At 42.2% G+C, this 102,342-nt stretch overlaps 2 protein-coding genes and 1 long non-coding RNA gene across 7 annotated transcripts; 2 read left to right on the forward strand and 1 right to left on the reverse strand.

The window, feature by feature from the left end:
• The first annotated feature begins 4,455 nt into the window (after window positions 1-4,455).
• Window positions 4,456-7,728, forward strand: LOC140700769 (uncharacterized). The gene is made up of 2 exons (XR_012079412.1): window positions 4,456-4,545; window positions 7,401-7,728. It is a non-coding gene; the product is annotated as an uncharacterized lncRNA (long non-coding RNA).
• A 7,054-nt stretch (window positions 7,729-14,782) lies between these two features.
• On the forward strand, window positions 14,783-39,499 carry LOC102532719 (tripartite motif-containing protein 75-like). 3 transcript variants are annotated; one of them, XR_012079406.1, is made up of 5 exons: window positions 14,783-14,829; window positions 17,211-18,529; window positions 18,766-18,908; window positions 20,183-20,320; window positions 20,522-20,722. XR_012079406.1 is itself a non-coding variant. In XM_072975118.1 (4 exons), exons 2-3 carry the CDS (start codon window positions 17,471-17,473, stop codon window positions 18,883-18,885), a joined length of 1,179 nt encoding a protein of 392 aa, XP_072831219.1. In that variant the 5' UTR covers window positions 14,783-14,829; window positions 17,211-17,470; the 3' UTR covers window positions 18,886-18,908; window positions 39,388-39,499. The 3 variants fall into 3 exon arrangements, 2 of the variants coding, with proteins under 2 accessions (XP_072831219.1, XP_072831224.1); XM_072975118.1 differs by lacking the exons at window positions 20,183-20,320; window positions 20,522-20,722 and adding an exon at window positions 39,388-39,499; XM_072975123.1 differs by lacking the exon at window positions 20,183-20,320 and having other exon boundaries at window positions 20,522-20,717.
• On the reverse strand, window positions 33,639-60,501 carry TMEM192 (transmembrane protein 192). 3 transcript variants are annotated; one of them, XM_072975134.1, is made up of 6 exons: window positions 60,281-60,501; window positions 54,252-54,398; window positions 48,312-48,576; window positions 45,930-46,064; window positions 40,572-40,674; window positions 33,639-40,276 (listed from the first exon to the last, which is right to left on the reverse strand). In XM_072975134.1, exons 1-6 carry the CDS (start codon window positions 60,338-60,340, stop codon window positions 40,138-40,140), a joined length of 849 nt encoding a protein of 282 aa, XP_072831235.1. In that variant the 5' UTR covers window positions 60,341-60,501; the 3' UTR covers window positions 33,639-40,137. The 3 variants fall into 3 exon arrangements, with proteins under 3 accessions (XP_072831235.1, XP_072831237.1, XP_015102490.2); XM_072975136.1 differs by having other exon boundaries at window positions 60,332-60,488; XM_015247004.3 differs by lacking the exon at window positions 60,281-60,501 and adding an exon at window positions 59,880-60,212.
• Window positions 60,502-102,342: the final 41,841 nt, after the last annotated feature.

A 102,342-nucleotide genomic window follows, 5' to 3' on the forward strand; every position in this document is an offset into this window, starting at 1 on the left:
CAGGGCAGCTCGGTTGTCCCCACTCAGGCCCGCGGGGGATTCTGTCCCCCCCGGAGTCACGCTCACCTGCCCAGCTCCTGGGTCCTGGCTCTGTGCTAGGGAAGCTGCACTGTGTCCTCAAGGCCCCGGGGTGCCTTCCACTCCCCACACTGGGCCTCTGGGCTCCTCTCTTCTTCTCAGAGCAGATGACCTTCCTCGATGCAGGTCTGAGCACTCAACACAGCCTGCTTCTCAGTTCACCACTGGGGCCAGAATATGGCCCCTTGGGCTTTATAAGCCTGGAGGGAGGGTCCTCTCCTTCACTCCCATTGGACAGAGCTCGGATGCAGTCAGCCTTGGGAACCTCCCATCCTCCTCTGATTGCATCTTTTATCCAGCTAAGGATAAGACACACCCACCTTAATCCCCTCTAGCTAATTCCATCAGAGATCAAGTTTATGACACCATCCAATACTTTAGAAAGTCCTGGCTTTGCTTCTCTCCAGTGAAACTGCTCAGCAGTCTTGGCCTGTCCCTTCAGAGCTTGTTGGAGTTCCACCTGCCCCTGGAAAGAGGTGTTTCTGGAGTCTGGCGTCACCTCTGCTTGTGCATTTCCAAGGGCTTTCTGCAGTTGTCCACGTGGCAGACCCCCAGGCAGCTGACAAGCTCTCAGGAGCAGCCCCTCCCCTTCAGGCGGTGGGGGCTCTGGCAGGGTGTTGGAGCCGGTGGGGGAGGGGCTGTGCTGGGGCGTCACCAGCACAGGCAGGGGAGCAGGAGGCCCTGGATGCAGTGAATCAGAAGTTTGCCTTGGGAAGCCCTTCAATGTAGTTTAAAGAAGTCCCCCTGGTGACGCTGACGTTCTGTGGGTCCGTCAGTAATCCTGAGTGTCCGCCTCCGGATCTGACCCTTCTCAAATCTCTGTGTTCCTAGAAGACTAAGTTACTGTAGCAGGACCGCCTCCAGGCCGTCCCCTCCCTGACAGCCCAGTCCCTCCTGTGTCACCGTCACACCTGTTGAGCGCTCCTGTCCGTGGACTCTGACCCGCAGCCTGGGACCCGAGGATCCCAGCACCTTCCCCACAGGCGGGCAGCTGTGGTCCCCGCGGAGGGCGATGGGCCCAGAGGGAAGGTTCCCCTGGTGTCCGCGAGGACAGCCGTCCACTCCGAGGAGAGCAGGATGGTTTTCTCACTCAGGAGCACACAGGCCTGTACTCCAGAGCCATCCTGCTTAAAAGTGTTTCAGGGAACAATGAGATGGTGCCGATGCCAGAAAAGTCTCCCCAGGTGGAAGTGCCACGTGGTGGCCTCCTCGTCTGTTTCCCTTTCTACATGAATCCTGACTAATAGCTTTTTGATGAACCTTCCCAAATAGTCTATACACACAAAACTCAGCATTTGCATGGTGTCTACTTTGTACAGAACACTCCCCTGTGTGTATCTGGAAGTGAGGGCAATTTGTGGCATCTTCAACTTCTTATTTTTCACTTACTTTTCTCCTTCATTGCACTGCGTTGGTAAAACATGTTGTCAACACTAAGAACATAGTGTAAGTAGAACCCATCTTTCCTGAGGCTCCCATAGGCTACCCTCTCCTCTAAAATAATATTCCCCTGATGATTTGTCCGCTAGTTATCCCTGAATACGGCTATCAGTTTAGCAATTAAAACCATGTTTGATTATTAACACAAGGTCCTTGTGGATTTTATTGGGGATTTCATGGATGCTGCAATCCAAACTGGAGAGAACTGAAACTTACACTGAGTCATCCAGTGCGTGGGGTTTTGCTGTATTTTTACATTTGTAAGTGTCTTCTTTAATCTCTTCAGCTAAATGCTTATGATTTTGTTCATGAAACTTTTGCTTTTCATGTTTAGACTCATTGAAACCAATTTCACATTTTGATGCAGTTGTGAAAGATTCACTTTTGACTCCTTTTTCTTTACTGAAGTGAAGTTGCTGCACAATATTATGTAAGTGACGGCTGCACAATATAGTGATTCAAACTTTTTAAAGGTTAGACTCCTTTTGTAGTTACTATACAATGTTGGCTATGTTTCCCAAGTTGTACTGTTTATACTTGTAGCTTCTTTTATCCGTCAGAGCTTGTACCTCTGTCCCCCTCCCCTTTCGCACCCCTCCCCCATCCCTCTCCCCACTGTAACCACTAGTTTGTTCTCTATATTTGTGAGGAAGAGATTCACTTTCAACACTACATTTTCCTGTTTGTTGCTCACATGTTGATATACTTAAAAAATATATATGTATTGATTTTTTACAAAATAGCCTTGCTGTAATCCCCTGAAGCCTTTACAATTTTTCTTTAGTTTCTTCGAGTTTCCTAAAAGGCAGTCATATCTTTTGCAAATAATGAGAGCTTGGTTTCTTTCTCTCAGTGCCTGGGCCTCTTCCAGCGTCAGCGTCCTGAGCTGGTAGCCGGCCTGGCGGGGACGTGACACCCAGGCTCTCAGTCCTCGGTGTCCTCTCGCACCAATCACAGCATCCCCAGTGGGGCCGCTCCCGGTTCCGTGCACGCGTAGTTGACGTCTGTGGAGCTAGACTGCATCGCCTCTGAATTCTCCTGGCCGCAGGACGCTGAGCCTGAATTCAGGAGCCTTTGTAGGGTCCTCTCAGTTTATGGTAAATGGAGGCAGTAGAGGAGGAATAAGTTATTGAACTTAAAAGAAACAGCACAAAAATGTGGGAAATACTGTCGAACAATGACCTGGTCTCCTCAACAGGTGAATGATGGGTTAAAATGGGCAAAAAAGAAAAAAAAAAAAGACAGAGAGAGTTGAAACTGAAAAAAATTTGTACATGTCTAACATGAAACTTCTTAGCATCCTGATTTGAGCAAACCAACTTTAAAAAGATATTCATGAGCCAACTGGGGAATTTTGAATCCATATTAGATAGTAAATGCTATTAAGGGGGTGTGACTTGTTTTCTAGGTACTGTAGAGGCTTTATTTTAAAATGTCCATATTTTAGTTGGGTTGAGGGAGACAGGTGTGTAATGAGAGTAACCAAAAAGGGAAGAAAAGCAAATGAATTAACGAAACTTTAATAAATGTTGAATGTGAGTTGATGGGAATATTTTTTAATACACGCTTCTCTGCTTCTCTGTATCTCTGAGATTTTTCATGATAATTAGTTTTACAGTGGACTAAGAGGTACAAACTAAACTCAGCTGCAGAAGGAATGAGAATGAGGACTGGACTGTGGTACCTCAGAATTGTCTGTAATACTAAAGTTTTTTGTGAATATTAAATATTGAGTCAAATGTGACAAACTGTATCAGGTATCAGTGATACATGATTAGCTCTTCAAGAGCTTGGTGAGGAAGCATTTATGAAGGAAAAGCTGGTAATACTGATCCTGTCTTTATGTACGGTTTTGACATTTTGTTCATCATGGATTTTTTTACATTGATTTTGCCTTTTAAAAATACTCCGAAGTACCGGTCTTGATTCCTGAGTGTTTCGGCACCCTTCCAATTGTGCTCCTGGGCTGAGGCCCTGGCTTCCCTCCCCCTGGAGCAGCCCTGCCACTCAGCACGCGGAGCAGAGCTGGGGCCCTGGCTGGACGGCAGTGACTGTGGACGCAGCAGAATCTTGTCTTTCTTCACCACCTGCCCACCTGCCCACCTGCCCCAGGCCCTCCCCCTGCACTGAGGGAACCCTGGCTCTGCCCTCCCTTCCCACAAGTTCTATCTCTCCTCCAGCCCTGTCAGCACTCTTAAGCCAAAGAGTGAGCACCTGCATTTGAGCACCTGGTTCACTGCTGTCAGCAACAGAGAATAGACCCCATGGGGAATTCTAGAGCACCACAGGGAGGGGGTGTTAGAAACGGTTATGTTAGGATTTGGGTCTGTTATGTGACGTGGGGAAGGGTTAGGGACGCTGCCGTGACAGGATGCTGCCAGGAGGAGATGTCATTCTATGACTGGGTGTCTTGCTAAACCTCCTGCAGAAGGAGGGAAGGCTAGAGGCTGACGCTGTGATGGGCGAAGTCACAGCCGTCACTCCTGTGGGCCAGGACAGGGGGGTCTGTCCTGGATGTTGGGTCATTTTTGTGGTCTGAAGAATATTCGTGTTTTGTCTGCGCCCGGACGTGGGTCTAGAGTGGTCTTGTTTCGTCTTGTCCACCAGAGTCACAGAGTGGCCGTAAGGGACAACGGTGCTGCTCTGTGACGTTGTGGACGTCCCCAGGAGACCCACAGGACGGAGCGGAGGGGGCCGGGCAGCTCCCGCTCCGGGGTGGCAGGGCGGGCGTTCCTCGTCCAGGCTCCCACTCCTGAGGGTCTCCGGGCAGGGATGCGAAGTGCTTGTCTCCGTGCACAGCAGCCTGTGGGGAGAGCACAGGTGGAGGGACCTGGTGGAAGGCGACAGGGAGCCCAGGGCAGACCCCGGGGACCACAGGCACAGTGCCATCAGGAAGATAAGCCAGCGAGAAACAGCTACTGAGAGAGCCACTGAGACTGGGTGACAAGGTCCAGGTCCTGCGTCCTCAGGTCATGACATGTCAGTGGAGGAGGCAGAGTCCCCACGAGGAACCATCTGGGTGGAAAGGTAGGACCGGAAGTGTGAGGAGTGTGGGAGCTGGATCGTGGGTGTGGGGTTGATGCGTGGAACTCACAGTGGTCATTCCCGATGCCACCAAAGTCGAACAACTCAGTGTCCCCATCAGTTCTCTCAGGGTGAGGAGGTCCGACTCTGGTCTGCCCCCTACTTGCTGGAAAATCTACATTGTGTCCCCGGAAATGTGCAAGGCTCTGAACTGCTAGTAGGGACTCAGACTAAAGTAAGTGAGGGATCCTATCCAGAAGTTTCTATCCAGATCTGAGCTTCTCAGCAGAGCCTCAGAAGTGCACCTGCTTCAGGGGCGATGACACTCCCCTCCTGACAGGGGCCCCTCATCCGCCCTGTCTGTGTTCTGACTGCTGTGAGCCCTGTCACTGCCCTGGGAAGAGGGTCTCCGCTCACTCTCTGTGCAGGGGAGGGTCTCGAGGCTCGGTGCTGAGCTCACCAGGCTCCGGAGCTCAGAGCTCACGGGTGACCACCGGCAGATCCCGGGCTCCAGCCCAGACTCTCCTTCCAGTGTCCGCTCCCACACTGACCACTTGCCCAGCTCCCGGGGACAGGGCAGCGGGCAGGGTGCCCTGGGCAGCTTAGAGGTTGGGCTGGAAGGAAAGCTGTGTGAGGCCCCACTGTGACCCACATCTTTGGTCACACAGTCAGTGAGCGTCCAGGAGTCTGATCGCGGTTTCCTCTCACTGCGCTTGGAAGTCAGTCCCTTTCACGGGTTTCCCGTTGCTGGCAGGCACCAGAATGCTTGTTGCAAATGCAGGTTCCCTGGACCACTTGTGGAAACGTTCCAGAAGCAGTTTCTTTTTTTTAGTAAACCTTTACGGATGGAGACCACACAGACAGACACACACTGATGCTTTTGCATCACCTGATGCAGGATTACAAAGCAAACACAGCCCTGAAACCTCCACCAAGTCCACCCACAAAACAGTACCTGCTGCCTCCCCCACCCCCACCCCCACTCTCCATCACTGTCTCCACCCTCCTCCGCAAAGATAACCGCCACCTGCTGCTGAAGCACACACTGGTCTGGCCTGGTTGTGACCTTCATATGAGGGGAAACATACAGGCTGTTTTATTTTATTTCTGGGATCTTGTGCTGAATATGATGGGTGGTGGGTTCATTCTTATTTCCATGTTTCAGATCCTTTTCCTTGGTTAGTAGTGCTCACCTGTGTGCCTGCACCACTGTTCAGTATGTCCTTCTGTTGCTGGATCCCTGGGTTGTTTCCCGATTTGCCCTGTGGGTTTTTTGCTGCTATGAGCATTCTTGCTTACAGGCCACGTTTCCACACGTAAATCCTGGGAGTGGAATTGCTGAGCCATAGGTAGGGTAGGTACTTGCACACCCAGCTTAAGCAGAAAGAGCCAAATGATTTCCAAGGGGTCTGAACCAATGTCCTGTCTCATTTTTCTTTATGTCCACTGTCTTCACCTGATACATTATGTTTGTACTGGTCAGATGTTAGGAAAAGTGTTAAAACTTTTTTCTACCCTGAATATATGCACAAGACTTGCACTTTTGGTTTCCATCTGCACTGCTCTAGGAGACCAGAAACTTGGTTGTGGTCACTGCAGTTTCCCTAAACATCATGGACACTTAGTAGCTATCTGATGCTGATGTGAACATACATAAATACAGGAGAAGTTGTCCATGAGAGTACAGTATATATTTTACAAAAATGCTTAAATTAAGCCATTCACAGAAATTATTGGTGGCATTGGTAGACTTCTTTTTTGGTCCTTTATAAATATTACCAATATATTTTACTTAAAAAATATATATTTCCTATTATAGAAGGACTTTATGACAATAAAGGATGCCATTTAATATAATGGTAAGTGGAGGGAACCGGGTTAAGGAACTGTATGTAAAATATACTGCCACTTATGCTAAATAATCTGTCACATGAAAACATGTAAAGATGTGGATATAGGAACATTTCTGATAGCACACAGCTGAGAACGTGAATCCTGATGATGTATCAAAGTGGTAGGATTATGGCTGATTTTCCCCCCGTTGATCTTCCAATACGTTTTTGCATCTTTCTTCTCCTGTCGTCAAATAAAATACTACTACAAATAATATTAATCCTAACAGTGCAGTAATGGCACTCAGAAAGGGAGTGCTGCGTGTGATTGTACGCACTTTGCACACATTCTCACCTGAAATATTCACTGAACTTCTGGTTATTGGGCCAGAGACACTCTCCGTGTCAACACGATTACTGTCCTCCACTCACAACCGGCAACGACTTTCAGGGGGCGGAGGAGCCCCTGCCCCTCTTCCCGGGGTGTAAGGCAGCTGAGCCTGGTCCCAGTCGTGTTACTGCGTGTGAAAGGGTCCTAGTAAATCCTCGCTCCCAGCCGGGAACGCCCAGCCCCGTGCGCAGCGGCCTTGTTCCCTCTCAGTAACTTCATTTACTTAACAGCCCGCAGGCCGCCCGCCGCCGGGGGCAACCGCCGCGCAGGGACGGGCGATCCCGCAGCCTCCCGGGCACCGTGCCGGCCGAGCTTGATTTCTCCGCCGGACCCCGCGGGGCCCTCCCCGTGGGTCCCCCTGCAGTGGCAGTGATGACGCTGGTTAGATGCCAACCAGAGATCTGTCCTGCCCCCTCTTCCGACCGCACTTCTCTTCCGGGGGACTCCCTCCCCGACGTCCCTGCAGGGGCGGGGCCCTTGGGGAGCCCCAGCGCCCCCTGCCAGCCCCTCGCACTGACTCCTGAATCTGGTGGTCCTTGTTACCCTTTCTCACCTGTGAGACTGGAAGTTCTGTGACAGCTTTTTCCTTGGCCACAGTGTCTTGTTAAAATTTTATGCTTATCTTCTTTTTTTAGTGGAGGTACCAAGGATTGAACCCAGGACGTCGTGCATGCTAAGCACGTGCTGTACCACTGGGCTGTCCCTGTCCTTCCCCCGGGCACCGTACAACCACCAGCTTGGAAATTATGCTCAACAAAGTATTTGACAAAGAAATTCACTCAAAATGAAAAAGATACCTGCACCCCAATGTTCACAGCAGCACTATTTACAATAGTCAAGACATGGAAACAACCTAAATGTCCATCAACAGAAGACCTGAGAAAGAAGTTGTGGTATGTTTATACAATGGAATACTACTCAGCCATAAAAAGATTAAAATAATGCCGTTTGCAGCAACATGAATGGAGCTTAAGATTGTCATTCTAAGTAAAATAAGCCAGAAAAAGAAAAATACAGGATATCACTCATAAGTATAAATCTAAAAAAAAAGAAGAAAAAGAAAAGAGAACATTAATGATCTTATCTACCAAAGAAACAGACTCACAGACATAGAAAACAATCCTGTGGCTTTGTGGTTACCGGGGAATGGGGCAGGAAAGGATAAATTTGGGTGTTTGAGATTTGCAAATGATAAGCACTATATATAAAAATGAATAAAATAACAAATTTCTTCTCTATAGCACAGGGAACTATATTCAGTATATTGTAATAACCATTAATGAAAAATAATATAAAAATGAATACATGCATATATGCATGACTGGGAGGTTATACTGTACACCAGAAATTGACACACTGTAACTGCCTATACTTCATTTAATAAAGAGAGAGAGAGATCAAATGGTAAGATCAGGAGGGAGCTTGGCTGAGAAGTCCAACTACCTGGGGGCCGTGGCAACTCCTTTCCATGGGGTCCAGAGTGTGGGGAGAAGTAATTCAGGAGTCAGAGGTTTCCCCTCAAAGGCCTGTGTGCTTTGGCAAACTGAGAAGTTATGGTGACATTATTTTCCCCGAAACGAGGGCACCGAGATTTACTCTCCTGAAACCAGTATGTGAGCCGAGGGACAGCTGGCTGGGGGCCGTGAGAGGAATTTTGGGTTTGGACCCTGAGAACAGTGGGAGCTAGTGGCGGATTTCAGGCAGAGGGACCCCGAGAGCAGCAGGGACTTTTGAACAGCTCTCCAGGCTGCACCCTAAACTTGGTGGATAAGAGGTGGATACAGCAGCCAGTGGATACAGACTGGGCGGCAGGAGGCTCCCGCTGGCCCCATGGTGCTCTGAGGCCTCCTGGTGGACGAGATGGGAAGTGCACTCAGGAGGTCAGTAAAGGGTGGAGAGGGACCCCAAGGCAAGAGCTTCAGCCAGGTAGGTGACAGCTCGGGACCAGGGCAGAACTGAGGGGAAGTGAGGGCAGTCTGAGCACAAGGCGTGTCTGGTCCTCGAAGAAACAGAAGGACCTAGTTTGCACTTGGATTTACTGAGGCTGAAGCTCCAAACACGGACTCCAGACCCTTTAAGAGAGAGACGGCGGCGGCTGAAGTCTTCAGAGTGGCTGACACCTGAGCGTCCGCGAGCTCTCTGACGTGCCATCCCTCCTGGTTTTACTCTAAAAATAACTCCTTTTTCACATATCCAATTTTCATTCAGAGAATCTCGCCTCTCAGTGCTCCTCCTGTCAGAAAAAAGCAGAAACAGCCTCTTTTAACCCAGGATCCTCCCCTGCTGTGTGACCTACCCGTGTCATCTGCTGCGGCCTCCTGCGGGCGGAATCACCCAGCAGGGCGGGGACTGCGTGTCTGCTCTGGACGCGCCCTGCAGGCAAGTGCAGCCGCCGCCCTACTCTGCTTGCCCCTGGGAGTCTCTCAGAGAAATTAGCAAGAGGGAAGCAGGGAATGGGGGCCGCAGCGCCCCCTCGCTGGAGGAACCTAAAGGAAACGGAAGCCCCGCGGAGGCTCAGAACCCCGCTTATAAAGCAGCTTCGACAAACAGGTCATTTGTAGACCAGAGAGAGGAGCTGGGAACAGATTTAGGCTTTCAAGGGAGGCGGGATGCGGGATGCGGGAAATTCAATCCATGGAGGAGAATTAATGGAGGAAGGTTTGTTTGCAGCTTCCTCTGGCGCCCTCCCTGGGCTGACAAGGGTCTGTGTCCACTAAGAGGAGAATTTGTATCCCACCGCTAGGCAGAGAAGGGGAGGGTTTGCGGGTTTGCTGCTTCTTAATTGCCTTCAACTCAAAATAATTTTTGTGTCAAAAAGGCATATTCTGGGGTGACATATTCTAGTTTCCTTGAAATGCAACTTCCAGATGAATGGTTCTCAAAGGTTGGGATGCACCAGGGTCACCGGTAGGCTGTCTGTAACAGTGGTTTCTGGGCTCCGTCCCCCACCCCGTGAATTTCTGAGTCAGTAGTTTCGAGGTGGGGCCCAGGAACCTGTATTTCAATAAATGTCTACGTGGTCCTGACGCTGCTGGTCTGGAGAGCGTGCTTGGAGACCCCTGTGCAGACCCCTTCTTGCAGAGGTGTCCTCCCTGGCCCTCTCCACACCTCCCCCTCCCACTCCCTAAAAGTCTTCTTAATAATGTCCTCAGAGACCCAGATGTCCACACCCACAGAAGAGTTGTCTCAGTTCCTGTTGTAATGCTGCTTCCTGGTCTGGGCAATGTTGGGAGAATGTTCTGTGAGGCAGAGGCACTGGCTGCCATTTGGTCCTGCACGCTTTTTCCAAGGATGCTTCCTGAGGAGGTGCTTCAGAAGCTGGAGAGAGAGTCACCCTGCAGAGCAGAGGGAGGTGTGACCGCTGTACATCATGTTGAAGGCGACTCCTCCCTTTGGGGCAGAGGCTGGGCAGGTTTGCCCACAGCGCAGTGAGGATCTGGCTGTCCTGGGCTGGGAGTTCCCGTCTGTGCTGCAAATCCCCTGTGTGCACCGTGCCCATCTAGGCTCACCCCACGGATGGAAGGACCCCGGGTACTGAGACTAACATAGAGCTCATGCCGCGACTGTGCCACGAGTAAGAAAGTGCTTTGTGTCTTCAGCCAGCATCCATCATACAGGGGCAGGCTAACTTGTTAGCTCAGAAGTAAGGTAAATATCAGATCCTTCATGGTTCTTAACACGTACACCCTGACTTGTTTTACATCACACATTAAAAGCGTTTATTCCACCAGATCCTAATTTTTCAATATCCTTCATCTATAAAGGCCCACAGGGTGTCATGGAGAAAATGTAGGTTCTCGGTCTGGTCTTGGGAGAGAACAAGATGGGACTGAAGGCTCTTGTATCTCACAGCAGGGAAGAGCTCAAAGACTAGTGAGGACTGGCCAGGAGGATGCAGAGGCAGCACAGAGAGTGCAGCTGGCTCCATGTGAGGCTCTCTGGACCTCAGCAAGGAGAATGATGGGTATACACGTTGGAGAGAAAGAGAATTCATGAGTCAAGGGAGTGCCTTTAAAAACACAGAAGGGGACGTCAGGAAGGGAAAGGTCTTCTTTAGGGAAGATGCCAGCAGTGAAGCATAAGGGTGCAGAATTAGAGAACCTCCATCTGCCCCCCAACACCATCACTGAGCCTGCTGAGTCCATCACTGGTGGTTAAAGCCTTCGGGGGCGCTGATCCACTGACCTAATGCTGATATTTACAGAATAACTGTTGTTCCTGATACTGATTTGTGCCAGATAACATCCATCCTCACCTACTGCTAATCACATCGCAGTGACTTCTGTCTTATCCCATTGGGCAGAGAACCGAGATCGCCCCAAAGCTCAGGCTCGGGCTGCTTCCCCTGTGCAGGGCGTGTCTCTCCTCCTGCCGTCTGATAAACGCTCCTTGCATGGAAATGTTACGAATCACAATTTTTTTCTTTCTGGACTTTTGGGAGAGTATTCTCAAATCGGGAATTAGCTGGTCACGGGGAATAAAATGTATTTTGGCTCTCTCGTGTCCTCGCCTGGTGACCAGGGAAAGAGGGAACGGTGGTCTTGCCAAAAAGGCTGCAGCCTCGTGCAGCTTATTCGCTGCGTCAGATGCCTGCCCAAGGACACGGTCACTGAGAAGTTTGTCATTCGAAACACAGTAGAGGCTGCAGCCATCGGGGACATTTCTGAAGCAAGTATCTCCACGGCTACGTGCCTCCCAAGCTGTCTGTGGAACTGCATTACTATGTGAGCTGTGCCACGCAAAGCAAGGTGGTCAGGAGTCCTTCTTGTGAAGCCCAGAAGGGCCGAACACCCCCACCCAGATTTAGACCTGCAGATGCCGCCCCACGGCCTCCACCAGAGCCCATGTAAGGAACTAAGTCCTTAATGACTGAAGAAATCCTGTTCTCTGCAAAACAAAACAATAAAATGGAAATTATACTTTTAAAAAAGTATTTTGAAATACTCAAGTATTTTGAAAGAGACGGGCTGTTGTGGCCCCAGTAGGGTAACACTGCATCCTGTTGGCCCCGCGGACGTCACCACTCTAACCCTCCCTTTCCACTGCTGTCTGTGGGAGGCAAGTCCTCCCACAGTAGAGAATTCTTGTGAAGTTTTCACGGGATGTTTGAGTAAAGCACGGAGCACGTGGTCTAACCTGGTAAAGCACTCAGTAGACAGCACCTCTGATTTGGAACTGAGAGGGCGAAAGGACACTGGAGGAAACGCCGACCTCGCAGAAAGACTGTCCTTCTTCAAGAAACTTTCTCTTCCCACCGTGAATGCAACACTTTCCATTCAGGCTTCTGCTCATAGTGAAATATGTGTGTGGATGTGGAACAGTTTCTGAGACCCTGAGTTCAGTGAACAGAAGGGGCTGGGCTGGGGTTGGAGGACACCTGTCCTCAGCCGTGGTTTAAAAGAGGGAACGGCCGCCTCCTGTGTGTGCGCAGGCCGCTCCCGGCTGACCAGGAGCTGGGAACGCTCCGCCCCGTGGTCCTGGACACGCGCTGCTGTGGCCGCAGGGGCTGAACCGCCCAGTGTTATTTTTGATCCAATCATGTGGGTTTGGTTGTTCAGACATTTTCCAGCAGATGGTGCCAGACATTTTCCATGCAGGATCTGCAGGAGGGGGGCAATCTGTGTTCCTGATGAGAAGCAAAGCCTCATCCTCTCTCCTGACCCGAAGGTCGTCCACACTGAAATGGGGCAAGGAGGCAAATATGCCCTGCTTTCCTATGTCTCTGCTCCCTGGATGGTCACAGGCCCAGCTGGGACGACACTCAGGTCCCTGGTTCCAGGACTCTAACGATGAAGTGAGTGAGAGAGCTCTGGAGGCTGGCTGGGTGGGGGACTAGGTGATAAGCCGATCAGGGGATGATTGGGTCTATGAAGAAGATGCGGGCAAAGCACAGGACTGAGGGTCAAGACCTGGCAGCCATTCCCCTCTGCTGTCAACTGAGAAGAGCCGTCTGTGTCTGAGAGACCCCGGATCTCCTGACCCATCAGAATGGTTTGAAAATAGACCCGCTCCCAAAGTCCAGATCCAGGTACAGCCCTAAACAAGTGACTGCTGCACCTCCCTTACTGCACCCCGCGGGGCAGCCAGCTCCCCCTGACCCTCTACAAAGGGGACAGGCCTGGAAAGGACCCTCCTGACAGGAGTTGTTAAGGGAAACCAGGTCATGTTGGCAAATTCTGGGGGACTGGAGAGGGGGCGGGCAGCCTCCAGACTGAAGAGAAGTGGGGCGGAGTCAGACCTGGACTTGCTCCCAGGGACTGAAAGCCTCTCCAGCAGCTATGGAGATCTAGACCCTCCAGCGGTCCTTTCATATGAATGGGAGAAAAATGGATCCATCTGTTGAAAACATTTTAACCTACAGAAAGTGTAAAATCAACCTTTCCAAGGTCAATTTGACCCTAGATACTGAAACTTGAGTTCCCAGTCTTCTCACCTCAAAAGACAGAAAAGGCATTACAGTGGAAACGGTGAAACCACGCTGTCCTTACAACCTCACAAGGTTACCTGTGTACCAGCTGCCCTGAGTCTTCAGAGGGTTGGCACCATTAGTTGGAGGAGGAGGCAGTGGTGAAGGCGCCGTGGTGTCTGTAGGGGTCTGTCCCCTGGGATGCTATGGCTCTGCCGTCCCCCAAAGGGGAAGCTGACAAATCCTTCTCTGGTCTTAACCCCTGTGTTGCACCGCATACACCAAAGTCCAGGGGGACTGGCACTTTCCAAAGTATGAGTTGGGAGAGGTTTCATTTTGCACTTTGAATAACAGCTCTCATATCAGAGCAAAAATACTTACACCAATACTTTTCGAGAAAAAGGCAGGGCTTATTTCTCTACCAGACCCACCTGGGTGACATTTGCCGGTTGGTACTTTTTCCCTGTGGTTCATGAGAACGTTGTGCAAATTAATACAATTAATAACTGTGGGATAATATCATCTCAAGAATTAGATGGTGTTTGGGTTTTGGTTGTGTATTTGTTTTAACTTGTTTAGAAACAATTGTATTTTCACAGGAAGCTGCGAAGCTAGTGCAGGTGTTCTGTTATTTGCAGTCATTTTCTGTCTGTTCTCACTAACTATGTTACTTACCAGGATTATTGTACGGAAAAGTTGCAGGAAACAAATGCAAACTGCTTTGGCAGTTCCAAAACAAGATATATCAAAATTAAAGGTTTTTCCCACCAAACAATGTGTTTTCGATTTTCATCAAGGCGCTGGAATTCTAATCCCTGCTGCGCTGAGGCCGCGGGGCGCGCCAGGAACAGAGTGGGCAGACGCTCAGAGGCCACCGCCCTCCAGGCACTGCTGCCCTCTGGCCCCCGGGTTCCTGCCTCACTCCGGGCTTCTCCTGGGTGCGCGTCCCCTCCCAAGGGGTCCCTCCCGGCGGCGCCCTCGGCTCTGGGAGACAGTCACGCCGGGAACCTGAACCTTGGGCAGCGGCACAACTTCTCGGGGGCGCGGACTTCGCACAGTTTGTCTTCCGTGTGTCAGGCAGGTCCGGAGCTGGGCTCTGTACGCTGCCCTGTCCGCGGTCGGGGTTCAGCGGTCCTGGAATAGGGAACCGCTCTTCGTGAGGGTGCAGGGGGCTGGATGGACTCACCCAGACCCCGGACCCTGAGAGGGGCGGCTGCCCCTCCGCGTGCACGCGCAGCTGGAGATCGGGAAGGGCGGGGGAGTCACACCTCCCTGGGGAGGAAATGGACAGACTCACAGCGCCTTTCAGAGTTCATTTCCCCCATCGGAGAAGATTAAAGTTAAGTGGCGTTGAAAGGATCATGGGAGGATCTCAAATCTGCAACTGGGATCCCGTTATCACCGGGACAGCGGCCGCCCATCAGCTTGGCCTCATCCCAGGCTGGGTCCTCCCCCCACCCCCACCCAACTCTGAGCAGCACCTCTAAACACTCTCATCCAATCCACTCTCCGGGGGAGGAGCCACAGCCTTTAGGGCGGGACCCCAATAGCTCCACCCTCCTGGTGATTATATATGCCTGGGTCACAACCGGCCCACACCATTTGGTGGGACAGCAGACTGAGGACCAGGCGTTGGGACACCGCCAGAGCCGTACCAGGTAAGTGGGGAGCAGAAGTGGGGAGCGGACAAGGCCAGGGCTTCCTGAGTCCCTGCTCTGGGCCCAGCCTAGGGACCCACCTCCTAAGGAATCTGGGCTCAGGTTTGGCTTCTGCTAAAACCTGTCCTTTATCAGCGTTCCCGGTCCCTTAGCCTGCCTTGTCCTAAGTCACCTAAATGCTTACTGAGAGCACAGATGCCAAGTTCCTACCCTGTCCTGGGGGCCTGAGGATGAAAATACTTGTGTGTGACAAACCCCCAAGGCTGGTCTGAAGCTGTGGGATCCCCCTCCAGGAGGTCTCAGTCCTGGGCAGTGTGGGGTGTTAACCAAAGCCCCAGAAACCCAGACGTCACTGAAATAGAGACGTTTATTGGGAGTCGTTAGGACTGCAGCCCCGGAGACACAGATTCAAAAAGCACTTGAATTGTGTTCCCAGGGTACACAATGGGAAAGGCTTATAAACGCCTGAAACCTGCAAGGTTCCATCAGTTGGCTGTCAATAATTAGGATGGACCTGGCAAGAAGGGTGATGGTTAAACAGAGAAGGACTGGTTGTTGCTCAAAATGATAACACAATTGTGAGGGTAGGGGTGAGGAGGGGTTTGAAACTACAAAGGTTGCAGCTAGAGCTATCAGCAGGTACTGCTTTGTAAACAGCTGGTGGTGTCCTTGAGTTTGATCCAGTTCAGAAAAGTCAGGTTGTTACTGGTGCAGGGATGTGTCTGAAACCACATCCACACTGGCCACCAGCTCCATTTTGACTTTTAAGTGACTTTAAATCTCATCAGTGTGCAGGTGGGGAGGGACAGTGATTAGAGCTCCGGGGGCCAGGGAGGAATTTGGTCTTCCTCCATCTCACCACGCCTGCCTGCAAACAGGCAGCGTAGAAGCAGGTTGCCCCAGAGTCACTCAGTCCCTAAGGGAGACCCAGAAACCTGTCAGGATTTCAGTGATTCAACAACTTTGCCAGGGACTGAGGTGATTTTCGGAGATGCAATCATGGCAGACAGCACGGAGGTGACAGCTCTGTGTGGGACGCAGTTTTTCCAAATCTGTGTAAATTTATATCAGTTGGAGTGAAAAGAGTTCATGATCCTGTCCTTACTGCTCTGTCACATTTTGTTGGGGAGGTGACCCTCATGCAGCGGGGAAGCTGGGATCTGGAGGAAGTGACAATGAGCTCTGAGCCAGGCAGCACCGGAGACCACTGAGGGCTCTGCTGGTACAAAGGCACTGGGCCCAGAGGAGCTGAACATACTACAGGAGGGCAGGAGGGTGAGAGCTTGGTGCTGGGGAAGCTGGAGCTGAGGGAAGGACGGGGTCCTCTAGATGGAACGCAGTCCTGCAGGAGAGCCCTGTGGGAGGGGGTGTGGTTAGATCTGGGTGTGGGTGGCAGGAGACTGGAGGGGGCCCAGAGGGTGGTCGTGGGCTGGGCAATCAGAGGCTGGAACACTTTGAAATTCATTTGTTCATCATTCTGGATCAAAATACTGTTTTGAACCAATCAGGCACCAAGATAATTAAATCAACAGACTCCCTCACACCTCCCTCCATCTGCCACGGATACTCAGCGTCCAGCTTTGGGATCACTTCACTGATCTCAGGAAAGCTTGGAGAGTTTACCAGGACGCATCCTCTGTGGGTGCCCTGACTTGGCCTCTCAGCTCTTTGAGAATCAGCAGCAGCTTCTAAGGGAAAGTGCCACACCTTCTTCTAGGGATTCTGACCTCACAAAGCCTCACTAGCTGGCAGCTCACTAAGGATGTCAGGGAGCAGTTGTGTGTATGTGTGTGTTCCTCAGCTTCAACTTGCAATAAAATCCTGGTCTCAATCTCATTCTGTGCCTGATGTGAAAAGTCAGTGTTCTGACCTGGCAGGGTGTCCAGATAAATTTCTTCTAGTCCAAATGAAATCCACTTATGCACACAGTCTGATGTATCTGATATATCCTGTAGTTGAGAACCTTAAGTGAAAAGTAAATTTTTATGTATTATGAACTGAGTGCTGTCAGAAATATCTGTGGTTTAAGCCAAAAAGTAGCAGGTTCTTTTATTAGATTTTTGACAAGAACTGAAATGACTGAAGCTGAGAATTTTGTCCTTTAACCAGATCCTCTTAGAATCAGGGATGCTATGTGACTTTGCCCAGGTCCACAGATAAGCAGGTGACTGAGGGGGACCCCCCACCCAGGCCCGGGGCTTTCTTCCTCAAGCCCACACACATTCCACAGTGCCAGGACATCATCACATCAGCCAGTGGTCCCTGCGGGTGTAAGTGGATCGTGGTGGAGGGTAGGGTAGCAGATTCCTCAAGGTGGCATGAGCTGGCCCCACAACACAGGGCAGCCTTTTCACAGGCAGGATTATTTTTCTCATCCCCAGGAAGGAAAAGGCACTTTCGACTTGTGCCTGCTTTCCGACCCAGAGAGCCGCTGAGGGCAGTGAGTGGCCCAGCTGCTCTGCGATCAGCTGCAGGAGGTGAAGGAAGCCACTCTGGGCACCTGCCCGCGCCACCGAGTTCTGACGGCCCTGCGGGGCGCAGCGTACTGGACAAGGAGTGAGAACCGAGGGTGCGCCTGCTTCTCAGGGCAGACACCCTGCAGCCCGGCCTCCCGAGAAAACCCCACCTCGGTGCAGCCCCGATGGCGGTGGCGGCGGCCCTGGCTGGACTCCAGGCAGAAGCCAACTGTCCCGTGTGTCTGGACGGCCTGAGCGACCCCGTCACCATCGACTGTGGGCACAACTTCTGCCGCCGCTGCATCCAGCAGTCCTGGGCTCACCTGGAGGACAGGTTCCCTTGCCCCGTGTGCCGCCACCCGTGCCAGGAGCGGCACGTCAGGAGCAACACCCAGCTGGGCAGGATGATCGACATCGCCAGGCAGCTGGGCGGCCGCAGGAGCAAGAGGAGGAGGCGCGAGGAGCCGCGCCTGTGCGAGCGGCACCACCAGGTCCTAGGCCTCTTCTGCGAGGACGACCTGGAGCTGCTGTGTCCCCTGTGCACGCAGCCCCCCGAGCACCAGGGCCACGTGGTGAGGTCCGTGGGCGAGGCCGCCGCTCACCACCGCAAGAGGCTCGGCAGTTACGTGGAGCCCCTGAAGACGCGGGTGGCCGACGCTCAGAGCCTGGTGGCCGCGCAGGACAGGAAGCTGCTGGAGCTGCGGGAGCAGGTGCAGCGCCAGCGGCGGGAGCTGGCCTTGGAGTTCGGGCAGCTGAACCGGGCTGTGGACCGCGAGCAGGAGGCCGTCCTGGAGAGGCTGGTCCAGGAGGAGCGGGACATCCAGGAGCAGCTGGGCGCCAACGTGGCCGCCTTCTCCGACCACATTTCCACCCTGAAGGGCCTCCTGCAGGAGGTGGCCGAGCGGAGCGTGCTGCCCGGCGTGAGGCTGCTGAGAGGCATCGGGGGCGTCCTGCGCAGGTGCGAGGGCCTGCGGTGCCCCGCCGTCTACTCCTTCCAGCTGCGCCGCGAAGGCTGCAGCCTCCCCCCGCAGCACTCGGCTCTGCGCAAAATCATCCAGACGTTCCGGGAGGACGTGAGCCTGGACCCCGAGACGGCGCACCCCAGCCTGCTGGTGTCGGAGGACAGGAAGTCCGCGACGTTCCTGGGGAGGAAGCGGAGGGCGCCCCGCGGCGCGCGGAGGCTCAGCGCGGAGCCGGCGGTGCTGGGCGCCCAGGGCTTCGCGCGCGGCCGGCGGTACTGGGAGGTGCGGCTGGGCGGGGCGGCGTGGGCGGTGGGCGTCTGCGCGGACCCCGCACACCCCGCCCCCGGGGCGCGCGCGCGGCGCCCGGCGGGACCCGGCGGCCGCTGGACGGTGCGGCTGCGCGGCGGGGCGTACGAGGCGCAGGGGCCCGGGGGCGCCGTCCCCCTGGAGCTGAAGGACCGGCCCGGCGGGGTGGGCGTGTACCTGGACTACGAGCTGGGCGCCGTCTCCTTCTACAGCGTAGACGACAGGTCTCACCTCCACTCCTTCTCCGCGGCGTTTTCGGAAGTCCTGAAGCCCTACTTCTGCATCGGGAGCGCCTCTCTCACAGTCTGCGCGGTGAGAGACTACGGGGGTGATCCCAGCCAACAGGGACCTGGAGGTAACTGAAGTGTTTCCGGAACTCTAACGTGGAGCGTGTAAAACTGTAGTTTCACAGCTGCAATAAACTTGTGAACATTTGCATGTTTCGTCTACCTGCACTTTACCTGTTTTATAAGCACCTTACACGTTCCAGGTGGAGAGAAGAGTTTTGCGGGGACACTTTTCATTGGGTCTGTTGCTTTACTGCGTGTCGGGAGCGAGGAACTGAGGGCTACACAGTGTTTGCCCAGATGTTTTTATGGGAAACAGCCTTGGAAGATAAGAGGCGGTGTCTCCATCTGGGGCACAGGGAGATTTGTATATTGCCCAGTCTTCCTCCGGGGCAAAAGTCAAGCAGATTTATTGCTTCTTTTTTTTTTTTTTTTTAACAGGAGTTGGGTTTTGCTTATTACCAATGGTGCATCTTAAGTCAAGTCTCACCTGAAATTTGAGATCTTGTCTATCATGTCAAGAAATTATGAGCATTAGATGAGATCATTTATATGTCTGCCTGGGAGATATTTGACATTGAAAAAGAGTGTTTTGTCGTATCTGTTACAAAATAGTACTTTTTCTTTTCTTTCTTTTTTTTCTTCTTCTTTTAGGAGCCTAATGATTTTTATGTTTTGATTTGTGACAGAGCAAACAGCAGATTGTCCCCACTCCTTCCCATGCATGGGAGATTTGTGTCCATGTCTCCACAGGGTTAACCTGCTGCCACTTTTCTCCCTGGTTCCAACATTTAAGCATACTTCTACTCCATTTCTAATTTTTTCAGTCACATTTCAGCTTCGAGTGTGGCTGATTTTGTTTTTTAATGAAAAGCATGCATGTAAGATTGGATTAACATATAGAGGTACCATTTAAAGGAGAATAGTAAAATGAAAACCCAGGTATAGGTTAGGAAATAAGGGTACGTAGCTGAGCGGCCCTGATGGACTCCATCATAGTATGTTCCCATTTTCCTCAGCCTGAGGCATCCGCTTTCTTATTTAATATTAATAATTCCCTTGTTTTTTTTTAAAAAAAGTAGTTTATTTCTGTCTTACTTGATTATTTTATTTTGGGGGGAAGTAATTAGATGTATTTATTTTTAGAGGAGGTACTTAGGATTGAACCCAGGTTCTCTTGCATTCTAAGCATGTGCTCTACCATTTGAGCTATACCCTCCTCTGGTTGTTTCTCTTGACAGGTTTATCACATATGCATATCTTCACAGCCAATGAAGTGTATATAAAGCCAGAGACCAATAGCAAACCTAGCTGAATAATCAATTTTTTTTTCTTACTACAGAATGGAACTGAAAACAAATCATAGGATTATCTCAGTAGATGGCAGAAAAATCATTTGATAAAATTCACCTGTCTACAGTTACGGAGGACTGAATGTGTCCCATCTCAAACTGTATTTGGAGGTGTGATCTTGAAATAGGTAATCAAGGTTAGATGAGAGTGAGGACAAATTTAATATGACTAGTCAGTGATTGTTTTTAAAACAAATTTAGCAAATTAGGAAAAAGTGATTTCCTTAATGTATTCATTGATACCTACCCAAAACCCACACTGATGATAAAATTCTGATAGTGCTCTCTCTGACAACGGAACTCAAAGATTTTTGCTGTCACCTCTTTAGCACTGTGTTGATTCCTACTTCAATATGACTTCCTCAAAAGAGGACACCAGGGAAGTGTATGCATCGAGGAAACACTGTGGGCGGGCACAGAGAGGCCATGTACAAGACAAGGAGGCCTCCGGAGAAACCAGGCCTGCAGGAGCCTTGATCTTGGACCTCCAGCACCGTGAGAAAAATTTCCTTTGTTTAAGCCACTCAGTCGTAACATTTTGTTAAGTCAGCCTTCCCGGATTAATGTATGGAGTCATGATAAAAATAAAAATTAAAATTTAGCGAAGTAGATAACAAAGGGAACTTCCTTAATCTGTTGAAGAGTGTCTACCACAACACTACAGCATTGATAAAATTCTGATAGTTTTCTCTCTGAGAATGGAAATGAGACATCTATTCAACATCGTGTTGGCATTCTTAACAATCAGGCAAGGAAGGAACAAGCATAATAGGGAAGAAAAAAGTAAAAATATTATTATCAAATGGTATGATTTTTTTTACATAGAAAATTCAAAATATCTTACAAATGAATTATTTAACAGGTGAATGTTGTAAGGTTGCTACATACAAGGTTAATATGCAAAATTCAAGTGCATTTCAGTATACCAGCATCAATCGGAAAATGAAAGTTGCCATTTGTAACAGGACCAAAAACTATCAGATACCGAAAGAAATCTAACAAAAATACACAGGTGTTTTACACAGATGACTTGACTGTGAAGCGTTACAGAAGATTTTTTTTAAAGGACAAAATAAATGACAGGAGTTACCATATAAAATAGTAAGAAGATTGGATGTTATAAAGATATCCTTTCTCCTCAGTTAAATTTCAGCTATTTAATGAGAAGGGATCCAGAAAATCAAACTCATACTATGTATAGAAGCCACTTCCAGCTGTATGAGTGGACATACTGCAGTGCATTTAGGAGCTAAAATAGGGGAATATCTTCATGATCTCATGATTAAAATTTGTTTCTTAAATAGGGAAATAGATGACTGTATTACATTTTAGACTTCTTTTTAATTAGATGGCAATATAAAAAGAGTGTGGGGAAAGGTGAGAGAAGTTACTCCCAAGGTAAGGAGCTGACAAAGGACTACAAATATTCCACATCTCCCCCTGAGCCAGAGGTCCAACAGAGCTTCCGTGATACAGAGAGCCCTGCAGATGTCAACACACATACACAAACACACAGCTTACTAAAGAGCTCATGGTTACCTTTCAGAATGTGGTGCTCAGTGCTGAGCTCCTGTAACACTAAACATCCACATGTGGCTAATACCAGTCAGGCCTCAGAACAAGGCTTCTCTAAATATCTTACCTTCTGTCCTCTTAAAAAAAAGAACGTCCTGCCGTATAGCACAGGGAACTATAGTCAGTGACTTGTAGTAACATATAATGAAAAAGAATATATGCATACACATATATAACTGAATCTTTTTGTTGTACACTGGAAACTGATACAACATTGTTGTGGAGGAAGGGTATAGCTCAGTGGTAGAGTATGTGCTTAGCATGCATGAGGTTCTGGGTTCAATCCCCAGTAACTCCACTAAAAAAAAAAAAAAAATATATATATATATATATATATATATATAAATCAACTGTGCTTCAATAAAATAGTAAAAAGAAAAACAAAATGTCCTGGGAACTGGTAAGTTGTATTGCTGTCAGTAGAGGACTAAGAAAGCCCCAAACACTCTACTGAAAAAAACTGGTAGAATGAAAAAACAAATTCAGTGAAGTTTCAGGAGACAAAATCAATACCCAAAAATCTGTTGTATTTCCATACACTAACAACAAGCTATTAGAAAGATAAATTAAGAAAACAATCCCATTTACAACAGAATAAATTTAACCGAAGAAGTGAAAGATCTATACACTGATGAAGAAATTGAAGAAGACTAAATAAACAGAAAGAGAGTCAATGCTCATGGATTGGAAAAATTAATATTGTTAAAATGTCTATACTACCCAAAGCAATCTATAGATTCAATGCAATCCTTATCAAAACACCAATTGCGTTTTGCACAGAAATAGAACAACCAATCCTAAAATTTGTGTGGCACCACAAAACACCCTGAATATCCAAAATACCTTAAGAAAGAACAAAGCTGGAAGCATCACGCTCCCTAATTTCAAACTACTTTGCGAGGCTAGGGTAATCAAAACAGTAAAGTACTGGCATAAAAACAGGCACATAGCTCAATGGAACAGAAAAGCCCAGAAATAAACCCGTGCATACATGGTCAATTAATTTATGACAGAGGAACCAAGAATACACAATAGAGAAAGAACAATTTCTTCAATAAATGATGTTGGGAAACTGGGCAGCTACATGCAAAAGAATGAAATTGGACCACTTTCTTACACTATACACAAAAGTTAATTCAGAATGGATTAAAGACATGAACATAAGAATTGAAACCATAAAAAAATCCTAGAAGAAAACACAGACATTAAACTCCTTCACACCAGTCCTTGACATTGGTCCTGGCAAGGATATTTTAAATCTGACACCAAAAATAGGAGCAGTGAAAGTGTAATAAACAAGAGGGACTACATCAAACTGAAAAGCTTCTGCACAGTCAAGGAAACTATCCACAAAATGAAAAGGCAGCCTATTAAATGAGAGAAAATACTTGCAAATCATATTGCTGATAAGGGGTAAATATTCCAAAATATATAAAATCATACAATTCAATAGCAAAAAATAAATAAATAATAAACAAACAAACAAACAAAAAATAAAAACAATCGGCAGGTCTGATTAGACGTTTTTCCAAAGGACATATAGATGGCCAACAGACACATGAGAAGGTGCTCAGCATCACTAATCATCAGGGAAACGTAAATCAAAATCACTATGAGACATCACCATATCACCGCACACCTATCAAAGTGATTATTATCAAAAAGACAGAAATAACAAGTGTTGGTGAGGATGTAAAGAAAGTGCTGGTGAGGATGTTGATGAGAATGTAAATTGGGGCAGCCATATGGAAAGCAGTAAGGAGGTAAAAAATTAAAAATAGAACTACTATATGATGCAGCAGTTCCACTTCTGGGTATTATCTGAAGAAAATAAAAACATTAGCTCAAAAAGATATATGCCCCCTAATGTTCATTGCATCAATGTTTATAATAGCCAAGATATGGAAACAACCTAAGTGTCCCTCCATGGATAAATGGATAAAGAAGATGTGGTATATATATGATATAATATGCCAATATATATATAAAATGGAATATTTTCCAGCCATAAAAAAAGAATGAAATCTTGCCATTTGTGACAACGTGGATGGACCTACAGGGTATTAGGTTAGATGAAATAAGTCAGACAGAGAAGGATAAATACTGTATGATTTCACCTACATGTGGAACTAAAACACACACACACACACGCATATACACACATAAGCTCATCCATTCAGAGAACAATTCAGTGGTTGCCAGAGGTGGAGGGAGTGAGAGGTGAGTGATCTAGGTAAAAGTGGTCAAAAGGTACCAACTTCCAGTTATAGAATAAATAAGTCATGAAGATGTAATGTACAGTGTGGTGACTTTAGTTAATAATACTGTATTGCAAAAAAAATAATAATAATACTGTATTGCATATTTAAAAGTTGCTAAGAGTAAAATTTTGTATTGGAGTATAGTTGAGTTACAACGTGTTAGTTTGAGATGTACAGCAAAGTGATTCAATTACATAAGTATATTTTTAGAAAAACAAAGGGAATTACATTTGAGTTATCCTCAGAAATGAAACAATGCAAGCAAGAAGACAATGGAGTGAGGTATGTAGAGTATTGAGAGAATAAGCCACCAACGTAGAGTTCTGTACCATGTGAAATTAGCCTTCAAAAGTAGACATAAAGCAGAAATAGAAAGTAGAAGTAGAAATAAAGCCTGGTTGTTTATGCAGATTTAAGTCCTTGCCTTCTGCACTGATAAAGAGTTTCTAGAGATTTGGTCATCCTCCTCTTCCCAGGGATACACCTTTACAAACCGAGATTTCCCTTACAAATGTAAATGTTTCTTAGAGAAGGGTAATTCCCACTTGGTTTTCAGTTTCTCAAATGTCTCTAGTTTCTTAGAAAGTAACCAGCTTAAAATAATATGCCAAAAAAAACGTATTTTGCAGTGGCGAATTTCTCTCTACTACATCAGCTACAAAGTCTTTCTTCCTTCAGTTAAATCTTTTTTTAATCTTGTTATGAAAAATTAAAAGCTTATACAAAGTAGGAATAGGATAATAGAGCAGGATAATAAACCCCTGTGTGTTAACTTAACACCAGTTTGTGTGCCCATGAAGAGTGAAGCCAAACAGTCTTAAGTATGTCAGTTTGGTTGAAGCAGAGAAAGGTTTATTGCAAAGTCAAGCAAGGAGAATGGGTGGCTAGTGCTCAAAAAAACACAAACTCTTGGATAGTTTTGGGGGAGAAGTTTTTCTAGGCAAAATTTGGGGTGAGAGCTGCAGGGTGTATGACTTTCTTCTGATGGGTGATGGTGAGGTCACAGGGCGGTGCTCCAGGAATCCTGTGCTCAGCCCATCCTCCACCTGGGTGGGGGCCTTGGTTCTGACTGAAGAACTCAAAGACATTGTTCTGTGTATTCCTTAAGGAGGAACCAGGACCTTGCCCTAAGGCTCCACTGCTGCTCCTCCCTTGTTTCTGCCATCCCTCCCTTCCCTGATTAGCAAATGTTTGGATCTGCCCTTGGGAGCTCAGGGAAGGTCAAAGAGGCTGAATGAAGCCTACTAACTACAAACAAGAAACAGGGACGTGGAAAGCATCTGGACCCAGGAGGGCCCCACAGGGTCCTGCTCAGTTTCACATGCAGCCATCACCCAGAGTCACTATCGATATTACAACTTAAGAACCACTTTGGAATTATGTTGTCTCTGTATAGGTAGAATGGACTTAGATTATTTCTCAAGAATTTCCTTGGGGATCAGTTTGCATCTATGAACCAGGCTTGTGTTTAAAAAGGAACAAGGAGCATTGGTCACCACCCAGTTCTACAAAGGCTTAAGTGGCAGCCCACTGCAGTCACCCACCGACAGCCCACCCTGGTCAGGATTCTGGATGGAAAGCAAGATGAGGCCCTCTGGGCTTTGGATAAATGGGTAATTAGATAATTAGACGCCTCTCAGGAAGAAGTTTAATGACCCCGGGGTCTTGCGACTTCCCACACACGGAAAAACACTAGCCTTGTTAACCTGAGATGTCTATTCTTTGTGATGGGCGGTAATCTTTTACCCAGATGTGTGCTCCTTGACTACGTGTATTTCCCGGCCCAAAAATTCACGTATATCCTGGCTCCACCCCTACCTTTTCGGCAGGTCCTCAGAGCTACCAAGTGGTTGTCTCCTGGGCTGTCGTCCTCAGTAAGACCCTGAATACAACTGAAACTTACAGCTCTCACGTTATGGATTTTATTTTCGTTGATGCTTATTTCACATGGGTATCCTCGCTGTCAACCTTCTCTAAGGAAGAAGATCTTTCAGCTAGTAACCCAGCTGTCAGCCCTGCGTTGAAACCTCTTCTTGACTTTCTCAACTTCTCAGGTCCTTAGTTTGCTCGTCGAAAAATGCAGATAATAGGGTGAGGGTGTAGCTCAGTGGTAGAGCACACGCTTAGCATGCATGAGGTCCCGGGTTCAATCCCCAGTACTTCCATTATATAAATAGATGTATAAACCTAATTACCTACCCTCCAAAACAGATTAATTTAAAAAATAAAATTTTTAATTTAAAAAAAGAAAAATACAAATGATAGCAGAAACTGTCTTACAAGATTATTACAGGGGACGACTCCAATGTTCTTAGATCAGCTGTACATGAGATTTATAATACAGCCTAGTATAACTATATATCCTGTATATTCTGTTTCCCTCCTGTTGGTTCTGTTTCCCTGAACAACCTGAAATCAAGCAGGACCCTGTGGGGTCCTCCTGGGTACAAATCCTTTCCATTTCCCCCTTCTTTTTTGTAGGGACAAGGCTTCAGCCTCCTAGCCCTCCTGAGTTCCTGATGCAGGAAAACAGATGTGGGGCGTGAGCAGGGCCGTGTCCCAGGCTTCGGTTGAGCCCCTGGGACATGCCCCACCAAGTGTGGGTCCTTGGCTTCATGCAGGAAAGAATTCATGCACGAGCCACAGTTGAGTAAAGGTAGATTTGTACAGAGAGATACATTGAAAGGCAAGAGAAAGGCCACGAGGGGTGGGGGCTGGGTGCTCAGATTAAAAGTAGGTACACACTCCATAGACAGAATGTGGGCCGTCCAAAGAGGGAGAGAGAGAGTGTGGCCTCGAGGCGGCACCCTATTGCTAGTTTTTATGGGCTCGGTGGCTTCATATGCTAGTAAGTGGAAGGACCAGTCTAAGTAGCAGGGGGAAGGGGCTGAGATTCCCAGGAAGTTGGCCCTTTCCCACCCTTTGACCTTTCAGGGCTAGCCTTGGGACAGCCACGGTGCCTGTGGGCATGTTATTCACCATGCTGATATATTACAATGAGCCTATAATGAAGCTCAAGATCTGCTAGAAGTTAAATCTCCGACCATCTTGAGCCTCAAGGCCTCCTGGGGGTTGAATCTTTCACCATTTTGATGTTAATTGCTGTAGCATTCCTTGAGTAGCTGTGCCCTGCCGCCTTCCTGTCTCATTCCCACAAAAACAACCATTGTTACTCATCTAGCAGTTTGGTGTGTATCTTTTGTCATTTTTATTTTTATGAAGATTATACGGTATATCCTTTAAAGCCAAAAAGTCCTAGACACCTTATAAAAAAACAGCTTTCTCTACCCTCCCCAGCGCCTCTCTCCTCTGAGACAACTACTTTCAATGCTTTGGTGCTGACTTCAGCTTGGTATTTATCTCGATATCTCTAAATAACATCCTTCAGTTGCTACTTGATTTTTTTCAGGTTTCGCCATTAGCTCTGGACCTTCTGCCTCCACCCCAGCCATACACATGCCCTCTTTCTGTTTCCCCAAATCCCTCATATACTTTTTATTATGATTTTGGTTAATTTAATAATCAATGTTTAAGTGATGAGAGTTGAATGTTCATCCGTCTCTGATCGCTTTTCCTTTTCTACCCAACTTTTCATTTTCTTACCGAGTTAGTCTTTTTCCCTTCGAGCGTAGTGTTGAATGTATTTCGTGTTAGTTCTTGTGAACCAGGCGAACCCAACCTGCTGTTCTCCACACTCTCAGGCATCAAGGACGACCTCAAATTTTTTACGCTGAATAAATGGAAGAAGGGACCTGCCATTTACTGAAAGGGGGAGGGAGAGGTGGAACAGGTCTCGGGCAGGAGAGAGCAGGCGTTCCGTTTGGGGAATGTTAAATTTGTGTGTTTATCGGCCATCCAGTGTCAACCAGGCAGTTGGAGAAGCCGCTCTGGCCTTATACATTTGGGGGATGATTTAAGGCCATGAAACTGAAACGTAAGGCTGAAGTCACAAAGAGAGGGTATGCAGACAGAGATGAGGAGAGGGCCCAGGACTGAGCCTCCGGCAGTCCAGCCTCAGAAATCCAGGGAGAGAAGCTTTGGGTGTCAACGAAAATGGAATAAGCCTGCTGGAGCCCATCTCTCCCACTGATTTCAACTAAAACCCAAAGTACAGCAGTTGCCTACGGACTCTGCAAAGTAATTAAGGGCAGGCAGACCAGGGAGGGAAGGCAAACCCTGAAGAGCAAGCTGTAAGGGGACAGTGAGCTTCCTGGACTTTCCCTCTTTTATCCTCAGCTGTGATCCAAGAGCGGGGCCATGAATCGAAGACGGCAAACACTTGGAGAAGGCCCTTCCTTGTGAGAGGACTGGGGAAGGGCCCATGATGAAGAGTGCGAGCTCTCTCCCCGCTCCGCCTGAGACCAGTTCTAGTCCCAGCGGGGGAAGCGCACTCCTGGCTACACGAACAGGGGAAAGAGAACACTTCTTGAAAAAAGTGGCAGAGGGAATGAGGGCTGGGGGGAGGGGGAAATCCTCCTATGACTTTTTTCTCTTCTGCCACATTGTCCTAAGGGCAGGCGCACATGGGAGAAGGGAGTCAGAGTGTCAGGAAGCAGGCAGGAGCTGGAGAAGGGAACTCCCTACCTCTGTGGATAGATCCAGGCCCGCCCCTCACTGCTTTGAGAAATGAACTGCAGTGTAACTGCCTATGAAGTCCCAGACAGCTCCAAACATTTTCAAAAATTCTTTTTTTTTAAACCCTTAAAAATCAACAAGAAAGCAGACAACCAAATAAAAAATGGACAAATGACTAGAACAGGCATTTCATCAAAGAAACAGATGGCAAAGAGGCCCACAAAAGATGCTCAATATCCTACCCATCAGTGAAATGCAAATTAAAATCAAAGACAGTACTACACACCTATTAGAAGAGCTACAATGTTTAAACAGTGACAACGTCAAGTGCTGGCAAGTAGGCAGAGAAACTGGAACTCAAGTTGCTGGTAGGAAGGCCAAATGGTCCAGTTACTTTGGAAAATAGTTTGGCAGATTTTTTTTTCTTTCTTTCTTTAAATTTTTTCTCTTTAGATTTTTAGGGTTTTGTGGGTTTTTTTTTTTTTTTGGCAGTTTCTTTTAAAGTTAGACCATATGCCTCAGCAGTCCCACTCCTAGGTATTTACCCAAACGGAATGAAAGCTTCACTTGAGGGAAGTTCACATCAAAACATTTATACAAATGTTTACAGTAGGTTTACCCATAATAGCCTCAAGCTGGAAGCAACCCAAAGGTCCCTCAACTGGGAGCTGAATAAATAAACTGTGGTACATTCCTGGAATAGTATTCAGTAATGAAGAGGAATCGGCCATTGGCATTCAGAACACGGATGGATTGCAAATGTGTTATGCTAAGCAAAAGAAGACAGACTCAAAAGGCACATGCTACATGAATCCATTTATATGACATTCTGGAAAAGACAAAAGTATAGAGATGGGAACAGATCCCTCCCTGCCAACAGATAAGAGTGGGGGTAGGATCTGACTATCAAGGGATGCAGAACTACGGTATTCTGGAGGAAAGGGCTGATGACACCATTCCTGATCTTGACTATTGTAATGGTTTCCCATAGCTGCTGTAACAAATTACAAAAAAATTTGTGGCTTAAGACAACACAAATTTACCATCTGACAGTTTGGAGGTCAACGGCCCTGAAATCAAGGTGCTGGCCGGGCTGTGTCCCTTCTGGGGGCTCCAGGAAAGAAATGAATTATTTCCTTCTTGCCTTTTCCAGCTTTCAGAGGCTGCCCTCATTGGATGGCTCACGGCCCTGTCTCCATCTTCAAGTCTGCAGTGTAGCATCTTCAAACCTCGCGCATCTTCATGGGCTGACCCTCCTGCCTTTCTCTTTTCCTTATAAGGACCCTTGTGATCACACTGAGCCCACAGGCACCCCCCAGCTGTCAGGACACAATTTAATCACACCTGCAAAGTCCTGTTTGCCATGTGAGGTAACAAGTTCGCAGGTTCTTGGGATTAAGACGTGAAAATCTTGGGGAGAGGGGGCAGATTATCTTGCTAGCACAGCCCATCCTCTGGTCCCAAATATTCACATCTGTCCCACATGCCAGTTACATTCACTTCATCTCAACCTCCCCAGAGTCTCAACCTCCTACTGCTGTGGTATTGGTTATACGACTTTACCTGCACATTCTCCAAAAGTCGTAGACCAACAGTGAATTTTAGTGAATTTAAATGTTAAAATTGGGCTTTTAAGATGGCCTGTCCTCTCTCTATGGAGTGTGTGATCCCCCCTGAATAAACCTACTTTCACTTTTAAAAAATTAAAAAATATTTTTAAAAACTGGTTGTCGAAAGAAAGGGAACAGCCAAGGAGACTGAGAATTCACCAGGAAGGTGGAAAGAAACCCCACGATTGTGATGAGTGAGCCGGAAGCCAGGTAAAGGAAATAGCTCAAGGAGGGCGTGGTAAAATCAAGCTGTTGACATCCAGGACCAGGAGAGGTGAGAACTGGCTCAGACACCTGGAGGCGTCCCCCAGCCGTGGCAGCAGCAGTCTCTGGGGAGAAGTGGGGGCAGAAGCTGCACAGAAACGTGAGGCCAAGAGAGAATCAGCGGAGAGGAACCAGAAGTTGACACAGACCCGAGTGCCGTCAGTGGCCATCCCTGAACTATTTGTTATCGGCCCCCCAGGAGGTGACACAACACGTCCTCTGCCGAGAAACCTTGCTTTGAAAACCTGAGCTGATCCTCTCAACACCTGGAAGCAGAACTGATTTGCATGCTGGCTCCGGGCCTTAATCTCAGGACTTGCACCAGCCCGGAGCCTGTCTGTCAGACCACACTCTGGAATGTTCTTCCACCTGCTTTACAATCTCTACACTTAAAAAAGGTGGTTCCTCTCCTATTCTTTGGTCATTGTGAGTTTCTGCCTTAAATTTTTCTTTACTATCATTCTAGGGGTTTAAGGAAGAAACGATAGTAAGTTTGTATATTCAATCCACCCACTGGTCTCATTTTTTTCTTGCGAGCAACTGGCTTGCTTTGTGTGTGTGGCATGTGTTACTACTTAAAAGGTGGTTTATGAAGTGTACTGGGTTGTAACTTAACATTTTAAAATTTAATATATGCTGAACATTTCTTTATTAATTAGAAAGTAATAGTCACTGGAAAAATTTTAACTAATACAGAAATAGAATAAAAAGCCCCAAATCCCTTAATTTTATTTTCTCCTGTTCAGCCCCCACCTTTCATTCTCCCACTCTAGTCACAACCCCCAGTACCTCGCTGGAAAAAAAAAATTGATAGCAAAAGACCAAATATTGTAACAAAAGATGCTCTCATTGCTCTTATCACATAGGAAATTTCAAGGGCTTTAGGAGATCTGTGCTAAACCTATATTTCTTATTATAAATCACGCTCTCAGCCTATGACTTAAATTGTAAATGTTTTTTTACAGTTTCTTACTTATCCTATATCTTCGTCTTGTTCATCTTGGGGAAGTTTTAACTTTTATGTAGTTAAATGTATCAGGCTTTTCACCTATGGCTTCTATGCCAACCTTAAAAACACTCAAGAGTTCCTGCCTCTAAAATGATTTTAAAAACCTATCCCACTGTTTATTTCTAATACTTTAAAAGTTTCATTTTAAACCATGAAATCTTTGAATCAGCTAGATTTAGACGATATGCATAGTAAGATGGAGATAATAACCCAAGTGTTTTTCCTTGGTGCTCTACCCAGTTGTCTTAATACCACTTACTGACGGAGCTAACTTTTCTGTGAGATTTTAAGTATCACCTTTATATACTAAGCTCCCATATGTATTTTGATCTATTTCTTCATTTCCTACTTCATTTTGTTGATCTGATTATCCCCGGACAGTATCTCTGTGTAATTATTTCCATTACTCTAATAACAGAACATTGTAAGGTTATTGTGCCCAGTCTCTTACACACAGCTTTAGTCCTCTTGTAGACACACACGTTCCCTGAGGGAGAACGCCGCGTGATGGCGTCAAGCCACTTTTTGAACATGTCATGCCTTTTCGAGTCTTCTTTTGTATCTTTCAGCAGTGTTCCCAAGTTTTCTTCAAAAAGATCTGGGTATTTAATCTTTTTTGTTATTACTATAGATGAGACTTTTTCTCTTTTTTGTGTATCTTTTTTGCTTTTTGTTTTTAATTTTTGTTTTTTTTAAATTTTGTCTTTTACTTTTGTTTGTTTTTGTATTCTTTCTTTTGTTTTTTTTCTTTCTTTTCTTTTTCTTTTTTTTTGGGTGAGGGCTGTTCTTGAATTGTATCTTCTAACTGTTGGTTGCTTGTATAAAGCAACAGATTTTTACATATTAACTGCATGCAGCCACCTTACTAAATTCTCTAATTTCTGTATTTGTTTGTTTATTTGTTTTGTCTTTTTGGTAGGGGTGGGAAATTAGGTTTATTTATTTATTTAAATTTAATGGAAGTACAGGGGATTGGACCTACGACCTTGTGCATGCTAAGCATACGCTCTACTACTGAGCTCTACCCTCCCTCCTCACTGTATTTTTTTTAATAATAGTCTTTCCAATAGGTCCTTCGGCGTTTTCTGGGTATTCAAGCATATTATCTGCAAATAATGATAATTCTATCATTACCTTTTTACTCTATAAAGATTCATATTCTTTTTCTCTTTTTATTTTATAATATCGTATTTTTAATCGAAGTATAGTTGATGTACAATATTATATGTTACAGGTATACAATAGAGTGGTTCACAATTTTTAAAGGTTATACTCCATTTATAGTTAATATAAAATATTGGCTGTGTTCCCCACATTGTACAGCACAGCCTTGTAGCTGATTTTATACCTCATAGTTTGTGCCTCTTAATCCTCCACCTCGTTACCCCTCCCCCTTCCCTCTCCCCACTGGTAACCACTAGTTCCTTCTCTCCATCTGTGAGTCTGTTTCTTTTCTGTTATATTCACAAGTTTATTGTATTTTTTTAGATTCCACGTGTAAGTGGTATCTTATAATATTTGTCTTTCTCTGCCTGGCTTATTTCACTTAGCATAATGCCCTCCAAGTCCCTCCATGCTGGACACCAGAAATTAACACAATGTTTTGAATCAACTGTACTTTAATTAAAAAGCAAACAAACAAAAAACCAACCCATTTAAAACATGAGCAGGACTAAACAGACATTTTCCTAAAAGAGGAGATGCAGATGGCCAACAGGAACATGAAAAGTTGCTCAACATCACTAATATCAAGGAAATGCAAATCTTACATCTGTTAGAATGACCATCATTAAAAAGAACACAAATAACGAATGTTGGCAAGGAGAAAAGGGAACCCTGGTACACTGTTGGTGGGAATGTAAAATGGTGCAGCCACTATGGAAAACAATATGGGAGGTTCTCAAAAATCTAAAAATAGAACCACCATATGGCCCAGCAGTTCCACTCCTGGGCATATATCTGAGCAAAACAAAAATGTTAATTCAAAAACATACATACACCCTGTTATTAACAGCAACATATTTATAATTGTCAAGATATGGAAGCATCTTAAGTGCACATCAATAGATGAGTGGATAAAGAAGATGTAGCACATATAAGCAATGGAATACAACTCACCCACAATAAAGAAGGATATTTTGCCATTTGCAGCCCTTCATTCACTTTTTTTTTTTTTTTTGCCCTTCAAAAACCAGAATTTTATAACTGGCATAAACATTTCCATTGCATCAAAAACAACAAAATACCTGGAAATAAACTTAACCAAGGAGGTCACCTATACTCTGAAAACTGTAAAACACTGATGAAGGAAATTGAAGATGATACAAAGAAATGGAAAGATACCTTGTAGTCCTGGATTGGGAGAATCAAGATGATCAAAATGGCTGTACTACCTACTACCCAAAGCAATCTACAGATCTACTGCAACCCCTATCAAAATACTCACAACATTCTTTCTTCACAGAACTAGTTCAAACAATTCCAGAATTTATCTGGAACCACAGAAGACCCCAAATTGCCAAAGCAATCTTTTGTAGGTCTTTTAAATTTTTTTTCCTCTTTCTTCTTTTTGTTCTGTTTTCTTATGGTTTGATGACTAGAAAAGTTCCTTTAACATTTGTTGTAATGCTGGTTTGGTGGTGTTGAATTCTTTCAGCTTTTGTATATCTGTGAAGCTTTTGATTTCTCATCAAGTCTGAATGAGAGTCTTGCTGGATAGAGTATTCTTGGTTCTAAGTTTTCCCCTTTCATCACTTTAAATATATCACGCCACTCCCTTTTGGCTTGTAGAGTTTCTGCTGAAAAATCAGCTAACCTTATGGGAATTCCCTCGTATGTTATTTGTTGCTTTTTTCTTGCTGATTTTAATATTTTCTCCTCATCCTTAATTTTTGTCATTTTGATGACTATGTGCTTTGGTTGTGTTCCTCTTTGGGTTGATCCTGTGTGGAACTCTCTGTGCTTCCTGGACTTGGGTGACTGTTTCCTTTCCCAAGAGAGGGAAATTTTCAGTTATTATCTCTTCAAAAATTTTCTCAGGTCCTTTCTCTCTCTCTTCTCTTTCTGGGACCCCTCTAATGAGAATATTAGTGCACTTCAAGTTGTATTTTTGTCTTTGGAGTTTTTCTGGGTTTCCAATCATATTATCTGCAAATAATGGTAATTTTACCATTACCTCTTCAATCTATAAAGATTCATATTCTTTTTCTTAACTGAATGTTTTGTTGAAACCTCAGGAATAATAATATGTGGACATTTTTGTCCTAATTTTTATGTTAATGGGAACTTATTTGATGTTTCCTATTATCTTTGTCTATTTTCTGTTGCATTATTTCTTTTCAAAATGAAAATCTTAAATAGGAATATTTGACTCTTACATTATAAATATTTTTCCCATACTGGTAGGTTTATTCTTGATTTTGTATATGGGACCGGACATCTTCCAAATCAGTATATATGTATGTGTATATGTAGTTAATTACCTGAAACTATCTCATTGTATGTATTCTCATACATCCTTTATCATATTGAGATAACCTCCTCTCCCATTTCACTGTTATCAGCACTCCTGCCATGATTTTGCATGTCTTTGTGCACTTGTGTATCATGCAGGATAATGGTTGTATATTTTTACTTTGAAATCTATGCTACATCTGAAATGAATACATTACTTTCTAGTCAGGGGAGAGAAAAACAAAGTAAATAAGTAAATTATATAATATGGAGGGTGGGAAGTACAATGGGGAAAAAAACAACAAGGTGTAGCAGCAGAAAAATCTTCCCTTCTTCCCTCCTAGTTTCTTTTGCTGGTTTAATAAGAAAATGGATATAAAACAGATTAACAGGAGAAAAACAGATTTAATTTTGTACATGTGGGAGCCCCATAAAAAATGAGATGCAAAGAAGTAACCAAAGCAGGAAGCTACCCTTTTGTGAGAAACATTTACATTTATAAATGAAATCTCCATTTATAAGTGCATCTCCTTCTCTGTACCAGGAAGAGGAGGATGACTCTACATCTTCACAAGCCCTACCAAGGGAGAGGCCAAAGTCCTACATCTGCATAACAACTCTGCTCTTGTTGACTGTGCTTTTCCTATAGCCTCCTGTAACCAGCTCCCCCACCTCCCCAACATCCCCTTTGTCCTTAGCTGGAGATGGCATCTAAGGTGGTGGCTTGGGCCATATGGGGGAGTTACTCAGTTTTCTTGGGTCTCCCATGACCACAGGAGGTATACAGGTTATTAAACTTCTCCTGTTTATTATCTTTTCTTACAGGCAGTTCTCAGTCAAGAACTCAGAAGGGTAGAGGGAAAATTATTTTTCCTCCCCTCTGCAAGATTTGTTTACACAGCCTTCCTGGACCTAAATTCCCCATCCGGTGATAAGGATGTCTTCTTGGTGTTAGTAGATCCAAACTGGGTCTGCTCACCCACCTGCAGTCAAGCCAATCTACTGATACCACGTTGTGGTGAACAAAGTCCAACATTTATTTCAGGCCCCAAATAAGAAGAGCAAGCAGCTTGTGCTTAAGAGTCCCGAACTCCCTGATGGCTTTGAGGGAAGAGTTTTAATTTAAAGGCAACCTTTGGGGTGAGGGCTGCAGGGTGCATGATAGGTTTGTGGTGATACCTGTCCTCTGACAGGTTGGTGGTGAGGTAACAGGGTGGTGTTTCAGAAATCTTAATCATCTACCTTCTGGCTTCAGGTCTAGGGTCTACATGCTTGTGCCCAGCACGCACCTCCACCGGGGTGGGGGGTCTTAGTTCCTGCAGAACTCAAACATATGCATCAGATGGTTATGTGTATCCCATGAGGAGGAACTAGGACTGTTTTATTGCTGTACTATTGTTTCTTGACTGCTTTCCCTTTGGTTCTGCACTCCCTCCTTTCCCTAATAAGTAACTGCTCTTTGGAACTCAGGAAGGGCCTAGGATACTAAAGCCTTTTTATACAAATAAGAAATGGGGGCACGGAGGGGCTTTTGTACTCAGGAGGGCCCTGGAGAGTCCTGCTCCGTTTCACTGGTACAGGGAGGGTAACTATTACGTGGGAGGTTTATCCCCTGATTTCACAGGGCAAAGGAGGGTCAGAGTTTCCTTCTCGTAGTGGTTGTCAGGTAACTTTAGTTCAAAATAATCAATATGCCAAAGTGGCATATTTTGGGGTGACATATTCTGAACCCCTAGAAGGATAAGGGAGACAGAGGGCTGAGTGTGGGGAGCAGGCCTCACTGAGAAAGACAAGTGAACAAAAGCCTGAAGGGAAACACTCTTCCTCAGGAAACCCAGGGGATGTTTTGAGATTCTTCTGACTTGTGATTATCATATAGTTGAGGTTTGTTTCCTCAAGAATTCACGAGACTGACGGATAGGAGTTTTGTATTCAAGACTCCAAAAAGCATCTCTGATGAGGTTGTGAGATCACTAAATAATGGTGTCTTCTATAAAAAAGGATGGGGGGAGGACACTAAGTTCATTTTGTTTGCCATTCAGTTTTCTGAATGGCTACAAAACACAAAAGCTAAATTCTTTCCACAAGTGACATTAACATCAGAATACTCCACGTGGTCTAATTTACAGAAGATTCATATCCATCAAACCCAACTGTTGGCTTATCTGTCTACAGCGTTCACTTCCACCTCCCCCTCCAGCACTCCACTCCAGCCACTAGAATGTAGACTCCACGAGAATAGAAATCTTTTCTGATTGGCCCCTGCATTCCCAGCACCTCCAACACCCTCTGGTGCATGTCAGGGATGTCAGCTCTCAATTGAACATCAAGTGTTAAATGAAATGAAATGCTCATGTATGGAGACTGGAGGTTGCTATGGGCATCCCAGGAGCCAGAAATACTGCCAAACATCCTACAATGCACAGGGCACTTCCCACAACAAAGATCTTCCAACACAAAATGTCAACAGTGCCAAAGTTGGAGAACCCTGCCTTGGAGAAAAAAAAGGGAAAGGAATTAACTTGAATTAAGTAAGACTTTGGCTTGAATCCCTGGAAGAGGACAAAAGGCCTCCAGCAGAAGCCTGGCTATGCTAACACTCCCTCCAGCCAGTGCCGCTCTCACCCGACGTGCAGTGAACTTTCCACCAACACTGTGGGGACAGAATCCAGGCTGTGGTGTTTGCAGAGCACCTAGCAAAAGAACCCAAAGCAAATTAGGAAATATTTCCAACAAATACAAACTGAAGACTATCCTTATATATAAAGGAAGACTGCCTGTTAAGAAAAAAAAATATCCTAGGAGAATAATAAGAAAAAGACTTACACAAGTACATCACAAAAGATTTATAAAAAGACCAAAGGGTATGGGGAAAAAAAAAAAAGCTCACCTGCATTAGTATTCATTCAGTAAGTCATGATCCTATTGTCATTTGAAGTAAACCCCCAAATTAAAAATACAGAAACATATCACAGATAGATACATATACACCCTTGATAAAGTGTGACTGTACCTGCCCTATTTCAGGGCCATGTCACTCTGCTGCCTGCTTTTCCACGCTGCACAGCCTGATCCTCCTGAAACTAAAACCCACTGCCACTTCCTTGCCTGAAACCCTTCAGCAAACCCCATCCCAGCACAGACCCCTTGGGCACAGGGAGCATCAAGGGCCCCCCAGAATCTGTCGCTGGCCGCCCCTCCCATGTCCTGCCCACATCGGGCTCAAGCTGCACACAGTGCTGACATCATCTGTAGCTGCTCATCCTTTTTCTTTACTCATGCATTTTCCTGGAATTCCTAAAGCCTGTCCCCTCAGGGAGCTCTCTGACCCGGATCCCTGTGGTACCCTGGGCTAACTGCCATCATTTCATTTACCACCGATCCTGGAAACCTTAGTCCTCTCCTTAGAACGTCAGCTACCAACTAGGTCTGTCTTAGTAACTTTTGTACCCATGGTGCTGGCACAGCACCTGCCTGGTGCATAGAACGCTTAACATGTAAACAGTTCTGCTCATTCTTTTTTGCTAGTTCTCATAATTCCATTTCCTTTTATTGTTTGAAATGTTCATTATTGGGTTTGGAAAGCGCAGTGGTGATTATACAGATGTCACATCAGGCAGAACCTGGGTATTCTAACTTTTAAACCGTACCTTTCTCCGTAAACCAAAATTCATCTCATAAACCTTAGAAATTGACTATAAGATCCAAATTTAATTTAAAAATAAAGGAGAATTCCTCATCTACCACGGGGTTTTCCTTTTAAGGAAAACAGCTAAAGGCAAAAGCTCTTCCAGAACACAGACAGATTTCCACAGGAGGCAATGGCTTTGAGATATGCTTACTAAAAAGGAAAGAAAGAAGAGAAGGAGGAAAAGTCTGGAAACTTGAATACAATCTGAACTTTAAAAACACAATTTCGGCTTTAGTTTGTGAACACTGTCATTCTGGGGACTCGACGGTGTTGGTTATTGATGACACACAATCACCTTGCCCTTAGCAGAAAACCTGCAGAATGTTTCCCAGTGGCTGTATCTGAAGGAGATAGATGTCCGCCCTTCAAAAGTACGGTATGGCCCAGCGAATACACCCCTTGCCAAATATATGTATAGCTCAAGGATTTTTAAATCAAATATTGGTTATTCAGCTAAATACAAGAAAAAAAATAGCAGCATACATAATCACAAACATCCCCTCCCTCGTGCTACGCTTTCAGCCTGAAGTCTCTCTGAGGCAGCATGTGAAGGTTCCAATAGCAAACTGATAAATTAAAGGGACACACTAGGAAAACTGCAGGAAAAATGTCATCTACTCATAAAAATGCTTCATTTTATCTGGAGAATTAGATATGTTTAATATCCACGTATAAGATGATATGATACTTTCTCCCCATCATAATTTTTATTAAGTATAATCTAAGACTGAAAAAGGTGTTCTTTTTTTTCTTTCAGACAAACTTGCAGCCACAGACATCTTTCCTGTCACTGAACGTACCGATCTGATGACAGTCAATACTGAAACACATGGCAGCCTCTCCAAGAAGGGCCAAAATAAAGAGAGAGCCTGCAGTCTTCCCTAAGCAGTTCAGCTGCACTGGCTGGTCTAATACTGGTCCAAGTCATCTTCAGACTTTATTTCTGGAGAATGGAAACCTGTAGGAGCTGCAAAGTAGATGCCCCAGTGAGACCTTGGTCCTACAGTGAAGAAATTCTCTAGAAAAGGTACAAGGGCCGAGGCATCCAACACCACACAAGCATATGAAATGCATGAGGCTCCACGGGAAGAAAACACTAACCACGAGGAAGAACGGCTTCTCTGACCAGTTTAAAAGCAGGGAAAACTTCTTTGCTCAAAGCCCAGTTTTAAACAGGTTGTCCTGTCAGACTTATTCCATAAAATGCCAAATTATTACAGGGTTGCAATGAGTTTGCAAGAAGGGTTAGTCAAGGAGAACTTTAAACTATACCTATGCCTCGGATAAACCGGGCAGTTATATAATTCCAAAATGTGCAAAACAGACATTCCCCTTGAGTTACCGCGGCTCTCCAAAGTGCCTTTCACATGACCCTCGAGTCCTACTTATTACAGCCACACAGGTGAGAACCCAATTTAGGTTTCCAACAAAAGCTGTAAAACGTCACTTGGCAAGGCTGCAGTTCCCTAAGATGGCTTGTCGGGGGTGGGTCCGTCTGAAACCGCTGTCAAAGCCCACGTGGCTGAGAGCCAGGGTCGGAGGACGTGAAAGCCAAGAGCCGCTGGCTGAGCAGCGCGTTGTGGCGCTTCAGGTACACGATGATGTCCCCCTGCTTCTCCACAATCTCCTCCAGGCTCGAGAGAGTCCTGCAAAGAGCCCAGATGGAGTGGGTTACACATGCCGTCTCTCTGCAAACAGTCCCCCCCTAGTGTTCAGTACAGCACCCCGCATTTGTTACCCTTCCTTACACGGTAAAAGCCAAAGCAGTAGCCCCCAGTGAGGCTCTTCCGTTAGACTTGGGCACATACAGTTCTAAACATATTCCAATACACACCGAGCCCTCAACGCCAAGCATTAGGATGGTCTTGGGTTTCCAGAAGGAAAAAAAAAAAACCAAAAAACTTTAAATTCACTTTCTCTAGTCTTTTACTCTGCACTTACCTGAATCCCGTCTCCGAGGTAATATTGCTGGGGTAAACATAGATTTTTTCTTCTTCAAGTACATCAGGCTGTGGCTTGGCTTTATTAAATTTCCGAATTTTCACTAAAATAATAAAGTCATTATTGTCAGATTACCTAATCATGAAAAATGTTCTTTTTCCGTTTATTCAAAATACATTAATAACTGGCTATTATTTTCAAATAACATGCCCAAAAATTGCTTCATAAAGTGAATTAAAAAGTAGGGAAAACCTGCTTAAAGGGATTGGAAATGTCGATGCAGAGAGGCAGGAAAAGAGGCAGGAAGAAGCCACCAGGGTCTGTTGCTGGGAGATGGAGACATGGGGGGGAGCTGGTGAACTGGGCAAACTGGAACCACAGGTGAACATGAGGCCCTAACTCAATGACTATCCTTGCAGACAGGACCTTTAGAGAAGTAATCAAAGTTAAACAGAGCAATTGGCAGGAGTGGGTGGGGAGGCCGATCTGATAGATGAAGAGACACCAGGAATGAAGATGCACAGAGCAAAGGCCATGTGAGGACACAGCAACAACACGGCGCCCACTCGCCAAGAGAGAGGCCTCGGGAGAAAGCAGCCCTGAGGCCCCTTGATCTCAGACTCCAGCTTCCCGAACTGAGAGAAAATCAGTGTTGTAGACACCCTGGCTGGGTATTTGCCACGCGGAGCCAGCAGGCCAAGGCAAATAGGTAGACGCCAGCTGCAAAGAGGTAAATATGCAGAAACCACGAAGGCTGCAATTTCCCACCTCGCAGATCTGACGACAGTCAGAGCCGGATGACCTGCATGTCCGAGTAACAGTCACTGCCTGGGCTCTCCCCGACCTGCACCACAAGCCCGGGACATAGCCAGCAGAGATGACAAACAAGGGCTGAGCCAGGCCCCAGTGAAGGCAGTGACTGCCCCCCTCCCCTAGGCAGGATTGAGAATTCCAGGTCTGTGCAGCTCCAAGTGGGTCGAGGATTTGGCATGTGGGTGGGGGTGGGGGGCAGGTTAGACGCCCTCCCCGCATTATTTTTCAAAACTCCACATATGATTCTTTCCTTTCTTGTAACCACCTTTGAGATATAACTCAGGTATGATACAATTCCCATGGCATTCATTTAAAGAGTACATTTCAATGATACCTTCTACGAGTTGTGCGCCCATCCCCACAATCAACTGTAAAACATTTCGTCACCCTAGAAAGAAGCCCGGTACCCGGGAGCAGTCATTCTCCACGCACCACGCCCCCAGGACCAGGCAAGCACTAATCTACCCTCTTTATAGGTGTGCGTGTTCTAGGTATTTTATACACATGGGAATCATACAATATTCATGACTGGCTTTTTAAAAGTCTGAGCACAGTGTTTCCAAGGCTCATCCACATTGCACGTGTCAGTACACCTGTCCTTCTGTTCCTCCCTCTTCTCGGCTGAATCCTACCCACTGCGCGGACAGGACACGTTTTGCTGGTCTGGTCGTCAGTTTATCCTAGCACCACTCAGGTTGTCTCCACTTCTGGCTCCTATAGATGGCGCCGTTTGGAACCTTTGTGCGGATGTAGACAGACATGTACCCAGAAGTGCGGCTGCTGAGCCACATGTTCAGCCTGTCGTGGAATTGCCAGGCCCCACAGATGACTCTGAAGTGACTCAGCTGAGAAGGAGGCTGAGGAAGCTCAAGTAGAGGTTGAAGAGAAATGTGAGGTTTATAGAGATACACAGGGGGTTCATCAGAAAGGACTAGGAGGAAGGAGGCCATAAGATGTGGGAAGACCGAAGTGAGGGGATGTAACGAGAAGCCCTTGACTTTTAGGTGGTGGCCAAGAGAGCTGGAAATGAGAAGCCCCTCAGCGGGCATGTCCCGGGCTCCAGGCTCCCATGCAATGGGAGACGGGGACTGGGCTGCGGGCGCCACCATGCGGGCGGAGGGAGCTCAGCGAGAGAGAAGATGGGGCCACGAGCTGGGGCGCAGAGGCAGTGAGAGGGAAGCCAGGGAGTCAGGGTCCCAGGGCTTCAGTCCAGTAAATTTATAATTATTATAATAACTAAAATCTACTACTCATCCATAAAAAATAATAAAATAATGCCATTTACAGCAACATGGATCGACCTGGAGAATGTGAAAGTGAAGCCAGAAAGAGAAAGAAAAATACCACATGGTATCACTTATATGTGGAATCTAAGAAAAAAAGAAAGAAAGAAAAAATGAAAAAACAAACGAACTTATTTACAAAACAGAAACAGACTCACAGATATAGAAAACAAACTTATGGTTGGGGGGGTAGAGGATGGGAAGGGATAATTTGGGAGTTCCAGATTTGCAGATGCTAACTACTACATATAAAACAGATAAACAACAATCGTATACTGTATAGCACAGGGAACTACATTCAATATTTTGTAGTAACTTATGGTTACAAAGAATGTGAAAATGAATATATGCATGTTCCTATATGACTGAAGCATTGTGCTGTACACCAGAAATTGACATGACATTGTAAACTGACTATATGTCAATAAAATTAAAAACTAAAACCTTTCCTATGTAAATCATCTATTTATTTTATAAACCTGAATTACCAATTATCAGGTTTTCTTAAAGTAGGAAGCATGTCAATATGAGATTTAAAGAGGGTTTTTTTTTTTTCATGTTCCCACCTATTTGGGTAATTTTTGGCTCCAGAAGAACATATGCAGCCATATTCACAAGTTCTACTATTTTCAATGTTTATCTTTATAAAAAGACAATGTTTAATGCTGTACTTTATTCAGATAAAACATTTTTAATTATTATGAATAAGGGTGAAATATGCTTCTAATAAGTCTTTGACTACAGACCAAAGCAATTCATTTTAATAAGGAAGACAATGGATTAAAACAGTTTAGGTGTCATGGAGCTAATAATATATTTGTGCCCAAATGTAAAAATTAGTTCCCCTCAGGAATCCTGGAACATCTGCTTCCTCTATTTCCTTTTAAATGGTCTCAGGTTTCTGTTCTTTTGTTTTTAACATTACTATCTTATTTGTAGTATAATTAATTTAATTTTATTTTGGGGGTAGGTAATTAGGTTTGTATTTATTTATTTTTACTAATGGAGGTACTGGGGACTGAACCCAGGGCCTCAAGCATAAGCACGCGCTCTACCCCTGAGCTATACCCTCCCCCCTGTATAATTAATTTTAAATGTTACAGTAAATCCTCTAAATAAAAGAGTAAATCCTAGAGAGAAAAATCTTAGACTACATATTAATTATTAATTTCCCCTTATTTACATGATGACATTCACATGATCTTTGGAATATAGTTGTCACTGCCTTCTGTGTCATAGAGCACATATACATATTAAAGAAAATTCTTTTTAAACAGTACCCACCTGATACTTTACAGAGGGCTTGCATTCCTTGCAGTAAATAAATTTCTAGAGATACTATAAAATAACATGCTAGATAAACCCCACACTCAGACCTAAACTGGAACCCCCATTTACAACTCTTGACAGATATGTCACAGGCTGGAGCTGACTTCAGTCAACAAGATAACTCGGTGTTCATTCTGACACATGGCTCACGTTACTGAAGTATTGAGCTGTTTCTTGTACGCTAAGAAAGTAACCTTACTTTAAAACTAAAGTGCACTGTGGGTGAGAATGTAAATTGGTGCAGCCACCATGGAAAACAGTATGGAGGTTCCTCAAAAAATTAAAAATACAACTACCATGTGATCCAGCAATTCTACTTCTGGTTATTCATCTGAAGAAAATATAAACACTTAATTGGGAAAGATATCTGCACTTCCATGTTCATTGTAGTTATTATTTACAATAACCAAGATATGGAGACAACCTAAGTGTTCACGATAAACTGATGGATAAAGATGATGTTGTGTGTGTCTGTGCGCAAGCGTACAATGGGATATTATTCAACCATAAAAAGAATGAAATCTTGCCATTTGTGACAACATGGATGGACCTGGAGAGCATTATGCTAAGTAAAATAAGTCAGAGGAAGACAAAGACTGTATGATCTCACTTAGATGCAGCATCTAAAAACAAACAAAAAAACCAAGCTCATAGACCATCTCACTTATGTGTGGACTTTAAAAACAAAAAAAAACTTAAGTTCATCCATACAGGGAACAGACTGGTGGTTACCAGAGGTAGGGGGGTGGGACTGGGCAACATAGGTGAAGAGAGTCAAAAAGGTACAAACTTCTCTTTATAACATAAGTTAGTCCCAGGATGTGATGTTCAGCATGGTGGCTATAGTTAATAAAACTATATTGTATATTTGAAAGTTGTAAAGAGAGTACATCTTAAAAAGCTCTCATCACAAGAAAAATAATTCTGTGATTATGGTGACAACGTTAACTAGACTTATTGTGAACACATTTTCAAATCATTATGTTGTACATCTGAAACATAATGTTGCATGTCAATTATACCTCAATTAAAAAAAAGGCGTGACATTACTGATTTAAAAACTAGTCACTCCATTCATATTCTAAATACTTTAGTCCTCAAAAGAAGCACAAAAACATTAGTAAAATGAAACACAAGTTTTGGCCCATGTCCCTTTCCCTTCATAAGGGAAATGATCTTTCAAAATGGACAGATAAAGTACTTTATTGTCACAAAACAACTATTGCTCAATGCCACCAGATCAGGTGCTATTAAAGATTTTAGTGCATGTCAATATTGCAGCAGGAATGAAATCCTGATTTCTTCTGGGCCTGGATTTTTTTCTTTTAAAGTATCCTTCTATCTATTTTTCATGTTAACATATTTGAAGCTTACTTAATTTTACCACTGAGAGTTTTGAGAGGGGCACAAACACCAATCTTCAGACAGCTCTAAATTTAGAAAGAAGGAGCTTCTTAAATGGTTTATCCAAAGCAAGTTTGGGCTAAATGCAGTTTTGCATGTATTATTTTTTTGTTTTATATTTTGTTACTTTTAAATTTTAAAGCCAGACTTATGTCTCAGTTGCCTTTTGAGGATGCAAAAGTTTGTGAATCTTTTTTTTTAACATTTTTTATTGATTTATAATCATTTTACAATGCTGTGTGTGAATCTTCTTGTTCATTTTCTTTTTTTATGAAAAGCTTTTGTCATTCTCATTGACAAAACTTTGTCGATGACACAGCTTTGGAACTGTGACTCGATGGTAAGTTCCTGGTGGTTTGAAATTAGGGGAGTCTGGATGTGCTCAGCAAGGAGAGAGATGAGTGCTCAGGAGGGTCTGGGTCAGGTAGTAAGTTCTTCCAGCCAGAAAGGTGATGGCGGGGCTTCAAGGGGGGCTGCGACCAGCAGTAAAGGCCTTTCCGGGTCAGAACAGGCTCCGTGCGATTCTCACCTGTGTACACGAGCAGACACGCCAGGGAACAGAGCAGCTCCAGGGCCAGGATGGCCAGAATGAGGTCCAGGTAGAGAGCGCCCAGCTCGGGGAAGGAGTGCTGCAGGCAGAGGACGAGGAGGAGCGCCGCGCTGCCTGCGGGAGGAAAGCCCGTCGGTGCGGGTGCTGGTGCGGGTGTGGGTGTCAGTGTCCCCGGAGCCCGCGCCACAAGCACCCACCCCGTCACATCCGCGACGAAGGGAGAGAGGCGATGGAAAGCAGCATGGCCGAGAACACATGATGCCCCCTAACACGAGCACATAATAAGCTGGACTTTCTTAAAAACCAAGGAGTGACCTTCAAGGAGGACCCAGTGGTCCCTTCTGGTCGGGCAGCGCATCAGGGATCCAGGAAAACGCCCTGGAGGCGCTGCTGGTCTTGGACAGATGCCCCGACACCTCCACTCCCCCAATCCTTGCCTGAAAAGGAGAGTAACAGTACCTTCCTCACAGGACTGCTGTGAGGAGTAAGAGTTAATACGTGAAAAATACTTAAGAGTGGTGCCCGGCCTGGAAGTACCCAATAAATACGAGCCATCTCCCTCCTGTGCAGCATATCTGTTATTTCTGAAGACCATTTTAACCTCATTCTGCACTTTTACTCTAAAGACTGTCAAAGAAAAGGTCTTTGATATCCTGGGTCCTTGTATGAGTGACGTAAAAGTGATGCCATCTGTGGTTAAACTAAGGGTTCAATTGTTTGGAAAGACTGTGATTAAGGGTCACACGTGTAGCAAGAATTTGAAAGTCAGAGGACAGGAAAAGATCAGACAATCTCTCGTTGGGCCTCAGAAATACTACTTCCAGACCATCACTGGAGAAACTGAACATTACTTTGGTCAGTGTACAAATAGGCTTCCTATTTTCTCTTTGTTGGGGGAGGAAAGGTTATAGTAACACCTTCTGGCCAAAAACAAGTACTGCATGTGAGCGGTGGCATGTCAGAAACCGCCCCTCCTCCTCTTGGAGGTGAAGGCCGCTGCCCCCTGGGAGATGCGTCCATCCCTCTACACGGCTTCTTCCTCTGCTGCTGGTCGGCCCTCCCGCTCCCATTGAGGAGCTCACTAAGTGGATGAACTCACGGTCTGCCTTTAAGAAAATGCACTACCAGAACACAGGAAAAAACATTAAATTATGTAGCTCTGTTTTAATGGAGAAAAATTAATTTCTAATTTGGTTTTGGAATGTTCAACTATTTACTCTAGACTCAAATTGACAAGGAGGGTTTTTTTAAAAGGTGAAAACGTTGACTATAAGGCAAAAATATCTGAAGAAATTCAGTTTAATTCCATGAAGCCTTTACAATGTCTGCAGCAATAAAGAAAAGCAGACACATGAGCATTCTAAGTCCTGGACAAACTTTCTGACCTTGCCTTCAGAAACTGTTTTTCAGGTTTTCCATTTTATAACATCTTATAATAGTTGCTCTCTTATTGCAAGAATAACACTGAGTTTCATTTAAATTCCCTCTTACCCTACAAGTATACGTAGCAATAGTTTTCTATCTCCTTGAGATGGAAAAGCCTGCTGGTACCAAGGGAGGGGAAAGCCCACATTTCACACAGGGATACATGAGCACCATGCTCACAATGAACACGAGCAGGAAACGCCAGCCCAAGATACGCCTCTTTGGCATTAGGATTATTTTAAGCTGATTGGTTTTAAGAAACATCAGACACAGATGAATCTCTGAAAACTGAAAAGGAGTCATCTTTTGTGAGAGAGATTTACACTTATAAAGGAACTCTCCACTTGTAAGGGTGTCTCCCTCTCTATACCAGGAAGAGGAGGGTGACTCTAAATCTCTAGACACTCTCATCAATGGAAAAGGCAAGGACTTAAATCTGCATAACACCCTTACTCTTGTTTACTGTGCTTTTCCTCAAAACTTCCCATAATTGCCCCTTCCCAACATCCTCCTTCTGTCTTTAGCTGAAAATGATATTTAAGGTGATGGCTTAGGCCATTTCAGGGAATTACTCGGTTTTCCTGGGTCTGTTCTCTGTATAAAAGAAGTATTCATGTTATTAAACATCTGCTGTTTTTCTCCTGTTAATCTGTCTTTTATTACAGTGGAATCTCAGCCAAGAACCTAGAAGGGTAGAGGGAATGCTATTTTCCCTCTGCTACAATAACCAACACAGATTTCAAAGGAAAATATCAGAAAAGCTTCGAGACATTAAGGTGATCCAAATTTTAGAGGCCACCTCACTCGCACAAAAATGAGAGAATATATCTGATTATAAAATCAAACTTAACCTTTTCTTTCTGCTGCTATTCTTGCTACTCAAGCAAGCCACGGGATAGCCGAGAGAGACTGGGAAGGGGGAGGTGGGGAGCTTACCAGCTGAGTGTATCATCAGTGCAAGGCTTTTAAGATGCCTCGTCGACCGGTAGATCTTGTTATAGCCTCTGTTTCTTACTTTGCTGTGGTGATACTGGATGTATCGTTCAAGAAGGAAATGCAGAATCCACAAAATAACTTTTCCCAGGATTATGACCGTCTGAACTTTCAGCGGGTTAGTATAGTTTCCTGGGCACTTGTCCTCGTTTGGATTGGGGTAAGAACAAAGCACGCCTGTTAAAAACGCTAAAACAACAAACACAACCTGGTGGAAAGGAAAGCAGTAGAATTAATATTCAATATTTGGATTTAAGAAACAATAATCACCATCCCAGCACATATTCTAATACCTATGACTTTCACTGTCCTATTTTTATGAGTTTAAAAAAAAATTTTTTTTCCCATTTTTACCAACTTCCCCAGAAAATCTGGGGAAAAAATTTGCAGAAAATCCTGGAAACAGATAAAATCACAAATAAGAAATAAAAATCACCCCAAGTCTCATCTAACCGAGATGAGTCTTAATGTTAAACACAGTTTCCTGCCCACTTCTCTGTTATTAAAAAGAGTAAAAACAGTAAATTTTGAGCCTCAAATGTAACTAAGTAAAATACTGAATTAAAAGTTTTTTTCTAGTTTCATTTTCAAGAGAAAAAGAATAGGTATCCAATTAGATTGACAAAAATTTAGAAGATTGGTGCCAAAATCTGTACAAACAGACATTCTCATATGTTGCTGACTGGCTTGGGAACTGCTCTTTCAGTTTCAAGATAATTTGGAAATGATCTTGACCTAGAAATCCCCGACGGACCCTAGCCCTCAGAAGTAAAAGTATCAGTACCTAGGATATATAGATATAAATACTTACTGCAGTATTCTCTATATTTGCAAAAATGGAAAACTGCCCAAGTATATGCGTGCACAGCCACTCATATAACAGAATATTATTCACCTATAAAAGAATTACCTACAGCTCTATGTATTAGTTTGGGTGGGTGTCTATGACATGTTAAAATTAAAAGTTCTAAGTTGTAAAGTAGTAGTTCACCATGTTCTTGGATTGGAAGAATTAATGTTGTTAAAATGGCCATACTACCCAAAGCAATCTACAGATTTAATGCCATCCCTATTAAACTACCCAGGACATTTTTCACAGAACCAGAACAAGTAATCCTAAAATTTATATGGAATCACAAAAACCCAGAAATGCCAAAGCAATACTGAAGAAAAAGAACAAAACTGGAGGAATAACCTTCCCAGACTTCACACAAAATTACAAAGCTACAGTAATCAAAACAGCATGGTATTGGCACAAAAACAGACATACATTTGGATCAAAGGCACAGAATAGAGAGCCCCAAAATAAACCCACACACGTATGGTCAATTAATCTTCAACAAAGGAGGCAAGAATATACAATGGAGAAAAGACATTCTCTTCAGCAAGTGGTGTTGGGAAAGTTGGATAGTCACATGTAAATCAATGAAGTCAGAATACTCTCTCACTCCATACACAAAAATAAACTCAAAATGGCTTGAAGACTTAAACATGAGACAAGACACCACAAAACTCCTAGAAAAGAACATAGGCAAAACATTGTCTGACGTAACTGTAGCAACGTTTTCCTAGATCAGTCTACCAAGGCAATGGAAATAAAAGTAAAAATAAACAGATGGGACCTATTTAAATTTATAAACTTTTGCACAGCAAAGCAAACCATAAACAAGCAAAAAGACAACCTATGGACTGGGAGAAGATATCTGCAAATGATGCAACTGTCAAGGGCTTAACTTCCAGAATATATAAACGTTTCATACAACTTAATAACAAAAAACAAACAATCCAATCAAAAAATAGGCAGAAGACCTGAATAGACATTTTTCCAAAGAAGACATATAGATGGCCATCAAGCACATGAAAACATGCTCTACATCACTAATTATCAGAAAAAAGCAAATCAAAACTACAATGAGCTATCAACTCACACCAGTCAGAATGGCCATTATTCAAAAGTCCATGAGTGATAAATGCTGGAGAAGGTGTGGAGACAAGGGAACCCTCCTACACTGCTGGTGGGAATGTAGTTTGGTGCAGCCATTATGGAAGACAGTATGGAGATTCCTTAAAAAACTGAAAATAGACATACACTATGATCCAGCAATCCCACACCTGGGCATATATGTGAGAAAACTCTAACTTGAAAAAATACATGCACCCTAATGTTCATAGCAGCACTATTTGCAATAGTCAGGACACAGAAGCAACCTAAATGTCCATCAGTAGATGATTGGATAAAGAAGATGCAGTATATATACACAAGGGAATATTATTCAGCCATAAAAAATAATGCCACTTGCAGCAATATGGGTGGACCTATCATACTAAGTGAAGTCACACAGAGAAAGACAAATATATATCACTTATATGCAGAATCTAAAAAAAAGTGACACCAATGAACTTATTTACAAAACAGAAACAGACTTGCAGACATAGAAAGCAAACTTATGGTTACCAAAGGGGAAAAGAGGGGAGGGATAAATTAGGAATTTGAGTTCTGCAGATACAAAGTACTATATATAAAACAGATAAACAACAAGTTCCTACCATACAGCCCAGGGAACTATATTTAATAGCTTATAATAACATAATGAAACAGAATATATATATATCTATAATTGATTCACTATGCTGTACACCAGAAACCAATACAACATTGTAAATCAACTATACTTCAATTAAAAAAAAAAGTGCTAGTTCAAAGTGTGGTCTCCAGATCAGTTAGAAATGCAAATGCTCGGGCCCTACCCCAGACACACAGAATCAAAACCTCTGGGGTTTACAGCAATCTGTAGTTTAATAAGCCTGCCAGGGAGTCTGATGAATGTTCAAGTCTAAGAAACACTGCTATCAAGTAATAAATAACATATTATTCAATTTGCGGAGGAAGTGGGGGACATCCTTTTATAATATGTTTATCTTTTTGTACATACATGTATGAACTTAACAAATGACACGGAAAGAGATACAACAAACTGACCTGATTTATGAACTCAGGGAGAAGGGCTGAAGCAAAGAGAAGGGAAGATTATATCTTTGCGTACTTTGGTAATATTTCACTTGTTACAATAAGTATTATTCTGTACTTTAAAAAAATCAAAAAAAGAAAAATTTAAATGCTGTCATTAGCATCCACCATCAAGCACCAATCTTATTATGTAATAAATCTTTTAAAAATACATGTGATTCTTCAAGAGCAGTAATATTTGCTATGGCAACTCAGGATGCTGACATCATAAAGTAAAAAGTGGAAAAGTCAACATGTTCCCCCTACTATAATATGCTGTACATTGAACCCAACTGATCCATTTTATGTAGAGTAGCATATAAAGACATTCATTTTTATTGCTCTTTAACACTTCAGACTTTCTTAGTTCCAAAATTAGGACCATCACTCCCATAGTATCAAAGGCAGGTGATCTATATACAATGTTTTTTGTTAAAGTGATGTGTGTGTGTCATACACAAAGTATGTTACACAAAGTATACAAAAAGGAACCAGAAAGGAAGCATTTCAGGTGTACCTGGGGATCAGGAAGGCATGGCAGAACCAGGCCACTTACTAGGTCCACACGCAGAAAGCAGGTGCACCTCCCAGTGTACTCGGTTCTGAGTTCAAGTCTCCCTCGGTGCACTTACTGGAGCAGCAGCTGGGGCAGACCCCCAGCCACACCCACCCACCTCATGAACACCCAAGGAGAATTTGCTCTCTTTCGATTTTTCACATTGCAGCAAAGAACAAATGACTACAGCCCGCTAGTGCCCGAGATTGCAATAACTGAAGTGGAGGAAACAGTGAACAGACATGGAGCAGAGCCACCAAAAAGGAGCAGAGCCACCAAAAAGCCTGCAAACCATTCATACATGTGTTTTGCTTTGTTTTTATGATGCTGAATTTATGTATTTATTTATTTGTTTGCTTATTTTTATTGGAATATAACTGACATATAACATTGTGTAACTTTCAAGTGTACACCGGGTTGATCTGAAACATTCATATACTGCTTTAGCCAACACCTCTACCATGCCACATGATTACCATCTCTTTTTTTGTGGTGAGAACAATTAAGATACCTAGTCTCCTAGCAACTTCGAATTTATAATACTGAAGTGTTGACTATAATTATTATGCTGTGCACTAGATCTCCAGGATTTATTCACCTAGTAGTCACTATATCTGTTTTGGAAAATGCCCAGGCATTTGTAATTTTGTATATAAAACATGGGGCAACATCATACTTATTTTTCTGTAAACTGATTTCTCTGCTTCACATTATTTCCTAGGTGTGTAGATAAATTGATAAACTTTTGTGTCAACATATATAGATTTATCTGTATCTTTTCTGTTTTTATGACTGAAAAAGTAATTCATGCATAGGGTTAAACATTTGTTTTTCAAATAGTCCAAAAAAGTAAACAGTAAAATATACTAGGTGTCCCTTCCACTGAGGCCCGCAGTGCAACTAGTATCCAAAGGGTCTTGTGAACGCGTCTGGAAATATTCCATTACAGAATAAAGGAATACATGTTAAGTTTCTAGTACCAATTCCAACGTGTTGGGGAGGCTGGGGGGGACAATGCTCTGACATCAGCTGGGTGCCCCACAATTCAACTCAATTCTGACACGATCTACCTGGGGCAGATCCCAGGGGTTACACGCTCAGTCCCACAAGACTGCCCCCACGTCTGATGCTAATTCCCAGTCCAAGTTGTTCCAGTGCTTCTTACCAACCAGTTACAAATCAAAGGTTCCCACCAACTCCTCCTTGGGTTCAATTCATTTGCTAGAGGGGCTCACAGAACTCAGGAAACTTGTTTACTCACTAGATCACCAGCTTTGTACAAACAATATTAAAGATTACAAATCAACAGCCCGATGAAGAGATGCCTTGGGCCAGGTCCCAAACACAGGAGCTTCTGTCCTCGTGGAGTTTGGGGCCCAACAGGGTGGTTCACAACAAGGTTTCTGGCTCCCCAGCCTGCGCTCTCTGAACCCCTCCTTTGGGACTTTATGGAGGTTCCACTACATAGGCCCGGTTGATTAAATCACCGATCACTGGTGGTTGATCCAATCTCCAGACTCTGTCCCCTCCTCAGAGGTCAGGGGGTGGGGCTGAAAGCTGCAATCCTCTATTTCTAGTTGGTTCCCCAGGCAACCAGCCCCCACCCTTAGGGGCTGTTCAAAGCCACCTCATTAACATGAACCCAGCAGTGGTGGGGAGGGGTTGTTATGAATATCAAGACACCCATTTCACCTCTGACTCTGAAGGGATCTCAGGAACTGAGAACCAGAGACCAAAAATTACAACAAAAGATGCTCCCATTGTTCTTATCCCTCAGGAAATTCCAAGGGCTTTGGGAGCTACGAGCCGGGAACCACGGACAAAGACCAAACCGATATGAGAACTCTATTTCAGTCATCTGAATTTCCAAATCTATTTCTCATAGTCACAATATCACCTATGCAAACAACAGCCCTCTCGACTCCCTTTTAAAAGGTGCACACCACTGCGAACTACATTTTTTTCCATTCAACAATGCAATTGTGAAGGCTAGTCTCAATATACACACAGCCACCCCAGGTTTCTAAGTTCCTCTTTCAACGCTGCATACGCATTCCTTCATGTGGATGGGATGTAAGGAGCATCCTCTGGATGGCGGCAGCTTGCAGTTTCCTCACATCACAGATGGCACTGCTGTCATAAACAGTATCCTCACGTGTGCACAGGTATGTCTACAATAAATTCTTTGAAGACAGTATTGGAGTAAAACAATATGCACACTTTAAGTGTTGATAGATATAGCCAAACTGCTCTCTGAAGAGCTTACACATTTTTTAAAAACGTCACCTCTGGATGGATCACTTTCTTCCAACCAACTTACATGTATTAGTAAGAGAAGGTTTGCTATGATGACTGTAGGAAGAGGGTGGAATCTGGGTCTAAAATGAGCATGTAACGAGTGATGGGGGAGATGCTGGATGTCCAGGAGGGGGTCATCTTCGATACTTTGGATGAGGTCCAAGGAACCCTGGGTGCAGAAAAAAGGAAGCAAGCTGTAATCACCACTTTCTGGATGATGTCTCCCAGCCAAATCTACTAAACTAAAATTTCAAAATCCATTACACAAATAGAGGCAAGAAAACCCACTCCCTACCTAAAGCCAATTTTGAAAAACTACCATGAGCCGCTTGATGACTACTGCATACAAACTGGTAAAAACAACAATTATTAAAACAGGTAGAGGAAATCTTAATTCATTTGTCTTCAAATACACAAGATTAAAGCAAGTAATTTTCTTCAAGGTCTCAAAACTTACATATTGATTTAGTTAACATTATTTATATTATTGACAAAATAATTACATACGGTGGCAATTCTTAAACGGTATCTTGGCGTTCCACAAGATTTTGGAAAGTTGGTGGAGTCTTTTTTAAGAGGTCTTAAAACAAACTTTCAGGTATGACGGAAGTATTGTGGAGTACTAACAGAAACAGACCACCCTGATAGACTTCAGAATGTAGATAACAGCTTCTCAATGGAAACAACTAGCTGCAAGGTCACTGAAATAGCCAGAAAGGCTGAGCTGCAACTGAAAAATCTAGTGAGTTGTGTTTAAAGGTACTGTCTTGACAGGAAGAGTGCTTCAGGTCTCTGGTGTACATGACAATCTCTCAACCTCAGATCCTTACTGAAAACTATTATATACAAGGCGCTGTTCCTGAGACAAAGGAATGTAAGACACAGTCAAAAGGAGATGACATTTGCATCAGAGAGGTTAGGGATAAAGGCGTGCATGGCTGAATAACACAAGACTACACGGCAGAATACAGTGAATGGCATACTGCGGGGAAGCACATGATAAATTAGTGAGTGATCAGCACAGAGGACACAACCAATTTAGGTTAGCTAGCTGCACTAGAATGAGAGGGAAGTGAAGACTTGGTGGGAAAAGGGAAGCCTGAGAACAGGACATGGAGTTAGAGGATAAAGACTCCTCACTTTGGAAGGGGCGGAGAGGGGGACGAGTGGTGTAAGGGCGGGCTGCGGGGCACCAGGATTTCAAGATAACACAGCAATCTGGGGCATGACCAGAACTGGGTGGGCTTCTCAATTTCCACTCGCAGCCATTCAGCGCTGCTGCAGTTTTTTTATTCAATGTCTGGATAGCTTCCTGTTTAGTTTGCTGTGACTGTTCCAGACTGTTCCCTTCCAGACTCCTCCGCCTCTAGCTTTCTCAGTTAGGAGCTGTGCTGCCTCCGTGGCTTGTGCACCCCGAGGCTGTCCTTCCAGTTGAGGCAGTTCCCACAGGTAGCCTTCCTTGGCACCCAAGCATCTGGATCTCCCCTACGGCCCCTGCCACCTGCGGCCCAGGTCTTCCCAAGCATTTTGCGCTCACCTCCACAATCATACTGTCTTATCTGTCTTCCCCACAAGATCACATCACAGGATCCACTAACTCCCCACTTCTTCACCTTTGCAATCCTAGCGCCCAACAGGGACTCATGATTGGCACTCAGCCAACATGGGATGAATGAATGGATGCTACAGACCTGTCCTTGCCTTCCTCTAACTCAGCTAGGATATCAGCAAAGATCTGGGCTAATCAGAGAGATTATCAAGAGCTGTGGGGAGAAACCACTCTGACCAGAGGCAGTAAGTGCTGTGCTTAACGGTGGGCTCCCCCAATGAGCGGCCTGGGTTCAAACATAAGTGCTTCGAGCTGTGGGCAAGCCTCCCACCTCTCCGCCTCAGCGCCCCCACCTGTACAAAGGAGGGAGCAGCACCTGCTTCCCAGCTTTGCTGGGAAGACAAAGGCATCAGTGAACATAAAAGTGCTTGGCACACTGCCTGGCACGGAGCAAAGGTCACTAAGTATCAGCCCTGGCGTCTGCTAACTCTTGCTTTCCTTTGTTCCCCAGACAGCCTTCATTACCATTCTAACTCCTAGATCTGCTCTTTTCTTTCTGTTCTCACCACCTCAGTCCAGGCCCTCGTGGCAGGTCTCGTGGCCTTTACTAGGACCCTCGCATCTCCAGACCTTCGCGACCTTTCTCACTGGAGTCAGAGTTCTTCCAAAGTGAACACTCAAGTTTCTCTCCCCCTGTACCTTGGCTTCCTCCCCATTATCCTCAAGACGGAGTCCGAATTCTTAGTCCGGCTGTCTGCCTTACAGTTCCGTCCCAAGCAACTTGTCTGGATAGGCCTCTTACCGCCTCTCTCCTCCCGATGCTCACTGTTCAGTTTCAGTCTCTCCAGAAACCCTCCCAATCCCTGGGCCTCTTCACCTGTCAAAGGTTTGTTTCAGTAAAAATCCTGCCTTCTCTGATGCCTCCGCACTGTTCCTACCACCTTTGTCCCCTGGCGTTGTACTTTTCATTTCTACAAGTTTGAGTGGGTCTATTTTATATCTCCTGTGTGTCTTTTTAACTTTGGATCATATAGGAAAGAGTTGTAATTTTTTAATGTCCTGGTTTGCTATTCCTAGCACATCATTTTTTAATCAGTTTTAATTGACTCATTATGTGTCATATTCCACTGTCTCTTTGTGTGCCGTGATCATATTTTTCCCACTTTGTTGAGATATAATTGACATGTCACGTTGTATAAGTTAAAGGTGTACCATGAGTTGATTTGATACACTTGTATGTTGCAAAATGACGACCACAAGCATTAGCTATGACCAGCATTAGCTAATTCCTCCATCACATCACGTAATTACAGAAGCCTAGTAATTTTGGATTGGATGCCAGACATTGCAAAATTTACCTCTCTGGGTGCTGGACATATTTGTATTCTTATAAATATTCTTGAGCTTTGTTCTGGGATTTAGTTCAGTCATTTGAAACAGTTTGATCTTTTGGTCTTTCTTTTAAGGTGCTCTGTAGGTGGGGCCATACCATGTTTGGCCTGATGCTAATTATTCCCCACAAGTGAGGCACGACCTTTCTGAACATTCTACCTAGTACAGTGTGATTACAAGGCTTCCTGTCAGGCTGGTAGCACAAGTACTATTCCTGGCCTTGCTCCTTCTAATCCTTCCAGGTGGTTCTCTGACAGTCCTCAGGGAGTTTCCTTGGAAGAAGGCAGAGCAGGACTCAGCTGGACACATGCGGGGACTCTGAACCTCTCCTGAGCTCTCCTTCTGCACAGCGCTCTGCTCTCTGGGCCCTATGTCCTGTGAAGTCCATCTGCCTCCATCTCCCCAGATTCAGCTGCACCTCCCTCAACTCTGGGTCTACTAAAGCCCCGCCTGGTCCCCCTTCCTCAGTCACAGCCCCCAAACTCTCTCAAGGCGGTGAACTGGGGCAAACACGGGGCTCACATCACTTGTTCCCCATCCCTCAGAGACCATGGTCCTTCACTGTCAGATGTCCACTATCTCAAAATATGACATTTCATACATTATATACAGGTTTTGGGTTCTTTCAGGCAGGATCCTTCACGTCGGCCAGGAACAGAAGTCCCCACTACTCTCTTACACTATTATAACTCACAGTCCTAAGCACGAGGTATCCCAGCGGTTGGGATGAGATGTGCCTCATAAGGGCAGGACTCTGCATTATACCATGTTCTTTGTACCCTTAATGCCTGATACACAGCAGGTGCTCAATATGTGTGCTGAGTATTCACTCAACTCTTTTGAAAGATGGCCCAACTTCCTGGACAGTTGGGATCTGGAAATTTTTTAACAAGGTAGTGCCTTGACTCTAAGACAATAGTCCACCTTATCTCCCATGAGGTCCCCTTCATGCAACTTCTCCAGCCGAAATGCGCTTTCTGGATTGCCCCACAAATATCCTCTCTTACCTTTTTCAGAATCCAACTCATCGTTCAAGGTCCAATCAAGACTTATGGTCTCTACAAAACTCGTCCTGCCAAGTGTTTTCTTTCTACATTTAAAACTCCTATAAAACGTAATACCTGTAGTATTAATTTGGACCATTAGTCATGCTGCCTTGTATTGTTTCCTTTATGAGCAGGCCTTTTGTTTTCCCTGACTGCACTGAAGGGGTTGGGAGCAATACAGTTTCTCCTCTATGTCACTTATTAACTTTTCAAGAAATACAATGTATTTGGTGGCTATATCAAATACACTGTCCTCTGGATCCTAAAGGAAGTGTAGGAAAACCATGCAAACAGCACCCTGCACCCTGTCACTCTCTGTAACTTGCCATCTGCAAGTGACAGGTGAAGGGAAGATGACCCTGAGCCAATCTCTTCATTCCCACGATTAATAACTACATCGCTACCTGGAGAAGATAGATGTCTGTTTTTGGCCCACATCATCTCTTCCCTCTTCTTTTATGACAATACCTCTGCCTCCTTTGGGGACCCAATGTCTACCTCTGCATTATGTCTCAAGGGGATCATCCTTTGATGCTCCTCACCTTCCTCGGGCCTAGGGGTGGTCATGGAACCAAAGAGGGCGGGGCCAATCCAACTGTCTCTGGGAGCAGCACAAAGGGAGGGAGGCCGTGATTGAGGGAGCCCCATCCCACCACAGACACTGAAAGAATTCCAGTCATTGGATCTGCTGAGCTGCCCTTGTTTGGGTCCTTTCAGAGGCTTAGGTGTTCATCTACCCTATATCCTTTGGAATAAATCTCTTTCTTCCTTAAAGTAGCCTGAGTTGGTTTGCCTGCTTGCAAACAAGGAACCCTAACAAAAAACCTTTGCCTCTTTTAACTCATTTAAGTGTCTGGGCCTAAGACATGGTTTTTAGCCTTTTACTTTGTGGTAGAAATCATATCCACAAAAATACCAAAAGCAAGCAACTTACTCAGATCTAAAGTGATTTAGTTATGTAGTTGTTGGTGAAACATTACTCTCCAATTGTGTGGTGAAACAAATTTCTAGGATTGTACTCATCCTAAAGCTAAAAGCTACAGATCCAAGAACCCGAGGCAGCTTAGCCCTAACGAAAAATTTTTCCAAGAGTCTCATGTTCCTCTCAGATACTCATTTTCTCCATACATTGTCAGCTCCTGAATCTCACCCTTAAAAATTTAGAAAAAAATCCATTTTTCTTTAAATATGTACAAGTCTTAAATTTACTTTCAGGGCTTACAGTTACTTTCCATTTTCTCAACTGAAAAAATAAAATTCTTTAGTTTTATCATTAGAAATTGGTCACTATTTGCGCAAGGATCTAAGGTCTTGTAGGACTGGAACCGTGTTTCATGTGCCTTGCCCGATGCACTTCACTCAGTGCTAAGATTACAGTAATATTTCTATTACTTCATTAACCCAAATTAGTGTTTTAATATAACTGTCAACTTTGCATTTCTTCTGGGCAAGAATTTATTTCGTGTCAATGGGCAACCCAGTTAATTCTGAGCACAAACACATGCTTCCTCTAAACAATGTTTTAATGCACTTAAGCAAAGATTTTTCTAACTACCCTTCACTCCTATATACACTATATCCACTGTAACTAGGGCACTGGTTTCTTAGCAATCTGGTTTGGATCCATCTAAGGAAGGAGATTTAAAAATCCCTTCATTCCTACCATGACTCGATTCAAAACATCACGACACTGTTCATATCCAGTGAGGGTTTCCGGCTGATGACAGGGACAGGTCTGCCCAGGAAGCCGCTGCCGCTCCAGTTCATGGCCCTCAGGGACAAGCCCCGGGTCCACGAAGAGCGGGACGTCCTGCGTCCCAGCGGCCAGACGCCCCACATGCGAACCGCGGGCCGCCCCAGTTCCGGGACCCGACAAGCTCCCGCACGCGGCTGGGCGACCGCCCGGCCTCCGCTAGGAAAACAACCCCGGGGCCGGCGCGGCGCGGACCCCGCCGCCTCCCGGGTGCTTCCTCCCACGACCCCGCGCCCCGGCAGCACGGCGCAGGAGGCGCCCCTCGGGCAAAGGCTGTCCCCACCCCCGTCTCCGCCCAGCGCGCCCAGCACCGGAATTGGGGATCCGGGCCGGCCGCCCGCCATCTGCATCTGCGCACTCACGTCCTCCATACTGCCCGCCGTCGGAGGCCGCAGCCCCGCCGCCCGAGGCCGCAGCCGGGCAGCCCGGCCTCCGCACCTGCGCCTCGCGCCGCCTTCCGGGACCCGCCCCGGGGCCTGCCCCTCCCTCCCGATTAGCCGAGGCGCAGAGGGCGGGCCCCGCGGCCCGAGGCCTTCCTGGCCCCGCCGCCTCGCTTCCTATTAGCCGATGCAGAGGGGGCGGCTCCGAAACCTCGCTCCCGATTGGTCTATGCGGAAGGGGCGTGCCTCTTCCTGAAGACCAGCCTGGGGCCTCCGCTGCGGTTAGGACCGCCTGTGCTTCTGGAAGATCCCGCAACCTCCCATGCGTTCCAGGTTGGCGGAGATTTTGGCACTAAAGGATGCGTTCCAAGTCCAAGAACTGAAATATTTTTAGTAGCCACTTGCTGCTTTGTAAAACATTAACTTTTCTCCGTCTTACTTAATTTTTGTTTGCAGCACTGCCCCATGCATAGAATCAGCGATAGAATCCTAGGTTCCCATTTATCGCTCAAAACACGAACAGAAGAAAGACTAATTTCTATGACGTATTTACAGATTTCACCAGTGGGACATGAGGCAATAAGAAATGTTTAGGACTTTTAAAAAATGGAACTACATTTTTATAACATTTTCTGAAAATACATGATCGTTGTGAAAATGTAAGTAAAATTTTCTGTTAATACTAATCCCCATAGGTAATGCTGGTACTAGAATATATGAATACATACACTTCCATACTTTTAATGCGTATTTGTACATTGTGTATGGTGTAATCTTGTTCGTACCGTTGGTGAAATAAAATCGCTTAAATACCAGCAAAAGAGAAGATGCTGTAAGACTCCACCTGATCTTTAAAATCTCATGAAATTTTTAAATCTTTAAAATCTCCTGAGGTTATATGAATTATTTCTTAAGAGCCTTGTCTAAACATGCATTTCCCCTCAACAATTTCTTTTTAAAATTTTCAAACCTACGGAAATGTAGAAATGTTAGAGCAGGCAGATAGCTAGTTATGAACAGAGAAAGGAGAGGACACAGACCAAACGGCAGGAATTGGGCAGAAAGAGAGACACAGGCCAAATGCAGGAAACTATGCACCATGTAAGCACGAGGGGTCCCTAAGCAGAGAAAGAAACGCAGGAACCTCTGGACTGATAAGTGGTCACACCTTTGGGGGTGATACGCAGCCTGGAGGCCAGCAAAGAAAGGTGAGAAAAGGCAGGTGTCCAAATGTACCCTTCTGCTCATTACAATAAAATTAGCCTTGCAGATAAGAAGTACCCATCATTCACTGATGCCATGACACTTCTTTTTTTTTAACATTTTTTTATTGATTTATAATCATTTTACAATGTCGTGTCAAATTCCAGTGTTCAGCACAATTTTTCAGTCATTCATGGACATATACACACTCATTGTCACATTTTTTTCTCTGTGATTTATCATATGACACTTCTGATCCAGACTAAATAAGGACAAAAATCCCTCCTCTCTTTGGAAGGGTGAAGTTGGGATAAAAATCAGGAAATATGATCCCAAACCCTTCCTTCCCTAATGAATATTCTGCCCGTTCACTTTTACACTCTATGTAACCAGCTTGCCAAAGAATCTCAGGGAAGCTGCTCACCTGCCTGCTTTCCCCTTGGGTGTGCACTATCCATCCTTTAATAAATCCTCGCTTTACTTTTGTTAACAACTGTGTCTTGTCTCTAAATTCTTTCTGGGATGGGAAAGAACGTGGAACACCAGTTACATCTACCAGCAACAGAAAGACTAGTAGAATGAACATCCACATTGATTCAACAGTTGTTAATATTATGCCAACAGTTGTTCCATGTGAGGGTGCGCCCTTGTGTGCATGTCACACATTTTTTTAACTGAATCATCTGAAAGGTTGAGGACATAATGAAACTTCATTGCCTAAAAATAAGGACATTTTCCTACTTAACTACAAAATTATTATCATAAGAAAACTAATAGTAATTACATATTTACAAATCCATGGTAAAAGAATTTTCAAAATTGTCCCCCAAATGTCTTTTTTGCTGCTTCCCCCACTCCCCACAATCCCCCCATCTCCCACCCAATCAAGGGTCACACATGACATTTAGTTATTATGTCAAGACATGTATTTTAACAGGTGCAGTATACTGGTTAAGCCAGGGCTCTGGAATTAGTCATGGAGCTTTGAATTCTGCATCTCATTAAGGCTGTGATCTTGGACACTTTATATAAGTTGTTTGGGCTCAGTTTCCTCATTTGTAAAAATGAAACTATTACTATTTCCAATTTCAGAGAATTCCCCTCCTGCTCACCTGGCTTTCTCTTTATTTGTTTTTACATACAGATACATTTTTTTTTCAGATTATTGTCCATTACAGCTCATTATAAGAAATTGAATATAGTTCCCTATGCTATACAGTAGGTCCTTGTTGTTTATCTACTTTATGTATAGTAACATGTATCTATTAATTGCAAACTCCTAATCTATCCTTTCCCCCCACCCCCTGGTAACCACAGTTTGTTTTCTATGTCAGTGAGTCTATTTCTGGTTTGTAAATAAAATTTGTATCTTTTTTTTAGATTCCACCTATAAGTGACATCTTATTATGTTATTTGTCTTTCTGTGTCTGACTTAATTCACTTAATATGATAATCTCTAGGTCCATTCATGTTGCTGCAAATGGCATTATTTTATTTTTTATGGCTGAGTAATATCCCATTGTGTGTCTGTGTGTGTGTGTGTATACCACATCTTCTTTATCCACTCATCTGTCAATGGACATTTAGGTTGTTTCCCAGTCTTGACTACTGTAAATAGTGCTCCTATGAACATTGAGGTGCATGTGTCTTTTTGAATTATAATTTTCTCCCAATATGTGCCCAGGAGTGGGATTCCTGGATCACATGATAAGTCTATTTTTAGTTTTCTAAGGAAACTCCATACTGTCCTCGATAGTGGCTGCACCAATTTACATTCCCACCAACAGCATAGGAGGGTTACTTTTTCTCCACACCCTCTCCAGCATCTGTCATTTGTAGACTTTTTAAAAAATAAATATTTTATTTTTATTTTTTGGTGAAGGGAGGCAGTTAGGTCTATTTATTTTTAGAGGAGATACTGAGGATTAAACCTAGAACCTTGTGCATACTAAGCATGCACTCTACCACTTGAACTACACCCTCCCCACTTGTAGACTTTTCAATGACAGCCATTTTTACTGGTGTGAGGTGATACTATAGTAGTTTTGATTTGCATTTCTCTCATAATTTCTGATATTGAGCATCTTTTCATGTGCCTGTTGACCATCTGGATGTCTTCTTTGGAGAAATGTCTATTTAGGTCTTCTGCCCATTTTTTGATTGGATTGCATTTTTTTTATATTAAACTCTATGAGCTGTTTGTATATTTTGGAAATTAGTCCCTTGTTGGTCACATCATTTGCAAATATGTAGGTTGTCTTTTCATTTTGTTTATGGTAGCCTTAGATGTGCAAAAGATTATAAGTTCAATTAGGTCCCATTTGTTTATTTTTGCTTTTATTTCCATTACTCTAGGATCTGGTTTGAAAAAAAAATATTGCTGAAATTTATGTCAGAGTGTTCTGTCTATGTTTCAGAGAAATTTTTGACGAAATGAAATATGCAGGTAATACCCTTACATAAGTACAGGGTGGTCCCTACAAAGCACTCAGCAAATAGTAGTCATGTTTTTGTTTTAAAATAAAAAAAAAATTGGGGGGACAAAGATGATGGTGTACTTGTTAAGCCAAAGGGCTTGCTTAGTTTAGGGTAGAAATAATCTGAGATTACCCAGTATAAACCAGAAAGGAGCAGTGATGTCAAAGAATAGATTTCTGAACTTCATGAGGTTTTATAGGAGCAGGTTGGTGGCGAGGGTGGTTGTCAGCCTAGGAGATGGGCTTCCATAGGGGACCTTGACTTCTGGGAATTAGACTGAGTGGGTGAAAAGGGTGCTCTATGGATAATTAAAAGTGAATATTTAGAAGGGAGAAGTAGAACAAGATTTATCTTTACGTAACCAGTTTGTTTAGGCCTAGACATGCAGGAGTAGGTGCTATGTTATGTTTGCTGTGTCCAGCTCAAAAGTTAGAAATAAAGAGAAATATACAATTGCCACTAAACATCATCACTATCCATGCTCAATGAATATAATCAGAAACCCCGGGTGAGGTGCAGGAATACGGTTCTGTGGAATTCTGTGCAAAATGCACCCTCCAAAAAATATTTTTATAGAACCAAAGCCTCAGTTAGTATGTATGGGGCATTTAAACTTAGTCATTATCAGGAAAGATGATTAAAATCTTATGTCTGCATAATGCTCTAATGGTAGTCAAAGCAATCTAAATAAATATAGCCCTGTAAGGAAATTATATTTGTAAAAATGTCTGACATTTCATTTTTGCAAGGTTAAAATATTTTTTGGTACAGATTATTGCACTTGTTTACCTATCAGGAGTAGGAGGAGAGAATCTTTCTTTCTGCCAAATGGTTCACCTGGTGAAGGTGCAGGTCTGAGGCTCCATCTCTCCTGTGAGTGTTGTCACCCTCAGCACAGTTGCCAGCATAGTGCTCAACCCCCATCACAGCTGTTAATGTGTTAAAATATCTCATTTTCCCCAACATCAAATAAAGTGTGTCTTTAACTCACTGCAACTTCCATTTGTTGATGAAAAATTAATCAGTCGATCTAAGAAAGAAATGGAAAATTTTAACTCAGGCCAACTTGAGGATTATAACCTGGGAACAATGTCTCAGAAAGTTCTGAGAACTGTCCCACCCACTAGAGGTCAAAGCACAGTTATGTAAGGTTTTAAGACAGAGGGCTGTACAGTAAATTGTGTATTATTGACAGTTTACACAATCCAGGTCTATGTGTACCAAGAGAGCATCATGGGTCATAATGGTTTCTTACAAGATTAAGAAAGAATGTTATCCTTTAAGGAGTTATCTTGTTGGTGCTATGAGAATGTTGCTCTTATGGTAAAGGAGGTATTTCTGCCAAAGGGGAGGTTTGGTCAATGCGTAATGCAGATACACAGTGGACAGTAGAGGAGAGAGAGGAGGCCAAAGGCAGAGAAAATTTTTTAAATTTTTCTTGTCTTGTCATAAAATATATATTTTATTTTATATATTGTTCAGCCTAACATATGTATCATGCAAACAATAGGTGTCTAATATTTAATATTGACTTTAAAGTGGGATCTCTTTATCTACTGATACTGATTTTAACTTGCCCTTTTAATCAAATTTTAGATTGAATTGGTCCAAGCTAGATCTTTTTACAATTCTCTTAAGTTTCCCTGTACCTCTATCAGGAATGCACATATTTCAAATTCTGGCTTTGGAATGCTTTATAGCTAAGTCTCTCTCAGATATTGAGAGATGTGTCACTGAAAATTTCCCTTTTAATGAATAGTCAAAAAAAGTAAGTCAACAGTTATTTTAGTGCATCAAATTATTTTTGGTCTGTGTACTTTTTCTAGAAAGTTTTTTCTAGAAAGAAATTTAAGGATATTGCAAGCAATTAGAAATATTCCAGTTTCCATTTATTTGTTCTAGAAATGTTTGTGTCTATCAGACACAAATAGAATCCAGTTGTAACCAAATAGAGTCCAAATGTAACCAAACATTTCAAATTTGGGCTAAAAAGGTCTATCAGAGCTCCTCAGAATCCACAAAATTTGAGACTTATTATCCAGCACTTCCTCCCATGTTATTGATTTGTGTTCTCCAGGAGTTCTTGTTCCTGACATTTAAAAAACACACTTGTTTTTGAGGCAGAAAAATTTTATTTTGGTTTCACTGACTAATTCGGGAGTGGGAGAACAAATTTGCTACAACTTCCAAAAATAATCTGTCCTTGGATAGATACCAAACATGTGAAGTTTTAGACCAAAACCAAAATTTCTCTGAAAGTTTAGAAAAAAAAAATTTACAGAAACTCAGGATGAAATGAATTTTGTAAACTTCATGGAAATCAAGACTACTGCTTAGTAATTTGAGAGCTAGTCTCATCAGATTTCTGCCCCTTCTTGATTCTACTCTAATGCTAAGTCCCTGGCTCTGCAATGCAGCCAGGTTACTCTTAGCATTTCCACGGAGGATTTCCTTATTTCAGAAATAACCAGAAGATGGGGCTTTCAGCTTTCTGCAGTGACATCTCATTTAATCAAGTTCTAGACATTTAAGAAGTAACATTTTTCTTCTGAAACACAATTCCAATTCTATGTGCTGAGGTATAAAACACATCTGAAAGTGTCTGCCAATAACTTACAAAATGATTATTTTGATTTTCCAATATTTAGAAAAGCTTGCATCTTCAGTCTCTGAGGTTGTTTGAGCAGAGGTGAGATAGACCAAGATGTGTGACTTGCTGTTTATAGCATCTTTGTTAGTATAAGCTAGAGATGAATTTATCCTTTAAAATAAATGAAAATTAAATTACTTAGAATGTTAAAAAGGAGAAAAAACAGAAGATGAAAAGAAAGAATCTGTAAATTTGTACATGGACATATGCATACCCTGCCTCTCTCTAAGAAGGATCCTAGGTGCAACATTGATGTGAACATGACAACTTATGAAGCCTTTACACATTTTTTTTGCATTCTTTTTTATTGAAGTATTGTCAGTTTACAATGTTGTGTCAATTTCTGGAACGCCTTTACACATTTTGAAACAACATGTCTACTTTGGTCCTAATGACAATCCACAGAAGTGGGGCTGTGCAATATTACTGCTTGCATTCTATAATGAATAAAATCGGTAAGAGCATTTGAATGACTTTCCCAAGATCACCTGCTAATCACAGGGAAACTGGAGTCTGACTTCATGTTCAGCACTCCCTCACTCATTCATCAATTGATAATAACTAAAATCTCCAATGTGGGGCAATGATAGCCACCACGGGAAACTAAAAAATCAGTAAGTCCTATGTTTGCTGTTTCTATTCCTTGCTTCCTGGCTAGTCTTTGTAAATGCTGCTCTCAGATTTGTATTTTGGCTTAATTTCTACATGGACTGAGTACATTATACTCACATATGCCCATTAGACCCCAGCTTTCTCCTACTTATGCTCTAATACAGTGTTCTGGTCTCCAGCATGAGCCCAATTCTCCAGTATCTCCTGTCAAACCTTTCATATTTTCAGCTTCTGATTCTCAGAGCTGACAGTTGAAAGGTGTTCCTGGATGTTCTGATGTGTGCTTGAAGTACAGCAGGAGAAAACACAGAAACTTTTGGAGAATAAAGAAATATTTCATTATGGATGAGGTGGTGACCGAGTTGTATTTCACAGAAAAAAAAGTAAGAAGGGAGGGATATTTGGAATAAAAGGAAGGAGCAAGGCACTCAAATTAGAAGCCATAGTCTCCCACTCTAGGCTGAAGAGTAGCTCCCTAATCTGGCTTTAATTCAGTTCCGGGCGATAAGTTTCACCTTCACTCAGGAGACTTGCCCTTGAATGCACTGAATGCAAGCCTTTGTCTATATAGCCCTTCTAGGAGTAGAAATGTCCTAGTACTTTTCCAACTTGAACTTTATATTTCTTTTATATAAGTACTCCCTGGTTGATGGATTATTTAGTGAATGATGTTGGTAAAACCAGACAGACATTTAGAAGAAAATGAAACTGGATTGCTCTCACATTTTTAAGCCAAAATAAATTCCTAGAGGTTTAAAGATTTAAACATAAAAAAAAAAAAATTACCACACATTCTAGAAAAAAGAACATTTTAATATAGTCTTGCAGTAAAGAAAGACTTTCCATGCATAACCCCAAACCCAGAAGCACCAGAGAAAAAAAGTATAATGAATTTGACTACATAAAAATTTGAAACTTCCGCATGGGGGAAAAAAAAAGACAGTGTTAAGTTAAAATATAAATGCCAAATTCCAAATAACTAGAAATAACCTAAATATCTACTATTTGTGGAATAGGTAAATAAACTTTGGTGTCTATAACTAGGGTACTATCTAACAATTTATAAAATGAGATCGATCTGTATATGTTGGCCAAAAAAAGCAGCTCTGTAATCTGGTGTGTCATAAAAGCAGGTTGCAAAATAATCATCATGCTATAAATTTTTTTCATGAGGAAAGAGTACACATATAATACAAAATTTTTTTTGATATGCAAATATATGCTATGAAAGTATACAGAGTTTGAGAAATTAATTAAGGAAAAGGAATAAAAGGCATTCAGATAGGGAAGAAAGTAGTAAAACTAGCTCTACTCACAGAAAACATGGTATTACATCTAGAAAACCTTAGGGAGTCCACAAAAAACACCATTAGAGCTTGTTTTCTTTTTTTCAGTGGAGGATTGAACCCAGGAACCCAGGACCTCATGCACGCCAAACACCCACTCTACACTGAGCTATATCCCATCCCCCACCATTAGAGCTAAGAAACAAATTCAGCGAAGTTTCAGGATACACAATTGGCTCACAAAAATTAGTTCCATTTCTATATACTGGCAACAAACACTCCAAAATAAAAGAAATTGTTAAAATAATTCCATTTACACTAGCATCAAAAAGAACAAAATACTTAGAAATAAAATTAACCAAGGAGCTGCAAGACTTGTCACTGAAAACTAAAGAACATTGCTGGAAAGAATTAAAGACTAAATAAATGGAAAGACATCCCATGTTCATTGACTGCAAGAATACTGTTGAGATGATAATATTATCCAAAGTGATAAATAGTTTCAATTCAGTCACTAAATCCTGACAATATTTTTTTCAGAAATGGAAAAACTTATCCTAAAAATCATATGGAACTTCAAGAGACCCAGCATAGACAAAATAGTCTTGAAAAAGAACAAATTTGGAAGACTCATCCTTCCTGATTTCAAAACTTGCTACAAAACTGTAGTAATCAAAACAGTGTGATGCTAGCATAAGGCTAGACATATAGACCAGGAGAATAAAACTGAAATCCCAGAAATAAACCCACACATCTCTAATTTGATTTTCTACAAGGATGCCAGGATCATTCAATGAAAGAATGGTCTCTTCAACACATTGTGCTGGGAAAACTGAATATCCACACCATATTAAGAAATTACTCAAAATGGATTAAAATCTAAATTTAAGGGGTAAAACTGTAAAACTTTTGGAAGAAAATATAGAGTCAAATCTGCATGATTCTGCATTTGGCAGTTGTTCTTTTAAATATGACACCAAAAACACAAACAAAAAAAGATCAATTGGACTTCATTAAAATGAAAAATTTCTGTGCATCAAAAGATGCTATCAAGAAAGTGAAAAGACAATCCACAGAATGAGAGATATTTGACACTCATATATCTGATAAGGTTTTAATATCCATAATAAATAAAGAACTCCTACAACTCAACAACAGCAGAAAACAAAAACACAAAAACAAAAATCACACACACCCAAAAACCCAAATAAAAAATGGGTGAAGGACTTCAACAGACATTTCTCCGAAGAAGATATACAAACAGCCAACAAACACACGAAAAAGTGCTCAACATCATTAGTCATCAGCGGTAAATCAAAACCACAGTGAAATACCATGTCACTCCTACTATACTCTGAAAAATGGAAAATCTCAAATATTGGCAACAACATGGGAAAACTGGAATCTCCATACATTGCTGGTAGAAATGTAAAGCTATGTAGCTGACAACAGTTTGACAGTTCCTCAAAAAGCTAAACAGAATTGCCATGACTCAGCAGTTACACTTCTAGGTATACAGCCAAGCAGATTGAAAGCAGGCGCTCAGACAGGTGCTTGTCTGACAATGTCCCTTGCAGCATTGTTCACAATAGTCAAAAGGTGGAGGGGGGAGAGTCCAGCTCAGTGGTAGAGTGTGCTTAGCACGCACGGGGTCCTGGGTTCAATCCCCAGTAGCTCCACTAAAAAATAAATAAATAAGTAAACCTAATTACCTCCCCTCAAAACAAACAAACAAAGGTGGAACATTCCTTTTTCTTTTTCTTTCTTTCTTTTTTTGCAGTTCTCCATGTTTATTTTGGAATTATGGATAGGAAATATAAACATCATTAAATAGGATGAAAAGAAATAATAGTAGTCTGGTTAAAGGCAAATAATGATTATATGTGCACTTACATATATATTTAAACTGTATATGTACACATAGGATAGATATTACACATGAAGGGAGTCGGGTAACTTAAATCGCCTGTAATTTTCAGCTGGAATTACAATTTCTTGCCACTGAAATTAAGACCATTGGCAGATGAGACTCTGAAAACACCACAAATGTAAACAGATAGGAACCAAGAGTTTCAGAGCTGAGCTGTTCCTCTCAGGTGCATGGGGATAAACACAGGGCAGTCATACCATGCGCAAACACCCACCAAGTCCTCTGTTCACAGTTCCATTTCTCACAATTCCCATGCCAGTCCAGCCCCTGCCACCTGGCCTGAACCCTTCAGGTATCTCAGGGACACTAGGCTATCTCTGCAGGAGTGGGGTTGTGAAGGCCAGACCTCTCTCTTCCAGCACCTCCCCTCACTCACAACCCAAGTGTCCATCAACAGATGACTTGGATAAGTAAAATGTGGTCCTTACACACAATGGAATATTATCCAGCCATCAAAAGGAATGGTGTTCTGATACATGTTACAACATGGATGAACCTTGAAAATACTATGCTAAGTGAAATAAGCCAGATACCAAAGGACAAGTATTATATGATTCCACTTACACAAGACATCTAGAACAGGCAAGTATACAGAGACAGAAAGTAGATTAGAGGTTACAAAGGGCCTAGGGAAAGGAGGAAGTGAGGAATTATTTATTGTTTAATGGGTAAAGATTTTTGTTTGGGGAAATGAAAAATTTGGGAAATAAATAATGGTGATGGCTGCATAGCATTGCAAAAGTAGTTAATGCCACTGAATTGTAAACTTAAAAATGAGGAACATGGCAAATGACATGTTAGAAATATGTTATCACAATAAAAATATAGTTTAAAAAGTCTGGAATACACACACAAAACTGCTCACTGTGTAATCATGAATCATTGCATGATTCTAACTCACATGATAAAGAGCTAATTTTTTCTTGGGGGGAGATAATTAGGTTTATTTAATTAATTTATTTGTTTTATTTTAATGAAGGTACTGGAGATTGAACCCAGGACCACGTGCATGCTAAGCATGAATTGTACCAGTGAGCTACACCCTCCCTCCCACACCCATAAATTTTAAAATGCAAATTAAAACAACAAAAGAGGCCATTTTTTTTTATCAGATTGACAAAGATGAAAAGTATGGGTGAGATCACACACTGTTAGAGAGGGTTAGAATGATGTGAAATATTGCACCATTCCGAGAATAATTTGGCCATATCTTTCTAGCCTGCAGAATCAAAATTTATCCTACTTCTAAATATTCATCTTTTTTTTGTTTGTTTGTTTTGTTTTAACAATATAACACTTTTTATTGATTTATAATCATTTTACAGTGTTGTGTCTAAATATTCATCTTTTGACTCTAGGACTATTTCCTACTGTTATACTAGAAAAGAGAAAGATATTTGTTTGTGGACATTTGTTGGAACATTGCTTCTAAACTCCTCTCCGTTAAATACAATAACAATTGAACATCATCAGTAGACGACTAATTAAATAAAATATGGCACCAATGAAACTTACCATTAAAAAGCATAGGGGTTGATCTGTATGTGCTGATCTTTATGTGCTACAGAATGATATGGCTAAGTTAAAATTTTTTAATTTGTAGTCATATATATATATATATATGTTTCCAGCATGATTACCTCTGCTGAGTAGGACTGAGGATGTTGAAGAATGTTTTCTTTCCAGGTTAAATTTTTCCACACTTTGAAATGTTTACACTTAATTTTGCTTTTGTTGTTGTTTTTTCTTTTTCCTTTTTTCCATTTTTTGGTTTTTCTTCTTTATTTTCTTTTTTCTTTTTCTTTTTGTTTCTGTTTACACTTTTAATTTTTTTAATATAGTTTTTTAGCTTCTTTTTTTCTTTTTTTTGTTGGGAGGGGATACACTTAATTTTTAAACATTTAATTAAACAGGTAATTCATGACTATACCATAAACAGTTTGGCTTGTGTATTCTTGCAGACATTTTTCTGTATACCTTTATAACATACATTTGCATTTGGTTTTTCTATTACACATACATTTTTCATAAATAAAATTATATTGTAATTATTTTTTCTATGTTGTAGAGCTGAGTATTTTTGGATAATATATATAGATGCACTTCATTTTTTTAAATTGTTGAATAGGATTCTAATTATGAATATCAAAGTTTATTTAACTTAAATAACATGTGTCCTTATATATATATCCCCAAGTAATATATATTCTCAAATAATAATGTCCTCAAATAATGGATACTTAGCTTGATTTCAGTTATTTGATATTTCAAACAATGCAATAAAGGAACATTTGTCTACTTCCTTCTTTAAATACACCTGTGCCTCTTGGTGCATTTTCTGTAACAGTTCTGTTATTTTTACCATAAAAAATAGCTTGAAAAAGAATTATGCTTTGTAAGTCTAGTAGACATAAATTTGGAAAGGTTTAGACATAAATATCCAACAACATAAATAGAATATATATTTAAAAGATGAAGTTGTCTCTCTATGCATCATTGCAAAGTAGCCAAGACAAATAAAATGGGGGGAAAATGACTTAAAACCCACCTCATAGTCTGCATGCCTGAAACACGGTTTGAATTAAATGTACTGAATCAAAGATGGGAAATTGTAGCTGAAGAAATTAAGAAGAATAAAGAAATAAGGAGAATAAATATTAATGAGAACATGGGGAGGAGTCCTCCAGGCCTGCAGACAAGGGCAGTGGTAGAGCGAGGGCTTCCTCAGCCCTGATCAGGGTCCAGCTGGGGAGGAAGACGCACTGATGCTCCCCTGCTCCTTAATGCTCCTTGACCGATGGTGCCTCTTCTTTTCCTAACCTCAGCTTTCCTCCAGCCACTTGAAAGTAACCAGCCTGAATTTCTATCCTTTTCTCATACTTTTTAACATATTTTAAATCGACCCTTATCCTTTAGTGAGTGAGAAATTAGCAACGTTTAAGGCAGACATTTAGAGTGTAGAAGGTTAAAAAGATGAAAGCTTTTCTCATCTCTTTAGATCCCAGTTCACCCCGTTTTGGGGTCTGACTTCCAAATATAATAATATTCTATAATCACCAAGAGTTTCAGGGTTATGCCTAATCCTCGCCACCCCGACCCCTGCCTAAACTTCAGATGCTGTAAAGTGTAATCCACACACCCAACCCAGAACTGACCATGCAACAAGTGATGGTTAAATTGAACTCATAGAGAAATGAGGGAGAAGGTGTAAAAACAGGATGCCGGTGGAAGGTGGGGGGGGTGGGAATACATAGGCTCAGGAAGGATGGGATAGAAGGAGAGATGTGGGGAGGAGGAGGAGGAGAGAGAGGGATGGTGGAATTACAGAAAAGAATGCTGGTGGCAGGTGAGCAGAGGTACAGAAAAACAGTGGGGAGAGGCCAGCTGCATGGTGACAGGGTCCTGAACTGGCCTCCTGCAATGGGCCACCAGCAGCAGCCATTTCCTGTGTTGCCACAAAACTGGCCTCTATACCCGGAAAACCAGATTAAGACTCAGGCAGAGTTTTGGGAGAATCAGAAAAGAACAGCTTTATTGCTTTGCCAGGCAAAGGGGAGTTACAGTGGCTAATGCCTTAGAGACTGTGAATCCCTCTTGGGGTTGTGGTCTTGAAGATTAATAGAAAAACTGGAGGGAACAGGAAAGGTGATAACAGTCAGGGTGTTCCACTCCTCTTAACCTTAATGAATCCTCCTGGTGTCGCGGAGGAACTCTGGAGGGTCTGTCCATTCTTCTTAAGTTATCGGTCCATTACCTCCTTCCTGGAGCATAGCCTCTGGATTAAAGGTATTCTCAGTAAAGCATGTATAGGAGGGGAGAGCATAAGGGAAGAGTCTGTAAGGCAGTAAAAGCAAGCTTCAGGACTTCTCAGTCCGAATGAATCAGCAACCAGGTTTAGCATCAGGGAAGCCAGTTTGTTAGTTTGCTTTCCACTCCACCTCGCCTGGACAGGTTTCTGCGGATCCTGCCCACGCCCTGCATTCCTACTCTTAGAATCCCCTGGGTCTGTGGCAGATTCACTGCCCAGAAGAGTTAAATCCCAAGGGCAATTTTGGAATCTCCTAATAGCCTGCAAGTGTGGGGAAGGGGCAGCCACTTCCCAGGCACCTCCCCCACCATGCTGCACCCCAAGACTTAGAGTTTAAGCAAAGCATTTTTGCCTCAAATTTTCATATGTGAGTAAAGAAGTCTCTTTCAGGATGTCTACAAAACATACTTCCTTTGATTCCAAATTATATTCCATACATCATTTCTGCCTTCCATCCCCAAATGCTGGGACACTGTCTCCTTGATTTAAGGGGTCCTTTTCCTCTGAGGACACTTCTCACATCAGCCTGTCTGCCCTCCTCTCAGAGGCACTGCGGTGTCAAGGAAAGAGCCTGGGAGTCAGAAAACACAGCTTGAAATCCAGTTCTACAACTTTCCTTCAGAGCCTTACTTTCCTCATCTCTAAAACGGACAAAATAATATTGTCTCATAAGGTGCCGTAAGGATCAAATCACATGTGAAATCTCGACATGGGACTGGGCACAAATGAGGAACTTGTGACCTGTTGCTTCCTTCCTGTCTCCCCCTCGCCCTTCCCACTTCTCTTTCCTGTGAACTGCTGGAGAGGGGCCAGGGGCACGGGGATCTTTCTGTGTGTATCCAGCACAGCAACGCACATCATTAAGTCCTTTGCAAATGCTTTTTGATTAAGTTCAGCACGATCATAGCAGGCGAAAAGCACTTTGCTCAATCACCCTGATTGGATATTTTTCCTTGGCAGAAACTCAGATGGCACTAATGCTAAATTCAGAGTGTGGTTTTGGCAAATCACATAATGATACTTCAATTCATTTCTCCTGAGATGGGATGAGACTTCTCACACCTGCCTCGCAACTTTGTTTCTGTGCTGCTAAGCAGTCAGACATCTAGAATTTGAGGTCCTGCCCTTTGTTGATAACACAGTTTTGTAAAACAGAAGCAGAGAGATTAAGTGGAGGCTGGTCAGAGTGACTGAGGACATGGTCCATCACCTGTTCACCATGCCCGCCTCCAAAGGTCAGGAAGAGAGGGCCAGCTGGAGGAGAGGAGGCTTTCAGTAGGAACCCAAGTGTTAGCTGGGGCCTCCCGGCCTTTCTCCCCTCACTGATTTCTGCAAGAACCCAATTTACACCAGGTGTTTGCGGACTGTAGAATTTTGTAGGGATCTGGGGAGGTGTGGGGCTTTCTGCCGTCTTCGGGCTCAGCCCTTTTCCCTACTCCTTGCTCCATGCATACCCTGGTTGCATCTTGTGTTGCATTCGGGACTGTAAGCTGTCCCACAGACGGAACTGACTGGCTTCACGACAGCTGAGCGACCTGGTTGTAAGTTCCCGGGACCACACCTACACTTAGAGGTGCAGTTCTTATCCAGTCCGCTGAGCAGTGCTGCTCCTCCACTAGGAGGATGGACAGTGGCCTCTTAGAGTGTAATCTTTCTCATCAAGTGGATAAGTACGTAGTGTTTCTGGCTAAGTGCTTAAAGATAGATGGTTGTTTCCTTTTCACGTATGAAGAGGCTCTTTAGTGGGTACTAAATACATCAGGCGAGCTATTATTTCAATAGCACTTAGGCATTGTGTTAGGAGGTTGACATATTGGAATATCTAAAGACAGTCTTAAAATGTGAGACCTTAATTAGTGTGTCTCAGCTATGATGATCATTGTCTTTTCATCATCACTAAGGCCGGAGCGTTTGGTTCTGCATCAAGCTGTTTTGTGTACCTGGATCAGTTTCTCCAATGGTAGAATTAGAGGCATTTTGGCATGGTAGTTGAGGAGAGATTTTTTTTTCTGTATTATATCATCAACGAATTTTATTATATCATGTTCTAATTTATTTATTTATTTCATGATTTTTTTCAGTTTTATTGAGGTATAATTGACAAGTAAAATGAAAAGATATTTAAAATGTACAGCACATCATGTTTAACTTAAACATATATTATCCACTGTGGCCAACTTTATTGTTGCTGTTGTTTGTTTTCGTTTTTCTTAATTCTTATTGATATTTAATTCACATACCATAACACCATTTAAAGTGGATAATTCAGTGATATTAAAAATATATGTTTACAAGGTTACTGAGAATGAAAAATACTGCAAACCACATCAGTAAACAAAGAATGCTGAAGCCATCAAGTCATCAGCGGCTGCCACCACCCCCCAGTGAAGACAAGCCTGCAGCCTGGCCACTGCAGCCACTCACAGTGGTGCACTCTGAGGGGACTCAGACTAAGAAAGGACAGGATACTGGCCCTAGGTAGCTAGGTGCTTGGCAAAGGAATGAATCCAACGAGCCCAAATGTTTGCTTCCTCCCATACATAGAAAAGCACTAAATTCTTTAACTTGAGATGCCTGGTTTTCTTTAGATAACAAGTAATCTTTCATTGTTCAAACTACCTGGTCTTTGTTGTAAAGCTCCTATACAGCCTGGCTCCTCCCCTCTTCAGAGCAGTCCCTTAGAGCAATCTGAGAGGCTGTCATCCCAGCTTGAGTCCTCCGCCAAATAAAGTGTAACTCTCAACTTTAAGGCTGCACATTTATTTCAGTAGACATTGCCGCTATCTAATTCCAGAATGTTTTCATCACCCCAAATGGGGAATATTTCAACAGAATGTCTCAAAACATGCCTTTACTTTAATATAAGATTATACCTAGAAAAATGATCAATTGGAATGCCCTTTAGAAGATTTCGAATTCTTTTGAGTAAGAGGAATAGCCAAGGCAATCATACAATAACATCTTCCTGCAATTAAATTGATCACATTTACTAATTGAATTGATCACATTTACAGTTAAATTGATTACATTTACAAGAACACTATAATAGTAAATGGTTTGCAAGCGTTTTGCTAAAGAAAAGAGAGCAGATGGAGTAAGGGCAGTAGGGGAGGAAATACATCCTTTCCTCACCAGTTTAAAATAATCAGCACGCTCTTCATTCTCAGGTAGGGTGGTTTAAAAAAAAAAAAAAAGAATGTGGGTGGTTGTGTTATTTAGAATTCTCTTGCCTGCAAACAGTGGAAACCAGCCCTGGCCAGCACTAAGAAGAGAGCTGGAGACGGAGATGGGGGTAGGGAGAGGGAGGAAAAGAGAAAGGGAGAGAAAGAAAGAGGGAAAACTTGAGAGAGTTTATTATAAAGAGGCAGGGACGCCTGCCAGTGAACAGGAGCTAGGTTGCCTACAGCATCCTAAGGAAACAAGGGAAATGCTTTGCACCATTTTTCTCTACTTGCTGACCAACTTTCTCTGTTTCCCAAGCCACATGGCAGAAAACCTGGCTGCCAAAACATTCCACATTTTTATTAGCCTAGAGGTCCATCCACCTGGTGAAAGAATTTTCTGATTCCCAAGGCTTGGGATTGGCCAAGTTTTGGACAGCTGTCCACAGCAGAACCAATCTGTCAGTGATAATTTAGATAGACTTCAGGGTAAGAAAAGCAGGAAAGAGTTCCCTCAAGAAGAGAAATTTGGGAAATCAAACAGGGTTTCACTAGTGGGGGAGGGTATAGCTCAGTGGTAGAGTGCATGCTTAGCACGCACAAGGTCCTGGGTTCAATCCCCAGTACCCCCATTAATTAAATAAACCTAATTACCTCCCCACTCCACCCCAAAAAAAGTTTTCACTAAAGTGATCTTTATGGTCTCATCTATCTAAATAGGATTGTTCCTGTTTGAAATTTCTGCAGTTTCCTACCCTTACTGCCACTAGCCATAAGAAAAGAAATATACCCACCGCCTTGTTCGAAAATTAATTACAGTCAACACTTCTAACCTCCGATGTCTATTTCCAACTTGAAGAAAGAGGTGGCACTTAATCCTACATGGTAGAAAACTGTGGAGTCTATTCAGCCTAGCCTTTCAGTGAGCTGCAGTGAAGACTGACCAGAGACTAGCACTCAGGAGAAGATAAGAAAGCCTCTGTTCCTGGCACACTCTCAGATATCCACGAGAGCTTTCCACCTCAGCATTTAAATAATGAAGAGCTGCTGGGAGTTGAAGCCAAGTGCTTCTGTTACCCGGCTATAGCTTGAAAGGAAACAAAACAAAACCCTTTTAAGATGTTGCAGAAAGCAGTGTTTCTGGGATTCTGATAATAATACTTGAAAATAGGATCTGTGAATGGCGTTTTGCCTTCAAAAGGATTTCAAAAGCATTATATGAAAAACAAATGGCCAATAAAAAATTTATATGTACAGCCTCACTAATAAAAAAAAAAGAAAAAGAAAGAAGAAACCATTGTTTTGCTCAGCAATTTGCCAACGAATTTAAGAAAATGATCACTGTTCATTTACTGATGGAGGCGTGATAAAACAGACATCATCAGGATCTGACGATGGGGTGAAAATTGGCACAGACTTTCTAGAGGTAAATCTGGTTGTCTGTATTAAGGGATTTTTTTAGAAGACTTTTGGGGGTAATTAGGTTTATTTATTTATGTATTTATTTATTTATTCATTCATTTATTTATTTTATTATAATCTTTTTTCTAGTTTTTTGGGGGGAGAGCAGGTAATTAGGTTTATTTTTTAATTTATTTTTAGAGGAGGTACTGGGACCAGGACCTCATGCATGCTAAGCACACACTCTACCACTGAGCTCTACTCTCCCCCTTGTTTGTTTTATTTCTCCCCCTTTCAAGTGGTTTTCTTTTTTAAAGGTTTTTTTTTTTAAAGGAATTTCGCCCCAACACACACACAAATACATGCATTCAAATGTGTTCAGTGTGACATTTTTTCAATAACAAATATCGAAGAGAAAGAAAAAAAGTTAAAATATCAAGTATGAAATTAAATGACTAAGTAAACTAAGGCTTACCAACACAATAGACTATTATGCAAGTGCTTTAACTGATGCACAGATATTAATAGCTCTTCATATTTAGAGAAAATTGATCATTCTCAGATGTTCAATAGTGCATTGAACTACTGACACATGATATTGAACAAATGATAAATGTACTATTTGATAAATGAAGTAAAGAATGTCCATAGGTTAGAGTCTGGACAAAAACTAGAAAATAATGTCAAGTGAAAAAACTAGGATTCAGTTTGTTACATTCATACACACATGTATACAGAAAACAGAAAAGTGAGGAATTGCTCCACCATTTTAATAGTGGCTATCTCCCAAAGTCAAGTATGAATTTTACTTTTAAAGTTCAGTCTTTTTATTTTATGGGTTTTCTAATTTTGTATATAGCTCATATGTATTAGTTTTATAATAAATATATTAAAATTGAAATGCTGTTCAGCTGCTTTCGAGGGGTCCTCTTTTTTTAAAATTTTTTATTGACGTGTAGTTGATTTACAATGTTAGTCTCTAGTGTACAGCAAAGTGACTCGGTTTTACGTATACATGCATATATATTTTTTCTTTTCAGATTCTTTTCCATTGTATGTTATTACAAGAAACTGAATATAGTTCCTTGTGCTACACAGTAGTACAGATCCTCTTTGATAGCACTATTGATGGTATCTTCTAGAACGTATCAAAGGCTATCTTCTCTGCCTGACTGTTGGGTTCTAAGTTTTCTCCACTTCTGCCTTTCCTTACCCCACTCCCTCAGAACCACAGTGCCCTAGTGCCTCAGATGCCATCCAACCCTGTGCCCCACAACCACGTTTCTGTCCTTATGCACTAAGTATTAATAATACTGAGGTGCCAAGGAAGGGGACAGGGCACAACCATTGAAGGAATGACACAGCCATTGAGGACAGGACACACTGGTTAGAACCAAGATGGCAGAAGATTTGACTTCCTGTAGTCCTTGAGCCACATGGCACAGCCACAGGGCCATGACAGTGCCTAGGCTGGTCATAAAGGATCAAAAAGTGGGCAGGGGGGGCATTTCCTGGAAATCCTCTCCCCTTCCCCAAAGTAGTTAGAATAATCCTGCTCATTAGCATATGAAATTACCGAGCCCATAAAACCTAACAACCGTGCACCTCGTGGTCACTCTCACTCTGTCCCTCTCTCTTGCCTTCCGAGACAGCCTGCACTCTATGGAGTGTGTATCTGCTTTTACTTTAAACTAAACATCCCACAGCTCTCGGCTTCTCTCCCTCTCGCCTTTCTGAGATGGCCACATTCTGCCTATGGAGTGTGTGTCTCCTAAGCCGCTGTCCCTTCTGAGAGAGACAGACCTCACTCTGTCCACGGAGTGTGTATCTCTAAATAAACTTGCTTTCACCTTACCATGCCTTGCTCTTGAATTCTTTCCTGCGCGAGGCAAGAACCTATTTTCCCCCAACAATACTGGCTATTTATTAAGTACTTACCAAATGGCAGGCACTTGCTTTTACAAGGCATTATCTCATGTAACTCTTACAATAACACTATGAGACAGCTAATTTAGAGGGGAAATTACAGCTCCAAAAAGTTAAGCAACTTCCCTAAGCTTACACACAGCTAGAGGGTGTTGGGACCAGATTTCAAACCCAGGTCTGTTTTGACTCAAAGGCAACGTGTCACTAGAAATGATCTGATCTGTCCCCAACAGCTGACCACTTTCTGCAGACCCCTCATAAGACCCTTCTCCCTCACCTTGCTGCCCCCAACTCCAACCTTACATTTACGTGTCATGTGACTGTCATTGCCAATCTTGGACCTGATTAGTAATTACCAATCCCCCTTTAAAGCCATACTTGTACCCTGAATTTTTCTTTGCCCTAGATTTTTCCGATCAGACTTTTGGGGACCACCATGTTTCCTACCTTTCCCTCAATTTCCTTTGTCTGTTTCTTCTTAAAACTTGTTTTTTGCACCTAACATGATGCTATGCATTTAATTTGAGGTTTCTTCAATTAAATTCAATCTTTTTTTCCTACCAATTGTTATGACATCATTATGTTACTGTCTTGCTGGGTTACAGTTTTCCTATGGCTTTACTAACCATCTTTCCTCCCAACAACTTGGCGTTTATCCCCACTAAAATCTCATCACCAGTGATTTCCTGATTACTGAATAATTGAAATCTTTTTTTTTTTCCGGCATATTCTCCTTGTTTTTGGTCTGCTGGCTCATTTAACAGCACTTCTGTCTCAGTTTACCTCAGCCTGAGATCTGGGCTACTTTGTTCTCTTCTTTCCTCCTCCTGTTCTCTCCTTCTCTCTCCTTCACTAACCTTTCTCCTGTTCTTTGGTTGTGGGCTGTCTCTCAAACTTGATCCTCCCTTTGTCTTTTCTCCCTTTTATAATCATCTTTAGAATGAAGTAATTCCAACACCCTGCCTTTCTCCAATAGCCTCTTCACAGCCAGAATGAGTGCCTTTCAGCCTAGGACTTGCCTCCATTTAATAAGCGGGGTGGGTATAGCTTAGTGGTCAAGCGTGGTCAAGTGTACTTACCATGGGCAAGGTCCTGGGTTCAATCCCCAGTACCTCCAAAATAATTTTTTTTAAAAAAAGAAGTTAGCAAAAGCAAAAAGGATGTCTGCTATGAATCCAAAGTTTACCAGGCATGTTCCGTGAGGCAGTATTCCTCAGACTTGCAGATCTTGTCGGGTAGACAAATGACTCCTGTTTCTTCCTTCTACTTTGGTTACTGCTCTGTTGCTAAAACCTTCCCTATCTGCTCCATCTCTCCTGCTGGTCGGAGAGCCCTCTCTGGCTGCTACTAGGTGGACCTCTCCAGTGTTTCTCAGGCCCGGGCAATTCTCTAGGTTCCCAATTGTCATGACCACCTAACTAAATAAATGGCTTTCAGATATAAAGAACTAGCACCCACTTTTCACTTTTCTCCAAATTTATACTACTAACTCCTTATAAGAGATTTTTCTCTTGATTATTGACACCTAAGACTTTACATGCCAGTAACTGGATGGGTCATTTTTACCCATGTTGTCAACATCTCCACTGGTTCCTAGCATCACTACCAGCCCAGCATACTTAGTATCAAATCTTGGACTTTATCTTTTGACCCCTTCTTCATTCTTCATTCACAGTCCGCATGGCTCTTCTTTCCAGGGTCCCAAAAACTTTCTGTGCTTGATATTTCTGATTCTCATCATCTTTTGTTGTATCGCCCCACCCTCCTTGCTTCTAGTACACCACTCTTCCATTTCCTCTTAGGCTGAATTCTTCAAATAATTTCCCTTAAACACAGTTTTCATCATGGCGTTTCCCCTTTCAAAGTTCTGCAGTGGCATTTGGAAATCATAACAAATAAAAAACTCTCCAGCGAAATCAACACTGCTTATTCACTCCTCTCTACATCGGTTCACCAAGCTTATTTTATATCATGTTCTGCTCCAGTTCTTTAGCTCCATCCCAAACTATCTGATTTCCTTCTTTTGTACTAATTCACAAGTCTGGTTCCAGGTAAGGTCAAATACATTAATTATCTCCATCTGAGGGGTCACTGTGGAGAACACTGGAGTCAGCAGTCAGAGATTTGCATCCCAGCTCTGCCATTCACTCATGTGACCTTGTTGAAGCAACTCCCTTCATCTGTTTCCCACTTATAAAATAAGATCAAAAGGACCAGCCCTGCATTTGCTGTGAGAACCCCTGAGTTAATGTATGAGAAAGTGTTTTATCAACCTCCAGGCAATGTAGGAGAACAAGGGAGCCCTGTGACAGGGACAGCTAAGTTTCCAGGAAGCTGCTGCCATCCCCCCTTTGATGTGATCTGATTTTGACCGGAGAAGCATGTATCAAATAATTTTTTGTAAATTTAAAAGTGTTAATTTAAAAAACCCAAACTCCTGGGAGGAGGGTCTAACTCAGTGGTGGAGCACATGCTTAGCATGAGTGAGGTCCTGGGTTCAATCCCTGATACCTCTATTAAAAAAAAATCACCAAGAAACTCCTTAATAAAAACACCTGACTTGCAGATGTCACTGTGCTCGATTCCTGCCTTTTAGCTGAGAATCTGTTTTCTGCTCAGCGTCTTGGTTCAGCATGACAAGCAAATTTTTGGCTCCTTAAAAGCTGGCAAGCCAGACTCTTGTCCCTGAAGATATTTAAATCTTTCTTGGCACAAGATGGTTTCCTTTTGAGTGTTAAAATGAAATGATGCCTTCCAGACTTTCTGAAATAGACCTGTAAGAAAGACGTGTGATGCTCTCATTTTAACAAAATGATCTTCATAAATCACAGATGTAATGGGCTGTGGTCAAGTCAACAGCCCTGCAGGATCTCTCAGATCTCCTGCTTTGCTTTTCGATTCCAATTATTTAGATAATCTTTCTACCCCTCACTTCCTTTTCTTTCTTAGTGTTAATTAACCGAGGCTGTTTCCCTGATGTTTTTTCTCTGTTGTTTTCCCAGGGCTTGCATTTTTTTCCTGGTAGTTCTGATAGACCATCTGTCAAAATTTTGCTGGTTTCACAGCAGTTTCATGCTTTTGTTTTTTTCCCTCTCTCTCTTTTTAAAACTGCTCAAATTATACACAAATAAATTCTCATTGCAAAAGGTTCAAACAATACAGAAGTTTGTAGAGTAGTATTTTGGGTTTTTAGTCCCCTACTCCCCTTCCTAGTTCCCTCTATAGAGGTAACTGCCACTGTTACAGTTTGGTGGGTATCTGTCTTAGTTGGGGGTCCCCAGAGAAACAGAACCCACAGGATATACATAGACAGAGCTAGAGATATAGATAGAAGAGATTTATTATAGGAATTGGTTCCTGTGGTTATGGATGCCAAGGTGTCCCGCAATCTGCCATCTGCAAGCTGGAGAACAGGAAAGCTGGTGCTGTCCTTCAGTCCCAGTCTGAAGGCCTGAGAATGCGGGTCCCAGGGTGATGGTGTAAGTTCCAGTCTGAGTCCAAAAGTCCAAGAACCAGGAGCACTGAGGTCTGTGGACAGGAGAAGGTGGATGTCTTAACTTGAACAGAGAGATCAAATTCACCCTCCCTCCAACTTGTTGTTCTAGTCATCCCGCAATGGGTTGGATGATGCCCACTCACCTTCCTGAGGGCGATCTTCTTCACTCCATCCACTGATCCGAATGCTAATCTCTTCCAGAGATACCCTGACAGCCACACCTAGAAACAGTGTTTTACCAGCCACCTGGTCATCCCTTAGCCCGGTCAAGTTGACACATAACATTCACCATCAGTGTCCTTCACTTCTCTTTCTATACATGTATGCCGTGGACATACACATCATTACACAATAGATCTAAGTTACACTTCTTTTTTTATTTTTTTTTTTTAGTTGAGGTAGAGTTGATGTACAAGATTATATAAGTTTCAGGTGTACAAAAGGGTGATTCACAATTTTTAAGAAGTATTTATCTTATTTTTTGTTGTTGTTGTTTGGGGGAGGTAATTAGGTTTATTTATGTACTTGTTTATTTTAATGGAGGTACTGGGGATTGAACCCAGGACCTCATGCATGCTAAGCACATGTTCTACCACTGAGCTTTACCCTCCCCCACCCATGATTCACAATTTTTAAAGGTTACATTCCACTTATAATTATTATAAAACATTGTCTACATTCCCTGTGCTGTGCACTATATCCTTGTGAGCTTATTTATTTTATACACAGTAGTTTGTATTTCTTAATCCCCTACCCCTACCTTGCCCACCCTCCTTTCCTCTCCCCGCTTGTAACCACTGGTTTGTTCTCCATATCTGTATATGTTTCTTTTTTTTTTATTATATTCACTAGTTTGTTTTATTTTTTAGATTCCACATATAAATGATATCATACAGTATTTGTCTTTCTGTATCTGACTTATTCACTTTGCATAATGCCATCTGAGTCCATCCATGTTGTTGCAAATGGCAAAATTTCATTCTTTTCAATGACTGAGTAGTAGTCTGCTGTATATTCATATATACCACACCTTCTTTATCCATTTGTCTGGTGATGGACTCTTAGGTTGCTTCCATTTCCTGGTAATTGTAAATGTCTATTCAGTTCTTATGCCTATTTTCGATTGATTTTTTTTAATATTGAGTTGTATGACCTGTTTATATATTTTAGATATTAACCCCTTATAAGTCATATCATTTGTAAATGTTTTCTCTCATTCAGCAGGTTGTCTTTTCATTTTGGTGATGGTTTCCTTTGCTGTGCGAAACTTTTTAGGTTTAATTGGGTTCCATTTGTTTATTTTTGCTTTGGTTTCCTTTGCTTTAGAAGACAGATCCAAAAAGCATTGCTATGATTTATGTCAAAGATTGTTCTACCTATATTCTCTTCTAGGAATTTTATGGTGTCATGTCTTATATTTAGGTCTTAATCCAATTAGAGTTTATTTTTGTATATAGTATGAGAAAATGTTCTAATTTCACTGTTTTACAGATGGCTGTCCAATTTTCTGGGCACCACTTATTGAAGAGACTGCCTTTTCTTCGTTGTATATTCTTGCCTTCCTTGTCATGGATGAACTGACCGTAAGAACATGGGTTTATTTCTGGGCTCTTTACTCTATTCCATTGATCCATGTGTCTGTTTTAATGATGCACTTCTTTTTAAACTTAATAATCTTATAGAACATTTCATGTCAGTACACATGTGTTTACCTCATTCTTTGATAATTATGCAGTGTTCTATTCATGAATATGTCATCATTCCTTTATCACCCGCCTATTGCTGAATGTTTTTTAAGGTAGAAAACTGTTTCAGTAAAATACCCTTGAACCTAGGTACATATAAACATGTATCTGCAGCATAAATCCCTAGAAGAAGTGCTAAGTTAGATGGATTCATTAGAATATAACTTGATACAGGGAGGGATATATATACACATACATATATGTATATATATACACATTTGTACATATAGTGAGCACTCAAAAATATTTATTAAATTGAATTGAAATAGTATCTGCATTTTTAATGTAAGGCCCACTATAATAAGAAATTACAGGAGGAAAACATGTTTAACTTCATAAATTATGAAAAAGCATTTGATAACATGTAACACACACTCCCAATTTCATAGCAAGAAATAAAACAAAAACCTTAATACACTGGGAATAAAAGGAAACTTCTTAGTTTGATAAACAACATACACGGGAAAGCCATAGCCAACACCACATTTAGTGATGAAACAGTAGAAGTAGTCCTGTTAAAGTTAGGGACCAAGGTGGGCCCTGATAATAACTAGTACTCTTCAACATTTTGCTGGCTATTCTAGCCAGTTCAGTAAGACAAGAAGAATAAGGTAAGTAAGATTATTGGACGGGCAGAGACAAATCTGTCACTATTTGTCAGTAATATCATCATCTCCCTAAACAATCCAAGAGAATCTATTAGAGCCAATTAGATTTTTTTAATTGATTTATAATCATTTTACAATGTTGTGTCAAATTCCAGTGTAGAGCACAATTTTTCAGTCATTCATGGACATATACACACTCATTGTCACATTTTTTTCTCTGTGATTTATCATAACATTTTGTGTATATTTCCCTGTGCTATACAGTGTAATCTTGTTTATCTATTCTACAATTTTGAAATCCCAGTCTATCCCTTCCCACCCTCTACCCCCAACCCCGGTAACCACAAGTCTGTATTCTCTGTCCATGAGTCTATTTCTGTCCTGTATTTATGCTTTGTTTTTGTTTGTTTGTTTGTTTTTGTTTTTTAGATACCACATATGAGCGATCTCATATAGTATTTTTCTTTCTCTTTCTAGCTTACTTCACTTAGAATGACATTCTCCAGGAGCATCCATGTTGCTGCAAATGGTGTTACGTCGTCGGTTTTTATGGCTGAGTAGAGCCAATTAGATTTAGTAAGGTCATCAGATACAAAGACAAATACAAAAAACAGCGTTGGTGTATAAATGACTTTGTTTTATCCATCATTAATAAACAATTTAAAATGTAAGACTGAAAGGATCCCAGACATCTCTAATGACTACTTGATCCCCGGCACCACTTCCCATGGTCACAATCAGTGACCACGATCGAGATATTAATCTCAAAAATATCCCCACTTCTGAAATTTTGTTTTCAAATACTCTACTACTTCCTTTTAGCTCAGTTACTCAAGTAACCCCCACTCTTCAACCTCTTGGTGACATCCAGTCCCTGGGCCATACCACAAGCTCAGGTTCCTCTCATCTTAGCTCCCTCCTGGCTTGTCTAGATTCCGTGGTCTTACCTCCCTTTCCCCTCCCAACCCTTGACCTCCCCTGGGTTGGTGGTGGTGGGGCGGTGGTTGGGGGTGGGTGGTGTTAGGGAATCATTCTGGTTTAAAACTTTCTAAGAATTTGATATTTTAGGGTCATCACATAATTAAGACATACTGTTTGGTATGAAAGTATACAGTATGGCATGTTAAAGTGAATGTAAAATAGAAGAACTCTATCTAAAGCGGAAACATAAGCCCCCTTAACAGAGCAGGACAAAAGGGACTCAAGCAGAGATAAACTGAAAACAACAAGAACTCACCGTTTGTTCCTTACGGGAGATTATTGCTGGAAGCGCAGTAACTGGAGAAGTGCCTTCTCTGATGGCAGCCTCCTCCCCTCCAGCAGTGGGTAAACACTATGTTCCGGTGCTCCATTTTGTTTTTTCTTTTTTCTCCAATATTGTTCCCAGGTAAAAAGAACCATAGCTTTTCAAAATGTTTGATTCTGTGTCTTGGAGCAGGAAAAATCAAGGCAAGCCTGGAACTTTGTGTTTTTTCTTCTTTCGTCCAGAAAGCAAAGATATTTGCATTCAACACCTGGCTGTTGAATGCATAGAGGCCAGCCGGAAGAGAGGTAAGCACCAAGCACCATCAGTTACCCTGCGTCCTAATTACCATGTTGTTCCCCAAGTGTTTGAATTCTTACAATTATTTTAAATTGGTTTTTGATCATCAGCCCAGGCATTCTGGAATTGCTTCCAACATATGCGGGTCCAGAAGAGATTTCCTCAGGAACAAAACCACAAACCTTGCAAAGGCAGCCAGTGTGATGAGTGGAATCAACACCTAATTAAAGACAGTAATAGCACATAAGCAAACTATTGGTTCCCCAAGTTATTTCTTTTTAAACAATCTTTCTGTAACTTTCTCCTTTTAAACTGATTTTTATTTATATACATGTTACTGTTTGCATATTCATCTATATTACAGTGGTTTTAGGGCTGAATTCCAATTTCATAAGCCAAGTTTGGTAGAAGGACCTTGACTCTCTGTTGATAGTTAAAAAAACCAAGGTAACACATAGCATGCTACAAGGTCATTGCAATGCAGTCATATTTCTAGTATTGTCTACAAAGAGTGCTGAGGACTGAACAATCCAAGTTATGTGAGTTTTTTAAACCTCCACATTAAAACTGCAAATGTGAGCTTCATTTCTTAAAGGGATGAAAATGTACAAAGATACATGTAAAAAGAGAGAATATGCTATGGAAAGAGGGACAATGCTACATAGAGTGAACTACATTGAAAACTAGCTAAGACGTTTCATATATATATATATATTTTTTTTAGTTAAAATTACATTTATTGATAAGCCAACGTTTGACCCTAACCCTAGTACACCAAACCCGAAGTAGCACATATTCAGAAAGCTAAGACACGATTAAACTGAGAAAAATATATTAGAGTATGGAAAAGTAAATCTAAATTAAAAGACAAGGAGAAAAAAATTTAAATATCCTGTAAATCCAAAATAGATCTTTTTTGCGGGAGAGGGTATAGCTCAGTGTCTGAGTGCATGCCTAGCATGCACGAGGTCCTGGTTCAATCCCCAGTGCCTCCATTTAAATAAATAAATAATCATAATAACCTCCCCTTCCCCAAAACCAAAAAACAAACAAAATAGTTCCTCTTTTACAGGGAGATAAAATTTAGCAATTATGTCAAATAAATAAATTCAGGAATTGGTGGTAGAACAAGTTAAATGATTGGAGTGAAACTGACAGTATTTATACATGAGTAGTATTTCAGAAATAAACGCACTGAACTATAGAGGAAAAACAGTGAGAAAGCAAAACTACAAGCCGAGGAGGCACTCAGCATTGTTCTAAGCCCGCATAGAACCACGTTCTTCGAGCCCCTCGGCAGCTGGTCTGCACAGCTCATGGGCCGACTACGGGGGCCAGGTACGGAGAGGAGCGGTGGTACTTCATAACTACCAGAGGTAAAAGCCGCAGAAAGAAAGAAAAGAGAGTACCTAGCCTTAACATGTGAGCATGATCAAAATCGGAACAGGAGAATGCTTGCTTTGAAGTCTGCCTTCAGCATCTGGACACCTCGATTCCAGTCAGTGCCACATGAAGGCAGTGGTCCACCGCAACGTTCTCCGAATACAAGACCCGGTTCAATTTGATTCAGTCTTTCCCATGTAATTCTAACCGTTCATTTTTATAACTAGGATCGCACGCATATTATCTCATGAATATTAAATATCTAAAAAAGTAATTTTTTATAAACACTTGGTGGATAAAATACATATTTAAAATCAATCAGTGTATAGTATATATAAAATAAACAATAAGGACCTACTGTATAGCACAGGGAACTATATTCAATTTCTTATAATAAGCTATAATGGAAAAGAATCTGAAAAAATATATGTATGTACTAATATGTATAACTGAATCGCTCTGCTGTACACCTGAAACTAACATTGTAAATCAACTACACTTCAATAAAAAATAAAATTTAAAAATAAGAAAAAAAATCAATCAGTGTAATTAGTAACCATTTTGTATTTTAGAAAATAGTATTTTGGCGGGCTTGGTTTACGTGAACAATGTTCTGAGCTGCCACTCTGCTGATTACTGGAAGCGCAGGTGAAAGTAGACTTCATCACAAATAGGAGGCTCTGTTCTCATTTGAAGGAGTACAAGCCAAACATCATTGCTCCAATTCACTGATCTCTGCCTGGATTTTTTGCATTAAAAAATAATAACAGAAGGCAATTAAGCACATGAACAGACTGAATAAAATTGTTGGGTGTTAACCCTGAAAGAGAACACACCTAAATGTCATTCTCGTGATTGTGCAATTTCGTAACACGTCTGCTCTCAAAAGGCGTTGCAGAAAAATCAACAATTTCAGAAACATACATATTATCTATGAACATGTAAATTTCAACAATACAGTCTTGAAGTTGAGGCACCTTTTCATTCTTCTCCTTCTCCTAATGAGGGTATGCTATACTTTTCTATCATGCTTGGTTGCTGTTCACTGAATAAACTCAACAGAAATTTGGCTACTTTTTTAACTGAGATAATACTGACTTATAGCATTATATATGTTTCACATGTACAACATTATATTTCTACTTCTGTACACCCTACAGAGTGCTCACCACCGAAAATGTAGCTTCTATGAGTCACTGTACAGTTAATCCACTTCACCCATTTCGCCCTCTCCTTCCCCTCTGGAAACCACTACTCTGTTCTCTGTACCTATGTGTTTGTATTAGTTTGGTTTGTTCTAGTTTGGTTTGTTCATTTATTTTGTTTTTGTTTGTTCATTTATTAGTTTTTTAGATTCCACATATAAATGAGATGATACCGTATTTATCTTTCTCTGTCTGACTTTTTTTATTTGGCACAGTGTCCTCAAGTTTCATCCATGTTGTCACAAATGGAAGGATTTCATCTTTTTATGGCTGAATAATATTTTAGTGTGTGTATGTATGTATGTATAATATATATATTATATATATACACATATATACCACATCTTTATTGAGATTTTAGTGTATTTAATTTTTTAAACTTTTTTTTACTGATTTATAATCATTTTACAATGTTGTGTCAAATTCCAGTGTAGAGCACAATTTTTCAGTTGAACATACATATATTCACTGTCACATTTTTTTCTCTGTGAGCTACCATAAGATCTTGTATATATTTCCCTGTGCTATACAGTATAATCTTGTTTATCTAGCCTACAATTTTGAAATCTCAGTCTATCTCTTCCCACCTCCTTCCCCCTTGGCAACCACAAGTTTGTATTCTATGTCTGTGAATCTATTTCTGTTTTGTATTTATGCTTTGTTTGTTTGTTTGTTTGTTTTAGATTCCACATATAAGCGATCTCATATGGTATTTTTCTTTCTCTTTCTGATTTACTTCACTTAAAATGACACTCTCCAGGAGCATCCATGTTGCTGCAAATGGTGTTATGTTGTCAGTTTTTATGGCTGAGTGGTATTCCATTGTATAAATATACCACTTCTTCTTTATCCAGACACCTGTTGATGGACATTTAGGCTGTTTCCATGTCTTGGCTATTGTAAATAATGCTGCTGTGAACAATGGGGTGCAGGTGTCATCCTGAAGTAGAGTTCCTTCTGGATATGTGCCCAGGAGCGGGATTCCTGGGTCATATGGTAAGTCTATTCCTAGTCTTTTGAGGAATCTCCATACTGTTTTCCACAGTGGCTGCACCAAACTGCATTCCCACCAGCAGTGAAGGAGGCTTCCCTTTTCTCCACAGCCTCTCCAGCATTTGTCATTTGTGGATTTTTGAATGATGGCCATTCTGACTGGTGCGAGGTGATACCTCATTGTAGTTACTATATTTAATTATTACATAAACAATTCACCTGGCTTTAAAAGCCAGGAAAACCAGAGTTGTAGGCCTGAGTCATATAATCACGTATATTTTAACAACAAAGTTGAATGAAAATTAAGAGGCTTGGGACCTTAAAGGCTTGGAGGGACAGAAACCAAGTGCAAGTATGGTTGGGAGACTGAGCAGAGGCTGGAGAACTGTGCTTTGCAACATGCCCAGTCTAGTGTGTTTTGTGCACAGTCATTTCCAGACCTGCTTAGACTCCTACATTTTATCTCACAGTGTGAGCTTGGTGACTGTCTCATTTTTTTTGTATGTCTGTAAAACGGGACTAGAGGAATCTATGCCCCTCTCCCAGCGCTTATGAAAAAGACTGGCAAACATGTGGTACACACTTCAATTTTAAATGTCATAAACAGGCAAGTCTATGATTTTACTTGTTGTTTTTCTTATCCAACCATGATTTTGGTTTTTTGGAACAAACCAGAATATGCCTACATCTGCACACTACTGGTCTATTTCATGTGGGTTTCCTATTTTATTGAATCAGTGTTTTGTCAACACACCAGTAAAGATCTTAAAACACATATTTTACTTGAATCCTTTGTAGAGTAACCATGTGCTTTAATGTGATTATAAAGATTGGACTAAATCTAGCCGCAAAAAAATAGAGGATTCTCTGTATGCTTATATTTCTCTTTCCAGACATTTTCTGTTTGGAAATAGACACTGTCTGAAGACAACATACAGAGACATTAAGAGGTAAGGATAGTAAGGGGATAATAAGGTATTCTATATTTGGAAAAATTACTTTTTTAAGATAGAATTTTGAAAGAGTGTATTGTTTCAGAGAAGAACTAAGACTATCTAGAATTTGAAGAGCTGCTCTGAATAGGTCATCCAGAACTATTTCATTTACCACCTTTGCCAATAAAATTTTTTTCATTGAAGTACAGTGATTTCTCTTTTTCCCCTGGGCTAGTTTCATCCCAATTCTTTACTTTTTCTTTTCAATAAAAGTAGTTGTTCTTCTTCAGGCACAAAAACAGTCTGTTATTTTGAGAGATACTTGGTTTATAGGGATAATAATTTCCAAAACTTTATTATGATTTTTTGATGGAGGAGTAGGAAGGTTGCCCACATATGATAGTCACAAATATTTCTAATGAGCAAATTAAATATTTTTTACAAGGTAAAATGTTTGACTTGACATTTCTACTTCCTGGCCAGTAAAAGCATATGGAGAATTTAGGTACTTATAGTTAGTGATAATTAGCATATTTATAGTATATTTAAATATATTCAAATATATAACATATTAAATATATTTATTCATAGTAATCAACACTCCAATTTTACAAATCTTTACCTACCATTTTCATCACCATCAGTCCAACCATGCTGTTCAAGGCAGACCTAGAGCCAATGGAAAATCAAATTTGGCCACTCTAAGATTCTTTAAAAGTAATAGATTCTGTATTTCTAAATATCTAAATTGCGTGTTTTATTTTTCTTCATGACCTTATGATCATGAAATCCACATCTTTTTACTACAGCCCACTGAGAGCTGTTTGTTAGAGTTGCTTATAGTTTTTCTAACGGTTTAAAATGAGATTAAATACCCGTGACTCCATTTAATGCCACTGCGTCCTCCTTTTTCTCTCCAAGATCATCACTGTACCCCATTTCATACTTGCTTAACATTTACGATATGCCAAGAACTATACAAAAGACAAAATTTCATCCCTTGGGACTGGAACTTGAAAGAATTCCATTTCTTTTATCTTACTGTGGGAGTCTGGGGGAGTATTCTCCCTAACAAGTATATGTATTCGTGGGAAGTCTAGCAATTGGTGTCCGTTCAAGCTTGGAAAATTTTATGAGTATATTCGACAAGCTAATTGTGAAAGGGTTGGTGAGGGAGAGCTGTTCTCCCAGTGTCTGGAGAGCTGGAATTGAATCTGGTAAGACTGGCAAAAATGAGACCAGGGAAGGTGAAAGGGCCATGGAAGGAGGGAAAAGGACAAAAACTGATGTCCACCAGTGAGAACAGAAAAGTCACCCTTCATGGCTGGGAGCGGGTCTGACCCTTCCAACAGCCTCAGGAGGACACCCTCGCACCTGGCCCTGCTGTTGACTACACGCCTGTGCCTGGAGCACCAGCCTTGGGTGAGCTCACTGCGTGTCCCTGATGAAGGAAAACAGAAATAAGACCATTGTGTAATTGTGTCTGAGCTCAGCCATAAACAAGGTCACTATGGAGTTGTAAAAATGGTAAATGCCCTCTCTCCCAGCAGAGTAATTGCTGGTTCTTTACTGATTGCAGCTTTAGCCCCGCTTCAATTCCCCTGCCTTCTACGTAAAAGTGATTATGACATCCAGTTATAGAATTGCTCTTGCTTTCCCAAACACCCAATCCATGGCAAATGCCTGCTTAAAAAAATTTTTTTATTGAAGTACAGTTGATTTACAATGTGTTAGTTTTAGGTGTACAGCAAAATGAATGAGTTTTATATATATATACACATATATATATGTAGTCATATATATAAGAATATATGTGTATATATATTCTTTTCCATTATGTTATTGCAGGATATTAAGTTTAGTTCCCTGTGCTATACAACAGGACCTTGTTGTTTATGTAATTTATATATAGTAGTGTGGATCTGCTAATCCCAAACTCCAAATTTATCCCTCCCCACCATGTCTACTTTTTGAGCCTTCCCCCAAACGTGTAACACAAGCCAAATTCCCATAGAAAGTTCCTTCTAATTCTTTTTTACTGGGAGGCCCTATACTTCCCCCATAGCGTGTAGTCTCCATGGTTGCAGTGAACTCAGCCAACAACCTCAAACGTGTTTGACTGCAGGTGTATTACTGATGGGTTTTGGCAGCAGTGTATAAACAAGAGGCAGGCCCAGATTGAGAATTTCTATAGGTTTTCTTTTCAAAATGTGTCAGAATCACCTGAGCCTGCTTCTAAAGATGAAGCTTCCTGGGCTCAATCCTAGATCACCTGAGGCCCAGCACCTGCATTTTCACAAGCTTCCTGGGTGACTCCCTAGGTACATGAAAGCCTGGAAACAATTGCTTGGTATGTTTCCCCATGTGCTGAGGACGTTTCCATCCAAGTAAAGCCAGCAGGGCACTGTGCACCTCACCCACACATGTACCTCTCCTTGGGAGGTCACTTCCAAAACCTCGCAAGCTTAAAAGCACAGTTCTGTAAACAGAGCTGATCCTCATTGTATTGCAAGCGCTCAAGGCCTGGCAGGTTCACGCGGGATTCGGGCAGACTGAAGAGCGCTCTCAGCCGTGGGTATTTCTGACATGCTTTTATTGCGAAGGAGTATACAGGCTTCAGTGGTGGTGGTGGAAAGTCCCACCTGCCTTATATATCAAGGCAAACAAAGCGGGTATCTAGCCAGCTATGACCTGTGGGCTAACCAGTGCACGTGTGCAGCCCAAGTCATCATTACGTAATGGTACGTGGGTCCCGCGCATGCGGGGTAATACTGCTGAGTCACTGGGCACGCGTCGTCGGCGGGGGAGCCTGAGTAATTCCATTTTCCCTACACACGTTATTTGCAGATTCTCCATTTGCGAATTCACCTACTTGCTAAAATTTGTTTGGAACGCCCACATCCATACTTGTGGCCCTTTGAGGTCATTTGCGGACGTGTGCAGAACCTCGAAAATCTGCATGCCGGATGCGCGCGGTTTTAGCTGAGGTGGAAGCGGGCGCCCCCGCCTTGTTTCAGTTCTCCTGGGGAGAGGACTGGAGCGCGGAGGGGGAAGGGCGGGCGGTGCACAAGGCTTCCGCTGTGGGGCCAGTCGGAGGGAGCTTGAGTCCAGCTCTGGCATCTGTGAATGAGGCAGCCTCAGGCAAGTCACCTAATATTCCTTGAACCTCCAGGTCTCTGTCTCTGTCTCTCTCGATTTCTTTTTACTGTGGTAAATTATATATAACATAAAATGTACCACTTAAACCATTTTTAAGTATACAATTCTATTGTATTCAGTACATTCAGAACATTCTGCAGCCATGATTGTCATCCATTTCCAGACCTTTCCCATCACCCTAAACAGAAGCTCTGTCTCCGTGAAACAATAATGTCCCATCTCCCCTGGTGACTTCTATTGGACTTTCTGTCTCTAAGAATTTGTTTATTGTAGGAAACCTTATGTAAGTAAAATTATGAAGCAGGTGTCCTTTTGTGTCTGGCTTATTTCACTTAGCATGGTATTTTCAGATTTCATCTGCATTGTCATATCAGAATTTCATTCTTCATCGCAGATGAATAATATTCCATTGTATGTATGCACCACATTTTGTGCATCCATTCACAGGGACATCTAAGTTGTTTCCCCTTTTGCCTATTGTGAATAACACTACCATGAGCATCCACGTACAAGTGTATGTTTGAGTTCCTTTTTTCAGTTCTTTGTGATATACACCTAGAAGTGGAATTTCTGGGCCATGTCACACTTCTCTGTTTAACTTTTTGAGGAACTGCCAAACTCTTTGCCACAGCAGCTGCATCATTTTACATTCCCACCAGCAAGGCACAAGGTTTCTATTTTCTCCACATCCTGACCAACATTTATCTTCCTTTAAAAAAAAAAAATAGCCATCCTTATAGGGTTGAAGTGGTAGTTTTCTTTTTTGTAAAATAAAGAAAATAGAATCTACCAGGGTTAGTTTTTTTCAGATGTGAAGATTATAATTGGTGTGAGATGTATATATATATAAATGTATATAGATGTGTATATATATAAAATTTGCTTCCATGCCTTCTCAAGGCATATTACCCTCTTAGCCTTGTGATAAATTCACCAACCCAGAAGCTCTCTGAATCTCCTTGTTCAAAAATTTTACAGAGTTCAATCCCTAATACCTCCTCCCTCCCCCTAGGTCAGTGGGTGGGTCTGAGAGCCCCCACCCTTTAATCGCTTGGTCTTCTGGTGACCAGACCCATCTTGAGGCTACCTAGGGTCCCCATCCTAAGTCACTTTGTAACCAAGCAGGACCTGCCTGGAACAGACCTCCCCCACCCCACCATGTCCTCCACCTGCCTCTTGTATGTAGAAAAACTTTAGTCTCCCAGGCTTCCCCAAGTTCCAAAGAGTACGTTTAATCAGAGAAGTGAGAAAATACAGAAACAAAGGAAAACAGTCAAGCAAGACAAAATAATACTAGTTTAGCCATTAAAATAAGTCAAAGATCTTTAGTTCCTCCTCCAGGGCTGTAGATACTATCCTGAGCCATGTCCTTTGAGCTGTTTTGCAGAGACTGAAACCCCCACCAGGTAGAAGAAGTTAACTGCATGCAGCCCACAAGCACATAGACCCCAGGCCGGTTGGAACCAGAAGGTTGATGATGTTGACTCCTGATGACCTCATCGCCCACCAGTCGGAAGACTGTCCTTGAGCTGATCACATACCCCACAGCCCCCTCCCTCACCCTGCCTTTAAAAACCTTTCTCTGAAAACCACTGGGGAATCAGGGCCTTTTAAGCACTAGCTTCCCTGTTCTCCTTTCTTGGCGCCTGTAATAAATGCTGTACTTTCCTTCAGTACAACCTGGTGTCAGTAGATTGGCTTTACTGCACGCTGGCAAGCGGATCCAAGTTTGGTTCGATAATAATGTCATAGCACGAACTCAGGTGTGCTCCAAAAGGACTCCTAATGAATTCCTAAAGACTCTCTCACCACTCAGGAAATTCTAAGGGTTCAAGACCTCTGTGCCCAGAACCAGACACAAAAGATCTAATATTTCTTGTACCACAACCTCAAAACTCATCCATTTACATGCTGGTGAACATTTGGGATGTATCCAGTTTTTCACCATTACAAGCAATGTTGTAATTAATATTCTTGAACACATCTTCTGATGCATGTGTGCAAGAATTTCTCTAGGACATTCTCTCTAGAGATGAAACTGAAGAGTCATATAGATAATGCATATTTTCAACTTTACTAAGAAATTGACAAATTATTCTCAACTTGGTAATTGTATTTATTTGCACCCATACCAAATGTTTGGGATTTCCAATTTTCTCTCACCCTCAAATCCTTCTTTCATGCCTCAGTGTGCACAAAACAATGTAGGAAGGAAGGAAAATAACATTTATTGAATGGCCTACTCTGCACACTAAGTATGCATTGTTGGGTTTCAGGACACACTACTCCCAAATATGGCACTTTGGTAAATTAAATATCATAAGCTCAAAGAGCTTGAGAAAATGGTAGAAGCAGGAAAGTCACTCTGAACCACTCTCTGCCTTCTGTTCTGAAAGAAAATAAATCTCCCGTGTGAGATGTACCCTCCCTGTACCAGGAGGGTGGAAGGCATCCTTATCACCAGAGGCGGAGAATTTGGGGCTGGGAAGGCTGTGTAGATGAACTTGGCTGTTACTTCTTCCCCATTTTGCTACCCTAGGCCAAACTCCTTTTTCTTGTCAATTTTTAAAAAATAAATTTAGTTTTTCTTCGTCTGAAATATGTAAGAGCTTCCTGCTTTGTTCACTTCTTTGAGCTCATATCTTTGTGGAACTGATGTATCTACTATGTAATTAAATATGTCTTTCTCCATTTAAAAAAATTTTTATTTGTCTTTTTTTTTAATGGAGGTGCATGCTAAGCATATGCTTTGCCGCTGAGCTACTTCCCACTCCTCTGTTTTTCTCCTGTTAATCTGCCTTTTTACTTACAGAGGGGTCTCAGCCAAGAACCTAGAAGGGTAGAAGGAATATTCTTTTTCCTCTCCTACAGTATTCACTGTTTTCATATGTGCTATTTCATTTGACCCTTCCTTGTTTTATTTATTCCTCTTTATCATCATTTCCACACCTATTCTCCACCCCCTCCTCACAAACACATCTCTTTCTAATGGGCTTAAGTATATCCTTATGTTTGCATGAACTTGTGTTTTGCATGCATGCATTTTTTAATTGAAGTATAGTCAGTTTACAATGTGTCAATTTCTGGTGTATAGCACAATGAATGTTTCAGTCATACACATACACACATACATTCATTTTCATATTCTTTTTCATTATAGGTTACTGCAAGACATTGTTTATAGTTCCCTCCACTATACAAAAGAAAATTTTTGTTTATCTATTTTATATGTAGTAGTTAGTATCTGCAAATCTCAAACTCCCAGTTTATCCCTTCCCACTCCCTTGTTCCCCAGTAACCGTAAGATTATTTACTTTCTGTGAGTCTGTCTCTATTTTGTAGATAAGTTCATTAGCGTCTTCTTCTTCTCCTTCTCCTCCTTCTCCTCCTCCTCCTCCTCCTTCTTCTTCTAAGATTCCACAGATGAGTGATATCACATGGTATTTTTCTTTCTCTTTCTGGCTTACTTCACTTAGAATGATGATCTCCAGGTTCATCCTTTTTGCTGCAAATGGCATTATTTTATTCTTTTTATGGCTTAGTAGCATTCCATTGTAGAAATATACAATAGCTTCTTTATCCAGTCATCTGTTGATGGACATTTAGGTTATTTCCATGTCTTGGCTATGGCATATAATGCATGCATGTATTTTTTAATTTATATAACAGTATGTATACTATATATCATTCTTTTTCTTGCTCTTTATAGTCAGCACTGGTTGTTGGGATAATCCCTATTGCTTTTGTATCTCTGGTCTCTTACTTCTCACTGCTTCACTTCATTGAAGGATCATAAAGATTGTGCCCATTTCTAACTTTACTAAGAATGTGGCAAATTATCCTCCAGCATGGTGGTTGTATTTATTTGCACTACTTCACTTCTAACTTACTTCTACTTGAAGTTATGCATTCACCGCAGTTTGCTGAAATCTTCCCCCAGTGACAGATACTCAGACGGCTTTCCAACCACCTCCATTGCCATCAGTTCTGCAATGAAAGTAGTTATATATGCTCCCTCGGAGACCCATGTGAGAGCGTCTTTGGGGTATATACTCCGAGAGGACGGAGACTGCTGGGCCACCAATTACACATGTACTAATCTAACTAAGCACTGCTAGATTGCTCTTCAGAATGTGTACGAACCTACTTCCCATCTAGAGTGCGTAGTGAGTGCTTCATTAGTCCTCCAACCTCTTCAGATCACCATCCCCAGATCACTAGCAAGAAAGAAAACAGAATTTCTGTCTTGCTTTTTTATTTTCTTAACTCTGTTTTTCAATCATCAAAATTTTAAATTATGATTAAATGTAGTTTATCAGTTTTTTTTCTTTAATGGCTTGTGCTTTGACCTTGCCTAACCCAAGATCACAAAGATTTTCTCCTATTTTCTTCCAGAAATTTTAGCCTTTACATTAATTCAGGTTAACATTTGTTTGTGTGTATATGGTTCATTTTTTTCCCCCATACAGAAGGCCAGTTGTTCCAGGAATGCTTGTTGAAAAGACAATTCTTTCTCAGTTAATTGGCCTTGACATCTTTGTTGATAGTCACTTGGTCATATATGTGTGGTCTATTTCTAGACTTTCTATTCTATTCCATTAATTCATATCTACATCTCTCCTTATTCCCATACCAAACTCTCTTGATTACTCTAGCATTATAGTAAGTCTTAAAATCAGGTAGTGTAAATCCTTACCTTTGTTCTTGAAGCCATTAAGCTTTTTTATTTGTTTCCTTTCTCATTAAATATATATGTATATTTATTTTTAATTGAAGTATAGTCGATTTACAATGTTGTTTCAGTTTCTGGTGTACAACATAGTGATTCAGTTATATATATTCCTTTTCATTATGATTATTACAAGATATTGAATATAGTTCCCTGTGCTATACAGTAGGATCTTGTTGTTTATCTGTTTTATAAATAGTAGTTGGTATCTGCAAATCCCTAACTCCCAATTTAACCCTTCCCACCTGGTAACCATAAATTTGTTTTCTATGTCTGTGAGTCTGCTTTTGTTTTGTAAATTAGTTCATTTTTTTAGATTCTACATATAAGTGATAACATATGGCATTTTTGCTTCCCTGTCTGACTTACTTCCCTTAGTATGGTAATCTCTAGGTCCATCCATGTTGCTGCAAATGGCATTGTTTCATTCTTCTTTATGGCTGAATAGTATTCCATTACTTCTATATCTTCTTTATCCAATCATCTGTTGATGGACATATAGGTTGCATCCATGTCTTGGCTATTGTAAATAGTGCTGCTGTGGACATTGGGGTGCATGTATCTTTTTAACTTAGAGTTTCCTCCAGCTATATGCCCAGGAGTGGGATTTCTGGATCATATGGCAATTATATTTTTTAGTTTTTTAAGGAATCTCTATACAGTTTTCCATAACGGCTACACCAAACTACATTCCCACCAGCAGTGTAGGAGGGTTCCCTTTTCTCCACATCCTCTCCAACATTTATTGAAACCATTATGCTTTTATAAGTAAAAACTGATAGCTAGGTAATCTGTGAAGCAGGCACTCTTCCCTTTCTATGAGCCTCAAAACATCTCCGTGCTTCTTCCTGTCACTGAACCTCAGTGGGTTCAGGGGGATTACGTAGGACTGAGGGGAGGGATGACGGAGCTGATGCTGTTGGCTGACCCAGTTTGAACCACAGCCCTGATCTTCCCAGCCAACCTCCTCCAGGCAGGGTGTCCATAGGACCCACTTCTGGCTAATGGGATATGATATTTCAGCATCACATCTGTTAAATATTGCCCTTATGGGAAAATCTTGGCAAGAAAGTGGTAATAGATCAGTCCAGGCATCTTTATCCTCGGTGAATATTTATATTTTATAACATTTTCCCCCTCTTGGAGACTTGTTATCACAATAAATGCTCCAGCTATCCTTTATTAGATTCGTTACCAGGAATCCTCTCTCTCTTTTTTGTGTAAATAATTGATTCCAGGTATATTGGTCAAGGACAGGTTGAGCCCTACATAATTATTATTATACCATGACTATGACTAGTAGTGGACGTATTAGTAGTATAGTACAGACTGTTTATAAAAAAACAAACACTTTCCGTGTGTGTGTGTGTTTTTCAAAGCAGACCTGTAAGGCAGGTACCCAGCCCTAACAACTATTAGGTAATATGACCCTTCATAATGGTATTTCAAAAATTAAATCCAAGTTTCTCAAAGACGTACGGCTGAATCTACACTGATTGTAGGTGAGGGCAAACACAGAGGTAGAATTTTTCCTGTGTGAGAAGTGAAATCAGCACAACTGCACCCTACAGTGCTATAATTTCCAAATTAGTCCGTGTTCATGAACATACCCTACTAAATTCAGAGTTAAGTATTAAACACAGGCTTGATTACATTTCCCTAAATGTTCCCTAGACTCTGACTGTGTAAAGTAACAGGACCCTTTAGACAACAGTAACAGCAGAAGGATAACCTGGGTCTTG

The sequence above is a fragment of the Vicugna pacos genome, chromosome 2 (genome assembly GCF_048564905.1).
Source record: "Vicugna pacos chromosome 2, VicPac4, whole genome shotgun sequence".
In the NCBI taxonomy this organism is placed as follows: domain Eukaryota; kingdom Metazoa; phylum Chordata; class Mammalia; order Artiodactyla; family Camelidae; genus Vicugna; species Vicugna pacos.

What these genes read in the sequence shown, in the direction of transcription:
- TMEM192 (XM_072975134.1), bottom strand. Translation starts at nt 60,340, where the DNA reads ATGGAGGACGTGAGTGCGCAGATGCAGATGGCGGGCGGCCGGCCCGGA. An exon ending in ACTGATGATACACTCAGCTG is followed by an intron (nt 46,065 to 48,311) that starts GTAAGCTCCCCA and finishes TTCCTCCCGCAG; the next exon opens with GCAGCGCGGCGCTCCTCCTC. An exon ending in ACCTCGGAGACGGGATTCAG is followed by an intron (nt 40,277 to 40,571) that starts GTAAGTGCAGAG and finishes GGCTCTTTGCAG; the next exon opens with GACTCTCTCGAGCCTGGAGG.
- LOC102532719 (XM_072975118.1), top strand. Translation starts at nt 17,471, where the DNA reads ATGGCGGTGGCGGCGGCCCTGGCTGGACTCCAGGCAGAAGCCAACTGT. An exon ending in GCGGCCGGCGGTACTGGGAG is followed by an intron (nt 18,530 to 18,765) that starts GTGCGGCTGGGC and finishes CTCCTTCTACAG; the next exon opens with CGTAGACGACAGGTCTCACC.